A 123,624-nucleotide genomic window follows, 5' to 3' on the forward strand; every position below is an offset into this window, starting at 1 on the left:
TTTATTTGTGTGTTTGTAAACCACATCCACGGCTCCTATTAGACACCATTTCCCCAGAGTCTTCTAGCCGACATTCTGAAAAGTTGTTTCTTTTTAAGGCTCTCGCTCTCCCTACAACGTGCTTTCAAGCGGCAAAAGCACAGATGGGAAATGTGCAGCACACGCCTTTGCTCTGGCTTCGCGGCGGACTTTGTGGGTGTGGTTAAATTATGATTTTTATTCTAAGGGGAGGCTAAGAAACGTTTGCCGCTTGATGGAAACCATGTGTTAGTTAGTGTGAGACGCTACGTCAGGCGCTTTAACATGACATATTCCTCACAATTACCCTCGCTAAACAGAATACCATTACAGAATCCCCGCTAATGTTCTCGTCACACACCAACTCCAGAACCTTCCCCTGTAACTCATAGGGGATTGATCAGTGCAATTATTTTGTAAAGGTCCTTGTCAGCGGATTCAAAATAACCAGCAACAATAATTATTATTATTTAGGATTCAAGTGTTAATTTTCCAGCTGAGACGCAGCCCCGGCCTCACACAGCTACAGGTGTGGGCACAGGGGAAAACAGGGCCGCGTGCGCACAGCACATTTTCGGGGAGGGAGGACACCACCAGTCTCTCTTTGTCCAGCAAGGGGGGGGGGGCGCGTGATCCCACAAAAACACATTGGAAATACGGCCCTGAGATCTGGAGAGAACCTGCCACTGTCACAGCTTGTGTCTTCAGGGCCCTGCTAGTTTTCCTCGTGTGTAAGCTTCCGAGAGAAAGGGCCCTCGTTGGAGAGACAGAAGCACCGGCCCCCCATCTGCCCCCGGGAGGGCTTAGCCGCCCTGCTCCAGCCCGAGCCGTGTGAGCCCCTCCGGCCCCAGTGCCTCAGCCACAGGGGACCCACACCCACAGGGACCCACGGCCCCAGGGACCCACACCTGCGGTCTAAGCGGGGCAGGTAGGAAAACGCCAGCAGCATTTGGGGACAGCCCTGACAGCCCGGGACAGGTCTCACGTCCCCCCCCTCCCCTCCACAGGGGTTGGTCCTAAACACACCTCACCCCTGCAGGTCCACTCACGTGTCAGCGAGGCTGTCACGTGTGGGGCCGCCCCCACGACGTCAGCAGTGCTAAGACCCAGAGACCCTGAGCTGCGACCAAGAGAAAAGAGAGGAGATCCGACTGCAAAGCCGACGATCGGAGAGGAGGGGTCTCTCCCAACCACAGACACGGACAGGGCGGTATGGGAACGTCACGGACAGCCTTGTGCCGATGAAGACGAATGGACAAGCGGCTACGAAGACACGAATGAGCCAAACGAAACCCACCGTCTCGTGTCTTTGCTGAGTATCGAAGTTCCTGTGGGGAAACCGGGGCCTCGGAAATGGCCTGTGTGAATCACCCCGAGGCCGAAGCCAGACAGAACATCACAGGAAAGCTTCACATAGCATCGCTGATGAACACTGACACAAAACCCTTCACAAAATGTCAGCAAACCGAATCCGAAAGCATATAAAAAGGATTGTAAGCCATGACCCGTCGGAATTGATCCCGGGAGTGTAGACTGGGTGAGTATCTGAAAATCGATCAGTCAGTAGATGCGGAAAAATATGATTGACAAAATCGCATATCTATTCATAGTTTTTTAAGGAGCAACTCTCAATAAGCCAGGAAAAGAGAGGAATGTCCTCAACCTGGTAAAGGACACGTAAAAACGAATAGCCTACAAGCTCCCGTCACGACAGTTTTTGATAGTTTTTGAAGACTTGAGTGCCTTCCCCCCTCAAACTGTGAGCAAGGCCAGGGGGTCTGCTCCCACTACCTCACCTCTCCTCAGCATTGTGTGGGGGCTTCAGTCAGAGCAATGGCCACATCCCTTCAGAGAAAGGAGGAAAGGGAGGGAATGAGAGAAAGCAGGAGAAATTAAACCACAAATATTGAAAAGAAGAAATAAAACTATTTACAGATGACCTGAGTCTATGTAGAGAAAATTCTAAGACTTCCACAAAAAACCAAAACAAAAAACAACAACCAGAACTAATAAATGAGATTATCTTCACAAGACCGCAGGATACAAGATCATTCTGCAAAACAACCAATCCGATTTTCACACAGTATCAACAACCTGAAAATTAAATTAAGAAAACAATTCCATTTATAATAGCATCAAAAGTAATAAAATACTTAGCATGAAATGTAACGAAAGAAGTGCAGGATTTGTTCACTCCAGACTACAAAGCGTCGCCAAGAGAAATTGCGGAAGATTTAAATAAATCAAGAGACATTCCGTGTTCACAGACGGAAAGATTCTGCATTATTTATATTTCAGTTCCCTGCAAACTGCTATAGATTTGATACAATCACTACCAAAATCCTGGCATGTTTTTTGTAGAAATTGACAAAGTGATCCTATTAGAATAGCCAAGACGATTGTGAAAGAGAACAAAGTTAGAGAATTTACACTATCGGATTTCAAACTCTCTGTAAAGCTGCAGCAGTCAAGGCCAGCTGGTGTTCGCGTAAGGACAGACACGCAGGTCAGTGGGTTAGAACTTGAAATCGGGGGTGTTCATGGTCCTCGTGATAAAACGTAACACAAAACAACATCGTAAAGAGTCACTGGAGAGAGATTTCTTTCTACTAAGGACTCTGTCAACCCTGCAGTGTACCCTCATACCTACCTTGTGCTGGATTCAAAACAGAGAATGAATTGACAGGCAATGACTCCACCCCGTTCTCTGTTTTGAATTACCCTAAGATGCTCATCTTGGGACCTGTTTTTTAGAAACTCTTTCCAGTGGCTGTAATGGAAACTTGGCAGTCGTGAGAGGAGAAGCAAATTAGAAGGTAATTTGTACATAAATTACATGTGGAATTCGTACAGGAAGATTATTTCCTCTAACATGACATTTAACATTTTTTATTATGAAAGTTTTCAGAACGTGTGCAGAATGATGTTCTTTACTGCTCTCGCTCCGGGCACACCTACCACTCCTTCTGCCAGAGTCTGCGGAAGTCGATCCCAGGAACCGTATTCTTTCATCTGTAAATATTTCAGCACACGTCTCTAAATGATAAAGTCTTTTTAAACCAATCATCAAATAAATTAGCAGTAATATCCCATAGGAATTGTTTTAATAAACAGAAAAGCCCTCTCATAAGCTGCGCGGACTAACCACATTCAGTCTATAAAGCCTAGAGTCTTCTTTTAAAAGCCTTTTTTACACGCATCTCCTGATGTAAAGTCAACAAGTTTAATGCTTACTTTCCCCAAAATATGTACTTTTCCCACACGAGCCACGAGCTGCCTGCAAACTCTCCAACTGGGAGAAAGGCTTACTGTCTCGTTCTAAACCCGATAAAGTGGGCCTCTAAATGAAAACCTGTGACTCAGAGCATCAGATTCACTCTAAAATATGTTTTCTCAACACCTGACTCGAAATAGTAATTAAAAAAGCTAAACCTAAGCCAGAGGGGAAGACTCAAACAGTACAAGACTTCAATGTCACGTCTGCCTGCTGTAATCAATACACCCAGTGAGAATCTGAGAGAGTCTTCTAACTCTGCGGGCTGTCGCGAGAATCGTAATCCCACAGATACTCCGGCGGAGCCAGCCCCAGACTTGACCGCATCTCCGTCCCCGGGAAGCACGACAGTGAAGAAAAGAAGCGGGAAGGGTCACGGCCTATTTCTGATGCCGTGATTACCTCGTTGCTCCGAAGTGCTAGGAAGTGCTCCCGGAAAGGTTCATATAAAAGGCCCCCTGGAAGATGCCACCGGGTGTGTGAGCGTGGGTTGGGACTGCGAGGGTGCGGTCCAAGAAGGGGGCGCCAGTCCCGTGAGCAGGTTACGATTGGCTCACGTGCAGCAGAGTTTGTGTAAGCGTCGCATCACAGGTCGTGACACATCACACAGATAGTTTAGATATATGTTAGATATCCGTTGTTTTAACAGAACCAGTTCCCTTCCACTGGAATGTTTCTCTTTCCTAACTAATGGTTTCTTACTTGAAAAGACTGAGACATGAAACATAAGAAAACATGGTGAGCAAATAAACTGGTAAATGTATGTTAAATCAAAACAAACACGGTCTATAAAATCATAACAGTACCTAATGCGGGGACATAAGAACACAGAACCAAAATACTGGACAATCGTAGTATGTAAATCTAGAGAGGAGCCGTATTTTAAGGCCGTGTATTGTTTGCAAAGAAACTGGCTGGAATCTTAGCTCCACACTTACGAAGTTAAGAACACCAAGTAAAATTTCAATGGTGATAATCAAAAGAATAAAAGTGGAGTAAGAAAAAATAAAATAAAGATAGGAAAGCAGATTTCAATATATGACCAGAGGGGAAAAGAGATGATAGAGGAGAAAATATACCCATAGGAACATGAGGTTAAATATAAGCATGCTGGACCGAGAAGCTAAAAGATAGAGATTATGAGGCTAAGTCGTAAAAGTCTAAGCCAGACTGCGTTTATAAGATAAATATGTACACTTAAGGTATACAAACGCTAACAGTAAACAGAATATGCCAGGCAAGCATTTTTTAAAGGAAAGTTACGACCATCGTAGTACTTCAAACAAAATATGTTTTAAGACATAAGCCTTGGGGCGCCTGGGGGGCTCAGTCAGCTAAGCGTCCGACTTCGGCTCAGGTCATGATCTCACGGTTTGTGAGTTCGAGCCCCACGTCGGGCTCTGTGCTGACGGCTCAGAGCCTGGAGACTGCTTCGGATTCTGTGTCTCCCTCTCTCTCTGCCCCTCTCCAGCTCGCACTCTGCTCTCTCTCTCAAAAACAAATAAACACTTAAAAAAAGTGTTTTTAATAAAAAAAAATGATAAGCATCATTCAGGGTACAGAGGGCTCCACGCAATGAAAAAGGTTCATTTCATCAAGGATATAAAAATTCTAAATGTGAATTCCTCTAGTGACAGCCTCCCCCCACTCTCTCTATGCGCACACACACACACACACACACACACACACACACACACAAATGAACACAAACACACACACCACACACACATGCAGGTAACAAAACTCCAGGGATTAACTGGCAAATTCACAACCATCCAAGAGATTTCAACTTATCTTTCTCAACCACTGCTTAGTCGATCAGAAAAATATGTAAGCCTAGGAGATTTGACGGACACATTCAACAAGCCCGATTTATTGGGTAAATACGGAACCCTGCATCAAATAAGGAAAGGATACACACTCTTTGAAAGCACATATTAACCCTATATTGGAATTGTGCCAATTGCCTTAAATTTCAAAAAAGTAGTATCATTCAGAGTATTGTATTTAACCCTAATGAGGTTAATTTAAGTCAACAATAAAAAGATGGAGAAAAGTCCCCAAGTCAGGCTCTGCACTGACAGCATGGAGCCTGCTTGGGATTCTCTGTCTCTGTCTCTGTCTCTCTCTCTCTCTCTCCCTCTCTCGCTCTGCCCCTCCCCCACTTGCACTCAGGCTGTCTCTCAAAATAAATAAACGTTTTTAATGTGCGAGTCATATATGGGGAAAATTATAAAAATCTCACTGAAAGACATTAAAGACAGGCTAGATAAATGGAGTGATTGACTAACTGTGTTTGTGGACGGGACGACTCAAGTCACAAAGATGTCACTTCACCCCAAATTGACTTATAGATTCCATGCAGTTCTGATCAAAACGCTACCAGGTTTTGCCAATAAATCCGACACACTAATTCTAAAATTTACAAAACAACGAAGGCCCAGAATATCCACAAAGCTTGTGAAGAAACTTCCCAGATACCACGACTTACCGCAAAGCGACAGCAATTGGCACCGTGCAACCATAAACCAGAACAGATCACCTAAAACAGGCTCGTGCATTTATGGGGACCTGCCAAACCTCAGATGCATCACAGAAACAGGACAGAATGTCCAAAGCAGGCTTGCGCACTTAATGGGGCCTACTGTATGCCAGAGACGCATCACAGATCAGGAGCACGGGGTAAGTTCTCCCGTACATGGGGCTGGAACGACTGGTCACCTCATGGGAAAGAAGTCTCATCACCTACCTTACACTACATACAAAACATCCACTTCTAATTTAAGGACCTAACTGTGAAAAGCAAAGATTTACAGATTTTTAGAAGTTAAAAAGGAAGCTATCTTTATGATCTCAAGCTGGGCAATACATTTCTAAAATTAAGAAATTCTGTTGATCAAAAGATTTCACAAAGGAAATAAAAAAGACAAGCCAGGGGCGCCTGGGTGGCTCAGTCGGTTAAGCGGCCGATTTCGGCTCAGGTCATGATCTCACGGTCAGTGAGTTCCAGCCCCGTGTCGGGCTCTGTGCTGACACCTCAGAGCCTGGAGCCTGTTTCATATTTTGTGTCTCCCTCTCTCTGACGCTCCCGTTCATGCTCTGTCTCTCCCTGTCTCAAAAATAAAATAAAACATAAAAAAAATTTTTTTTTTAATTTAAAGAAATTCTGTTGATCAAAAGATTTCATAAAGGAAATAAAAAAGACAAGCCAGGGGCGCCTGGGTGGCTCAGTCGGTTAAGCGTCTGACTTCAGCTCAGGTCATGATCTCACAGCTCGTGAGCTCGAGCTCCGCGTCCGGCTCTGTGCTGACAGCTCCCTCTCTCTCTCTCTCTATCTCTCTGCTCCTCCCTGCTCACGCTGTCTCTCTCTCTCAAAAAGAAACATTTTTAAAAAATTTTTTAAAAGACAAGCCAAACATTGGTCGATGATGTGGGTAACATGTAAACAACAAAGGTGTTCGGAAGCCATACGGAACCATACAAATCCATAAGAAAACAAACAACCCAATAGACAAGTGATCGAGAAGCACGGATAGGCACTGCAGACGAGAGGCAAGTAAACAGTAGGAAAAATGACTTAGCCCGAGTGGCTACTGGAAGAATGCAAGCTAACCTGCACGTTACTGCACGGGATCGTGTTACCATTTTGGTTGTCACACAGACCATCACCCACATTGGCAGAGAGTAGGAAGCGTGGCACAGAGCTGCCGAGGGCGTGGTGGGCGTGCACGCTGAGGCAGCCGCTGCAGGGAAGGGGTTGGGGTTGCCCCCTATCTGCATCACCTGTGCTGGGATTCAGCAGCCCCACCCTCGGACGCCAGCTCAGAGGCACCAGGAAACATGCAGCACTTTTCCTAAGAATCCAAAACAACCCCAGTGTCCAAGAGAATGCTAAATACATCCTGTCACACCCCCACAGTGAGCTGTCATAGAGAAGTCACAGTGAACAAACTATAACCACATAAAGCAATGTGGATGAATTCTGGATACGTCATGATGAATGAGAAAGCCATTCACAGACAAAGGAAGCAACAACCTACACGTGTGATGCATGTTTGCAAACCGCGAGAGCAAGCATAACCGCATCCACACGCACACACACGGTAAAACCCCACATAAAGGAAGCGTGACAAACAGCACATCGAGGGAATCGGGGTGGGATGGGATTGACGGGAGCACAGGTAGCCGTAACGATACTCACAATGCTGTAGATTTAGGTTGGCCGAGGGGCTCATTTTAGGATTACACACAGATTTTGGAATCCACTCGCTTCACTAATTTGTAATGGGGGGAAAAAGAACGAAGGAAGGGATCCAAGTAAAGGCTATTAGATGTTAGCACTGGGTAAGAAGTATCTCTGATGCCCGCCTGCGCTCCCTGGCCCCCACTCCTGTCTGTGAGACAGAAAGACCGCAGCAGCCGGCCAGCTCCCTCCCTGCGGGCGACATCAGCCCGGATCTCACTGGAACTCGCCACAGCCCCGGACCCCACTGGCCGCTCCCTGCCGGTCGCTCCCTTCTCTGCCTACATCGCTGTGGCCACCTTTCCCGCACGAGAAACGCTGCCCTTAGTGCCATCTTCCCTGCCGGGTGTCCCCAGGAATCTGCACCCCAACCCCGCTGTCCCACCCGCTGGCGGCCTCTACCACGTGTCCGTGCAGCTCAGACCTGACAGACGCCAAGGGAGCTCATGGTCTCCCTTCCCGGTAATGTGTCTTCTTCCAGGGGCCAGTTTGGTCTCCTCCTTCTCACTAATGTGCCCAGCGAGCGACAAGACCTGGTGGTCGTGACTCAGCGAGTCTCCCTGCGACCGCTGCCATCCGTCGAGATGGCCCAGGCGTGGGGTCTCTACCTCCAGGCTCACTCTGCCCTCGGCGGCCAGCAGTGCCGAAGCCCTAAGCACGGATCACAGAAGCTCGCACGTTCGCTCAAAAACACGGAGTAACGACCCCCGGCCCGCAAAGGTGGTTCTCAAACCTTGCCGCGTGTCGGAACAACCCGGTGAGCAAAACTCTTGGCCTCGGGTCCCCTCCAAAACCCAAGTCAGAATTTTGACCGGTGACGTCAGCAACTTTTAAACATCCTAGTCCTGTTCCCATTTTTGTCACAAAGCGTTCCATTAAGGGGTCCCCCCAGAGCCCCCACCGTGACGGTCCTCGTGCCTCGTCCCGTTTCCCCGCTTCCTGTTAGAAACCCATTCGTGGCCTTCCAGTGGGGGTGAGGTAGGCAGAAACCAGCCATCGCTCCTGTTGCAAGAATATGGGGGAAATGGGCAATTTTGCGAACACGGTGTCTTAAAAGACGCCGGAAAGTTCTGGAAACTAAGAGGGCCGAAAGGGAGGAAATCCCGAAGAGGGGAGAGCCGCTCTTCAACACACTGTCATCGCGGCCCCTTCCGTCCGTGAGGCAGTTGGCGAGTCTGGCCCACGTCTGAGAAGGTGGAGACACAGAAGGGAAGATACTCGAGGGGTCGGGGCGGGGGTGCTGATGTGATCGACCAGAAACAAAGGAGCCCCAGATACAGGGCATCTGCTTGGTGCTAGGGAAGCATGCGCGTCCTGGCCGTGTGGCCAGGCTTGCAAGAACGCGGGAGATCTCCTGCAGTTGTGGTAACTGCGGCTACACGACCCCTCACGAACAAGAAGGGCCTACGAGAGCACGCGGCACGTCTCACCTCGGAGATACTCTGAAACCAGAAGCGGACTGAGCCGGACCTCGGCCTCCACCTGCCCCAGATCAGGCTGACTGCGATCAGGCGACCAGCCCCTCGCCCCGTGTGCCTACGGGAGAAAGGCTGTTCTAGCTCCGTGCTTTTTGGATACACAGCGGCCGGCACACCAGTGAAAACAATCCTGGGCGCCGTGCGATGTGTTTTTGTAGAAGCCCCAAGAGAGCACCAGGCCCGTCAGACCTACGCAGGAGGCTGGGGGGCCCACGAAGTGAGTCCCGGGGATCTCCTTGAGATAGCACCTGGAACACTGCAGGTTGACCTCCTGAGGCTTCTAGGACTGGGTACATCTGGGGAGGGCGGGGGCTGGAGAACTTGCAATTGCCAGACCCCAAAAAAGCACATTTCCGTGACAGCTGGAGTGGCCCGAGGACAGTGAGGAGGCAGGGTCGCTTCCTTTCATCGGCCATCGGAAAAATATAAAAATGCCACCACTGCAAGGTACGTAAGATGGAGTCCACACCGTGTGTGGCTCTTGTCCTGCACAGTAGGGTTGGGTAGAGCCGGCAGCCCGTCATGGCAACAATATGAAAAACGTGTTGGTATTTTCTAAGGACCAGGATCAAATGTTTCTACATGTTAGTAGAAAATGTACGCTTTCGCCCCAAGGCTAGACTGTATTAATTCTAGAAAACTGATACTTTTTAGCGAGGTGTATCTGCTTCTCCGATAACCAGAGGAAAAACCACAATAGCTCTATCTTGCTGAGGAGTGTGGCTTCCTTCAACACCTGACCACGACTGAGGACTCAGGAGCTTTGAAAGAAGCTCTAGAGACCACTAGCAGGATCAGAGGTGGGGACCAAGGAGTGAGAAAGTACTGACGTAGAACACCCTCTTTGAAAGTTCTGGAGTGCATGAGGCCTTTTATAACACTCAGAAAAAGTGGCAATAGTTCTATATATGTTACAGGTCTACTCGCATTTTCTATTTCTTCTTCAATTTCTGTATTTTGGTTTTTCCAGAACTTTATCCATTTCACTTAAATTATCTAGTCTGTTGGCACACAGTTTTTATATTTTTCCCTTATCATTTTAATTTCGCGAAGTCAGTAGTGCTCTTTTCACTTTCCTGATTTCGGTAATTAGTTTTCCTCTTTTTTTTTTTTTTTTAACCCGGTCAATGCAGCTAAAGTTTTGTCGTGTGTTAATCTTTTCAAAAAACCAACTTCTGGTTTTGTAAGTTTTTCCCCACTGCTTTTCTGTTTTCTATTTATTCCTGCCCTAATCAATATTTTTGTTTCTGCTTTTTTAGTTTGCTTTTCTCATTTCTTATGGCCAAAGGCTAGATTCCAGATATCTTCTTTTTTAATATGGGGTTTTTGTCATAAATTTCCCTCTATGCGCTGCATTATCAGGGAGCACACAAGCTTTAGTATAGGTTTTTATTTTCATTCACAAGCATCCTATTTCTCATCATTCTCTCCTTGCCCCGTTAGTTACGGAGGACCGCTGCTTAATGTCCACACAACTGTGACTTTCCCCGGTTTCCTTCTGTTGCTGATTTCTAACTTAGTTCTCCAGAGTGCAAGATGGCGTCACTCATGCCAAGTAGTGATACAATCAGGAAAGCAGCCGAGAGCAGAGCTCACCCAAACCAGCACGGACTGGCAGAACTAAGGCCTGAGAACCCACAAGGCCACGGAACCTGGAAGAACCAGGCGCCGAGAATCACAAGAACCGGAGGAGGTCTGGAAAGACCTAAGGCTGATTAAATTCCTGTGAAAAGTAGGAGTTCCGCAACCAACCTCCAGATTCTCCAGACGCTGGCGCTCTCCCCACCCCCCGCGCCCAAATAAAACCGACGTCTGAGGGCTTGAGCGCTGCCCCGGGAGGCTCCACGGCTCTCGGCCCCATGGCTCTCCGAACGGAGGGGATGCTTGCTCCGCTCGAAGAGTGAGCGGCGTGCGTGGACCGCTGACGCATTTCGAACCAGACCCAGGCTTCATCTCAACCGGCTTTGCAGTTGGCGCATAAACTTCTTATCCCTTGTTCTCTTTTGTCACTTTACGTGACTTGCAGGAAGCCAAGTTCAACGTGTAACGCAACGTCACTGAGCTTGGAATCCTGAACCTGCTTTACAATGGCTACCACTGCTTTACGACTGAGCAAAGCTGACTTTGCAAAGACACAACTCCTGTCCGCGCCTTTACAGCGCGCTCCTGACGACGTCCGTTGGGGTTGGAGAACGAGCGTGGTCTGATTTCAGTCCTTTTACGTTTCCCGAGCCCTGTGCTACGTCCTAGCCCACAGAGCGCCCTGGGGAAGGGATGCTGCTACTCGGAGCGAGGGTGCCCAGGTACGGGCTGGGTCCCGCGGCCGCGCGCTCTCGCTCTCGCTCTTCCTCCCCTCCGCCGCGGCTGCCTGGCTCCTCTGTCCTCTGCCGCCCCACGCGCGTGGGGGCCCAGCTGGCGGGGTCCGCCCACGCGCGGACACCGGCCAGGTGGCACCCGACCCGCGCCCTCAACCCCGCAGTCCGGCAACGACCTGGGCGGGACGCCCACCGCCCTCTGACCCCGGGTGGCGAACGGCATGCCGGGCCCGCAGCGCCCGGATATCCGCGTTGCATGCCGGGACTCGCAGTCTCCAAAAGGGGCCTCGGCACGTGACTGGGCTGCGCGGAGCAGCCCGCGCTGCATGCTGGGACTCATAGTTTAACGACCCTAGGCCTCCGCGCACCAAGGGAGTTCTGGGACCGGGCGGGGGGGCGCGCCGGGAGGGGTGGAGATTCGCAGTGCATGCCGGGGTTTTTGGGCAGCGGCGCGCGCTGCACGCCGGGACCCGCAGCCCCACGCCGCCGGGGCACATGGGGCGAGGCCGCGCTGTTCCCGCCGGGCCGGGCCAACAACATGTTTCGGCCCCGGACGCGGCAGGCATCCGCGGCCGGCGCAGCCGCTTCTCCGGGTTGCGCGTAGCCGTGTGTTTACACACGGGCCCCGCGGCGCACGCACGTAGCGTCACGCGACGTCAGACGCTGTCCCGGAAGTTGGCGCGGGCCGGGCGGCGGGTGGAAGCCGGTGCCGGAGCGCGAATTGCAGCGCCGTCGCCTTCACTGCCTGGGCCGGGGTGGCCGGCCCGCTCGCCCGTCCGCGATGGGGACCGGGCCCTGAGCGCCCCGCCCGGCCTCCCTTTCCACAGCGAACCCGCCCGGCCGCGATGGAGGCGCCTTCAGCGGGCCCCCTTCCCGCCGAGGGCGGCCCGCCGGTGGCCGTGGCCGAGGTGCGCTGCCCGGGCCCCGGGCCGCTGCGCCTGCTCGAGTGGAAGGTGGCGGCGGGCGCGGCCGTGCGTATCGGCTCCGTGCTGGCCGTTTGTGAGGCCGCCGCTTCCGCGCCGCCCGCCGGTCCCGCCCCTGCCCGCGCTGGCTCCGGGGGCTGTGTGCGAGCCGAGCGAAGGCTGAGGTCCGAGCGCGCCGGCGTGGTGCGGGAGCTGTGCGCGCAGCCGGGCCAGGTGGTGGCCCCTGGGTGAGTGGGGTCGGAGGAGCGGGACCTGGAGGGGTCCGGGGCCGGGCACTAGGCAGGAAGGGGTCCCCGGTGCCGAAGCTAGAGGGACAGCTCGGGGAGAACTTTGGTGGGTGGGTCACACCGCAGTTGTGCATCTGCGTGTCTTTCTAAAGCTGGACGATAGTCACTACTTGTGGTGATTTAACTGTTCCGAAACATGACTTAAAACGTTTTCAGCTGGCAAAATTGCAGTTTTAGGAAGTAGGCGGATTCTGTTCTTCTGTGATAGGTGTCCCCCCCCCCCCACCCCCCCGCCTCCAGCAGGACTCCGCGTCTGTAAGTTAACTGCCCAGTGAGCACGGGACGATCAGGCACGCTCCACGCTGGTCATCGCAGTGTAAACTGCTGGGGGTGGGGTGCACATCTTCAGCTTCTCGTAAACCTTGAGAAACGCGGTTGTAAAGCCGGGTGCAGTTCTGCATCATAGCTCAGGGGGGTGCAGCCGCAGCCCAGTTAGTTTAGGGTAACAAAATAGTAGGTATACTAGTATGCTTTCCTCAGATAGACTCTAGCTGTTGGTTATCTCCGTTTTAATCACATAAAGGGGCCTTTCTCTTTTTAGGGGGCGAACCTGTCCACCCACACCTCGTGTGTGACTTTACCAGTGTTGTGCTCGGAGATTGGGCTGGTGTGTGGGTATGGTGTGTACATACACATGACTCATGGGGTTGTTTTTATTGTCTGGAACAGAAACCGGGGCAGGTGACCATTCCTGCTTCCTGCTGTAGTGGTTGGCTCACAGCTTCCTTCTGCGAGGGCCATGGGACATGTCAGGTGCTGGTCCCCTTGGGCACAGTCTGGCCCTCTAGTTGTGCTATGTGCTCTGGTCTCTGCCCCTTTCCTTGTGGCTTGCACTGCCTCTGCATCTGTTGAGAATCTGCTCCCCTTCCATAGGATGGGCTAGGACTGGCCTCCATCCCAACCCCAGGAGCCTCCTCCTGTGTGCACTTCTCCCCACTTGTTGTTTGGAGACGGCACTCTGGTCCGTGGCCTATGGGTAAGGTGCCCGCGCCTGCCCAGTGAGCATGGACAGGGTGGGATGGGAGCTGCCTCGGGGCTGCACCCTCCCGGGAGCCGTCTGGCCGGCCTCCTTTGGAAGGGAGGAGCTCACTGGGCTGTGTGTATATGGCACACTGTGGTTTGCTGTCCTCATTACTTTGAAGTCAGAGTTCACCTGACCGCCGCTTGGGCGTATAAACTCATGAGCCCATAGTTGTGGAGGTGAAGCCCAGTGCTGGTGTAGAAGGCTGTGTAGAAAGTTCCTAAAGTGGAGGGCTCTTCGCGTCCTTGTCTTCCTCTGATTATACAAAGAGGGCCACCGAGGCCCAGACAGGTCAGGCCCTGGTCTTTCTGTTCCTCCCATTGTACACAAAAGGCCATTAGGGCCCAGGCGGGCCAGGGACTAGTCAGTGAGAAGCTCCATGTGTAATGCTTTGATCCCATCCGCCAGACTAGCAAATCAGAGTAACCCAACACGTTAATCTCACCAGTCAGCGAAGAAACGTACCTGATGACAAGTTCCCAGTAGGGAGTTTTTCTTTCTTTTTTTGTGTTTTTGGCATTTGGGGTTTAGGGTGTCTTACTGCCGTGGTTCATCGTAAGGCTCTTTGCGGACCCGATGACAGTGTTGCTCCTAGCGCGCAGGGGTGAGTGGGCACAGGTGAGGCACCGGCACAGCCAGGCTCACCTGCTCGACGTTGTCCTTGTTTTCATCCTCGCTGGCGTCAGCAGGGTTCGTCCCATCCACGTCCGTGGCTATTCTCAGGCAGCGAACAGTGAGTTCTAGGGACTGAGAAATAGTGCTTCTGGGTGTGCCTGAATTCATCACTAGATTATCGTTTTGGCCGATAGTAGGAGGAACGTTTTTGTGCTTGCTGTCAGGTGGAGGTAGGAACCGAACCCTTTCTTCTCAGGTAGGGAGGGTGCGGGGTCCCAAGGGGCTTTGGCACGCCGAGCACGCTGCCTTGTCGAGGCTTCACATTTACATCCTCCTCCCTGCTGCTCTCTCCTTAGGCCACCTTTCATCCAGGGGGTGGCGGTGGGGGGAGGGAGACAGAATGAGAGTACACATCTGTCTTTGTAACTTTCACGTGGATTACAATTATTTTGACTTGGAAACATTAGGACGAGCCGTTGTCAGAAATTCAGTCTATTAATTGTTACTTTACCTAATGTCCTTCTTTCCCACCCGTCTCCTTTTATGTCCGTTGTCATTCACTGGGAGGCGTTGAAGTCTGCAGGGGAAGATGTGTGAAATACTCAGGGAACAAGTCTGGTGGTGGGGCAGGACCAACATGGGGAGACCGGGGTGGGGGGTGGGGAGGGGGCTATTGCTTTGTAAGACCAGAAGCAGTTATGATTGCTGGCATGCTGCCTTGAAGACCTTGGTGGCCCTCTGAGGCGCAGACTGGAGACGACGCTGAAATTCTGTGAGTCCTTCCCAGCCTGTTGAGCCCGGCGGTACAGGGGAGCACTTGCTTTTGAAACACGTTAGAGGAATGGAGTTTTGTCTAATAAATCGTAGTCGACCCACTGGAAGCTCGTACAGTTTTGAGAGAATTCTAGAAGGAATTCCTCGCGGAACCTGAGTGGCTGACTCTAGGTTGCCGCGGGCACTGAGCGTGGATAGTCTTCCTATTTTAGTTTCTTGGGATGCTGTGGGTTCTGTCTCTTCCAACCACACGCTCCGTCACCAGGCCACAGGTGGCCGAGGTTGTGTGAAGTAGCTGTGTCCCCGCTCTGACTTCAGCGTGCGCCCAGCCTGAACGACAGCGGGTGACGCTGTGGCCGCCACCGCCGCTCCGCCTCGTCGCCGGCACCTCCCCCGCTCCGGCGGTATTCGCCATGAAAGCAAGGGTACTCTCTTGCTTCTTTTCGGACGTAATTCCCGACCTAGAGAAAAGGTGCAGGAATAGTGCCAGGAATTCTCCTCCAGGTGTCACGCGGCTCTCCTAACGCTCAGGACGCTGCCACGGCTGCTCGCCCTTCTTCCTCACACGCGGTATCTTCCTCAAGTCGAGGACGTTGCAGATGTCTCCTCAAAATAACATTTTCTCACCTAACCACGGTGTGGCGGCCAGAATCAGAAATAACATCCGTGCCGGGCTATTTTCTGCTCTTTGGATTCCCCTGATGGGCCAGTAATGTCCTTGGAAGCAAAAGAACACAGGTCCTGTGTCAGGCTTGGCCGTCTGAGCTCCTGGATCTCTGGCCTCGAGCGGTTCTCCTGTCTGGTCCTCCGTTTTCTTCTCGTCAGCTGGTGGTTTTGCAGACTGACTCCGTTCCGATCGCCGTGTGCATTTGGGCAGGGCTTGCCTGGGTACCTGTGCGTGTCCCGAGCAGGCCTGTCGGGCGACAGGTAGCCTCGGTCTGTCCCATTCTCGTCTGTTCTGGTGAAATGTTACAAATTTTCCTGTCGTAATCGTTCAGCATCTTGTGAGAGATACTTTATTACTCAGTAAATATCTTAAATTCTCTCATCAAATGGCCGCCCATCATTTTTGGCATCTTGAGGACTCTTGTCTGAATTTCCTGTTTTTTATCAGGATTGTCCAGTGGTGATGTTCTCAAGCCTTTCGTCGTTCCTTCTCCATTTCTGGTTGGCTTTCTACTGTAAGAACCCTTAATTTAATAGTGTAGCCTCTGGGATTCTTGTTTTATTCAATGGGTTGTAGTCCATTACGACCATTTTTTCTCAGTGGTCCGGTTGTCCCAGGTTTGGCCAGCGGGAGCCCCTCACGCTGACTCCTCTGGTGAGGCCCTTGGGTCGGCGCGTGGCCGTGTTTTCTGACACAAATGGTATTTAGGCTCCTGCTCCCCAGCTCTGGAATCACCCCATTCTCCAAGAAATTGTGCTTCCTTTTAATGGAGACTGACATTTAGGAACCGAGATCCGGGCGCACAAGTGACGTTTTGCCCATCGCGCTTGTGTGCTGAGCTCCGTGTTTAGAGCTTGGCGGAGGGCTGTGAGCCGCCCTGGCCTGTCGCGGGAAGACGGAAGGTGAGACCCAGCCTGCGATAGCGCTGGCTCCGCCAGCAGAGAGTCAGGGTGCCCGGCTTCCTCACGCTGTGCTCTTCCTGTGCCCTCGGACCTTCCCGTCAGCAGACACAAAAGCTGATGTGTGCAAAAATTTCAGGAAGAATTCGATATTTGTGTATCTCGGGAAAAATTACTTCTTTAGGAATCGCGTCGTGATTTTCCTATGGATTTTTTTCAAGGACAAACCAGGAAAGTTAGCATTTACTGGTGACTGACTTGACATTCTGGGGCTGGTCCCCCGGGTGAAGTGTTTTCTCTAGAGGTCACAGCATGCCCCTCCCCGCCGGGTGTGGTGGTGTTGGCTCTTTGTTGGGTTGAGGGTAGAAACGGTAGGGTCACTGCCTGCCTTTCATCCCTCTCGCATCAGTGTCTGCAGATGAAATCATGTACCGAAAAAGGGCATTACTGTTACCTCTTAAAAATACTCTTTCCCTCTCTCTTGGCCATCCGTTACTTTTTTTGAGAATCCTTTTAGCCCTTGTAAAGATGCGGAAGAAATCCACCGATAACGTTGAGCTCCGCTCTGACCCCGCAAGACAGTTCTGAATGACCTTTTAATTCAGACAGAAAATAGGGTCTCTTTATCCTCCTTTTAATTTAGACGAGATGTTTCCGAGCTGCTGTCCCCTGGGCCACATGTGAGTGTTGGTGTGGCCGAATGGGAAGGGGGTGAGTGTTGGTGTGGCCGAATGGGAAGGGGGTGGGGGACAGACAGCTCGTTGCCTTGGCCACACGTCTCCGTCCTTTGTGACAGTCACAAGTCGTCATGTGCTGCACTCGGGCACATGTGCTGTGTGTGCAGTGTGTGTGTGTCCCGTGTGGTCCGGTCCGGTGTGCAGCTCTCCTGCTCTCCTTCCTGGGCTGCAGCAAACTCCAGAAACTGTCTTGAGGGGCACACCACCAGCTGGGGTGGCTCGGCGGCCGCACACGGCATCTCTTTACCTCAGCCTCGGTCAGCGTTTGCCGGAAACGTCTTTCGAAGACACGTGGCTCCTCCCTTGTGTGTGGAGACCGTGTTGTGTTTTTAATCACTTCCCCCCCTTCGCCTGGCAGGTGTGGCCTCGGCACCCTGTATGGATTTACAAGTGGTGGGTTTCTACTGTCACGTCGCTTGGCTTGGGGGCCACTTTGCTAGATGGCGGCACGTTAGTGTTTTCTGACTTGGGTCGTCTGAGAAGATTGAGGGGCATTTGGTTTTGCCTCAGATGATGGTATACCTCCTCCCCCTGCTGTGTGGACTCACCCGCCTGTGCTGATCCCACGTCTGTGTCGGGTGTAACGTGACAGACATCGCCAGGGTGGATTTAGGTGGAGACCTCGTGTCTAAATTTAGTAAATAGGAAAATTCTCTGTTCGTATTCACAATAGGGAGCGTTGAGCTTTGAACGCTATGGGTGACTCTTTTACATCAGAGAGAGGTGTCGAGTTTTGGAACGAAGGCATCTCGTGGGGGGGTTAGGCTGATTTGTGAGTCATTCACGTAGCTCTTACACGTGTCACGTGATGACAACGTGTAGTGTCGCCACAGAGGGGGTCCTCATAGAAGCTTTGTGTGGTGTCCGTTTCGTGTGCCAGTCGTTGTTCAACGTTAAATATTCTTTTCAGGTGTTTGGGGTCATTCGAGTCATCCCAAGTGCCTTTGAGAGCAGGGCCCCCTGCACCTGCTTCCTGGCTGTCACCGACTGCCTTCTTCTTGGGGGTGGATGGATGCTGCTGAGGCACGTGGCCTTGGATAGTCCACCAGGAAGGGCTCCTAAGCTGACACCCCGTGTGCTTATCACCTGCCCTGGGGTTTGCAAGGGCGTATCCTGTGCCCAGTAGGCCCCTCCCTGTCAATGCCAGTAGCTGCCCCCAGGTTGTGACAGCTGGAGGCGTCTCCAGGCCCAGTTTCCCGTGGGGAGCAAACGCAGCAAGTGACTGAGCCCTGATCTGCTCTGTGGAATAAGACAGGCAAAGCTCCTTGCGGCACAGAAAGTTACATGACTTTTAATGTCATCTGTAGAGAGAAGACTTTGTAGAGAAAGGTACACGTTCAGGCCACGTTGCCAAGGGCGTGTGGAGTGGTTAGAGTGTGTGCCCCCACCCCTGTGCCCCTTCGTCCCTACCTGCCTCCCGGTTGCCTGCTGGCAGCTAGGCTTTGCCTGGGACTTGGAAACAAGTTGACAGAGCAAGGACTCTGTGTCTTCTGGGCCTTCACGGGATGGCTCGGCGGAGCGCATATGCGCTTCACGCAGTGCGGTGGGAGCTGAGAGGACTTCCGGGAGGAGGTGTGGCTCCGGATATGGGTTCAGATAGAAAGAAGAGGCAGAGGTGGCGAATGGCAGGCTGGTCTAAGCCGAGGGAGCCCCCGTGTCGGGGGGACCTCCGGCAGCACTCGGGGGTCACACCACTGGTGGAGCACGTGGGAACTGAGTGGCCATGGAGTGGCATGGCGGGGTCCTAGGGATCTGCGGGGTGACAGGAAGGCCGGCTGCCGTGACACTGGCTGTCACACTGGATAGCACGCCTCCCTTAGCCTGGGTTGCTCTGCACAGGTGACGTGCAGAGCCCCCCGGTGACCGGATGGTGCTGGGGGCACAGGGCCGGGCCGCAGGTCAGGTCCCCGGGGACCAGCCACGTGCTCCTCTCTGCCTCGCTGCGGTGCCCTGCCACAGGGTCCTCTGGAAAGGCCACCAGCAGCCCTAAATCACCAAGTTTGGTGGCCGTGTCCTCGTTAGTTGGTGGTCTGCCGGTACCAGATACGCATTTTAACTGCATGGTTTGGCGAGTTCTGACAAACGTGTGTGCCTTGGAAAGCACCACCCACAGTCACGATGTGGACATCTTCGTCCTGGTGTGTGTCTTAATGCTGTCCGGTGTCTCTTCGGGGCGTTTAACACTGATACTCCTTTCTCAGAATGTTCTCTCCCTAGTTCTGCTGTGGACCCGGCTCCTCAGCCTTTGCGAGCACTGATTTTGTTTTCTGCTACGCTTGATCTTAGCCAAAAGGCCGAGAAGTGATGATGATTTTGCTTTTTAATTGGCATTCTGTTTTCCGCCTGTCCCTTAATTGTTGGGGTTCCCCAAAGGCCTGCCATCTTTTTATTGGCAGCAGTTAAGCCCTAGCCTGGGATAAGCAGCCCACGAGACCTGTATTCCGTGGTCCTGTCCACGTCCAGGCACACGTCCACCTGCGTGGGCAGCTGGTGGTGCCTGTGCCTCCCTCGCTCGGTTTTCTAGGCAGACTTGTCCTTTTCGTGCCTGGTCCCTGGCAGGCTCACTCCAAGAACCTCTGCGAGTGTCCACGGCGCTCCTGGGTCCCTCGGCTCTCACTTCTCCTGCCATCTCCTGCCCTCACTGGTGCACTTAGAGCTCGTTTGCCGCCCCGCTCCCGGCACCTTCGCGGCGCCACCTGTGGGTCCTCCCTGCTGCGTTCAGGCCTCTGGACCCTTGAACGGTTGGTCTCAAGTCTGCCTCTTTCCACGTGCTCTCAGCTTGGGCGATCTGAAGCCAGCTGTGCCTCACCTGTGTGGCTTCGCCTTGGCTCCCCTCTCCATCCCACACCTGCTTCCTCTTGGTTTGTCATGACCCTCCTGTCACCTTGTCCTGGAAGGGGGGCTGTCCTAGAAGCTTCCTTCTACTGGAGGAAAATCAATCCTCTAGAATTAGCTGCCCATTCAGGACTCCCCTTGAATGTCAGTGACCTGGGTACGACCAGGATTTCTTAAGGACGCAAAATATATGATAAATTGGACTGGGTTAAAATTTAAAACCCGATCTTCAAAACCCACTGTTAAGAAAACGCAAAAGCTGACTACCAACTGGAAACACATACCTCACAAAGTGTTCCGACCTGTTTATTGCTCGAGCTGGACACCAAATGTGTCTTCGGGTTAATGTTTTAGGAGAGGTCGGTGAAATCTTCCTTTCCCGTTTTTGGGGATTCCTGAAAAAAATACTCCCCAAGCCATGAGTTTGCGTAGAGAAACGAGTGAAGTGGGTAAGTGCAGACTGGCTTTTTCATGTCGTGCCTGTCTGCCGTGTCCACAAAGGAGGCCTGGCCAGCAGGTCACACCGCACCCGAGACTGGAGTCCTTCTGCTCCTGGTGCCTGGGTGGCCTGTGCCTTCTTACACGACTGTAGGTCCCCAGAACCTGTAATTAAAACACAGGCAATATCAGCATTTTTAAAACCTACCCCTAGCATTCCAGGGGGCAACCAGCAGCTTTTTGCCAGGGTCCAGGAGGCCCGACAGACCCCCGGAAAACCCTATCAGCCAACAATTGACCTACACCTTTGACTTTTGGGAAGGTGCACGGCCGTCCCCTTGCCGGCTCTGCCCATGTCCTCCCAGACGCATTGCCTTTCTGGGCCTATTACTTCCCCGCCTGCACTCGGGAGAGCAGGACAGGCGAGGAGGGGGCCCCAGCAGGACGGAGTCTGAACAGCGGGTCGTCCGCAAGGTGGGCCACCCGGCGGGCAGCTCCGTGGGAGGGAGTGTCCCTCGTGTGGCAGGAGCCGAGCCGGCTGTCCGAGGGAGGGCTGATTCGGGGGTGCCCGCCGTGAGGGCTGGGGTACAAGAGGCCCGGACCGTGGCAGCCGCTTGGTGGGGGTGGGGTGGGGTCTGGACGATGAAGGAAGGGTTCTTCTGCAGGGACGTGAGTGGGGACCGGGTTTGGCGGGACGAGGTGCTGCGGGGCCGGGCAGGTGGGGAAGGCCAGACCCGAGCGCCCGCTCCGGACGCCAGCAGCACAGGGCCTGGTGGCAGAAGGCTGAAGAGACACGCACAGGGCACCCAGAGAAGGTGGGCAGCGAGCGGGGCGGGGGGGGGGGGTCCCCGGGGCCTGCCGGCAGGAATATAGAGCCCGAAGACCTCTCTGGGCCGGTTGGCGGAGGACTGGGGAGACGGCGGGTTCTAGGTAGAGGTGGCGATGGTGCTGAAGGCGGGAGCGCGCACCCACGGAGAGGGAAGAGGCAGGCGGCAGAGCGTGGCCCTGCCCCGCGCTTGGTTTGCGGTCGAGCGGGCTGCCGGGCTGCGGACACACAGGGGCGTCGGGGCGCCGCGTACCCGGTCGTGAGCGGCAGAGGCGGGCAGGAGGGGAAGAAGGAGGCCCTGTGTGGAAGGGGTGTGCCATCCCTGGCAGCCGTGCGCCCGTGGAGGCCGTTGGGTCCGGAAGCTCTGGGGCCATCCGTGCGGCCATCCGTGCGGCCTTGCTTTGTGAGGAAGCACCCAGGAAGGCCCCGCGTCCCAGATGCTGGCCTGACCGCCGCCTGGGTGCCCCCGGGTCTAGGGCAGGGGCAGGAGACTCCCGCGGTCCCGAGTTACAGGGCCTCCAGAGCTCTGACCACGCAGCCTTTGGGTTTGTGTGGAAATCGTGGCGTGGGGTGAAAACTAGAAATACTACAGGAGTTCCGTCAGAAAACTTGCACTGAATCAGAGCCGCTCTGTAGACCGGGAACGATATTTGGGAGACGACAACCGTTGGTTATTTGTTGGTATTCTAGCAAGTTGCTCCTTGCCACGTTAGCGTAGGTTTCCGTGTTTTAAATGGTTTCTCAGAAGCCTGAGAGTGTCGATATTTCACATACCCTAGGCTTTCACGTCGTCCCAAGTCAGTTCTCCCGACAGGACGTGCCTAGTTTTTCGTCTGTCGTGCGTGGGTTCTGGGTTGCCCCGTGGGGACCCGTGGGCGAGAAGCCCTCCTTTCCGGCCCCGGAAGCAGAGCCCGGCCGCGGGGTGAGGCGCGCCGGGTCAGGTGGGGGTCGCTGGGAAGATCGGTACTGAACCCCGGGGGCTGTACACCCTCGGGGCGTGTGGTCAACCAGGGGATTGTGCTTCTCCCCTTCCTGACGCGGGACCGTCTTCGCCTCTGTTTCTAGGACCGTCCTGGTGCGGTTGGAAGGCTGTAGCCACCCGGTTGTCATGAAAGGCTTGTGTGCCGAGTGTGGCCAAGACCTGACCCAGTAAGTCCTGGCAGCTTGCGGGTGGAAGGCGGCGCCTCTCCGCGTTGGAGGTGGCGTGACCTACGGGTGCGAAGCGGCCGGGCGGCCTCAGGCACCCCGCTGTGTCCGGTGACCCGAGGCAGTCTCCCGGGGAGGTGTCCTTTCTGGCTTTATTTCCTTAAGTCCCGAAAGCATGGAGCACGTCAGATGGTCACTGGCGTGCTCGGTTTGCTTTCTCCTCCCCACCGAGCACACTGCACATCCTCCCGGTCCCCCCGGGCCCCCTGCCCCACTCCCTGGGCTCCTTCACCACCAGTGCTGTGCGGTCGCGCTCATTGTCTGTGCAGAGCAGCGCGGACTGTCCTGTGTTTGCGTAGGTGAGGGCCTCTGTTGCAGTGTGGCCGTCACAGTTCATTTCCAAGAGACCTTCGTGTTTTGTGAGAACTTGGCCTGTTGTCAGACCCCGGATGGCCTCTCAGCAGCTGGCCGCAGAAGGACGTGCTGCACTGAGCTAGCAGTGAGCCTCACCTGAAGTGTGAATTAAAATCCTACCCTGGAAGCCCCGGGTGCTTTCCGGGCGTGGGTCGTGGGGTCACCCACGGTCCTGCGTGCCTTCTGTGTACAACTCGTTCAGGGTGTTCACGTCTGGCCCTTCTCCCGTGTGCAGGTTGCAGAGTAAGAACGGGCAGCAGCAGGTGCCTCTGTCCACGGCCACAGTGTCCATGGTGCACAGCGTCCCAGAGCTGATGGTGAGCTCCGAGGTGAGTCCTGCCTCTGGCGGGGGCGACGTGTCGGACAGAACATCTCCGGAGAACGGCAAGGAGCATGTGTGGGCCTTGTGCCGTGCAGAGGACGGTTGCAGAAAGTACCGGGTCTGCGGGCGTCATAGCCGCTGGTGGGACCGGCGGTGTGTGAGCAGCGTGCCGCCCCCCTGCTTCTGCTTTCCCAGAGGGTCCTGCTTACCGGGGACGCGCCGGCCTCACGGCTTCGGAGCCGGGAGCTCTCCCGGGTGCTGTGGTTCACGTGGTCCCCCGGTGCGTGGCTGGAAGCAGTGGGTCCGGGAGGCCGACCGAGGGGAAGGCCGGAAGCTGCCGGAAGCTGCCGGAGGCTGCAGTTTGAGGGCTGGGAGCAGGCAGCTGTGCGTCGGATCTGAGCGGGCAGCGCCGGCGGAGCGGACGTGGGGGCAGGGAGGGGACGGGAGAGCACGCCAGTTCGGCCCTCCTGTGGGGCAGTCCCCGAGCATCCCCGTACCCGCGGACCTAGCGCACGAAACCGCCCTTACTTCCCCTGCATTTCAGAAGTCACGCGGGCAGGCGGGCGCCACCCACCGGGCCCCTCCCCCACCCACCTCCCCGCCAGCCACCCTCAGTTTGTTCTGTGTGGTTAAGAGTCTGTTGTGGTGTGCCCCCGTCTGTTTTTGCGGACACAACCGGTTTCTTTTCATTTCTTTTCTCATTGGTTTACACGTTAAGTCACAGGATTACGATCGCAAATCATAACGTCATCAGAGTTTGGACCCAGCGGACTGGCTGGGGAGGCTGGGGTCTGGGCAGCGTGGCCCCATGTGCTGTGTTAGCGTGCAGAGAGCCTCGAAGCACCTCTCCCGGCTTCCTTTGGTTTCTCCTGACAAAATCGAATTTTGTTTTGGATCCAGATGTACTTACCGACTTTCCTTTCTATTTCGCTTCAGCAAGCCAAGGAGCTGGGAAGGCAAGACCAGCAGCGGCTACATCGAAACAGAAAGCTGGTGCTCATGGTCGACTTGGACCAGACGCTGATCCACACGACAGAACAGCATTGCCAGCAGATGTCAAACAAAGTGAGCGGCCCCAGCAGCTCCTCTCGGCGACGCTTCTTGGGCCAAGGAGGCTGGCTGGGGCGGGAGTCCAGGGCCCATGCTCTCAGGGCCGTTTCCCCTAGCTGGTCCCCACCGGGAGGTGCCGAGGCACGCTCCCACCCTCCGGTGCCTGGTCCACACGTGGTCCCGTGAGTCAGGAAGGTTGAGGGTTCAGGGCCTGGAGGACCCAAGGCCCAGCGGTAGGCAGTGGGGTAGACGGCAAGGGAGGAGTGGTCCGGGGGGGGGACACAAGCCGGCAACACCTCCGGAAGTACCTGGAACACGGGGGGCAGCGGTGCGGGTGGGTACCTGGGCCTGCACTCACGACAGCAGACAGAGGCTGGGTCCGCTCTGCATAAATCCTTCCGGGAAATTAAATTTCCGGAGAAAGTAAAGGGTCAGGGGCGGAACCGTGTTTGAGTATACGTCGAGCCTCTTCCCACCCTTCGCTCCTTTCCTCTGTATGGAGCCTGGGGACTTAAATTTCTGGCCCCTCCCCAAGGCATTGAGCCGTGCCCGTTACGGATGGCTGTCTGAAGGCTGGCACCAGCTTCTGCCTCCTTGACTAAGGAGGCCTCACCGGCGTGGACGTGGTCAGTTACTTAAAGTCTTCGTGGTGGGGTTGATGTGCAGACTGTTGTCGGTGCCTGCAGGTGTCAGTTCCTGGCTGTGGCTGCGCGTGGTGGGAGAGCCTCTGACGGGCCAGCAGCCGGGGATGTGAGACCCCAAGAGCAGCAGGACAGGACTGCTCGCGGTCCCGGGATGGGCGTGTGTCGTGGGGGGGCTCGCTGCAAACTTTCCTCGGGACACACCAGGCCGTTGTAGTTCGGCCTCGCGAACAAGTCCGGCGACACAGGCGCAAACGTGGGCCATCTCCGCCAGTCCCGAAGGCCGCAGAGTCACTTCCGCCTCCGTACATTGTTGACGGTGAGGACTGATCTCCTACTCGTGGGCGGAGAACTTGTCCTCCAGCAACGTCCTCGTCACTTCAGTTCTGCCTCCCATAAAGCAGCGTGTATTTTTTTAAGTTTATTTATTTTGAGAGGGGGGGGGGGGATCCCAAGCAGGCCGCACTGTCAGCACAGAGCCCAACATGGGGTTCAGAGTCACGAACCGTGAGAACATAACCTGAGCCGAAATCAGGAGTCAGACGCTGAAGTGACTGAGCCACCAAGAGCCCCAGCAGCACACGTTTCAGTTGTATTAGCACTTTTTCACTACCTAACATCTCGTATCACCATATACTTTTGCGTGCAGCATAAGGCGTTAGTGAATACTCTGCGACTGTTTCATTCATAACAACTCTGCTTAATCATCTTCCAGCTGGAGGACTTCAGGGGCGCCTGGGTGGCTTGGTCGGTTGAGCGTCCGACTTTGGCTCAGGTCACGATCTCATGGTTTGTGAGTTCAGGCCCCACATTGGACTGGTTGCTGTCAGTGCAGAACCTGCTTCAGATCTGTCTCTCCCTCTCTGCCCCTCCCCTTCTCTCTCTCTCTCTCTTTCTCTGTCTCTCTCTCTCTCTCAAGAAATAAACATTAAAAAAAAAAGAGTCGGAGAACTTTACGTAAAGCAGTAGTTTCTGCACGTATGTGCTTGTGTGTACGCGGCCATAGCCGGCTCTGGGCTTCATTGTGCCTCTGAAGTCGGCACGTTGAATTCATTTCACAGCAGTTTAAACTCGTCGTAACATGCCTGTTCCTCAGCTTGTGTGATCTGCAAGGTGAAGGTCTCCTCCCATCCACGTGGACGGGCCTCAGCTCCGGCTGGCCTCCGTGGCTCCACCCCCACCTGTGCCCACAGGTTACCTGCGGGCCGGCTCTGCCCAGCACTCAGGTGTGCACCCGCACACCTGTTGTGATGTCTAGAAAGATGTGTTTAACTCTTCACTTTGGCGATCTGAACTTGTGTTTTTAAGGACGTTTATATGCACCTGTGGAGGACACGGAATGTGATTTCTAGAATTCCATACTCCAAAACGTTTTAACAGAACAGCTGCTTCATGAAGGGTTTGACCACTTTAGAGCTCGTAAAAAGTAGGCCCAGGGTCGCTTACTTTTAGTTTTCAGTGTTTCAGAGTTATCTTACTGAGAAGATTAATGATAAATAGGGATTAAAAGGATCAACGTTTAGTTTCCTAAGGAAAATAAGTTTCTTTGTATATTAATGACGTGTAACTTGTTGGCATTACTAATCTTACCTATCTACTAAAAGTGGTTTAAAATACTATTTCACGTTTGGTGTTGTATTTGTAAGTTAGTAAACCCGTATCTTAAAGCAGTCACCGAGCCAGACTAAGTTCCGTGGGACTGTTTGGTTTACTCCCATCAGTACTTGGGGGGGGGAGGACCATCATGCGTGGATCACTGGAGACCTGTTCTAAGTGATCCGCCGTGGCCGTGCTACTTGGCAAGTGTTAGGGTTTGAGGACACAGATCCTTGCTTTGCTGTTAACAGACAAAGACCACGGTCCAAACGGTGCGAGGATCTGCTGACGCCGCTGAAGCCCGTGGTTGCCGAACGTGGTGACCGTGGCGGTTCATCACAGGCGGCGACGTGGGTGGGTCCGCTGCCGGGACCGTCATTGACAGTGTCTCGGGTGGTTACCGCGGGGGACGGGGGGCGCAGTCCGGAGGTGCCGTCCAGGCGCCTCCTGCCTTCTCACTGGGCACGCCTGTTCTTCCAGGGTATCTTTCACTTCCAGCTGGGCCGCGGCGAGCCGATGCTGCACACGCGTGTTCGTCCGCACTGCAGGGAGTTCCTGGAGAAGATCGCCAGGCTGTACGAGCTACACGTCTTCACGTTTGGGAGCCGGCTGTACGCTCACACCATCGCAGGTGGGCGGCTCAGTCCTCGGTCACCCGTGCCGACTCACGCGTTGCGTGGGCGTTGTCCCCAGTAGGTTAGGTCTCTCTTCATTTTCAGTGACATCCTTAAAGACGAGGGGACACACGAAGCTCTCCCAGGCTCCTTTCCAGTCCCCGAGCTAGCTCTTGCCTCCCCAAATGGGCAGGCCACCCCCGCTCTGGTCAGGCGCACGCCGCGGGCTGGTGTGAAGGTTGGTCAGCACGGCAGCTGTGTGGAAACGTAGAAACTTGCTACGTAAGCCTTCTCAGGGTGTTTTTGTTTTGGTTTGGAAATACCTCTGGAGCCGTGTTGCTTACTGACGCTCTAAGTGCAGGTAAAACGATTGTCTCTTATTTGTAAATGAATGACGTGGTGACTTAGTGTTAACCTGTTGTCTTGGTGCAGCTTAGTGGTTGCGTGCTGGCCGTGCGTGTGCCTCGTGTGTGCGTAGGTGTCCCTGGTGGTGCCCACCAGTGGCCCGTCTGGCTGGGGGCGGAGCCCCGGGCCCGGCCTTCACCCCGCCCAGGGGCAGCTGGGGCCCGGTCCGCCCTGACCGACCGTGGACGTTGGCACCTGCGTTGTAGGTGCTCACAGCACCTTCGTGGCCAAATTAAATACTTCCGAATGGAAATATTTTTACGGGTTGGTTTTGGTCTTTGTTGACGGAGAAGTGACTTCCGAATCCTCCTCTACACCTAGCGCCCCGGAGGAGGTTGTTACCACGAGCGCATCGGCTGTGTGTGGAAGTTCCTTCCTCGTGCAAGGAGGAACTTTCCTGAGATGCGAACGTGGGGGACCACTCCGTGGAGCTCTCGTACCAGTGAGCACCAGCACCCCGGGTGGAGGAGCGGTTAGGTCCTCGGGTGCCCCCCTCAGGCTGCCTCCTGGCACAGGACGACTTGCCCTTCCCCTGCGGAGTCTTGGCATCTCTCTGGACCTCCATCAGGAGGACCTGCGTGGGGTAGAGAAGATAACACCGGTGTAAATAGAAGGGCTTGGGGGAGGCGTCCCTGGCAGTCCAGAGGATGTTCCCGGGGGCCCGAGCCCTCCAGAGCGAGGCCCGCCTCGGGCCGTCTGCGCCCTCTGCGCCTCGTGCGCTTTGTGCCTGAGAGTCCACATCCAGAGACGTGGCAGGAAGTTCTCCTTCCCGTGGGCCAGCGTCCCCGCACGGACGGGTGCAGAGCCCCTCGGCCGAGCGGCACTGAGGCCGGGGGACCCACGGTCACCGCGTGGCTGCCTCCAGCACCGGCGACGGCACCGCGCACGCAAGAGGCCCTGGGAGGAAGCCCGTGGCCCGAGGGACGAGTGCCCCACGTGGCTTTGAGGCGGTCGAGCCTTGAGAGGGCAGGACGCTGGCACGGGCAGGCCCTGGGGCCGGGTGGGTGGACTTGCTTGTTGGCGGGAGACCGCTGGGGCCCTGCCGTGGTTTTCCACCAGTTTCCAGCCATGGTTTCTACACCTTCCTCTTCCTGTCACCTTTCACGTTCTGAAAGTTCTCGCTTTCACAGAGTGTATGTTTTTAGTGTGATTAGGATATGTCTCTTTTTATTCGGATAAAAGCGTTAAGCGTTTGAGGTGCTTTTCACTTACTGTAGAGATTCCAATAATTCTGTGAGAGGCTTCAGGTTTAGCCACTGAGTGACATCAGTGTTCGTATGGGACTTACGTTTTTCTTACTTCGTAAGGATGTACATTTGTATCATTTCTTCTCTGAGTGTTGTTTGTTCATAAACGCACAGATTTAAACCCTTTAAGTGCTATGTGGAAGGCCCTGTGCACGGCGGTGTGGGGCACGCGGTGCAGACACCAGGGCCCTGGGGCGCCCTGGCTTTGATGGGGTGTGTCTGGTGGTCCTGGGGTCCCGGCCGACAGCGAGTTGTGGAGGTGGGCTGCCGTGCCTGCCTTCACAACGATGAGGGGATACACCCTGAAAGGGTCTCCAGAGGACGCGGCCGTATCGCCGGATGGGCATGAAGCCGCCCGGCGCCTGGCTCACTGCCTCGCGAACAGCCGAAGGTGCGGGGAAGCTGCACGTGGCGGCACAGCCGGACTCTTCAGTCCCGGCGCCCCACACGCCGCAGGACTGTGTTCACGTGTTTGTCGCCCTTGTGCACCGCGAGCATCCCCGGGGCGTGCTGCTGAGCCGTGTTCATCTTCTGTTCTCAGCCAAGTTCCAGGTAGTGTTAGATTCAGTAAACGTTCCACAGACCCATGCCTTTAAACACAGTAAAAGGAACCGCGAGTGAATCACAGTCCTACCAGGAAAAACGAGGGCGGTTGGCGTCCGTCTGTGACGCTTTGTGTCCCTGCTGTCCTCACAGCACAGTAGGGGCTTCACCACCTGCAGAGCAGGACATTCGCGGCTCACATGTCTGACCTTCGTTTTGTTTTCTTTCCAAAGGCTTTTTAGACCCTGAGAAGAAGCTTTTTTCTCATCGAATATTATCGAGGGATGAATGTATTGACCCATTTTCTAAAACAGGAAACCTTAGGTACGTACCTGGTTGTGTTCATCTCCGGGGCTCACTGGGAAGTTTGTGGTGGAGAGAGCACCAGACCCGTGATTCTGGGTTTATTGCCCCCATTCCTTCGTCCCCCGCCCCCCACCATGGCACTCAGAAAGCCTGCTGTCTTACCACCACAACCCTGCCTCCCCCCACTCCCCGAGCATCCAGGCAGTGGTGGGCTCCTGGTGTGGGGCTTGGCTGGGGCCCCAGAAGTCGGGGGTCTGGGGAAGGCAGCTGAGAACAGGGCTGGGACGTGAGGGACGAGGGAGGTGACAAGCCAGGGGATCGGAGCCCTCCCAGGCACCACAGCTTGAGAGGAGGAGGGGCTGGTATTTCCTTAGGGGCTTGCACGCTGCGAGTCCTGCTGGTTCGTCAGATCTGGAGTCACGTTCCCACCTCTTCCCGGCACCGCCATGGGCCCCTGCCTGTCCCGCTCTCTGCTCTTAGAGCGGGCGCTCCCACCCCATCCAAAGGCTCCTGGATATTTCAGGACTTGGCCCATTTCTCCCCGGAAAGATAGCCCCCGCCCTCCCATCACGATATGGCATCAGCTGTAGTTTGTTTACTTGTATGTTGCTCCCTAAGGATACCTGGGCAGTGACAGCGAGGCCTGTGGCCTCGCTGCCACTGCTGGGCTTCCTCACGGAGTGTTCCGTGTTTCAGATTCAGCCCCCCCCCCCCGCCGCCCCAGACCTATTCGAGACCGTAGGAGCCAAGAGGAGAATGAGCACTCCTTTCAGAAACAGATACTGTGTTTGCTAATTAGCGTCACACTGATGAAAACAAAGGACGATGAGCGGTGCTGTCGGTGACTGACTCAGGGGGAGGCTGCCTACAGCAGCAGCACTGGGGAAAGGTGGCCCACTCCCTTCCCGGCAGGTGACCGGCACGTGGCTCACGGAGGTGCAGGCAGCAGGGCTCTCTTCCCAGTTTTTATCTCCCTCATCTAGAGGTACAGGTGCCAGAAAGCATCAACTCTGTCATTATTTTAGCTGCCATATATTTTACCTACGGGAAACAGACTCCGAGTAATAATAATTTTGGACACGTGAACGTGCGTACCTGGGTGGTTGTAGCCGTCAGCCACTAGAGAACAGAATGGTGGGAGGCAGTCCCCCCGAGTTTATTTCCAGATCCAAGAACAAATTCGCTTTGAATTTTGAGTCCTCCGAGCTTGTCCAAAGCTCAGAATTGGGGACAGAAATAGAATTTAACAAGGCTGTGTGAGGGTACCAGGACCCTTGGTAACGTTTCTGCTGACCCCGCGCGTTCTAATAGTATTTTTGGACTCAAAAAGAGACCACGCAGGCGCGCTGCAGGAAACCGTTGTTTCAGATAGCTGAGCTGTAAGGTCATGTCCTCCCGCCTTGACCTGGAAGCCTTTCCCTGTGGAGGGGCAGCAGCACGCTGGCCACTGGCTCGTTAACCTGCGTTTGTAAATGTGTTGGGACGTGGCCGTTTGTGCAGTGTCTGCCGGCTGCCCAGGATGGGGGCACGGCCCCCAAACGCTAACCTCTCTGCGCCGTGGCTCCGCCTTGAGGAACGTCACAGACGGTGGAGAAAGTGTAGCTGCTGTCATCTGACTTCACCTGGGAACTTTGAGAGTTTAAATAGGAGCTAAACCAAAGTCCTGCAGTGCGATTTCCGGCTGTCTCTGATTAATCTGTGATCTACTGGCTACTAGAAAAGATTATCATGACTCTGATTATTTTTTGTAAAGTGTGCTAGTTCTGGTGCATTTTTACTTCCAGAAATCTCTTTCCCTGTGGAGACTCAATGGTGTGCATTATTGATGACCGGGAAGATGTCTGGAAGTTTGCCCCCAACCTCATAACCGTGAAGAAATATGTCTACTTCCAGGGCACAGGGGACATCAATGCTCCCTCTGGGTCACGGGAGTCCCAGGCGAGGAGGAGAGGTGGGTGACCTGGTCGGGAGAGGAGTAGCTAGCCCAGACCTCCCTGCGTGTGTCCCGTGTCCCGTCTCTGCCGCAGCTGCTGTCCAAGATTCGCTCTGTTGTCGTATTTCAGTAGTTGAGACCGACAACCAAACCAATGTTTGGTTTCCACTTGGGTTTCTTTTTTTAAGTAGCACTAATCTAAATATTTTCCTAATTGAATAAAGATTAAGGAATTTGCTTAGTTTAGTACATCTGAGACTTGTTATCCTGGTTCTCTTTCTTTTTTTTAAATGTTTTCATTTATTTACTTTCGAGAGAGAGGAGAGAGATCGTGAGCAGGGGAGGGGCAAAGAGAGAGAGAGAGATACAGAGAATCCCAAGCAGGCTCCATGCTCTTGGCACAAAGCCCAAAATGGTGCTCGAACCCACAAACTGCGAGATCGTGACCGGAGCCAAAATCAGGAGTTGGATGCGTAACCGACTGACCCCCCCGGATGCCCCATCCTTGTTTCTGAGAAGACAAGCAGGACGCTGGGAACTTGGCCATCGCGGTCCTTGGAAAGCATGAGCTGTGGGTTGTAGCACCTCCAGCTCCTTGGTGGGTGGTGCCGTGCCCTGGCCCAGAGCCTTCAGGGTGCCACACGGCTTCGCTTGTCTGGTGAGCTTGAAGCCAGAGTCTGTCTGGAGAAAATCCAGAGTTTTGGTTGGAAGTGTTTCTGATGATCTTTAGTTCATGAGATGTTCTGAGGTGGGCAGTGATTGCTGGCGGTGCAGGCCAGGAGAAGGTGGGACCTGAGGGCGTTCCTGTGGGGCACAGATGGGATGGCGCGGCCAGAGCAGGGCTGGGGGTGCCGCCCACGGGCCGTCCACCCACAGCGTGGAAACCGGCAGTGTTCTGTACGTTTTTAAACCACTGTAAAAAAACAAAACCAAGTGGCCACCTATGGCCACAAACCTGGAATATCGGCTGTCTGGTCCTTCCAGGCCACAGGCTGCCGGGCCCAGGTGGGAAGCGTGGTGAGAGCAGACGCAGGGCGCACTGCCATTGCTCTGACAAGCGAACGCTAAATACCGGTCCCCTTCCCTTTTGTGTGCACCTGTAGTGACTCAGTCTTCTAAAGCTGCCGACGTCGCGGAACACGCTCCGTCCGTCAGGGAGACCGAGGAGGGACGGCAAATCCCTGGGGTCGAGCAAAGTAACGGCCTTGGGAAGCCCACGAGGGAGCTCAACGGGGGTGTCTCCCCACGGGGGGGCTGGCCCCTGCCTGGGCAGGAGGAGGACAGAGGCGCCCGGCCCGCCACCCATGGCCCCTTGGCTGATGGCAGGGGACCCCCAGCATGTGCTCAGCCGCATGGTCGGACATCGCTGGAAAAGCGGCCCGCTCAGGGCACGGCAGGTGGTGACCTGGACTTTGACCTTTCCAGTGACAGCGAGTCGGACGCCCAGTCGTCCTCTGAAGGCGAAAGTGGGGAGAGGAAGGGCCTGGAAAGGCCTCAGGGCTCACGAGATGCAGGGAAAGTGGCGCAGCGGGGAGGCCCTCTTGGTCCGGGAGGGGAGAGGCCTGCAGGAGCCAGTCCGTGTGGAGAGTCTGCCCCGGGCGAGCATCTGGATGCGCAGGACGAGGACGAGCGGGACGGCCTCTGCGGGCTGGGCGGGGGCTCTGCGGACAGGAAGGAGGCCGAGACCGAATCGCAGAACAGCGAGCAGTCGGGCATCACGGCAGGCGAGTCCCTGGACCAGAGTGTGGAGGAGGAGGAGGAGGAGGAGGACACGGATGAGGACGACCACCTGGTCTACCTGGAGGAGATCCTCGCTCGGGTGCACTCTGATTACTACGCCAAGTACGACCGCTACCTCCGCGGGGACAGCCAGGAACCCCCCGACATACGCAAGATCGTCCCTGAGCTCAAGAGCAGGGTGCTGGCAGACGTGGCCATAATATTTAGCGGGCTGCACCCCACAAACTTCCCCATCGAGAAGACGCGGGAGCATTACCACGCCACAGCCCTTGGAGCCAAGATCCTCACTCAGCTGGTGCTTGACCCCGACGACCCTGACAGGGCCACCCACCTGATCGCTGCGAGGGCAGGTAAGCGCCCGTGCCCCAGTCCTGCCCGTGGTGCCCCCGGTGCCGAGCGCGTCCGCGTCGGTCTCGGGTGACCGCTCTTCGAACGAGCACATCTGCTCGTTTCGTGGGGAGTTTTCAGAAGTTTGTTTCTGTGCCCGTGTGGCATTGTGTGGGTGTGTGCTGTGCGCGTGTGCCTCCCGGTCACCGCCACACGCTCCCTGTAGTCTGGCTCTTTCTGGAGTGGGTGGCGCCCGCGAGTCAGGTGAGCTTGAGGGGAGCCCAGTTACCGGTCGTCTGGGTGCTCGGTTCAGCGGGTGAGAGGGCGGCTGAGCCTGGGTTTGAAAACCGGACACGGGTTCTGGCGGGAACCGAGTAAGTCAGAAGGGATCGAAACCTAAAAAGTGAAAATTGAAGTCGTCGTAGGAAAGTCCCTCTCAGACGCTCAGGCTGCAGGAATTTCAGCCAACAAAACGGGCCTCCCCGCCCGCCCTCTCCCCCCCAGTAATGGGCGGAGTCAGGAAAAACCACCCGGTTGCTAAAAGAAAAAAACAAAACAATTACCGTTTCTTCACGGTCCTCACAGACCGCAGCATGGTGTTTTCTGAGCAGGGACGCCCCCGATGCTCCAGGCCGGGGCCTCCAGGTGGCGGCCTACCCACGGGGCAGGCTTCCCCATCAGGCCAGCTCTGTCCCTGCGTGCATCACATCCTGTTTGACGGTCGCATAAAGGGGCAGATGGAAGGAAGCTCCGTGTTGGTGTGAAATGTTGGGAGGTCCTAACCGGGAGGGGGGCCGGCTCATGGCAGCCCCCGCACCCCGTGTGTGCAGCGAGCCCGGACCCCCTGCCTGGGCGCAGCAGGTGTCCCGGCTGTCTGTTAGCCATTCCAGGGACACAGCTGCATGCACGTCGGGGGACGCTGCATGCCTCCCTCCCAGCCTGCACCTGGCCTGTCCGTGCTTCAGCCCGGCTGTGCCTGCCCTACCTGGGCTACAGCGGGTGCAGGGGTGCTGAGCGGGGCCCTGAGCATCCAGCAGAGAAGCGGAGACGAGACACAGCTGCAACGGCATCTGGGCAGCGTTCCTGCAGCAGCAAGCTGGGGGCATTTGCACACGTCAAGTGCACGGTCTCAGGGAAGAGTCCTTGGGCAGCTGGCTGCAGGTCACGGGGGCAGTGGGAAACTCCCCACGGAAACAGATGGGCGCCTCCTGGCAGGGGTGAGGGGGTCTAGCGAGACCCCACGGCAGGCCCCTGCTTCGTGGGGCGGGCCAGGGGCCGGCAGCACGGACAATGAGATCCCGGATTTGAGACACGTTGATTGTGCCAGGGAGAGCGATTCAGGGCTGCCCCTTGCCCGCGGCCAGGCTGGAGTGTCAGGCTGCCCCCCCCCCCCGCCCCCCGCAGGCACAGAGAAGGTGCGCCAGGCCCAGGAATGCGGGCAACTGCACGTGGTCAACCCCGACTGGCTGTGGAGCTGCCTGGAGCGCTGGGACAGAGTGGAGGAGCAGCTGTTCCCGCTCAGGGCCGACTACGGCCGGGCCCAGAGGTGAGTGCCGGGCCGGCGTTCCCAGCCCTGCCAAGCACGCGCTGTGCAGAGTCGCTGCCCGCGCTCTTTGTCCGGACGGTGCCACGCGGCCTTAGGTCTTAGCAGGGAAGCTCGGTTTGCCTGCATTTCCTTCCTGGCCTTGGGGCGGTGTCGTGAGCCACGTGGAGGCTTCACGAGTGCCAGCGGCGTGCCAGCGGCGTGCTAGCGGCAGAGGGATGGTGAGGCGGGGAGAGGGGAGCCTGCCGGGCCTGGTGGTGCTGCAGGAGAGGCCCCTTCTATGCATTTGCAGGGGGAAGGCCTGTTTTGTCGAGAATGGCCTGAGAAAACGCCTCCTGTTCTGTGCCTGAGCTTGTTTTGGGGTAAAGTTCGGAAGCGGGCGTCAGGGGGGTGGGGACCGCAGGCCCCGGCTGAGGTTCCAGGCAGGTGCCGGGCATAGGCTTTCGCTTGCGGCCCCGCTAAGCGGCAGTTGCTGGGTGTTTGGGTCTGTTCCAGTGCTTTCTCGGCCCTTGTTCTGGTCCTGCAGGGAGGACGGCCCCGCAGCCTTTCCCGACCGGCAGGGTGCACTTCCGACCGCCTTGTTCCACCCGACGCCCGTCCACCCCAGGGCCCAGTCTGGGCCGGAAGTTCGCATCTATGATGCCAACACGGGCAAGCTCATCCGGAAAGGTGCTGTGGGCCCCGGGCCCCCCAGCTCCCTGGCGGTCCACACGGAACACTCCTCCTTCAGGTACGTGAGCTTGGAGCGGCCGTGCAGCAGCAGGCGGCCCTCTGACCCCTGAGACCGCGCACACGTTGAGAGTGGACCAAAAGTGCTGGCGGGACATGAAGTCGGGGTTTGCTCTGTCCTGCGTTGGGGCTGGGCTCACCCGCTGTGGCATCGGCCTCTTGCACAGTCTGTCCCATCTTGGTCCCCGACCCTGGAACAGGTCGGGTCAGGGTCTAGCCGGTGAGAGGTTCTGCGCACCCCAGGCACGCTCTCACATTTGCCCGCTGCTGTCTCCGACAGGCCGTTCCGTCTGCAGATTGGACCCGCGCCCTGACGTCGGCCCACCTCCCCCAGCCCGACCCCATGGTGGCGGCAGAGGAGCCAGCTCTGGGCACCCCCTGGTGTCTGGTCCTGCTTCCTGCCAAGATCTGAGTGAGGGAGGTGGTGGCTGCTTGTAAACGGGAACGGAGGGAGACTCTTCACTGGGTCAGTCCTGCGCTCCCCTGTCTTAAGTCTGAGGATTCAGGACATGCTCTTTGCCCGCTGACACGTTCTGTGTGTCGCGAGAGTTCGTTTCTACTGCTGAGATGGTGAGCTCACCCCACTCTTGCGGTCCCTCCATTTGAAAGGAGCCTGACAGGTGTGCAGGACGGTGGGGTTCAGGCCGCTGTCGAGGCTCTGGGGAGGCTGGTGTCGGGCCAGGCCATGGGGGCCGTCTGGGGAGGGCAGCGTCGGGCCCGGCCACGCGGGCACAGGTCTGCAGAGGTGAGGTCAAGGGAGCCACTCCCGTGAGGTCTGAGGTGGACACCGGGGCCCAGGAGGCCTGAAGACAGGGATGGGATTAGCGGAGATTTTAGAGGTGCTTCTGATAAAGTTCTGGTCAGAGGCCGTTAGACACACTGATGGACCGTGGTGCCAGCTCGGCCGGAAGCCAGCATGGCAGCACGAGAGACGTGTGGCCCCGGAGCTGTCGGGGGCAGCCAGGGAGGCCTGAGGGGAGCCTCAGCCCAATGCAGCACCAGAGATGCGGTCCAGGTGGAGGCAGGTGTGAGTGGACGCTCCAGGAGGGGAGACTGGGGCAGGAATGGGGGGGCAGGAGAACAGGACTCCGTGCAGTCAGCTGGCAGACCACTTACAGGCGGCCACCTCCGTGCTGACCGGCAGGTCACGGGACCGAGTGCACTCGTTCTGCTCAAGGAGCATAGACGGTTCTGCGCCCCCTTGGCCAGCGTCTCCCCTGGGGCGTGTGCCCCGGATCGTGTGGTGGCCCGTGGCCTGCCTCTTACAGGTCTGATCCTCCTGCTGACGGCGAACAGTCCTGGAAGCTGTGGTTGGGAGGCCCTGACACGGTGGCCCAGCTTGTGTGGAGCAAAGCCAGACACAGGGGCTGCGGGGGCAGAGGTTGGGGTTTGAAGCTGTCGGCGCAGCTGGGACTTGGGACGGGGCCTTTTCAGCAACGCTGCTGAGTGTTGGTGCTGAGACACGCCCGGTGAACGTCGGTGCTGGTAACCGCACGTGCTGGTGCAGGACACTGGGGTGCGGTGGGAAGGCACATGGCGGGTGGGAAGGTGGGGTCTGGGCCCCGTGCCTGAGTCCGTGGGGCTGTGGGATGCCGTAGTGCCAGCCTTCCCCGCGTCACGCTTCTTGGGGAGAAGGCGTTTACGCAGGCGGGGTGAGGGGAACGTCACTGGGACGTGCCCGAGTTTCTTACCCTTTCTCGCAGGCAGTGCTGTGACCCTCTGTACTGATGTCTCCACTGCCAGGCTCAGCCAAGATGGGCTGCGAGGGGTGGTGTTTCCCCTGCACCCTGGACGGCTGGTGGTCCTGAGTCGGGTTTGGGGGGTTCGTGGACCATGGGACTGGGGTGGGGGTGTGTCCTGTCTTCAAAACTGTGCTGCAGTGGCCTCAGCCTTCGGTGTCCACGCACTTCCTCGTGGGCTCTACAGGTGACAGCCCCCCGAGACCGCCCCGCGAAGCCCCCCACTGGGCCCTCTCGGAGGACTAGCGCCTGACTTCGAGCGGAGCGGTAGGGCCCGTGCCGCTCACACGGGCTACGAGCTGTGGGCCTCCGTCAAGCACCTAGAGCCCCCTCCTTGGAGAGGCGTGATGCCGCCCTTGGGATGGTCGTGTGGTTCAGGTTCCTTTCGTGGGTGACATTCCGCAGGGAGTTGTAGTGCGCGTCACAGGGCGGCGTGTGCGTTGAGAGCGTCCACAGCACCTGACTCACAGCTTCCGGTCATCTCATGGTGGAAGGAGGCCTGAAATCCACGCCGGACCGACCGACGTTCACGTGAACAGTTCCTGTTCTTGAGAACCTGCCTTTCGTGCCGTTGAAGGTTCAGCAACAAACCTTTGAGTTAATTGTAAGCGTAGACAACAAACGTTTGGAACGTTTCAGACTCAAGTTCAGAGCGGTCTGGGGATCATTCAGCCTTGCTCGAAATCAGTGGAAGGATGCCAGGAAATCCCGGACGTGGGAGAAGTGACGGGGTGTTGTCTGAGCGCACGTGCAGGTGGGGAGTGAACGTGAATAGAGCGGAACGCTGCTCTCCTGGAACGCTGACGGTCGAGCAGCGCACAGCTGCCCTTCTGTTCTGACGCGTGCGTGTGGCTTGTGTGAACAGTTTCAGATGAGTGAAAAACCCGCGTTTCAGCTCCGTCTTCTTGGAGGAAAACGCACCGAGCTGTAGTTTATTCAGCGGTGGCCCTTGGTGAGATTTTCTTTTTTGAACTTGGAAGCGTGGTTTCTGCCGAATATTGCTGGAGTCGCTGCCAGTCCGTGTAGGTATGCGGAAGGTCGCTAACAGCGACCAGTACATCTTACTAATCACGGAAGGGTGGTGGGAAGCACCGCCGTTTCCAGACCAACATGTTACCCTGCTCTGGTCGATTCTATCAGGGGCAGCTTGCGGCTTTTTTAAATAACTCTTGTCACCTTGTGTCAATTGTACTTCCTTTTTTGTGTGTAGGAAACCGTATGTTCTAGAGATAATGACTGCCGGTAGAATTTACGGATAGTTCTGTTCTCAAAATTGGCGAAATGACACACAGGGAAGGTGACGCCCATCTCAGCAGCAGTCTAGAACTCAGAGGAAAGGGGAACGGGAGGGGACCGGGCACATGCGCTCACGGGCATTGTGGGGTTGCTCACAACCCCATGCGTTGTTTCGTCTTTGTGGCCGTAGAGTAAGGTCTTCCTTTCCATGGAGACCTGTTTATTTGATTCGCGTTGTGCCCCACACGCCTGTGTCCGTAATCCTCCCGGCACCCGCGGCCACCCAGACATCCACACCCCCAGTCCTCGCAGACGGAACCGTGGGCTGTGGGGCCCCTGCCCGCTGCCCCTTCGAGGCTCTGGGCCCCCTGCACCCGTGTGTCCAGGGCTGCAAGAAGGAGGGCCCCGAGATCGGTGGCTCGGCGCCATTCTGAGCCTGGAGCCCCACGTAGACCCCATTGTGACAGGCCGCCTGGAGCTGTGGGCGCGGACACCGCTCCGCGCACTTGTCTGAGGCCCTGAGGATTGTGGGTGTCTGTTCTCTTTGTTTTGATGTTTTTGGATCTGGGCTGGGGACCCGCCTAGAGGTCAGAGCTCCTTGGGGCTCTCCCACTGTTGTGGGCATTCGCGAGGGCATTTCTTCTCCCCCGTGAGATACCCGTGTGCGGAGCGCTCAGGGACAACGTGGGGTAAGAACAGGCTTCGTCTGGTTGCCGGGTGCAGTCTACCTCAGGCTTCCGCAGGCGGGACCCTGGTGGGACCCTGGGGTGCAGCGGTGAAGGGGAGTCCTGGTCTGGGGCAGGGGTGGGGCAGCCAGGACCACAGAGGAGCAGGGAGCGCTCGCCAAGCTGTCGTCAGACCTTCCCTCCCTCCCTGCAGGGATGGGGCCAGAATTCTGAATTCCTTTTTGTTTACCCATCGTTAAGGTGTGTTGTTAGTTGTGAGCATTTGGGGTTTTTTTATTAGAAGTTGTAGTTTGAGGTCACTGTAGACCCACAGGCAGTTGTGAGATGTAACAGCGGCCCTGTGTGCCCTTCACCCAGTTTGCCCGGCATCTTGCAAACCTGTAGGCCCGTCTCACGGCCTACTGGCCTGGCTGTTGTTCTGACATGGTCAGAACCTCCACCGGCAGGGGGCCCCTGACGCCCCTCCCCTTTCCACCCCCTTCCAGCGCCCCCCCCCCCCCACTCACCGCCCCTCCCTGGGGTGTGGCGCACACAGACACTGTGTACGTGACCCCCACTCGCATCCATCTCCACTGCTGCCGCATTGCTGGCTTTCCCCTCTTGGCTGCAGCGTCCTGCTGAGGATGACAGCAGGGGTGTGTCTAGCCTGGGTCCTGGCCAGGAAGGCTGCTCCCAACCTTTGCGTCTGCTCAGTCCCTTTCTTCAGGACCCACGCGCAGGGGTGCAGCTGCTGGGCTGTGTGCGGAGCGTGTGGTTTTATTCAAAACCCGTTTCCTCTGGGGGCAGCGGTGCCTTCGTTCCACCGGCAGAGCAGGAGAGACCCGTCTCTGCACCGCTGCTGGCCTGTGGTGTAGACGCCGTATGTCACCACGGCCGCCGGACGGGTGTGCGCCCTCAAGGGACGCGCTGTCCCGACTCGGCTTCCTCAGTCAAGTGTGTGTGTCTTTGGCCCATTTTCCAGTTGGGTTGTTGTGTTGCGTTTAATCATTTGTATTTTTTAGGTACTGGAGCTTTGTGAACTGTGAGACCCGAAGGTATTTTCTCCTGCTCTGTACCTTTGCGGAGTCAGGGAGAGCGGAAGCAGTTTCATTTTGTTGAATCAGGTTTTATTTATCAGCTTTTCTCATGAATTACACGTTAGCTGTCAAGTGCGCTGACACTGCGTGGTCCTGGATTCCGAAGGTTTGTGTCTCGATCTGGCAGTTTCATAGTTGTACGTTCTGTAATTAAGGCCATGATCCACTCTGAGTTTGTGCACAGTGTGAGATTTTAGGGTGGGGGTCAGGTTTGTTGCCGCTCTGGCACCCGAGTCAGATGTCGGGGAACATCTGTGCAGGTCTGTTCTGGGTTCCCCACCTGTTCCCTCGATCTGCACACATTTGGGCCTTTTTTCTTTCTTTTTTTTTTTATTAATTTTTTTTTTTTTTTTTACATATGTATTTATTTTTGAGAGACGGAGCATGAGCGGGGGAGGGGCAGAGAGAAAGAAGGATATACGGAATCCGAAGGAGGCTTCAGGCTCCGAGCTGTCAGCACAGAGCCCCAGACAGGGCTCGAACTCACAAACCGTGAGCTCATGACCTTAGCCGAAGTCAGACGCTTAACAAACTGAACCACCCAGGTGCCCTGGGCCTTTTTTTGATGTTAAGGTGAAACATTTCGTTTTTCACCTTTAAGTATGACGTACCTGTAGTTTTTCTGTAGATGCTTTTCCCAAATTGGGGGAAATTTCCCTTTCTTCCCATTCTTCTGTGAGTTTTTATCCTGAATGGATATTAAATTTTTCCAGATGCCTCATCTGTACTCATATCATGTGGTTTTTTATCTTTGGCCTGTCATTCGAATTCTGTTTCTCTTGTTGGCCGGTAACATTTCTTTCGCTGTTTTCAAGAGTGTTTTCGTTGTCTTGAATAAGAAGTTTGACAATGGAGTGTTTTAATGTGGATTCGGAGGTGTGTTCTTTTTGGATCCACTCAGCTTCTTGAATCTGGAAGTTTAACGTCTTGCCCAAATTTAGGATGTTTCCAGCCCTTGTTCTTTGAGGACTTTTCCAGTTCTGTCGTGTTTGTCCTCGTTCTGGGCTCCTGGACACCAATACTGAATCACGTGTTCTTCAGGCTGCTCTTTCTTCCTTTTCAGTCTGTCTTCTCCCTGATGTGTAGACTGAGCCATTTCTCTTACGCATCAGGCTCTGTCCCCTTTGCCGTGACGTGGAGCCTGTCCAGTGCAGTTTTAAATTTTCATTTATCGGCGCGTTTTTGTTCTGACGCTGCCCCGTGGCGCTTCCCCGGCCGCGGTGGCTGTGCCAGGCCTTCTCCTGCAGCCGCGTGACCGGCGCTTGGCGGCCTGTCGAAGCCTTTTCATTGCGATGCCGTCCCACGTGCCTGAGAGTCCCCGACCTTTGCCCCCGCAGAGTGCACCTCCCCGGCTGTCCTCCTCCTTCTGCTTGAGGTCTTGCTGTTCTTGGGAGGACAAGGGGTTTTCTTTCTTTCTTTTTGTTAAGTTTATTTATTTATTTTGAGAGACAGTGCACGAGCAGAGGAGCGGGGGGGGGGGGGGGGGGGGGGGGTTGGAGAGTGCAAAGCAGGCTCCAGGCCATCAGCCCAGACAGAGCCCGACGAGGAGCACGATCCTGTGAACTGTGAGATCGTGACCTGAGCCGAAACCGAGGGTCACGCTTAACCGACTGAGCCACCCGGGCGCCCCACGAGTGATTTTCAGCTGAAGCCTGGGTGGTTTCACGGCACGTTGTGAGAGCCTCGACCTTACTCAAACTTCGGGTTTGGCTGTCTCCCCCTGGCTCTGCTCCGGCAGCACGGTGGACGCACCTGTCCCTGGTGGGGAGCCTGGGGTCCTTGTTGCTCCTGGGCCAAAGGGTCACCTGGGGTCACCCCCCAGGGTCGCCACAGACACAGGGCGGGTGGGTGTTCATGTTACAACCAGGTGAATGTCAATGTCTGACTCTGACACCTCCCAGCCTGGGGTGAGGGTCTCATTACTTGTCCTGGCCCCAGCCACCAGGGTCTCCACGGACACTGCATAGTCGGGGGGTGCCTGGAGGAAGATCCTGACCCCCCACTCTGCGTTCTCTGAGACCAGTGACGGGGGCATGGTTTGTGGTATTGGCCTGCGGGAGAGCAAGTGACTGTCTGAAGCTTTCCTGTTCTGCAGGGGGGTCCCTCTGTGGGTTTCTCCTGGAGAGATCAGGCCACTCTTTGGGCGTTGCGTCTGCCCGTTGGTGTTTTGCGTCGCTGGCTCCTGGGCCTCTTCCGTCAGCCCTCGAGTCAGCTCTCTGTGTTCCCCTGCCGGTGGGGGTCTCTGCCGGCGCCCCCAGGAGGATGGCAGAGGCCCAGCTGCCTTCCTGGGAGTAAAGTCAACTTGTGATTCAGAATAGACCGTGAATCTTTTGTGTTTCATTTCCTCTTGCATTTACGGTCTCGTTCTTGGGGAGCTCTGCGAGCAGCATGGCGTGGGGGCCTTGCAGGTCGGGAAGAGGGAGCTCTCCATCCTGGGGGTTTAGTCCACCAGACCTCACCACGTTAGACGAAACTGAGCCATTACATGTTACCGCAGTAAAAGAGCTGTGCTGTGACGTATTAGCTGTTTTCCAAACGGGAAAGGAACATAACGCTAAGAATGGCCTGTCTGGCACTTTTGTGCCTCGCTTGCTCCCACCGGCCTCTGCACCTGCCTGTTGGGCTCCGCCCTTTGGTGGAAACACAGGAGGAAATTCTGCCGCCTCCCGTGTGGCGTGTCGTTGAGGGGAGACGCCCTGGGGGCTGGGGGCCCTTAACTTACTGGCCGATTCGGTGTCTTACGTGATGAAGAGAATCACCCCCTTTCGAGGGATAGCGCCCGAGAGGTAGGCCGGCCGGCGCTCCCTGGTTAAAACTGCAACTGCTTTTCCAAAGGGAGACTGTACGTGGCTGTTTTCAGTAGGAAGATAGGTGGCCGTTTCCCGCGGTCGCCCCGGGGGCCTTGGCTGCGGGGTGGGCGGCGGGCAGCGTGGTGTGGACGGCACTGGCGAGGCTCCGGTGTCAGGTCCTCGTGTCTGTCCCTAACAAGTCCCCCTTTCGTTAGACACGCAGCGGCTGCTTTTCCGTGTTGTGGCTTAGACTTCGTACCCGCGTCTTCTTCAAAATCAGGAGGCTTGGCCGCGTCGTCAGTGTCTCAGGGAGCGGACGTGTTGGGCGGTGACAGTGGGGTCGGAAGTGTCCTCGTGCCCGTCTCGGGGCCGTGGCCCACCTGAGAGCGCGTGCTCCGGGCCTGCCGCTGACACGGACGCGTGTGCCGAGGGCGCCGTGAGACGCTGCGCGGCCGGGCCTGGGATCGGCTCCGGGGAAGAGCCTTCTGGAAGTGCTCACTGGTCTTTTGTGTTCGTGTTTGATTGATGGGCAGAACCGTGCGGCTGGAATGCTGGGTCGCCTTCCCCGGTGCCCGGGTGGACGGTGCGCCGACTTCAGTCCCCGCAGCCTGTGTCTTCAGTTCGGCAGCTCGTTCTTTCTGTTCTGGGCAGAATAGAGAGACGTGCTGCGTTGGTTTTGTTTTTTTTTAAAAAACTCTTGCGGCTTGCTCGACCTTACTTGGAGGATAATTACTTCTCCTGCTGGTTTCTAGGAACGTGCTCGCTAGCTCTTCATGTCTTGTCCTTCGCTCTGAGCCGAGGGACCCAAGAGCAGCGGTGCTGTGCCGGGGGAGGTGGGGGGGTCGTCCGCTTTCAGCAGGAGGGAAGCGCGCGGGGACCGTGGAGGGTCAGGGTGGCTTTTCGTAACTAAACGCCCTCTGTGCTCTTGTTTACGAGCTCCGAGTCGGGAGGCCGTGGAAGCGCCTCTCCTCACGCGGGCCCTGTGACGTTCGTTTCAGAGTGGTTCAGCCGCCACCACAGATGCTCGCTCAGGAGCTGCCGGACACCCGACGCGGAGAGCGGCCCGGCCCCGGCGGGAGGAAGCGACAGCCCAGCATGTCAGAGACCATGCCGCTGTACACGCTGTGTAAGGAGGACTTAGAGAGTATGGACAAAGAGGTGAGGCCCGCGGGCGCCGCACGCCAGGGGCAGGGCGCCCACCGCGCTCACGCTCCGCCCTCGCTTGCCCAGGGACGCTTCCGCTGGCGGATTTGGCGCGGCCTGGAGTGACGCGTCGGGGCGTCGGCGACCCTGGAAAGCCCGGCCGCGCCCCACCGGGGGTGCCTGAGCGCTCCCCCGACCCCGCCGTTGGCGAGGGCCCGGCATCGGGCGGGCAGGGCCGGGGCCACTGGCGGCCTGTACTGCCCAGCGGGAGATCCGAGGTGACCTCCTGCCCGGGTCACGGGGGCTCTAAAACACAGATGACGGTTGGCAGTTCACGGTAGGATCTTGTTATTACGCCACTAAACGGCTCTAGGCGACGTCGGTGGCGTTTTTGTCTCTTCAGATCCTTAAGTGTCAGAATAGTGATAATAGGGCCGTGAATCCATTTTGGATTAGAGATTAAATACGGTAGGGATCTCTCCCTCTGGGACAAAACAGCCGAAACTGCAGGTAATTTTGTCATCTGCCCGGTGCTTCGTCCCCTGAAAGGAGCCCGTCCTGAGGCCCGCTGGCCCCCAGGCGCCGTGACCCCTGCTCTCCTGCTCCGGCCAGTGCCCTCGAGGGCGGGCCCCCCCGTCGCGGTTTCCGTGTGTCTGCAGGTGGTGTGCGGGCGGCGTCAGTGCAGAAAGCCACGTCGCGCGTCCAAGCGAACGTGGCGCCTTGTCACGCCCAACCGGCCTCTGCTTGGGACGGAAGCCGTGCGCCGGCCGGCCCCACGGCCGCCTGGGTTTCTGCTCCGGCACCGCACCGTGCTCCGTGCTCGTTGCCACCGGTGGGAGGGCCCGCGTGTAGAGAAGTGTGTTTTAGTTTATGTTCAGTAGGGGAACGTCAGTGGCACGTTCGGTACGGAATCTTACCGGGAGCCCTCGTCCCTTTCCGTCGCCGGTTCACCTCGCGGCGCTTGGAGCCTGTCTGCAGGTGTGTCGATTCCCTTTCTTGGCCATTTTTTGAATATTTAGCTGGTGGAGGTGCTCTTTTATTGTTGTTTCCCAAGTGTTTTCTCCGGAAGAATTTCCTCAGCGCTACTCTTTGATCTCTGAGCCCAGACTGGGTCGATCCAGGAGGTCGCTGACCCCACAGAGACCTGGGGGAGAGGGCCGCTGGCGCGTGCCTCCCCCGTCCTCCCAGCCACCCTGCAGACGCGCGCACACCAACCTGCTAGGTAGTGACGGCCACTTTGGTACTTGTTCCAGGTCAGGGGACGTCGGAATCTTACCGTGAAATGAAAGTGCTACGTGCAGCTTTCTGTCACTTTGAGAGAAAAGAAAGGGAGCCTCTGAGCCTTCGATCCGGCTCCTCGGCGGTAGGAAGTGGCAAAGGCCAGAGCAGCCCGGCACTTGAGAGCTGGTGAGCCCCACAGGGAGGCAGGTGCCACGCTCGGGCGCTCACACTCCACCTCCGCTCCTCTTCCCCAATTCCTGGTTCTGGGCAAGCACGGCGGCCCGGAGGCTGCGGGGGTTAGGGGTCGGAAACTGAGCGGCGGGGAAGCGAGCGTGCGTGACCGTGCCCGTGAACGGCGGTGTTCCTGCCCAGCACGTGGCCGAGGCTGGAGAGACCTTCCCGCGCACCCGGCTGCTGGGGGCCCCAGGTGGTCTCGGCAGCTTTGCGCCGGGCCACACGGGGACGTCCCGGGCAGGGTGTGCCCCTGATAGGAGGGATACCCTGGTGTCAGAAGATGCCTGTTGCCGCGTGTGCCCCTTTCTCCTGGAACACCCACGTGCCCAGAGTGGGCCTCGGAGCCCCGTTGTCGGGCGGCAGGAGACAGGCCTCTGGAAAGCAGGCACGCTGCCTCCGGGGACACTGGTCTTGGGCTGCTGCTCCGTGAGCTCGAGGCGGAGGCTCTGAGAGTCCCGCGTGGGCTTGGCCGGGTCTCGTCAGGCGCGCTGCCCTCAAACGGATCTGGGTTCGCCATCGGGAGCGGGGAGCAGAGACGGTGAAAGGGGGAGATGTGTGACGATCGTGCTGCACACGCAGGTTTCAGAGAGTGTCACGGGCTGCAAGGCGGCGGCTGAGGTCTCCGAAGGGAGGGAGGGAGGTGATGCTCCTAGGAGACTCTGAAGTAAATCTTTGGAGAGAATCCCGGGCGGCTTCCCCAAACCTGGAGCTGCTTGTGATAGAAGGGGCTCTTGTCTCTGCCGCTGACATGTGCGACTGCTTTTGTTTTCCGGTGGTCCTTGTCCTTTTGAGATAATTCAGGGGGGACTGCTGTTCAGCGTCGTTCTGGTTTCCGTAGAAATTGGTACGCGTTAAGAGACTTGGGTGGCCTGCTTTTTGTGCATTCGTTCTCGGATTTATCAGGAACGTTCAGTTGAGTGACCGAATGTCTCTCGTATCAGTTCATTAGTGGCTTATCTGCCAATACTTACTTCAAATACAGTTAGGTTCTAGGAATTGTGAAATCTGCCTCAGGTCCCCTGGCAGGATTCTGTACCCTCAGCAGGCAGCTGTCTTACTCAGTTCAGTAAACGAAGGTCCCAGTAAATAAGACTGACCAACATGAGCTTCCTCCGCTGTGACCACCCACCCCGTGTCCTGATGCCCCCCATGCTCACCTGTGCACTCAGAGGCCACTGTAGTTGTATTTTTTTAGTCCACTAGAGGGGGCTCTTCAGACAGCCTGTCATCAGCATGGACAGGTGCTCCGCAGCCAGGGTGTCCCAAGGTGGGGGTCCATCAAAGGCGCTCTGTCTGGGCCCAGACACAATCTCCAGCCCCCAGCAGCCCCGGCCCCCTTCATTCTGTCCCCCATTTTGTCCTGCCGGAGCTCCGCTCGAGTCACCCAAGAGGCACAGCTCGCCGGTGACAAAGTGCTCTAGGTCCTGCAGGGCCCGCCCCTGGGCTTTTGTCCTTGTCATGCACCAGACCTCATGCTGGCATTTCAGACCAGCATCCTTGCAAACCAGGGTCTGAGACAGAATCTTCCGGTTACTGTTTCCAGACGGTCCTAAAACCACAGCAGCGCCCCTCAGCCACGGCCTCCCTTTCCGCAGTTTTGGTCCCACCGCACTCCAGACACAGCATCAGAAAGTCAGCGGCAGCCTGATGGCACGTCGCACGCCCCTGTCATTTACCTCCCCCACGTGACCACGAGAGAAGGAAGGGAGGGGAAGCTACGAGAGACACGCCGCGTTCAGACAGCTGTTCTCGCAGCGTGTCACCACACTCGTCACGTCTTACCGTTAGTTTCTGTTAACCTCTCCCTGTGCCTGACTTGTGGACGAGCCGTGTCGTAAACGCACGTGTAGGGTTCAGGCGTCCCCGGGGGGTTTGCACTGTACCTGCTCGGATGAGGGAGGGACTGCTGTATGCGCATGTCTAGCATGCCCCTTTCTGTTTCCAGTCAAGTCCTCGCCCAATGGTTATACTTTGTGTATCGTGGTTTACCCAGCGCTTTCTGCCAAAGCTCGGTGACCTCGCCGTGTGCTGTGGTTCAGACTGACGTGCTGGGCGCGCCCGCCCACGTGTTCATGCCGTGGCAGCAATTCTGTGTCGTGCATAAGACGGCGAGCCTTACTTTCTGGTACGGAGGCCATGGTCTTGTGGAACGTGTAGGTTTGTTTCTGATGAGCACGTGCGGTGGGCTCACACCTTTCCTGCCTGTACACGGTGGTCCTTTTCTTGAGAGGAAGTGGGGCCTCGGGCATGGGCGTGCTGGTGTCTGGGGCGTTAAAGGGGGCCCATCCGGGCTAAGCGGAGTGTCCCCGGGAGCCACGTGACCCTGAGAGTCCACGAGATGCGTGCACCCTGGTGTCCATCCATGTGAACGGTCTCACCCGTGTTATCGGCGGAGGAGTCACACGATGCCGGGGCGCTGCCGGGTGGTGACCTCAGCCTGAGGCCGCACACCAGCACGTTCCCCCTCTGCTTCGATGCTTCGCTCGGTGCGGGACTCGGGCATCAGGAGCGGCTTCCCACCCGATGGCAGGTCTGCCCCATCTGGCAGCGAGTACGTATTCTGAATAAAATAGGCACGTTGTCCGTTGGCTTCAAAATGTTGAGATGAAGCAGCTTTATTCCAGAAGCTCCTCAGGACCCCAGCTTTGGGGGCACACGCAGGTGTGGCTGTGACACGGTTTTAGTTGTGGTCGTGGTCGGTCAGTAATGCACTCGTGTTTTGTCCAAAGCAGGACCCACAGGGTTAATGGAGCTCTGTGCTCTGCCTGTAAGTCCTCGCAGGGCGTCGCGCCCCCGCGGGAGTCTGCATCACAGCCTTGGGTTTCCGTAGGCGAGCTTTAGTCACGTGTGTGTTCGTTTGTTTTTTTTTTTTTTTTAACATTTATTTATTTTTGGGAGACAGAGACAGAGAATGAGTGGGGGAGGGGCAGAGAGAGAGGGAAACAAAGAATCCAAAGCCGGCTCCAGGCTCCCAGCTGTCGGCACAGAGCCTGACGTGGGGCCTGAACCCACAAACCGTAAGATCATGACTTGGGCCGAAGTTGGACGCTTAACCAGCTGAGCCACCCAGGCGCCCCACATGTGTGTTCATTTTAAGCAAACACACAAGGGAAGTGCAGAATGGAGGTCTCACTGTCCGTTCCGAGGCTGATGAGCAGTTTTTATGGTGGGATGTGTGGGCTGTGGCTCCAAAGTAGAAAAGTTCCATCCTTCAAGTTAAAACGTACAACTTATTTTTGAAAGTTAAAAGTTCAGTATCCTATTAAAACAAAATTAGTTCAGAGTCAGATAAGTAAACAAAGCGTTTGCCATATGTAATCAAAGGACCAGTCCGTGATGCCTCAGCACACGTCTGAGAAGCACAGGGAACACTGCGTGGGGAGGAAGAACAAAGCAGCACTGGCCCCGGTGCTGGCCCAGGTGGGTGAACCCCTGCCTCCCACCCCAGCCTCCCTGGCCCCCTGTGAGGTCTGCAGCTAAGGTCCACAAACAGGAACAGCAGGGCCCTGGGGGCGCCCAGCCAGCTCAGCCGGGAGAGCATGCGGCTCTTGATCTCAGGGTCGTGAGTTCGAGTCCCTCGTTGGGCCTAGAGCTCACTTAAAAAAAAAAAAAGAAAAAAAAAAAAAAGAATTCCTTAGAGAGAGGGAGGGAAGAAGTTGGTTCATGGAAGTCAGCACCATGCAGCAGGGAAGGCCAAGCGATGCTAGTGGGGGTTTTGAGCATTTTTTTCTCCTGTGTCCCCGGCTCTGGCCCTCATTTTGGAGGGATGTACGTCTCTCCCCCAGGCTTTGCTCTGGGTCAGCCCCTGTCATGGAGCTGTATTGCCATTCTGGGGTAGGCACCCAAAACGCAGAGGGTCTGGGGACAGGAGCCTGTGGCCCAAAGCATATGGAGGCTCCCTTCCCTGCCTCTTAGCCCCATGGGTCACCCCAGCCACACCATATTGGGCAACGGCTCAGGGTGCTCTGAGAGAAGGGCCCCCCCAGTCTGTACAGGAGCCGACGCGGGCCCCAGGCTCACCTCCAGGAGCACAGACACGGAACACACCCTGATAGACCTGGGAAAGACAGCGTCCATGGAAGCTGAGGCGGAACTTTCTGTCTGATCCACTCTGATCAGGCTAAACCTGCTACAGTGCACGCGTGTGTTCCCAGAGGCGGTAAGAGGGTGCAGTATTGGAGCGTCCGGGCACAGTCTGAGTGAGCAGCAGCAGGCACCCACACAAGCCAGCCCGGACATCGGGCCCTGGAGACCAGCACCTTAAGGCATCTCAGTGGCCATGCTCCCTGGGGAGAAGGGAGCAGCCTTGGAGCGAATGCAAAACGACGAACGACGGTGGGCAGTTCAGAACTGGAAAATACACTCTCTGTACACTTGTCCCCAAAATTGGCAGGAGACAGTGCCGGTAGGAGGAGGAAAGGGCCCACGGTCAGGGCTGCAGCTGCCACCTGAGGCAGCGGTCGGAGCCGCGGGCACGTCTGGTCGGCATCAGAGCTCCACTCAGCGTGCGTGTGGGCCGTCCGAGTCCCACAGAGGGGGAAGAGACGGGCGCGAGACAAGATTCTTGGAGGAACGGTGCCCGAAAACCTCCAGGCTTTGGTGAAAGGCATAAATTTACTAGTTTCTGATGCTGTAAACTGGCTGGCCCGTCGTCGGATTTCCTGAGAGCGGAGTCACGTGGTACACCTGTGTCTGCTCCCAGCTCCCTTCTCCCCGGGACCACGGCGAGCCGCGTGGGAAAGGCCGCGTTTGAGAAGGGCCCCGCGGACTGCGTCTGGAGAGGAAGCCCAGGGCAGGGCGTGTGGTGGGATTTGGTTTTTGTTGGCCAGAGATTACTCTGAGAGTTACTTGAGGCCAGTCCCGGGCGTGGTTGAGCCGAGTCGTGTGAGTCTGATCCGGGGTGTCTGATCCCGGGTGTTGTGCGCGCGCTCTGTTAGCGGTAAGTTCTTGCAGAGGTTTAGCTGCTTGTTTTCACGACAGCCTGGGTCTTTTCCTCTGCGTGCAGCCCTTTGGGCGGCGAGGCTCGCCTTGCGAGTGCACAGCCTGGGCAGCCTCACGGTCACCGCTGAGCGTGATCAGGCACAGAGGTGGGGCAGGGGCAGAGACGCCTCGGTAACTTTTGCCAAGTGACCTTTCTGTTCACACGCTTCCGTTTGGAGCAGGTACTCGTGGACCCATTAACATAGGTATGAGATTCAGGGATCTCCGTGGGCAAGCAGGCTTCCCAGAGTGTTTCAGCAAAAAAACCACTGTGAGCGAATTCCTCGTGCCTTAACGTGGGGTCCTGTCGCGTTCTAGGAAGCAGCAGCTCTGTAACTAATGTCACAAACTTCCCAGGGATCTCGAGATAATTAACAAATACTGAGCTTTAGAAACAACACCTGAGGTTGAAGACAATAATGTGAAGATAGCTTTTTAATACTAGGATAGTGTGGACATACATCCCGATTTATTTCTCGTGTCCCAGACTGTCCTGTACGCTCCATGAGGTCAGTCTGGGAACAGGCACGCCACACCGAGGCCACGGAGAAGGAGCTGTGGCCGGCGGCCGCGTGCCCGGCTCCCGGGCCGCTGCAGCCCAGAGAACGGCAGGCTTTGTCCAGGCCTGGGCAGGCTGGGGCAGAACACGTGGGTTTGGGCAGCGCTGCCTCTGTCCCCTTTTCTCTGCGTCATCCTGCGGGAAAGTAAAGCTTCATGTGTCTAAACACCATTTCAGTTTCATTAAGAGAGAAGGTCGCCTGTCGGAGTGACTGGGAAGCTTGCGCCTGCGGCCGAGCAGAGATGTGCACCTGTGTGGCTGGTACCTCGTCCGGTCATTTAGAGTAGCCCGTTCGTACGTGTGTCTGCACACGCGTCTCCTTCCATCCGACCCGCCACTGTCCCGAGTCACCAGGACGCACGGTTGTCCACCCCAGTCCCAGCCAGCGCGTACAACACGGTCACTTTCGCATGGCCCGCGGGGGATTGTCCGGGGGTGTCGGGTCCCTGTCTCTGCGAGTTCCGCCCCGGAGCGAGCAGGAGCGGTAGAGGCACGTGCGGGACCCATGCCTGTTTTGCAGGGTCCCCGCACCCGGTGGGCTGGGCCGCCCACCTTTCCAGGCGTCTGTTCTCCCACACCGTCCCCTCAGCTGCCTCCTCGTGCGCCTGCGTCTTCGGGTGAGCGATGGGACCGGTTTCCAGGGTGTTTGATGTGATCCGTGTGGGCCTTTTGTGTGAGAGACTTCGGTAGTTAATTTACCATAAAATGAGGTTTTTGTCTTTACACGCTTGTTTTTCAAGTCTTTCTTAAGATTCTGAAATATGTATCCTGGCAGCTTTTAAATAGTATATATAAAGTAAGTGGTTCGTTGCAGATTGCTGGTTTTCAAAAAGTGCGTAGTTCCCTTTTTATGAGAGAAAGCCCTGGAAAGGTGTCCATTGTTCTATAGGAGTAAAACAGAACGAGGGAGAGCAAGTTGAAGCACAGTTTGAGTACGACCACATTCTGACATGTGTCCACAATTTTAGCTTGGCCGTGCAGGATGTTTCTGAACCTTCCAAACACCTGGCAGAGCAGGCACGCGCGTTGGTTGGCCGTCCGCCACGCTGGAGGAGCGAGGAGACTTCTTCCCGGTCAGCGGCGCTGCTGACGCTTTATGGGTCACTTCGCGGCCTCCGAGGCAGTGACTGTACTTTGGTGGTCAGACATAAAATACCTGATTTTTTAAGTTCCCGTCTTTCTCTTGAAAAGGTATGATGCAGAGTCAAAGGCCTGAAATATTTTCAGAGGAAAATTTAATACTAACGATTTGAATAGACTCGTGCATCAACAAAGAGTACGCACAGCCAAGGGAATATAGCGGTGACGCCTGAACGTAGCTGCTTAGAATTAGTTTTGTGCTTTCTGCTAAATGCCTTTAGCTCAAACCCCGTGTGTCACCTCCAAGGACCTCGCAGTGAATAACCCGTTGATAAAGCTGTTGCTTTGTTTAGTTAGCTGTTGCTACACTGTTTCTGCATTTGATTGAGACCCGAGACCTGCACGTGAGCTCCTTGGGAGTGAGCGACCAACGGATCGCGGGTCTGGGGTTGAAGCTGCTCCGTGTCGGAACGTTCCCTCTGTCAGTCACAGGCTTTGTCCCTCGGTGTCCCTGCGGCCTTGCGGTCCGTGCAGAGCAGCTCACGGCCCCGTGGGGGTGCCCGCTGCCTGGCAGGGGAGGTGTGAGCAGCCCCGTCCCCGAACGGGACTGGCGGGGGGCAGGAGGGCAGGCCCTTGACCCTTTTTGTAAGGAGAGGCTGCAGTTGTCGGGCCTTGCCGGGAGGTTCCTCGGGGCGCCACCCAGTTGTTGGTGGGAAAAATCAAAGTTTTCGTGAGTTAAATACGTCTCACCACTTGCCTTTCCTTGGAAAGGAATATTCTTTCCTGGAATGAGCCGAAAACCTGGTGTTTCTGAATTAATGCATTTTTTAAAATTTAACATTTAAGTTGCCGTTACATCCCTGTAGTTCCAAGTTCCCAAAGTCTAAAAGCTGCCGTGAGAGCACCTTCAGGGTTCCCACAGACCCCGCTTTCCCCTTGGCTGTGGCCAGTGCCAGGTTCCTGCGGCAGGTGGGCTGGCCGTTGGGGAAACGGCGCCCCACCCCACACCCAGTGGCTCTTGTCCTACCCGCCGGCCCATGCTAAGCTGTTGAGACTCGTCCAGGAAAGCACAGCACTCCTCTGCTCTTGCCCAGATGTGTGGGGGCCACACTGAGTGGCTCCGACACTGCCTGGACCCGCACACCCACGCCCCTCAGATGCCAGGCATGAGGGGGAGGTCCCGGGTTGTCACCCGTACTTGTGACCGACCGGCTGCGAATCGGGGTTCCATCGTTTGCTAGGGCAGCTCCGGAAGTCAGGGACACTCTTGGTTACGCTGAGTGGCTTACCGTGTCATAAAGGATGTGACAGGACACAGGGGAACGGCCAGATGAAGAGCCACACGGGGTGAGGTCCCAGCGGGTCCTGAGCATAGGAGCTTCTGTCCCCGTGGAGTTGGGAGCGGGCCACCCTGCCGGGACGTGGGTGCGTTCGCCAACCCAGAAGCTCCCCGCACCCCGCACTTTGGGGATCGTTGTGGAGGAGGCGTGACGGGTCATGAACTCAGTCTCCAGCCCCCTCCCCTCCCTGAGGACGGGTGTGGGGCTGCAGGCCCCAGGCGTCTGCTCTGGCTGGGCTCTGGTGACCAGCCCCATCCAGAAGCCCACCTGCAGTTGCCTCATTAGGAAAAAGGATGATGCTGTCAGCCATCAGGTTGAAGGGGCTTAGGGGCTCTGTCAGGAACCAGGGACAGAGACCAATAAGCATCTCCTCCTGTTGTACCCACTTTAAGCAGCTTTAAAGATCAGATAAGGGGCGCCCGGGGGCTCAGTCAGGTAAGCGTCCGACTCTCCATTTTAGCTCGGGTCATGATCTCACGGTTCATGGTTTCGAGCCCCACGTTGGGCTCTGTGCTGACAGCACGGAGCCTGCTTGGGATCCTCTCTCTCCGTACCTCTCTGTCCTTCCCCTGCGCATGCACTGGAACTCTCTTGCTTTCTCTCTCAATATAAATAAGCAAACTTAAAAAAAATACTTTCAGGTGAATGAAAATAAAAACCAACAAAACATACCAAAGATCAGATAAACTTGTTAAATACTGATCCAGTTCAAGGTCATAAAAATGTTACTATGTTGGCTTACAGGATTTCTGACATCACTGCTTTTTCTGAGTAAAGTTTCTACACGTGGACTCTGTTACTCAGGTATTTTGGGGGGGAAACATCTTCAGCTCTGAGTCATGGTACTGAGGGCTGAGCGACGCGTAGTGTTAGTATGGTCGTCTCCAAACTCCACTTCGTGCCTTTTTAAGTAAGTCGATGTTACCATCTTGACACAGTCTGGCACTTCTCAGGCGTTCGTCCGGGTGTTCAGGACGTCACAGAGGCGTTGCCTCAGAGCTTCGGAGCCTGGGAGTGGAGTCCAGAAACGTCTGCCTGCCGGGCTCGGCTGCTGTGACCGCGAATGGGTCTGTGAAAGGCTGGCTGTGCTGCCCGTGGGCTGTGCGACCCCCCAGCCCACCCGACGGGGGGGGGGGCCGTACAATTTCTCCATCACATATTAACTTAGAACCAAGAAAAAGAACAGTATCAGTTGCGCCGGTGAAGCATCGCTTTCTGAGAAAACAGTGTTCCAAGAGCGGAATTGGAGGCGGGTGCTCGGAAACCCAGAGGAATCGGCACGACGCATGACGTGTCTGCAGTGGCCGTGTGCTGTCTCCTTTTCCTTCCCTTCTTCTCTCCTGTCCACCTGATTTTTACCTCATCCGGTGTCTTTGCTGAAAGAGTGGTGGATCTGAGAGAAAGGCACGGAGACCAAGGTCAGACAGGTGGAAGGCAGGACCCAGTCTAGAACCCCATCTTCTGTCTCCAGGCTCCCCCGAATCTGGCGTCACTGCTCCTTCTGCCATTCGACGGCTGTTAGGAGGCAACTTCCATCCCCTCGGTGGGCGTCCCTGGGGGCCCGGCACTCGGGTTGCTGGACAGCCGACCTCCCCCAGGCTGCGGGGGAGCAGGGAGCGCTGACCCTGGGCCATGGCCGTTAGTTCCCGTCACCCTCACGTGGCACGTCCGTGAATGGTTAAATGTGAGGTCTGTGGGAGAAAACAAGCGCCCTGGAGCAGGCAGGGGGACAAGCACCCTCTGTTGAGCCTCTGGGGACGCAGCTGGGCCCCACTGGCGGCAGCCGCCGTCCCCCTCCCCAGACTCCAGAGTGCCTCCTGGAAAGCAGTCGAGTGCGGCTTCCTGATCATGAGCATTTTAACAGAAAGCTTTGATTTCTTCACCACAGCGTTCGTTAGCGCACTGGAGAGAGAATCCTGTTAAGAGTCTTGCCGCTGAGAAGTGACTGTCGGGCTGTCCGCATGTCCTGCCCCAGGGTCACACTAGGGGTCCTGGGATCCCAGGAGGGCCCCCCCGCTAGAGGAACGGCCTGGGCCTTCTCTGCTTTCTTGGCCCACCTCACGTCCCACCTGCAAAGGTCCGGGCTGTCACCCATCTCGGGCTCGGCCCGGCACGCTCCTAGACTCACAGCTATGCCCAAGGCGAGCGCACGTGGTCGGGACCAGATGGGGCCGCGCCGCCCTGCCGTGGGGGTCGGGTCGTAGGCGTCGGGTGTGTGCCCTGACTCTCCCCCTTTGCCAGGTGGATGACATCCTAGGAGAGGGCAGTGATGACAGCGACAGCGAGAAGAGGAGGCCGGAGGAGGAGGGGCCGCAGGAGCGGCCACTGCCCCGGGAGCCCCGGGCCACGCTCGAGGCCACAGCATCCAGCGAGAGGAGCACGGCAGACAGCCGGGGGCCCAGGTGAGGCGGTGCGGGTGAGGGCCCGGTGAGGGGGGCAGGTGAGGGCCGGCCCAGGCGAGGTCTGCAGGCGCGATGCGGTAACGTGACAGATTCTTCAGGCTTTAGCATTTCAGAATGTTATGTTGACGGTGACGCGAAGTTTTATCACAGTCTTTATTGTTTCAGTTGCCACTCACGGAGATCTGGGTCTTTCCCCTGTGTAAGTGTAAGTGGTAAGACGTCCGCCTGCCTGACCCGGGCGGCCCCGCCGCGGAGGGCAGGACGACGCCATGACCAGCACGTTTTGACGCAGTTGGTGATTTTTCACGTGCCCGGCTGTGTTATGGCGCGGGTGGCCTGACCGTGCCTGCTGGTGGTGGCTCAGTGTCCACGTGACCGCATCTTGTGCCGGACCAAAGAGCGCGCCAGGATTCTACGTCTTTCCTGAAGCATCTTTCTGTCTCGCTTGGATTTGATCATCACGTCATGTTCTCTTGGCTCAGTTTCCTTCCTTTCGGCCTTTTTCTAAGTATTCTCCCCACCGCAGCTCAATTCGGTCTGCCCGGAGCCAGAACCGCTGTCCCGAGTGTCCCGAGCCTCCCCTCCGGGCCCTGCTGCCTGCTGGGGACTGTCGTCTCCGCCTCCGGAGAGGCCTTCACCGTTCCCGGCTCCAGCATCTTGTTTCTTTGCTCTCTTACTTCGCTGGACTAGATGCATCTTCCGGGAACTTCGTGGACCAGGGTGCGTGGGAGGCCAACGAATTTGGCACATCGGGAGATGCCTTCCTCGCTCTGTCCACACTTGCTTGACCGCGGGGCGGGCGCTCCGTAGCCCGGGGAGGGAGTCGTGTCCCTCAGAGTCCAGACGGCTCTTGCTCCGGGTCTGTCTGCGTGTGGCGTTGGCGGGGCACCTGCTGCCGCGCGACCTCTCTCCCCTGCTGACGGGCGTCTCCGTCCCGCCCCTCGTGTGCGGGAGTGTTGGGCACCACCTGTGCGAGCGGACGGCTGCTCGTGCCAGGCCGGGGTTCCTCGCAGGGCCTGACCCTGCCGTCGTGAGAAGCGAGTAGACACGCGTCCCAGGTACCAGGTTTGAGAACCGCGTCTGGAGCCTCCTGTGAGCCATGCGACCGTGGGCGAGTCCTTGAACCTCCCCGTGTCTTCATTTTCCCCTTTGAAATGGCGTTGGCAGGCCGGCACAGCCTGTGCACGTAGCTGCACATAACAGCCCCCCTCCCTTGCTTGTGTGGGGGCTCTTTTCTTTATAAGCCACCTGGTCTGACCCGAAGACGTTCTGTAGGTGAGTAATGCTTTTGAAGAGAGTTTGGTGTACTGGAGCCAGTCCACTTAGAAGACAGGATCGGGCCAGAAATTCTAGCGGCACACGGAGGGGACGTAGAGATGCGTTGTCCGTGTGTCGGAATTTTATTCGGAGAAGGTCCGTGCGTCCGCAGCTGTGCTACGGGGCCGTCCTGCTGGTCCCACGGCAGACCTTTCCAGCCACGTTGAAATGCTGTCCGGTCGTCTTAGGGCACAACTTTGATGAGAAGCACGATGCTTGTGCTGAGCTGTGTCGCCTTCTCCACGCAGAGGTCCCGCTGGGGTTTCCGAGGAGCCGACCTTCCGCCCACTCTGAGTTCCTCTGTGGTGGTGCCGGCTGATGCCAAGGGTGGTGATGGCTTCTCAGAGATGGGGAGCGCGCTCTGGTTGAGCTTGTTTTCTCTGTCACGTAGGAAATAAATTCAGAGCAGTTTTCACAAAGACCCAGAAAGGCCTGGCTGGAGCCCGCAGGAAGGAGCCTGTGCTCGGGCAGTGGACGCAGGCGCTGGGCAGGCCGAGAGTGCCCATCTGCTCCGGTGTGCCCAGAAACAAGAGGCACCGGGGCTTGCTGGAAAGAGCCTTTGCTTTGATGTGGTTTGGGGGCTGGCCGTCTGGACGGGACCGCGGAGCAGCGCGGTTCTGGTCCCGAGGGGCTGGGTGTCCTGTGTCTCGGCGGTCAGCCCTGTGCAGGCAGAGGAAGCCCGGCGTCCAGCCCGTCCTGTGGACAGCGTCCACGCGGGAGGTGCCGACATGGCCACAGGAGCTTGAGGTCCTCGGGTGTGTGGTGGTGGGTGCCGCGGGCCGAGCAGGACCAGACGCGCGGCTGAGCCCCCGCTGGGCGCCAGGCGTCCTGGGAGCCCGGCCCCCGAGCGTCCGGAGAGCTGGGGAGTGAGTCCGAGTCTCTCACTTCCCGCAGCGCTTCCTTCCACTTGCCACCCAGACGGCAACCGCTCCGCCCCAGAGAGCCGTCGGCCGGCCCCCCCACCCCGGCCTGTCCCTGATTCTTTGGAACTTGGACGTGTGGCTGTCGGAAAAGCTTCAGTGTTTCCAGACGTGCCTCACGGCTCTGACCCTTCACTGGGGTCGGACGGACGGGGCGCGTGGCGGGTCCCGATCAGCTGCCGCGGGGGACTCGGGCGTGGGGGCCTCGTTCTTTCTTTGCCAGGGAAGTTGGCGAGTGTGGTTTTCTGGCCGTATTTTACTCTCGTTTAATGGTACTAGAGGTGGAGTGAAGTTTTTTTAAGTTTTTACATGATGGTATTTTTATTTGAAGTTAAAACGCTTTGGGTTTCTTTGTGTTGTGTTTTGCACGTGGGAGGCCTTTGTTTCATGATTTCCCCGCATGTGATGACAGTGATGCAGGTGTGGCTCCCACAGGAAGGTCTGCTCGGCATCGCCTCCTGCTGGTTCCACGAGGCCAAGCGGCGCCACGGATCTTCTTGTCCCTTGAACCTGAAAGCCAGTTTTACTGGAAGGAGAAGGGTGGTGATTTTTACTTGTCTACCAAGAAATGATTCGTTCTTTTTTCAGATCAGCGACATCGGATGCCGTTTTATTCACAGTGCTTGTGGGGTACGCTCGCTCCTTGAGGTCAGTCTCTAAGATGAAAAAGTCAAGTATATGTTTGAAAAGCATTTGCTCAAATGAGTTACCTTCAAATTGTTTGCGACACTGTACAGATGCATCATTGTCCCCACCACTTGGTGAGGCGGCTGGCACGGACACGGTGGCCCGGGTCTCCCACTGGGACCCTCTGCGGCGCTCTGTGCTCGCATTCGGCAGAGGCGACTTAGAACTCGATGTAAGACTCTACTTCCATCGCTTCTAGAGTTAGCAGACACGCGAAAAGGACAGTATTTCTGCCAAACCAATTATTAATTGGTTAACGGCCAAAGAACATAGCATAACGTGGTCGGTAACTCTCACATTACAGAAATCCACGGCTGACGGCTAATCGCTGACACACGTCCCAGGCTCACACCGCCCAGTCCCGCTGGCTCTCTCCCCCTTTCCAGCCTGCGCTGCAGACGTACGGACAGCTGGGGGGGCTCTCCCCACAGTCTGTGCAGGTCTCGTCCTTCCAGAAGGTTCCCCCAGTCTCACTGCAGCGTCGGGACGGACGGCACTAAAATGCTCTGGGGCACTGGCACACATGAAAGGTGCTTGTGGTGTCGGTGGACCCGGGCGGGGTCCCCTTCAGCCCCGGGCAGACGTGTGGCCGGGACAGAAGTCTGGGGCGTTGCTGACCCGAGGACGTCCTGTCCTGTGGAAGCTAGTGGGGCATCTCCCCCGTGTGGCCAGCAGTGGCTCTGGCACCTGGGGTGTAATTTAGGATGTGCACCCCCTCTGTTCCCTGCAGTCGGGTCGTGGCCCTGCCCCCTGACCTCGCTCTAAGAGCCACCTCCCCTGTATCTCGTACGTGGTTTTGTCTCCTGCTGTTTTCACACGAAGCTGGAGTGAACACCACGTGTGCTGGTCGTGCTTGTGTGTGCGTGTGCTCCTCACGTGCGTTTCTAGGCCGGCACTTGGTGGCCTCATGCCTCCGTGGAAGGCCGAATGGTTTTCCATGAGAGCAGGTGATGACGCTCATTTTCTGTGGCACAGTGTTTGGTGGCAGCTAACGGCCGACACGACAGGTGAATGTTGGTGTCGCCATGGCTTCATTTTAACATGCTTTTCTCTTCTAACGGGCTGCGCCCTGGGCCTCAGATGGAGGAAAATGAGCTCGCCAGTCACCAGGCCGCAGCAGCTGCCCTGGCCAGAGAGGCGGGACCCGGCCGCTTCCACTCAAGGGAAGACGCCCAGGAGCGCGGCCCGACGTCCGAGCTCACGGAGCAATTCCCGACGGCCACCCCAGGCGTGCTCCGGGCCGGAGGAGCCGTGCGGGAAGACGAGAGCTAGTACACGGACAGCGCTGAGAAGGGCAGCGAGGAAGAAAATGTGCTCCGGGGGTCCGTCCGAACCACGGAAGAGAGAACGAGCAGGGGAGCGCGCGCTCAGAGACGCGGGGCCCCGGTTAGCGCGCCGACCTTCCCACAGCAGGAGCCGTCGGAGCGCGGAGGGGAGGGGCAGGGGCAGAAAACCTCCCAGATCGGATAGAAGACGTTCTAACACGTCCCGAAATCTTGACGGACTCCAAGCAGGCTCAGCACAGAGAGCCACACCCAGACGCATCGCGGTGGAAGCGCGCAAGGCAGACGAGGGCGCCGCGGGCCCGGCAGCCGCTTCTCATCAGACACTGCACAGGCCCCAGGCCCCCGGGCAGCACGCTGCCACACGGGAGAGAAGGCCGTCAGCCAGGCGGAGCTGTGGCGCAAACGAAGCTCAGAGGAGACGTCCCGGCCGAGAACTGAGAGAACTCGCTGCCCTCGCGGGAAACTCCGAAGGGAGCTCCTCGGTCACGGAGCCGATGACCCGGACAGAGCTGAGAACCCACGTCCACGCGGACAGCAGCGAGCCCCGTGGGGGTGAGCGGGTGATAGGCAGGCAGGAAGAATTCTGAGTTCTGTCCTTTCTTCACCGAGTGGAGAGAGAAAGCAGTTGCGTGAGGCAGCGTGGACGCAACCGTCGGGCCCGTGGCGTGGAGAAGCGCGATGCTTGCCGGCGCCCACGCCGAGGCCGTGGGAACGAGAGGCTTCGGGAGACGTGGCGAGCGGGCGGGCCAGCGCGACGTGCTGTGAGCCTCTCCCCTCGGCCGCTCCGCAGGACGCACAGGGACCGTGGCCGCGTGCGGCACACGTAGGTGGACCGTGCGTGACAGCGCGGGAAGGAAGCACGGGTTCTGAGCTGGGCGGCGAGTCTGCACCGGCATGCGACCAGGGAAACCGCCGGCGGTTGTGAGGGCGTGACGCGGGGGTCCGGGCGGGGAAGGGTGTCCGAGGGGACGGCCCCCGTCCTGGGGCGTCACGTGGGGTGTGCTGGTTTCGTGCAGAGGAGGCAGGAAGGAAGGAGCAGGATCAGAAGTGCACGAGGGCCGGGGTGAACATGCGCGTAACCAGCATGAGTGGGTCGTGTGACCCGTGACCCGAGAACAGATGGTGACCCGTTTGTCGGTCACGGGGAGGACTTCTTCCTCAGGGCCCTGCACAGTGTGGGGTCACAGTGAGCGCCCGTGAGCCCACCCGTCTGCCGACGGCGGTGCCGGTGAGGCTGCACGAGGACGTGAGGACGTGGACGGGGAGGTGACGAAGAGGGGCACCGGCGGCCGTCCTGCCCTTCCCTGCGAGGTGTTAGAAGTCGTCTCGTTACATGTAACTTCGCGTCAGTCGTCAGGCTTTCCAAAACCAGTCACAGCGAAGGGGATCCAAACGCTTGTGCTTTGGGGACCGTCCCTCCCCCGCCCTGACACCTGCGTGTTGACTGCCGACCACGGGTCCCTGAAGGCACGCGTGCTGAAGCCGCTGCCTGCGTGGGCCGTCCCGCGAGGGCGCTTGTCGGAAAGCGGGGGCTCCCGTAGGTCTCGAGACGCTTGTGGAAATTCACCTCGGGCTGGCGTTCGGTGACAGGAGCCTGCCTGTCCGTCGGGAAAGCAGCACAGCCTTCCTGCCGCCCGTCAGGCTGGGGCGCCCGGAGCCCCGAGCCCACCTCTTGTTCACCCGCGTTTGGGGAGCGTGCTCCATGCAGGATTGTGGCAAAACCACCGAATCAAGTCAAGTATGCTGTGTTTTAACCTTGCCCGTCTGTCAGAGTGAGAGGCCTCGATTTTGTTCCGGGCCCTTCCGTGTCCTGGTCGCACAGAGCAGGGCTTTCTTGTGCTCATCCGTGTCCAGGACTCACTGAGGACACGCTTCATGCCCCAGCCGCCACTCCCGTCATCTACTCGATAAGCCTGGTTGCCGGGTTACTCCGGGTTATGTACTCACTCGCGCTCGCTAAGCCTGGCTTCCCTGAGCGAGACACCCGTCCTGCCCAGGATAGGTGAGTCCTGCTGCCGGGCCGGGTGGAGCCAGCACCCTGGGGGCCGCCGCCGCTGTGACGGCACGAAGCGCGCGGTGGGGGTTGGCTGCCCCCCCGCCGCCCAGGCAAGGCCCGAGCCCGTGGGTCAGGTGACCCGGTTGCCTGTGTCCCCACTCACGGCGAGGAGCGGGTTCCCTGCAGTTGTGCCTGAGGCGCCGGCCGCTGCTGGCGTCTGTCCTCAGAGGTGAGCAGGCGCCCACTGGTGCCCACGCTTGCTTCGCGCCGTGCACGTGTTCGGTCCGCCTTGCGCGTCACCGTTCCGCAGGATGCAGACCGGGCTGTCCCGCACCCGCACCCGCACACACAGGAGAAGGGCTTGTTAGTCGAGACGGTGACCTCGCCGCGTGCAGCCCTGTGGCTTCTTTCTGCCGGGAAACCAAGCGGGTTTAACCGGTGAGCTGAAAAGTACATGCCCTGTGGGCGCCGTTTGGGGGTCCTCGGTCAGATGCCGGCGTGTGTTTACCTTGGTCCCTGAGACATCCACGTCCGTAACTCGGCGCACTTGGGGCGCCAGTGGAACTGTGTGCTCGGAAGCTGCAGCGTCCGGGAGGAAGTTTGTTCCTGTTCGTGCTATTTCCCGCCTTGAGCGTGGGAGGGTTTTTTCCACCCTGAACGTGAGAGGGTTTCCAGCTCTCCGTTTTCTCCACGTTAAATCTGTTCGCGTTTCTCCGCGGAACCGCACACGTGGCTGTAAAAACAACATAAACGTGTGTTGTGCTGAGGGGAGACGAAGCTTTGGTCGTTCACAGGCGTTTGTTAGCCGTGACCTGCAGGCCTGAGGTGCTTTTTAATTACTAAAATTTAATCGTGTATAAAAATTTATTCTCCGGATGTTACTTAACCAGGAGTAAGGGTTTTCTCTCTTCTCAGTCCGTCTCATGTTCTGCTTTGTCACAGGAAGGGTGAGACCAGCCTTAGCACACCGCACTGCCACCTGGGCACTGACCGTCTTTCCCTGGTCTTGAGCCACGCACTGGGCTCCGTGGGAACGCCCCGCACGACCACCCGAGTGGGGCTCATCTGTGTTCTCTCGCTCCCTCTGTTAATTCCCTGCAAGACGACCCTGTTGCGGGAGAGCCCTTGATCTGTAGGACGGGTGCACCGTGTCTCTGACGTACCCGGCACCTGCGTGGGGTCGTGTGTGGTCCAGCCCCGCAGGAATGTGGCTGTGCGGTCTCCTCGGCCACCGATGGGAGCGACAACACCCACCTCACGGATTTGGTGGAAAAGAGGGCTCGTGTCACCCCATGCCAGCACTCCGCGTCATCGGGAGGTGTCTGAGCACGAGGACGTTGCCGCAGTGAGCCTGTCGAGGTGTGGGCCGCTTCTGTCCCAGACGCTCCCCAGGTGCAGGTCAGACGTTTCCACAAAAGATGTTATCACACAGTATCGTTGTTGTAAGGTGGCTGTTCTGACGGCTAACTCCTGTCCTGCCCTGGTGCTGCTCTTGGGGGTGGGGGGGTCCCTCCTCTCCCCTCAGGCCCTGCCTGCAGGTGCTCCCCGCCTCTGCCTGGGGAGCCGAGCTTCTCCACGGTTCCCGGTCCCCCCTCCACAGAGGGTCCGGCTGTTTCCTGAGCCTGGGGGCCTTCGTCCCCGCGGGCAGCAGCTGTCTCCGCTCTGTTTTTGCTTTTTGTGTCAAGCTGTCAAAGGGACAAAAGGGAGCTTGGACGCGGGCCCGGCTCTGGGCCAAGAGCAGGCCATTTGCATCAGGAGGCACGGGAGATGGCTCGCGCTCGTTGCTTGGGAAACCTTGCGGCGCGGGCCACAGAGCTGCTCTGACAGTGCTCGCGGTTAGGCTGGGTGACGCGTCATCGTGCCGGGGGAGCTGCCGCTGGTGAGCGCACCCTGGTGGGACACAGACTTCACCCCCCCCCCCCCTCACACTGCAGGCCTGGGGCCCAGCTGGGTGCCTGGGGGATGGGGCACAGCCAGCACCGTTCACCAGCAGCCGGGACGGGTGTTCCTATGCTGTCGGTCTGGGGGCCTGGGGAGCGCGGGCCGCACACGCATCGTGACCGCCCGGTGTCTCCCTGTGAGGCCTCGGGGCCCACCCACTCTTTTCCCCGGGCAGGGCTCATGGACGTTATTTCTGTCGGTGGTGTTCACATACAGTAGTATGGACAGCGCACACCCCTTTTTATGGGAATTAGATGGCCACCTGACATTTTTACGGGCGGCGGTCTGTTTCATCTACGCCTACGTGTCATTTCTAAACACGTCTCTGTTTTTGTCACCACTCAGCAAAAGGACAGTCATCCCAGAGGCTTCAGAGTAATTGTGCTTAAAATAGCTTTTGTTTCAGGACATCTTACAAATCCAAAATTAACCGTTTGCTGAGCTACCTGTCTCCTCAGGCTCGTGTCTGCCCTGGTTTGGGCCCAACCGGAGCTTCTGGCCCTACAGATGGGCACCCGGCGCCGGCCACACAGCCCACGTGCTGCAGCCACGGACGCCGTCCCTGCTCCTCGGGGCTCCGGCCTCTCGTGTTCACTTTTGCAGCCTGAGCAGGCCCACCGATCACCTCAGTTACAGTCCCTGGTGTCTTTCTCAGGGCTTCTGTCCATTTTGAGTTTATTGGGTCAGTCGTGTTCTGATTTGGGAGCGTTTCTCTCCATTAGGTTACTTCCCGTGTTACCAGTTCGAAAGCGGGTTGTTTCGTAGGTCTTAGGTCACACGTGGCCTCGTCTCGCAGATCTTTTCTGACCTCGTGTGTGTGGCTCTGCTTGTGGTCTCTTCCGCCCACACGAAGACTTTCTCGTCTCTACATCGTTTGGGGGTTTCTTGTCTTCCTTCAAACTGCAGGTTTCCCTGAACATGGGCGTGTATATCCATACGTATTTCTGTGTACGTTTCTTCAAGTTTCCTTTTGACTAAACGGTGCTGCCACAGGTGTCCAGATGCAGGGTTCATCTCAACCCTGCCTCAGAAATGAACTCAGAGGCCGACTCACAACAGATTGCAAAGAAAACCTAAGTATTTGTGACCTCAGGTTACGTGGTCAGTTTTGTACTGATAGTCCTAAGACTTCTCACCATTCGGAGTGTGAGAAGCACAAATCTGTGCGGCACACGCCTGAGAAATAGTTGCCGTCCGCGCTACGTAAAGAGCTCTCAGGACCGAACGCTCCGACACACCAGCTCGTAAAACGGGGCAGGAGGTGGTCCACACCATTCGCCCCCAGAGAGAGCTGGGGGGCGTGAGCCGCCGCACGTGGGGCCCCCAAACAGCCCCTTCTTCCGTGCGAATGGGAGCCGGGCATGAGGTCCGCGGGCGGGACCCCCTCAGCAGGCGTGGCCGCGGGCCCACCACGCGCCCGGCATCGCACCCGGGAAGGGCACCTTGTGGCTCCTGTGCCCGAGTGCATCCTGGTGCTGCCGGGCGTCCCACGCTCCGCCAACACCGTAACGGCCGGAGCGGAAAACAGCAGCCACGCACGCGCGTCCCAAGAACTGCAGCGGGCCAAGAGCCTTGAGGCCACGCCGCCCTCCAGGGGGCCAAGGGCAAAGGAGGCCTACGGCCTAGTGTTTGGGGTGATTTCCCTGAAGCATCCCTGTGCTCAGAAACCCTTTACACCGGTTTTGCTTGTATGTTTGCCAGAGATCTCCTAAGGGAGCAACCCTAGGTCTTAATGGTCAGGTGCTGATAAGAGAAACCCACTTTGCACTTCAGTGTTGAGCCCAGCTTGTTTTCTGTAACAGCGTAAACGTTTGTTTCCTTAGAAAATATTCAGCCGATGGGAAAATAATGGTCGTTTAAACTTTGGACTGCGCGGGTGGCACTGACAAAGTGCTCTGGTGGGTCGGGCGAGGGCACTGCCGCCCTGGCGGTCACGCACGCGGTAGAGCCTGGGGCGCGAGGGACAGTCCAGGGGCTGCTCTTTCTGGGTGTCCTTGCCGGCCTCCCAGCAGGCTCCCGGCGCCTTGTCTGCCACAGGCACATCCTCTTCTTAGGTGGGACGGTGACCGATCAGCAACGTGTCTTTTGTTCCATCTGGTTTTGCTGGCGGTATTTCTCTTAAATAAATCGTACACCTTTCCTTCCACCAGCACCGTGGTCTCCAATTTCCTGTACGTGTGTGGTTCTCTACGTTGTATGTGTGCTGCATGTGCCTCAGTATATACACGCCTGTGTGCGGCTGCCGTGTGTGTGTGTGTGTGTGTGTGTGTGTGTGTGTGTGCGCGCCAGAAAATCTTCAGGGCCTGCCTGTGTCCCCACCATCACAGCACAAGAGACAGGGGGGCTGACTCGTGAGGCCCAGGTGCCCCTGTGTGAGGGGAGACCCAGGGCGGGCGTGTGGTCAGGCCGCTTTTCCTCGGCTTGGGGACACCACTCGGGGCCAGCGGGCACCTCCTGGGGGAGTGCTGTGCCCACCGCGGGCCCCGTGCTGCGGAAATCTCACGGGCACAGTCTGGTCCGAGTCCGCCAACTCTGTCCCGAGGACGGAGGCAGCCGCCACCATCGTGGCGTCATCGGTCATCAGGGTAATTCCTCTTAAGCCGCCTAAAGAAAGTGGAGTTTTCGGGCCGGACCAGGTGACGGCCCCGTCTGGTCCCCTGGGATGTGCCTTGGCTTTCATGTCTGCAGAATGGCATTAGTAGTTCCCACAGCCGACCCAGCCTCTCCAGTCGTGCTTTGCACATTTGTTCCCGTCTGGTTCTCCTTGGGGCCAATCAGAGGTGACAGCGTCTGGAGCTCTGGGGAGAAGGCGGTTTGCGAGGGCTCCCCCGGGGGAGGGCAGGGGCCGGACACGGACAGCAGGGGCACGCCCTCCAGGCCTCCCACCGGTCCGCACTCCTCTCCCCACGAGCCGTACGGTTACGGGCGCTCCGTCACCTCCTCCGTGACTCCGTGACTATCGCTGCCGGGCCACCTCTGGATGCGGGGGCCTGGCGGCATGGGAACAGACAGAGCGTGTCCCGGGCCTGCTGGCCCCGTGCGGTTTTGACCCCCGGCTCCATCTCCTCCTCGCACTGAAACTGTGACAGCGCTTTTGCATCGATGGCCCCACGGGACAGCGCCGCGCTGCGTGGGTGCGTCCCGAGGTGCGTGGGTGCTGATGCGCGTGTGTGTCCCGGTGCGCGTGTGCCTGCCCCTGCGAGCGTGTCACGGCATGCGCCTGTCTTGCAGGGGCCACAAGCGGAAGCTGCCCGAGGAGGACACCGGCAGCGCGTCCAGCGGGGAGTCCAGCGGGGAGGACGAGGAGGGCAGCAGCTCGGAGGCGGACGAGATGGCCGCGGCACTGGAGGCAGAGCTCAACGACCTCATGTGACCTGCGGGGCGCTCAGCAGACACACGCGTCTTGCTCCGGCCCCTGATGGCTCCCGGCCGCGCGGGCCCTCGGATGGGGTCTCCTTTTCTCCAGAAAGACGTGTATATTTGCAGAGCTCCACTTACAGAAACACATAATTTTGCAGAAATAGGTGTTTTTAGAGGTTTTACTACGGAAAGTCTACTTTTCTAAGGGACAGTGTCCCGGGAGGCCGTGTGCCAAAGATGTTGCCATGCCCCTCGCAGCCTCTTGCGGGACGGGCGGGCAGGACTCGGGGCGGCGGGGGCGGGTCCGGGCCAGCGCACGGGGCCTTCCTCCTCCGGGACACGGGTGTAAAGTTTTTGTATATCTATTTCGCATTTGACCCACCGAGCAGATTTCTCTTTCATTTAATAAAACTCCTTTTTATAAGCTCGTTCTTGGTGCGATGCCCACCCCGCCACCTGTAGGGCAGAGGACACTGCGTGTCGGGTCGCTCCGGGTATCTGGTCAGGCCTTGGAAGTCTGCACAGGAAAACAGACCACCTAACCTACCCGTCTAGGCCATTCCGTGGCTGCTAGTCAGGAGTTTCTGCCATTTAGGAGTTTTTCAAAAGCTTGTACCAAAGCATTAACAATGTAAAGGATTGTTGTTATTTATAGTTGCTAAGCTTCATGAGCCTCGGATCTAAGCCCAGAAAACAAGGCAGCTCTGATCCTAGCTGACAAGCTGGAGAACAGCATTCATCGTAGGATGTGCCCCCCCCCCTTTCCCTGACAGCTTGATTGTGCATCATCCCTGTCCCTTGGGTCACGGGGTCTGACCCACTGGCCCTGAGTTCATGCAGCTGTAGTTAAGAGCTGGTCCTGCGCCCGGTGGCCTTGTCTTCAGGTTCTGTTGTCCAGAGACGTGTGGGCAGTAGCCTTGGTCCGCGATGCCCACGGGGAGGTGCTGGCGGTTAATTCGTCTTCACGCTCCCTTTGAAAGGGCCCCGTAGCACCCTTGCTGCTGGCGCTGTCTGGGCTCGGGGCTGTGGGCGACCCAGGATGTGTTCACGGCACTGCGGCCGATGCCTCCTTCGGTCCTGTGGGGAAGGCAGGCTGACCTGGGACTGGGGCCAGCAGCGTTACGACAGGTGCTGCTTAAAGACGGCCTTGTTGAATTAGTGTAGGAAGTGAAAGATGTCCCTTCTCCAGTCCCGATCCGTAGCACAAGCCTTGAGTCCTCCCTGTTTCCTAGACTAACTCCTGAATCAGAAGTAACGTGTCAGGTTATGCTGTGTGCTGTGCGTGTGGACTTCAGCTGCAGGTGACAGAACCACGGCTCCGGTGGGTTTGTCTCATTACATCCCTCACTTGCCTGAGAAGCGATGAACGGAGCCTCAGGTATGGCCGGTTCTAGGTGTTCACTGCATACTCGGGCATGGTCCAGAACCTGAATCCTCCTCCTCCTCTCTACTGCTCGCACTCAGGAGGCCTGCGCACTGGGCGTGATGGTCAGACCCCATTCGTGCTTCTGGTGACAGGCAGAGGCTGGGTGGGGGTATCACCACGGGTGCGGGACGGGGGCAGGCAGGCAGGCAGATGTCCAGGAATCAGAGCACCGTCATTGTCTTGTTCTCTTCAGCAAGGTAAGCGTAGGTACGTTTATTTGCTATTCTCCACAACAGCAGTAACCAAAGTTTCCAGGGCTGGGCTTGGAAGGCGAGGGCTGTCTCTGACGGCCCTGTTAGCACAGAAACGGAGACTGCGTCACCGGGAATCTGGTAAGTTTGAGATGTTTGAGATCTCCGTGAACACCCACGGTCTCTGAGGCTGTGGGTTCTAAAAGGGCTCAGTGCTAACTCACGGCATGGCTCACACCGAGTGGAAAGTGTGTCTGAGCCGAGGCTGTGGGGCCGTCCGTGGTCCTGGGCTGCTGGTTGCTGTCACACCTGGACGACACCGTGGTCTCTGCACACCCAGGAGGGTGGGTGACCAGCTGTGTCCATCTCAGCTGGTTGGGCCCCTCCCCGCGGGTCCTGGAGGGAGACCAGAAGACAGCTCCTCAGTGCTCAGAGGCCCCAGGGCCCCGAGTGCTCTGACGAGTGACAGGACAATGCCGGTGGTAGAATGTGAAGACCCAACACCCAGACCTGGTGTCACCAGCAAGGAAGGGCCGAGGCCCTGGGAAAAGGAGACATCGGTCGGCGGGGGGGGGGGGGGGGGGGGGCGGGGGGGGGGACGACTGGAGGCCCAGTTGCGAGCTGACCTGAGCAGGAAAGACACGGAGGCTGACAAGTCATCCCGAAGACACGTCTTCACCTGCTGGGAAGGGTGTGCCAGGGGCCGTGATGCTGGTCAGGACTCCGGGCAGCCCCGGATGTCCTTGTTTTCTGCTGGGTGGTAGTTTTCTCTGGGCACTTGGACTTGATGTGTCCGGTGGTGTTCCCCAGAGCGGGTGTCCGTGTGGGGACGTGCCCGTCTGCAGCAAGGCTCTGCTGTGGGGGACGCCTGGGGACCCGCTCGGCCCACGGCCTGGGAAGGTTGGGGGCGGCCAGGCAGGGGCAGGGCCTGCGGTGCCCTCTGTGGGGGCCTCCCAGCCCCACCCACGGTGGTCTGCTCCCCATCATCTGGCCTCTGGTGGTCTTGTCACTGTTAACGATGCATTTGTGCCCCGGATGAAGAGAAAATACGTCTTTAAACTGAGGACTCAAATCCTCCTCCCTCCGGGCACATGAGTGGTCAGGCAGCTGTCCTGGTCGGGCCTTCTCTTCAGAGGGGCAGTGGGGCCGCCAGTCACCCCTGCCCTCTGGCTCCCTCATCCAAGCACACGCGTCTCGGGGGAATCCCAGCAGCCGAGTCAACCACGCAGTTGCTTCAAATGCTGCTCTTGGGGCACCGGGGGCTCAGTCAGTTGAGTGTCCGACTCTTGATTTTGGCTCAGGTCATGATCTGGTAGTCTGTGGGTTCGGGCTCTGCGCTGACGGTGCGGACCCTGCTTGATATCCTCCCTCCCTCTCTCTGCCCCTCCCCTGCCCTCTCTCAGAAACAAATAAACATCAAGGAAAAAAAAAATGTTTCGTGGGGCCCTTGCAGAGCCGGGCCGGGCGGTGGGAGGGCGGGCTGGGGCTGCAGAGAGGAGCACCGAGTGCACTCTGGTCGGGAACACACAGACACGAGCCTTCCGTGCTCCAGGCGAACCCTCTCCAAGAGGTTTTAGGAGATGCGAGCCTGCCTCCCCGAACATCGCATTTGGGAACTCGGGTCCACGATGAGGCCGTGAGGACGTCCCTAAGCAGGAGCTGGAAGGGAGAACTCCTTAGGTCCCCAGAAGTCTGCACGAGTAGATGATAAATTTTAGCCTTTTGTTTGCAAACTTTCAAAAATCTGTAACAGTGGAAATTAGTGAAATTTTTATTTCTTGGGGAACTGTTGAAATTTTGCGTAAATATGAGTGGATCTCCTGTCCCATCTGAATTTCTCATGTTTAGAAAACAACCGTGAGCCTCCCCGTGTGCAGGCCAGCTCCCCCTGGAGGCATAGGCCGGCCCGCCTGGGCCCCTGTGCCCTGGCCGGGGGCTCCGGCCTGGAGGGTTTTATACTCCGAATGCCCTGGGAGTCACGCGGGGTGTACACGAGAAGGGCACGCCTCAAGGTATGGGAATCGCGTGTGCATAAAGCCGTTAGTTTTACAACGAAATCCAAGCCGGCCGGCCAGAGCCTGCCTGGTATGCGCACACGCGTGTGCTCACGTTCAAGGGCGCAGCCTGGTCTTTAAGCAAACCTTTTCTATTTTGAAAGTACTGTCCAGGTGGAAAACCTTTCAAGTACAGAAAAGGAAACAGGAGAAAACTCGCTCAACACGATCATCGCATCTAGCGTTTTCTTTACTACAATCGTTTGCCTTGATTTTTAAAATTAACCTGTGGCCTTTTAGCATATACAAATGAAAGATGAAGAAAACTTGCTAGAACCCTGCTCCCAAAGCTAACCACATTGACATTTCAGTGTGCTGTTTGTCTAGCTGTGCATATTATTTTAATAGACTTTAGTTTTTAGAACAACTTAAGGTTAGAGCAAAGTTGAGGGGAAGACGCAGAGACCTCCCTTAGATTCCTGGTTCCCACACACGCGGAGCCTCCCCATCAGGATCCCCAGCAGAGTCACGCATTTGCCACTGCTGACCCACGCCGACCCGCCAGAGTCCCCCAGAGTCACAGTTTGCATCAGGGTAACTGGGTGGCCATCCCGTGGGTTTGGACAAATGTATGATGTCATGAGACCACCAGACAGCATCACACGTAGTTTTGCTGTCCTCCCCCCCAGCCCGTCCCCTGACGCTCCCCTCCCCCCCGCACCCCCCCCCCCTCCCCGGGTTCCTACCGTCTCCATAGCGTTGCCTTTCCCAGTGTGGCCTTTCGCCGTGTGCAGCTTCTCACGCTGGCCTCTTGTGCTCGGTGCCTTGCGTTCCAAGTGCGTCTGTGTCTTCTCATCATCGATGCCCAACACACAAAATCCAGATTGTGGGAAATCAGACAACCTGGTTTCTTCAAAATATAATTTGTAAGAAAAAAAAAAGAAATGGAGGGAACCTCGTGGTTAGAGACCCAAGAAGCGTATCAACCCATCCCCGCGCGTGGGCTTGTTGGGTTACTAATTCAGACGAGCGGGAGTCCGCACAGACAGCTGTACAGAGCTGATGTTTATGGAGTATTCACTTACTTTAGATGATGTGCTTTTTTAAGAATCCCTATGTTTTGTTTATTTTGTTTTGCTTTTTTTCTTTTTTCCACTATTTTTTTATTTCAATGCAAGTTAGTTAGCATATAGTGTAACAATTATTCCAGGAATAGAATTCAGTGATTCATCACTTACAGAGAACAGTCAGTGAAGAGCCCCTGCGTTTTAGAACTACTGAGATATGATGGCAATGATAGGATGTCTGGGATTTGTATCAAAATGCTACAAGACAGAGGGGGCACACGGAGGTATTAAAGGACAGAGCACGTCGGGGTTTATCAGCTGTGAGGCTGGAGTTCTGTGTGTGTGTGTGTGTTTGAAATGTTCCATAAAGATGCACAGAATGAGGCTCCTTTGCAATAAGAGGACCAGGGCCGCCCGTGCACCCGGGAGGGTCAAGCACAAGCCGCGACCCGGCCGTGCTTTTAGTTAGCGTTTACCGTCATCTGTAGCAAAGTAGAAGAATGAGTTGGCAGCAGGTGGTCTCCGGGCCAGAAAGTGCTCGGCACGGACTCGTGGGGACCACCTGTCCACGGGAGGGTCAGCTGCCCCCGCGCCACGAAACTTGCCCCGATTTGGCTCCGGACTGAGACCCTCTCGTCTTTCTTAACCACAGCTCCTGGTTCTTGCCGCACACGTTAGCGTGTTTCCTGAGCCCCTGCGGTCGGGAAACCGGCGTCTTGATGTGATGTCGCCTGAAAGCCCACCCAGGAGAAGTCGCCCCTGGCCTGAGTTCCCTGTCAGAGTCCCGCAGACTTTGTCCCGGCGTCTGGAGTCTGGCCCCACTGTCCCAGCTGTGTCCAGAGTGCTTTTAGGATTGTTAGCCGTACGATTTTGTTTTACTTGAGGATTTCTTTGGATATCGTACCTCTTTGGAGATTTTTGTTTAGGAACCAGTCTGCATGCATGAATATTTTTTAGTTTAAATTGTTTTTGTTGCTTCCTAGTTATTCTGGGTTTTCTTGGAGAAACTTTGTCCTCTGTCACCTGTCCCTTGTCGTCCCGTACCTGGGGAGCCGCTCAACCGACTGAGCCACCCAGGTGCCCCACATTTGCCCATTTTCCAAAGGCAAGCCCTTGTTGGCAACACGAATGGTCACCAAGTGACCAGGGGTGCCAGCACTTGGAATGCCACTGTCCCCAGAGGGACACCCTGACAGCTTAGCCCCTAATGGCCACCCTGTTTGAGGGTGCGGCTGTGGTCCGGGACGCCAGACTCCCATCACCAGGCACGTGGTGGGAGGGGTGCACGTGGCTGTCAGAATCGGAACAAACAGCAGCAATCGTAGGATGGTCGAGACAGCAGTGGACGTGACCGGCTCGACCCACAGCACCCGAGGGCAGGTGGCCGCTCCCTTGTTGGCCTCCAAGGGCTGGGGCGGGAAAACCAGGCCTTGTAGAGATTTTAGCCCCAAGGGTTATTTTTGTTGCAGTTGTTATGACTAGTTTCTAATAGTCCGTTGTTTACGTTGGACAGTGAAGAGGGCAGGACGTCAGCGCTCGTGAGGAGCCGTCTAGTGACGTCGACAGCCTTAGAATGAGTCCAAAGCCCTTGTGTGAAACGCCGGAGGCCAGAAGGCTGAGCGCTTTCCTGCGGCCGCAGCCAGAGTCGCCGCACTGGGGATGGGGTGTGGCTCCATCAAGGCCGTTAGTAGGTACTTTCTTTAAAAAGCTTGATTCTGAAAACTCCGATCTTTTGCAAGAGGGAGGAAGAAGACAAAAGTAACTCTGACTTGTGTCCCAGGACGGGAAGAAGCACACGACAGACACTCTGGACACGGCTCCGATGCCATCGAGATGCCCTTCCTCCCGGCACTTGCTGGGAAGATGCGTTTTGGTCGTCCCAGGGTACAGAGCCCCCGCGTGCACAGTGCCCGACACCCACATCACTCCGGTTAGGCTGAGAGGCCAGGCCGGTGCATTCTTCGTTTTCCAGACCTAGAACAGTTTGTGCATACAGCAGGGGCTCAATAAATGCTGAAGAAGATGCAAGTTAGGAAGTGAGCCACTGTCCTTGCCTAGCGTGGTTTTCGTGCATCCAAGTCGAGACTCCTGCGTGCCGTCTGGGGCCCGGCCTTTCCTGGGCCTTGCTGCCCCCTGCCCCCCTGAGGAGCTGCCCCAGGGGCCCCTGTTTGCCGTTGCCTGTCAGACACGCCGGAGGACGGCCCTCTCGCTTGCCCCCACCTCGAGGCGGCCCAGCAGGGCCTCACCCAACTGTGAGAACGTGGTCGTGGGTCGGGGACACTGTGGCCCAGGGGAGAGTCGGGGCCGGCTGCCCTGGCGGTCACCTCCTGGCATTGGCCCACAGCCTCCTCTGCGCGAGGGCTTCCTGTTGGCAGATGTGTGGGGAAGTCAGCCAGCTGTGCGTGGCCGTCGTCACTGTGCCTCTGTTTACCAGCTGCTCCCGGACCTGCTCGCGGGGCCGAGCCGCCGCTGCCGCTGTGCGTCAGGGCACCTCCGTCCCGGGAACCCGATGAGTTTACAGAAGCAGGACTGACGGACCTCATAAATGGGGAACACGGGGGTGACGGGGCTCCCACGGGCCGGTGGGCGGGAAGGCCGGGCCCCCCAAAGCCCGGCCCAGAGGGCAAGCCCGTGTCGCCAAGGCACGCGCTGCGCTGGGCCAGACGGGCGAGGGCTGTGCACCACGGTGGTGGGGGGTCAACGTTCAGAGCCAGAGCCCCTCCCGTCCCTGTGGGCCGCAGTCCTAGGCACGGAGAGGCTGCCCCCGGGCCCCGCCGCTCCAGCTTCTGCGGCCTCCGTGTGCACGCAGCCCCAGGGGCTCATGGGAATACAGCCCCGACCCCGCGGGCCCGGGTGGGCCCTGGGTTTGCACGTTCCCATCCGGCTCCCGGGCCTCGCCACCGGGCCCCTGTTCGCGGATGTGCACGAAGATACACGGGACCAAGGAGAAGGCCCCCGGGGCGCACGGCAACTTCCAGTCTTGCTCACAACGTCCGCTTTGCCTCCGGTTCTGGAACCCGCTTGCGGGGGGAGCTGCCCTTCCTCCCACGGGTTTGCTATCTGCTGGACCAGCTGCCGAGCAGAAGAGACAGATGCCACCCTGGGCTCTGCTCCCGGCCCTGCGGGGACAAAGGCGGCAGAGAAGGCAGGGGGACATCACCCCGTCCTCAGCCAGGCGCACGTCTGCACGTGCACACACTCGCACGTGTGCACGCACCTGTGCGTGCCCTCACACGCACATGCATGCACATGCACGCTCCCACCCGCACCCAGTGGGACTGGGGCCTCAGGACACAGGCTGGGGTCACGCTGCCCAAGCCGCACGATCCTGGCGTGTTTGGTGATAACGTGCCGCCTTTGGGTCGGGTGGTGTGGCTTCTTCCCCGGTCCCTGCCGCCGAGGCTGTTGACCTCACCTGCGACACCTTGCAGGTTTTCTGGCTGTGACACGTGTGGCCCGATGTCCTTCCGACAGCCCGGCAGCACGTGACTTGCACTTACCAAGTTACTTGTCCATCTTGACGAAAGCCGTGTGAGGAGAGATGTCAAAAGGTATAAAATGAGGTAGAATGCTGCCGTCCTCGTGGCAGAAGAAGAAATACAAAGTATTCGGCTCCGCTCCTCAGCCTCCGTGAGAGGCCAGTTTTGCCTTTTCTGAATTTCCGGTCTTTTCCCAGCCCGGGCCCTGCCGCCCGTGACCTACAGGTGCCCACGTGGCCACTGCTCCCGGGAGAGTCCGCCGCCGCTGCCGGGGGTCCGCACCTGCCCGCGTGCCCTCGGGTGCTCCGCACGCCTGTCTGTGTCCTCTCCGAACGCCCACGGTCTCGGTCTTGGGCCGGCGAGGAGGGTGTGCAGGGCACAGCGGAGCCAGCCCTGGGCGGAGCCGGGTGGGGGAATTAGCTCCCGCCGCAGCCCAGCACCCGATACGGAACAATCGTGTGGAAGGGATCGGCCTTAACTTCTGAGCTCCCCCGCCACGTGGGTTGACCGGGCACATTCTCCAAGCGCAGCAAGGTTGGGACACCACGTGTCAGTTTGAGGGAGGGACGTGTAGAAGGACACCTTCAGGACAGCTGTTTCCTGGCTCTCCCCTCTCCCCAGGGGTGACAGTGTTCCAGGAAAGTCACTCTGCACTTCAGACAGGGAGCTCAGAAAGGGGACGTCCTGGTTTATTGCTTGTGCTGCGGGGAGTGTAACCCAGGGCTTAAGGTCAGGACGGACAGAGCGTTGAGCCATGCGGGACGAGGGGCTTGAGGAAGCCCCTACCCCTTGGGTCACCCCGATGGGCCCAGTCAGCCCTGCAGGGAGGAGTCTGAGCTCCCACCAGCTGGAGGGTTCAAGCCCTCCGGGAGGCCCTGACCCAGGGGCCCTGACCCGCACCTGCCACTCAGCCTGCTGGAGCCAGGTGGGAGCGACTGCTGCCCCAGAGCCCGGGGGACCCTCGTCAGCCTGTCCCCACCTTCTCTGCAGATGGTCTAACGGGACGAATCCACCAACGTTCCGTGCCCACTGAGCTCTGTCCAGGCCCTGGGTCGCTGCTCAGAGGCAGGTGGTGTTCAAGTGCGTTTCTGGGGGCGGAGCTGAGAGCTCAGCCTGCCTGCCGCCCCGCCCGCTGCCCTGGAGAACTGTCTCTGCCCGAAAGGAACCTGGAGGACAGAGGCCAGACAGGACCGCCCACCGGGGGGGGGGGGATCACCCTCCTGTCCTCGTGGGGGGTGGGGGTGGGGCCTGTCCTCCTGTCCCCCCTGGGGGGCTGTCCTCCTGGGGGGACCGTCCTCCTGTCCTCCTGGGGGGGCCATCCTCCTGGGGCAGCCGGCTTGAGACCTGGAGTCAGGCCACTGCTGAGCCACCCCTGACCGAGCTTCCCAGGCTCTGCCCAGCTGGCCTTGCCCTTTGGGAAGCAGTGGGGACACCCAGCAGGTCCCCCCTCAGGAGGGGCTCTCAGGAGGGAGGGAGGCCGTCTAGAGTGCTTCTCACTTCCGCAGGAGCGTCTTCCAGGCGATTCTATAAGGACGGCTTCACCCTAGGACCTCTGAGCCTCTGGAGGGTCCCAGAGATGAAGAACTAAGGGCTGTAGAGCGACCCCCTCCCAAACCGTGTCCACTCTGCAGGGCTGCCTGCCTGTGACAGTCGGGCACAGTGTCCCGTTCACATTACAAAGCTGTTTCCGCCGACTCTCCCCAGGCTGCACTCCCCACTGCCCCACGGGTCCGGTGGGGCCACTGGTGCTGCCCCCACGACAGACAGTGGGGACCTAAGACTGTTCTAGGCCAGCCCTTGCCTGGTCTGGGCTCCTCTCCCGATACTTGGTAATAATTATTCGAAGCTTAGGGAGGGGAGGGAAAGAACCTCACACCCCACCAGATGGATCCCAGCCAAAGTCAGCAGCACAGGCAGCAGGCCTCGGGGAGAAAACGGACCCTTCTGTGTTCGAAGTGACCCCAACTCTGTGCTCCCTCGATGGAGAAGTGACAGGGGAGCCTCGGTTCTGAGGCCTGGAGTGTTTGAGGCGGCGGCCTGGGCCCTCAGGTGTGCGCACCTGGGCACCCGGCCCCGACGTCCCCGGGAAGAGCTCAGTGAGCTTGCTCTGGCCGCAGGCCCAGCGCGTTTACCGGAAGCCAGCTTGTTAGAACAGCATCAGTCGCTCTCCTTCTGATGTTGCCGGGGCCTTCCTGCAGCCCCTCAGTGACTCTCTGACCGCCTCCTAAAGTTCGGGGCCCCCAGCCTCCCTGTGCCCCGTCCCTGCCTCGCCACCGCCACTGGGGGCCTAATACCCGTTTGCTGAGCGCGTGAAGGGCAGCAGCGCGAGGATGTGCAAGCTCCGGCTTCCCGAGAGGAGGAGGGAGCACGGGAGAGGAGGCGGGCCGCTCGGTGGTCCCGGGCTCCCGGAGTCCCTGGCGGGGCCCCACCCGGGGCCCTCCTCGAGCTCCCCCGCCCCTTCCCAAGAGGGCCCGCTCCTCTCCTGTCTGTTCGCAGGCTGGGTCTCCACGCAGGACCCGGTTTGAAGACAGGGCCTCCCGCCAAATAAAGTAAGAAGAACAATGGAACTGCCGGCTCACTGCGTTGTGCGCCCGAAACCAGTGCCTCACCGTATGTTAACTAGAGCGCAACGGAAACAACAGTTTTCAGAGAGCAGAGACCATGACAATGGTACAAGTAACGTTGGAAACTTCACCAGCCTGAACAGCCCACTGGGGCCTTGCAGCACACGCGGGGAGACGCGGCCCTTGTCTTCTCCTTTGCGGGAGGACCTGGAAGGGCAAGCCCAGGCCAGAGCCCACAGCGGGCGCCGGCCTTGCCGAGACGCGCGGCAACGTTCGGAGGCGTCCCTGGTAATTCACTCAGGACGTCACGACACGCACTGATGAGTGGAAAAGAGAACAGCCCCTCGGCTCTGGCAGCGCCCACGTCCTGTGGCAAGGAAAGGAAGACTCTCACCTCGGGCCCACGGGGAGCCCATCTTGCCGGGATTCCAGAATGGAAAGCCAGGGTGGGTGGGGGCACCGGAGAAGCCAGCTGTCCTGGCGGGGCCTCTCTCTCCCGTCCCAGGGGGGAGGGGGACTGGTGTCCACAGTCACTCGCACCTGCCCGTGCCGTCTGTCCTGTGGATGTTTGTCCTGAGGGCAGACAACGCCTGGCTGAAACATGAACGTCTGTGGACTGAGCGGGCTCGGAGACACGGTTGACGTCCGTATCAGCCGACCCACCGACGACGTCCCTTTTCTGTTCCGGAACCCAACCCAGGAGCTCCCGTGGCCTTGCGAGGAGTACTGGTCAACGGTTTCCTCGGTTTGGGCCTTTCTCCTGTGTCCTCATGGCCAGAGTCATTTCTGTCCCCGCTGTAGGACTCCCCACAGTGGGGTGCCCTCCCACAGCCCCTCCCAGGGACAAGGTGGCAGCTGTGTCATTACCATGACGTGGACCTTGATCCCTGGGTTAGGGCAGCGTCCACCAGGTTTCTCCTCATTTTTCAGAAGTGCCCTGGGGGAGGGTCTCCGGGGCTCTGTGAACCGTGTTGCTCATCGTACTTCCGTTGATTTTAGCACCAGTGACGAGGTTTATCTGCAGCCCCTCCCACTGCGGGTCTCGCCAAATGGCGGGGCCCTGTAGACACAGCCACCTGCCAGAGGAGCCTGTTCGCAGCAGTGGCCTCCGTGGGGTCCCTGCCACGCAGTCACGGCCCACAGTCCCCTATGCCTGGACCCTGTGGCAGGGATCTAGGGGCACATTGTCCCAGCACCTCACATGCTAGATGGACACCTGGGAGGGCCTCAGAAATAACATCCGAGGGGATGAGCGCCTGGTTTTATTTGCCCTGAACGTGGAAATCTAGCATTGGACCGCCTCTGCCCGAGCTACGCGGATAAGGTTCTTCAACTCTTCTTTTTCAGCCCGTTCTACGTTGGAAAGTAGCTTGCGTGAAAAGCCACGCGTATCTATCTTGCAAGATCTCCAGGACATCAGGCCAGGACGTCATAGCCCAAAGCAGGCTCCGGTGCGTTTCTGTGCTGGGTGGAGGGCCGCATGAGCACCCACACCGGCTGCTGGCAAGAGCGGGCAGGTGACCGTGAGGACCGCTCTTTGTGAAGAAGCTAAAGATAAAATGATGCACAAAGTGCACTCACATTTCCCCCCCCTCCCCCCGAGGCAGGCTTTTGGGTGTGGGAAGAGCACCTTATGGAATGTCACAGAGATCTGGAAAGTCAAGGACGTCCCAGAAACCAACAAGGAACCTGTGTGATGATGGTGGTGGCTACTTAGCGGGCAGTCAGGAGGGTCCAGGTCAGACCTCTGACACGGAGAAGAGGGGGCAACCCACAGCCGGCCATTCTGGAGGAGGGAGAAGGTCTTGGAGGAAGAAGAAGGTCCTGGAGGAGGAAGAAAGTCCTGGGGAGGGGGCGTCGTGGAGGAGGGAGAAGGTCCTGGGGGGGGCATCGTGGAGGAGGGAGAAGGTTCTGGGAGGGGTGTCCTGGATGATTGAGGAGGTTCTGAAGGAGGGAGAAGGTCCTGGGGGGGGGGGGGCATCGTGTAGGAGGGAGAAGGTCCTGGGGGGGGCGTCCTGGAGGAGGGAGAAGGTCCTGGAGGAGGCAGAAGGTCTTGGGGGGGCCATCCTGGAGGAGGGAGAAGGTCCTGGTGGGGGGGGCATCATGGAGGAGGGAGAAGGTTCTGGGAGGCTGTCCTGAAGGAGGAAGAAGGTCCTGGGAGGGGCGTCCTGGATGATTGAGGAGGTTCTGAAGGAGGGAGAAGGTCCTCGGGGGGGGGGGGGGGCATCGTGTGGGAGGGAGAAGGTCCTGTGGGGGCCGTCCTGGAAGAGGGAAAAGGTCCTAGAGGAGGGAGAAGGTCTTAGGGGGGCCATCCTGGAGGAGGGAGAAGGTCCTGGAGGAGGGAACTGGCCCTAGTCCCAGAACCACCTGCTGTTGAGAAACACAGACTGGGCCCGGGTGCCTTGCTCAGGAGTGATCTTTCTTTGCAAAGAATATTCAAGGGGAAAAGACAATTCGATGACCATGGCACACGGTACACAGAACATAACCATAGGCTTTTTATTCAGTGTTCTTAAAAATATATTATTTGAAGTATATTAAAGAGATGAAATGTTAAGTGTGCTGAACACAACATAAATCATATATGTATGACTTACATATGTATGTGTATATATTTAGCAGTGGTTTTCCATTTCAGCAACAGAAAAAGGTATAAATATGAAACCCACACGCATATGAACTTCAATTTTGTTTGCATATATTACACTATAAATACATATGCTCATGTTGAAGAGGGACAGAATGCCTGGACCCAGCCTGCACGCAGCTTCTCCTTAACTGTCCACATCGGTCTCCTGCTCCGGGTTTGAGGGAGGTCCTGACCAGACTGTCTCCGTCCCATCGTCTGCGTGAGTGATGGGTGGGGAGACCAGGGGAGTGGGCTTTGTGTTGCGTCCTATCCTGAAATCTGATCCCGCCCGTAGAGCCCCGGAGACGCCAGGGGCAAGCCTTTCACGGGGCTGGTGGGAGCCTGTGGAGCAGGGCCCTGGTCCAGAGGGAGCAGGAATGCCTTCACCGCCTCTGAAGGACCCCCTCGCTCTCACAGGCACCGATCTTGCCGCCTGAGGAACACAGGTGATGGCCCAGCAACGGGAGGCCTGGGTTCAGTGCCGTCATCTGGGCTGTGGCTCCAGCTCCAAGCCCTGACCTTGGCTCACTGTCCACAGGGCGGGAACAAGAGGCTTCAAACAGATGCGCACAGAGGAAATGTTAGGGGAACAGAAGCAGGCTGGTGGGGACTAGCCAGAGCCTAGCTGATGCGGACAGCCCGACAGGCCAGTCTGTCCCAGACGCTGAGAGCAAATGGGGGTCTGTCCAGTACCTTGGACTCAAAGGTAAAGCTTAGCTCCCGGGTGTCTGCCCAGCTGACCCCACCACTCGGCAAGGATGTGGCTTACTGGGGCTCCGATACCCCACACATCCCCCCTCTCCTGGAAAGGCCCCAGGACTTTGCATGGCTGACAGCAGAGGGAGAGATGCTAAGACACGGGCCCACCGGCTCTGGCGTCGTCCCCTGCAGCCCGTGCGAGCCCCTCGTGGAGGGTGTCCACCTGCCGTGGCTGCTCTGTGGGAAGGTGGCTCGAGATCTGGGAGGGTGGGGGCCACACAGGCAGGGCTGGGGGGGGAATCTGAGTGGCCTGGACCTTCTGTTATTTAAGTCGGGCAGAAACCGGGAACCCTACGGTCGTGGCTGCCAACAGCGCCTCTCACTTGGGACATTGATCCGTCCTATTTATAGCGAGACGTGTGTGTGTGTGTGTGTGTGTGTGTGTGTGTGTGTGTGCGTGCACGCGCGTGCGCTCGCAAAGCCCTCTCGGGCAGGAACCACCTGCCAACACGGAATTCTATACGTTCAGCTCAGCTCAACAAATGTTCATTGAATATCTGCTCGGAATCAGCCTCTCTGCCAGGAGCCACAGACACAAAGAAAGGCCAGTGTCTGCCTTTAAAGAGATCCCCTCCACACAGGAAGGGTGTCTGAGCGCCATGTGCTGACACTGCGCGTGGGCTTGGACACCTGCAGGCCCGCAGGAGGGGCACCGAGCCATCAACCGAAAACCAACTCTGTCCACTCTGGGCAGAGGGCCATCACCTGGCTCTTGCCGTCGCGGGATCGCCGGAACCTTGGACCACAGAGGTGGGAGGCAGGGGGAGTGGCAGCCGCAGCCGAACGCAGGCGCGCCATGCCGCCTCCCCCTGCACGGGGCCTGCTGTCCGGCCTCCCCGCGCCAGGCCCCGCCCGCCGGAGGAGCAGTCTGTCTCCTGCGTCTGTTCGGGCTTCTGCCTGCAGCCCACCCGCCCAGGACCCAGTGGGGAGTCCCCGGGCCGGGGAAGTCGTGGTGGCAGCTCCCAGCGAGGAACACGGTCTGCTGGAGAATCAGTTCTCAGAGGCAGGTGCTGGCCCTGTGAGAAAGGGGTGTTTAGGGCAAGAAAAACTACCCATGGTTACTCCACCAGGCCTGGGGCCAGACGGGGAGGTCAGAACAGCGGTCAGCCTGTCACCCACTCTGGGACCCTCCAGATGCCGGCGGGAGGGGGTCTGCACTCAGGACACAAGGACGCTGGAGAGCTGGGAGGGTCACCGCATCCAGCCTGGGGCGCGAACAGGCAGGGATGCTGCACGCCGCCCACGGGTGCCCTCGTTAGCAGCTTCTGGCTTGACTTCCAGCCAATTGCTAAATTGAAGTGCCCCGTGGACAATGGTGGGCCCCCAGCCAGCTGCGTCCACTCTGGTCTCGAAAGACCGCCTCGTGCCAAGTCCCGCCTCCCGCGTCAGAACCTCGTCGGTGACGGGAGGGTCTACGTCTCCGCTAAGCGCAGACGTCCAGCGCTGTACGTCCAGCGCTTTCGGCAATGAAACGGGGCTGCTTCTTACTCGTTCGTACATTTAACAAACGGTTATCTGGCGATGGTCGCTGGACACACGGCCGGGCGTGAGGAGGACTTGTCCCCAGAAGATGTCGTGTTGGGACCCAGAGGCCACTCACCACACAGCAGGGGAGGGCGGGGTGCAGAGGCGGCTGGCCTCAACCTCGTGCTTCTGCGTCAGCGTCCTGGAGTGACCCCGCATCCCGCGTCCCGGCCCCTGGCAGCCAGCCTCCGGCGGGGCAGGCCCACCCCTCGGTGGCTTCTGCTGGGAACTGTGTCCTCGTGACTGCGTCCAGGTGAAAAGACACCCCAAGGCGTGCACCCAGCGCCGCGGGGCTTCTCCCGCGGGATTCTGACAAAATCCCCTCCTTGGCTGTGAGCCCAGTCGGCCAGCAGCGCGGCAGAGGGGGGCTGGGGGGCCAGACGCTCAAGTGGAACTTTGTGGTAGAATTGATCTTGAGTCTGGTTTTGAATGTTAGACCTGAGCGCCCAGATGGAAGTGCCCAGCAAAGCCCACAAGAGGGGCACGCTGTGTGTCGGGGCTGAGCGCCCGAGGGGCACGTCCTCTCTAGCGCGGAGGGAGGGCCGGACGGATGGTCCCTCCCTCCGGGAGCTCCTGGAGTCTGGGGCGCAGAGCCCCCCGGGACCACTCCCTGTCACTGGGGGGGGGGGGGTGCGCCGGTCCTGAGGGAGGAAGGCCTGGCCCCCCTCATGGCACCAAAGGTCAGGCTGCCAGCTGCCACCCGTGACCTTTTCAGGGCCGCTCGTCCCGACTCTGTGGCCCCGGAGCTGCCCCACTCGGGCCTAGGAGCTGACCAGTGAACCTGTGAGCTCCGACCGTTTTTCTAAGGAGTGACCAAGTCACTCGTGGAAACTTCACCTGGGAGCGGGTGGTGCTGGGGGCCGGGGGGGGCCCTCTGGGTGCTGGAACGCGCCCCGCGATCGCGGGCAAGGGTGTGTGTGCTTCTGCGGTGTGAGCACTCCCGCCCGGGTCCAGTTTCTACAAGAAAATGTAGGACAGCGGTTAGGGATTGATCGGGCTTGTTCTTTACTATTTATGTCCTAGTGAGTTTATGAAAGTTAATTTTTAATAACGGCTGTTTAACAACCGCCTTGCTCCCATGCTGGCCCAGCAGCCCCGGGCCCCCGCTGCTCGAAGGCGCCTGCACGCGCCCCAGACAGATATTAATAAGCAAAGGTTCTCCATCAACATAGCCCCGTTGCCCGTTCTGTGAGCGGCTGGCCTCTTCACAGCCTCTTCCGAACCTGCCTTCTTCCGAGAGAAGCGAACACGTGATGCAGGGGGCAGACCGTAGAGACGGGGAGCTGGGACCGCTGAGGAGCCGCCTGGGGATCTTGGGACGTGCAGACCTGCAGTCTGTGGTCCGGGGCAGGGTCTGGGTTCTGGAAGGTCCAGCAGGCTCAGGGTGCAGGTGCCCGGCTCAGAGCCTGCGAGCCGCAGCGGCCCTTTGTTCTGGACACGCACCGGAGGCCCCAGAGGCCCATAGCGGCCCCCGCTCTCTTCCCAGCTAGTCAGACAGGCTCCCCCGCCCGCCCCTCCCCTTTCTCATCCACCCTCACTGGTGTGCCCGCACGGCCTCCCCCTGCCTATCTCATCACTCTGCCCACACGGCCTCCCCCAGCCCATCTCATCCACGTGCCTTCACGGCCTCCCCCCTGCCCATCTCATCACTGTGCCCACACGGCCTCCCCCCTGCCCATCTCATCACTGTGCCTGCAGGGCCTCCCCCCTGCCCATCTCATCCATGTGCCTTCATGGCTTCCCCCTGCCCATCTCATCACTGTGCCCTCACGGCCTCCCCCTGCCCATCTCATCACTGTGCCCGTACGGCCTCCCCCTGCCCATCTCATCACTGTGCCTTCACAGCCTCCCCCTGCCCATCTCACCCAAGTGCCTGCAGGGTCTCCCCCCTGCCCATCTCATCCATGTGCCTGCACGGCCTGCCCCCTGCCCAGTCCAGACTCCCAGCGGTTTCCAGTGCACTCACCTGCACCCACACTAAACAAACCACAAAAATGATGGGGACCCTGTGTAAACAGGACATTTAGCTGCGTATCATACAGTGAACCACACAGACCCTGGTGCACCTGCTCCCAGACAGGGAGGGAGCAGGGGTTGTTGTCTCAGGGGTCTGTCGTCAACACTGTGATCTCGGCAAGCACAGAAATGCCACTGTGTTGCTGGGCACAGCTTGGGGACAGCAGTACGTAGGCCTGAGTCCTGCTGGCCTTCTGGAATCAGCTCTCACAACACCACCGCCAGGCAAGTGGGTGGCCTGAGGGTTATCAAACTGGCCAACAGCTCTGCTTTCAGAACGCGACACGACACAACGCCGTGAACTAGAACTGCTTCGGGTCACCCGGCGGCTCAGTCTGTCAGGCGTCCGACTCTCGATCTCGGCTCGGGTCGTGATCTCATGGTCCGTGGGTTCAAGCCCCACGCCGGGCTCTGCACAGACAGTGCGGAGCCTGCTTGGGATTCTGTCTCCCTCTCTCTCAGAATAAATAAAGAAAGGAAAGGAAAGGAAAGGAAAGGAAAGGAAAGGAAAGGAAAGGAAAGGAAAGGAAAGGAAAAGAAGAGAAAACTAGGACTGCTTCAAACTCCTTTTGCAAAGGAAACACCCTTCTCTGGCCCAGCTCCACGGCACTGATGACGGGCCCTGGGTCTGGAGCTCAAATGTCACCTCCCGGGGGAAGCTTCTCTTCAGTGAGCTGCCCCGGTGGGCGGCCCTGGGGCCCACAGGCTCTCTGCCTGACTGAACACTTAGCTTTTTGGGCCACACGGCTCGTGACGGGCTGCCCTGTGGACGAGGTGAGAGGTGCTCGGTCAGCAGGGAGGAGCCCGGTACCCGCATCCTTCCGTCTCCTGGGGGCAGAGCAGCACCCAGTACCCGCGATCCCCGGTTCCCGTATTTTAGCTAAAGGATGAGCGGAAGTCTCATCCCTGAGAGCAAGGGACCGTCCGATCTCCTGGTGCACGGAGGACCAGCCCCCCGCCCCACCACCGAGCTCTGTGCCTCGTCATGCGGTGTGGACCCTGGCACACGTGTTGTCACGGAGACCGTGGCTCTGGGAAGTGTCAAACTGTGCGGTGGTTGTATTTGGAAGGAGTGCAGGGCACCAGCTCACCCTGAGGAAACTGCCCTTCTGGCCCTGTTTCGTGACGACGTTTTTCTTCCGAGACCTGGCATTTTATTACTCTTGAACGGCTGTGCATTTCCTTCTAAAATCCAAATTTTCAGTTTTAGAACTTGGCCGGAGCTCAATTTGAGAAAAAAGAAAACAGCTTTTTTTTAAGAGAAAAGAAAAATTTTAAGCTAGCAGGATTTGGCGTTTTTTGTTTTTTTGGTTTTTTTCCAACAGGAACTGTTTCTCTCACGGCTCTGCTGTCTTAAGAGTTCCCGCGAGCAGGGTCCGGGGGGGCCCCGGGGGCCTCCCATCGCTGCGTTGTGCCCAGCCAGAGGAGCTGTGGGGCATCGTTTCATTTTTGGTCCTGGTAATCTCTGGCTCGTAGGTGTTGAGGGAAGGGGAATTTTCCAGTCGTTCCATACAGGGACCTAGGTGAGCAGGAAACCGTTCAAACACGGGCCTCTGCCTTTCCGGCCTCTGCGACACCATGACCGTTCCCTAAACAGCGTTTCCAGAACCGCGTGTTGACCCAGGAAGTAGCCCGTTCCCTGTGTGCCGCGGGTCGCCCCCCCCCCCACCCCGGTGCCACAGACCCCAAAGGTGGGACAGTCCCTCCTTCAGCGGCTAAACCTGCCCAGCAGATGCCTGGCCCGGGATGGGTCCTGCAGAAACCCCCGTCCGGAGAGGAAATGAGCAGACAGATGAAGCTCTCACGGCCACTCTGAGCAAAACGCTTCCCCAGAGTCTCCCTTTTCAAAACACGCTCATGTCCTGGAGTCACTCTGGGAGCTGGACTTCCAACCCAGCAGGGGGCCCCCGCGGCCCCTTCTCCGGTGCCCGTGCTCACAGCAAGGTCGCGAGGAGCACGCGGCCACCCCGTCCGGAGCTCACAGCTGGGGCGCCCGGCCGGCTCACCCGTAGAGTGTGCGATTCTGGATCTCAGGGTCGGGAGTTCAAGCCCCACGCTGGGCATGGAGACTACTTAAAAAAAAACAAAAAACAAAAAAGCCTGTCGATACTTACCACTGTCTCACTATCAAACAAGTAAAAGTGTATGCCCAGGGCTCTTGCCAGTGGCCGGGGAAGAGTTTTACTCAAGATCCCTCACCTGGTAATCACGTCCCGCCCTCTGTAGTCAGGGGGAAAGGCACGCACCTGGGGGAGGGGGAACGGAAGGGGGGGGAGAGTCCTCCCGTGACGTCACAGGGGACAGGTGGCACACAGGACGGGGGCCGTAGCCCGTCCCCGGGATCACCGGTCCAGGAGTCCTCAGCGCAGGGGGAGATGCGGGCCCGGCACCCGAGAGGCACCCGGTCCGACCTCTCTGTGAGGGTCCAGAGCGGCCCTAAGACGGTCACCCCACCACTCCGTCCTGCAAACGTGGCCTCCCCGCTGGACACAGCCCTCCGGGCCGCTGGCTCTGTCCCATCGTGCTGTGAAATGACCCTTCTCACTTCTATCCATATACACAGTCCACCCCTGGGTCTGCCCCTCAGACGTCCGCACAGGAAGGGCTGCAAGGTGGCGGCGAGATGGGGAAAGGATGAGGTAAGTGTGCCAGCACCACGACTGGGGACAGCCCCGCGAGCCCTTTTCATTAAGTGACATGCCTCCACGCACGCAGGACCGAGGCCAGCTGAGAACCTGGGGGCACCTTCAGCCTAAGGCCATCCTCACTTCTGACACCCCTGAAGACCACCCTTGGATGGGATGAGAGTCCACAGAAAGCTGTCACGCTCAGGACTACAGCTCATCCTGGGAAGGACGGACGGCCACCGCCGAGGGGAGCCCAGGGCCGCTGCATCTGGGCAGGGTCACTGTCCCGCACCTGTGTGGTGGCAGCGTGGGGCCCTCCACCCAGGGAAGCCCCCACAGCCCCGGTGCCCACAGCTCTGTGCGGCACTGTCCCAGAGGCACTACCGATTGCCTGATTCTGATTGAGCACCGGGGGCTGAGTCTGTGTCTGCTCCCAGCTAAGAACATTCTAGAAATTCCGCTTTCGAGGGCTGGCGTAATGAAAACAATAGTTTCCGTTTTGCTTTGTTCCCTGTGGAATGTGCTTTCGCAGCCCACCTGGGCCGAAGCACAGCGTCCGACAAGGAGGTAATGATAGCGAGACAGTGAAACATCTAACCCCAAATCAAATCGTCTGTCTTGCTCACGCTGGCTCAGACACCAGAGGGAACCGACGCAGAAACGGCTCCCAGCTAGGTCTCGGCTCCTTGGCCGCTTGTCACCGGTAAACTGGGGCACGCAATGGGAGAAGGGACACGGCACGTGCCCAATGGCACAGAACTTTGTAAGGTTGTGACAGAAAAGGCCGACCAGACCACTGGAAGTCATCAGCGCGTCAGAAAGATGTGGAGATACAGAGCCAGATAAGTCTGCAAGTAGGTTAGAGCAGAGTCGGCAAACTGGGTAAGAGTGAGGTCCGGAAAGAGGAAGGCCTAGGGCCGGGGCGGGTGCAAGAGAGTCCTGAGCGGACAGCCACGCTTCCAGCAAATGGACCTCCCCTCCCTTCCCTTGGTGTCACCCAAACACAAGAATTTGGAAGGCGGCCGGCACTCCGTCACTTCTTATGGAACGCAGTGCCATCACTTCATTCCCCTAGAGAACTTTCTGCCCCGGCCAAGTGCCACTCTCCCCGGGATTGGGGGTGACAGACGTAGGCCCACGTGGAGGAAAGAGACACTGAACCAACAGCAGCGTGTAGCAAAGGGACGTGCGTCATGACGGCGTGAATGCCTGCACAGCCCCATCTGCCCCATCGCACCTGCCTTTCTGAATATCACACCTGACACCTGTCTGTGGGTCTCTTTCCCCTTAAGATCAGAAGCTGCTCCGTGGCGGGAAGTTTTGCATCCCAAGCGCCTGGCCCATACCTTGCAGTGAGAGGGTAATTAAGGAAAGTTCTGGAATGGGGAGACATTATTTTACAGTAACAGGAAATTCAACTGACAACCCTGTGTTCGTGTACATCAATACGGGTTTCAACCAGTCAGTTCGATATGAAATGTGGACGCGCCCAGGGAAGCTGGCTGACTACGTTCTGAGTGCCGCATCGATAAAGGGCGCGGCGTCACACGGGCGGTGCAAGGAAAGCCAAAACGAGCGGACGATGCCGGATCCCCTCACACAGCGTCTACGCTGTCTGGGGAACGAGTTGCTTTGGGACTACCCTGGTTGGAATCTATTGTACTGTGTGCTCTTTCTCTGACAGGAGCCTCGGCGCTAATCCTAGACTAATTTTAAATGCTGGCTCAGCTCTGGACCCCACAACGAGAGGGCGGACTGGGGATGACTCAGCCCACAGCCGCGCGCAGGAGTCAAGTGCTGGCAGATTCCCCCTGTGAAAAACTGCTAACGGAACTGGAATTACTTAGCCGGAGAAGGAAGAAGACGGGCCGAATCCATCACCCATAACACGTCTATCTTTAGCTCCTGCGACTCCCACTTTGGGGGCTTGTGGCTTCGGGGCCCATGGGAGCACTGGCTGGCCGGGGCCAGGGGGCTGCCTTGTACGCGGGGAGGGGCCGCTCCCGACTCGGCCGCACACTCCGCCATTGTTTGTGGGCGGGGTCACATCTTCCGTCAGTGCGATGAATAGTCAGGCCTGAAACAGGTACAGTAAACCAGGGGCTTGCCTCTCTGTGCTTCCAGGTTGGATCTGAGACATTATTGAAGGTTCCGCTCCCACGAATGCAGCGGCACCAGATGACCTCTGAGATTAAGTCCAAGTGGCAAAACCTCATTTCAGCTCTAAACTACAGCGGTCTTCTTTATCCTAACAGAGAATTCGGGGTGTGGACGTCGTATAACACAATAGTTCTCCGGTGGGGTTCTCTGCCCCCACCCCTGGGAACATTCGGCAACATCTGGATGGTCTTGGTTACATATGGGGGGGCACTGGCATCTTATGGGCGGGGGCTGGGGACGCCGAACATCTGGTGAGACACAGGACCCCCCATAGCGATCCACCGGAGAGTCGAGGGAGCCAAGGTGGAGAGGCCCGGCTGTCCGGTGTTTCTCTGCTCTGCGCGGTCCCTCTCCTCACCCTCTCCCAGAGCTGTCCCCCCCTGGGGACCCGCGGCCCTGGTCCTCCCTTCCCCACCCTCCCACCTGATCAGCCGGGGAGTTCATGGACACCAAGATAACCACGCTGGGACAGAAACGAGACCTGAGCTAGACCATTGGGACCCCTCCTGGGAATGCTGCCGGAACGTCTCTGCACGGGAGGCTGGAAGACAAAGCCTTCTGCGTTGGGGCCTCCTCCCGCGTGTGGCACCTGCTGAGAACAGACAGGACAGGACGGCAGGGCCCAGACCAGCAGGAGAAGAAACACGGGCCCCATGACATCATCTGAACACTAAATTCAGGATGGCCTGAGGCAGAGCTCTTAGCCCTGAGAAGGGGGTTGCAGGGCTGAGTCCTCTGGAGGCTGAACCAGCTTGAGAACATTTCTCATGTCCAACTGAAGTTCTGGTTAATACATTTACTGATGTCATAGTGTTTCTAGTAAAGGGGCAACCATATAAATAAAATATAAAACCCTTCATTCTGTAATAGCACACTAGAGGAATGGGGAGCGTTTTTGCAAAGCCTGCAACTCTTCCTTTGATTTGAAGTTGAAAATGTCAGAAAACACCAGAATTACCTTTCTTTCTTTCCTTTTTTAATGTGAAGCAGTTTAATAAATTAGGATTTTTTCCCTATTTAACTGTCATTTGCTCCAATGTTCTATGGTTAAAAATAACACTTTGCAGGGGCGCTTGGGGGGCTCAGTCAGTTAAGCGTCCGACTTCAGCTCAGGTCATGATCTCACGGTCCGTGAGTTCGAGCCCCGTGTCAGGCTCTGTGCTGACAGCTAGAAGTCTGGACCCTGCTTCGGATTCTGTGTCTCCCTCTCTCTCTGCTCCTCCCCGTTCACACTCTGTCTCAAAAATAAACTTTAAAAAAAATCTTTTTAAATAGCACTTTACATTCCCGGTATTTTACCAAATTGTTTGCAAAACACTAAGTCCTTCCAGCACAAGGACTTCCTCGATCAGTTGATAGAGTTTACAGGTTACAGGTCAGACAGGGCATTGTGACTGTCCTGTGACTGCGAGTGAAGCCGTGGGGTGGGGACGGGCCCTTATATACCGTCCGTTTCCCACCTGTTACCGTTACGAAAGTCCCACGGGTTCTTTACAGAAGACACGGGAAGTACAGAGAAGCACGAAGTGCTCCGATCTGCAGGCGAGGCGCACGGTGAGCTCTGTGCGACGCCGTCCTCCGAACCTCCGCATCCTCCGGCACCTGCCCCGCAAGCAGGACCCCCGAGGCGGCCTGACCGGAGTCTGGTTCGCATCACATTTGGCAGATTTTAACCCAAAGGCAGTGTAACACCGCCCCCTGCACCTGTCGTGGCGTCAGGGTCGTGCAACGTCACGAGGCGTTTGTGGCAATAGTGTTCTGTGCAGCATCTCTGTCCGCGTCCCCCACCGCGACCCACGAGGCCAGGCCGAGCTTGGTGGCTCCCCATTTTCCCACTTTGCAATATTATGAATACAGCTCCTGTGAACATCCTGGGGACCTAGACCTCTCCGTTCCAACCCCTTCCCGCCTGGGACAGCGGAGAAGGGTACCTGTGCAGAGGGCATCTGACGGGAAGAGAGAGGGAGCCTCAACGGCGTCTCCAAGTGCTTGTTGGTATTTTTGCACTTTGTCACTTCCACTTCAGTCCCTTGGGAAGGAGCCGCCCTTGACTGTTCTCATCGGACAGACGACAGACTAAAAGCTGGGCGGAGGCCGCCAAGCCCAGTGGGGAGAAGCCAGAGCCTCTGCCCGCCGGGTGTGGCCTCCGGCCAGCGGGCCGGACGCCTCTCTCCTCCACGGAGCTCAGCTGGCCTCGTGGTCACCTCACAGCGCAGCAGGGCCGCAGCCTGCTGCGGAGGACCGTTGGGGACACTTGTAGAAAGCTGCACTAAAGATCTGTTTGCTCTGAGAGGTAAAAACACAGCTACTCTGACGGACAGATATTTTAGTGATTTTCAGCGGAAAACAATGGCAAGGGCCCCACCCAACCATTAGACACTTGAGAGTGCGGACCCCCGGCCACACAGGACACACAGCACAGAGGGGACAGATGGGGCACCTGCCGGGGAGGCCCAGTCAAGGGACACCTGTGATTCAGACACTCCCTGGGTGCCCAGTGACCCTCCGTTCAGGAACTACTCTTCCCCAGCAAAAGTCACCCAGAGGCCGCGCCCAACCACACCGGTGTCGCACCAGAGCCCCAGGCCGTGTCTGTGCCTGGACCCCCACCCCCCAAGGAGCCCCAGTTCCCCCTCCACCCCACTCCTCCACACACCCCCCCCAGGAGCCTCGGGTCCCCTTCCACCCCACCCTTCCACCCCACCCCTCCATCCCACAAAGAACCCAGGGCCCCCTTCCTCCCCATCCTTCCACACACCCCCCCCAAGGAGCCCCAGGACCCCCTCCACCCCACCACTCCCCCTCATCCCACAAGAAGCCCCAGGACCTCCCCTCCACCCCACCCCTCAAAACACCCCCCAAGGAGCCCTGGGTCCCCCTCCACCCCACCCTTCCACCCCACAAAGAACCCGGGCCCCCCTCCACCCCACCCCTCCGCACACCCTCCAAGGAACCCCGGCCCCCCTCCACCCCTCCCACCCTACAAGGAGGCCTGGGTCCCCCCCACACACACCCCACCTCACAAGGAGCCCCAGGCTTCGCTCTACCCCACCCTCCACCCCACAAAGAACTCCAGGTCCCCCAACCCCCATACACCCCCACCACACAAGGCCCCCGGGCCCCCCTAACCCCCACATGCACCCACCCCCCAGGGTCCAGGTCCCCAAACCCCACACCTCCACCCCACCCCACAGGGGCCCCAGGCCCCCCTAACCCCCCCCACACACCCCCACCCCACAGGAGTCCCACGTCCCCCAACCCCCATCACATCCCACCCCACAGCCCCCAGGCCCCCCTAACCCCACACACACCCCACCCCACAGGGCCCCGGGCCCCCTAACCCCCCCAGACACCCCACCTCACAAGGCCCCGGGCCCCCTAAGCCCCACACACACGCCTGACCCCACAAGGCCCCGGGCCCCCCTAACCACCACACCCCCACGCCACAGGCGTCCAGGTCCCCTAGCTCCCCAGACACCCCACCCCACAAGGCCCCTGGGCCCCCCAACCCCCCCCACGCCCCACCCCACAGGGCCCCGGGCTTCCCTAACCCCCCACATGCCCCACCCCACAAGGTCCTGGGCCCCCTAAGCCCCCCAGACGCCCCACCCCACAAGCTCCCGGGCCCCCTAAGCCCCACACACACGCCCAACCCCACAAGGCCCCGGGCCCCCCTAACCCCCCACCCCCACCCCACAGGGTCCAGGCCCCCAGGCTCCAGCCTGGGTCTGGCAGACAGCTTTCATCTCACTTGTGGTATTTCTGCTGAAGCCTTTTTTTCTGGGAGAGGAGAGCCCTCCCGGGCCCATGAGGACACCTGTTGTCCCTCCCTGGGCATCGAAGCCGACCCATCACATCTATCAGCCTCCACCAGCCCTGTCGCCGCCACAGAGACACCACTGTGACAAAGGACCACCAGCCAAGACCTCGGAGACTCTTCAGGTGCTGTTGGGGGAAGAGAGGAGTTCCTCATTTTCCACCTACCAGACTCCCCAGTGGATACAAAGCGACCTCCAACAGGGCAGTTCCTAAACAGAAGAGAATGTTTTAGCTGACCACCTCTAGCCGGCTACGCTCTCCTCCCCTGCACTGAGTTTAAATGTTTTCCAATCAGTTGTTTCAAATGCAAGAAATGTGACTGATTTGCTACCAAAATGTAAGAAGTTACTTTTCCTTCAGAAAGCTTTTATAAGCGTGGCAACGGACGGTGGCCCATAACACACGGCAGAGTCCTGGTTCCTGCCTGAGAGACAAGCCAACAGGATTGTTCCCTCCTGTTCAGTATGGTCCACGTGCCACGGCAGTGGAGCCACGCCATCTGTCTCCGGTGGCCCCAGAAATAGGAGACTCCAGCATCGATCCTCTGGCCCTTCGCTCCTTCCCAGCTTCACCTGGGCCACCCTCCCGGACAGTTCCTCACCTCTTTGAATGGGGGAGACCCTCACCCACCCCCGGGCGTGGCCGCCCTGAATTCCCGTCTCCTCGTTGCTGGAGGCTCCGGGCCGGAAGCCAGGTATGGGGAGCAGGGGAAGCAGCCTGACAGCCACCGGACCCCAGGCTTTGCTGCCGGAACGAATGCCACAAGTATAACCCAGCACCCGCCACACGCAGGACTCCCTCCCAGCCTCTGTGAGGACACCTGGCGTCTCCCCTCCAACACGGGGGCGGGCTGGGGGGCCAGGCACACACATGCACACACGTGCACTCTACACACACGTCACGCTCACGTGTGCTCACACACACTTCACACGTGCACGTCCGTGCGTGCTTACACACGCGTGCACATACACACACCTCACGTGCACACACACCCCGGGCACGTGCACGCACATCGCTCAAACACGCATGAACAACACAAGGTTAAAACCCATCAGGTGGCGTGTGTGAAGGGACCAGGAAGTCCCAGCGAGCGTGGCAGGGAAGGCTGTGCCTTGGGAACGAGATGTGGGCACACGCCCGCTCCATGGTCGTCTGCCAGCCTCCAGGGACCGATGGCTCCCGTCCGTGCACCTGTTTCCTCCCCGGACCCAGGTCAGACTGATGCACTGATGTTCCAACTGCAGAAGCAACACAAGCGTCTCCTGGGAAAATGCCCTCGGAATTGCCAAAACCCGCCACCAAGAAAGTGATGTCTCACACTGATAAATGCCACGGATCGTGTGCACGCACACGCGTAGGCACGAGGGCGAGAGCAACCCCTCACGGATTGCTCCTGTCCGAGCTCCCGGGACCGGCCCCCAGAAGGGGTGTCCGTGGGGCCCGGGACAGGCTCTTGCCACACGGCATCACTTTGCTCAGGACAGGTAGCATCCAGCCCCGGCCCGACCCACACGGCGCGACCACCACAGAGGCCCCGGGAACAGAGTTCCCAGCGTCTCCGAGGTCACCACACTGTCTGCAGGGGTGCAGGGCGCTTCCGATGCCGTTGTGCCCGGGGCCTCGTCTCGTCCTGGATGTTCCTTCTGGTCCCACGGGACGTGTGGAAAACCCTAAGCTACCCGCGTGTGGTGTGTCCTTCATACCCCAGGAAGGACCGCACTTGCTCCGGCCACGTTTAGCCTGACCCGCGGGGACGCCACTGGCAGCGGCTGGACTCCCTTCCCGGCAGGTGTCAGCAGGCCGGCCGGAGACTGAAGACCGGTCAGAACCGGGGGGCGCCTCAGGCCTCAGGGGTTGTTCATGTCATTCGTTGGCAAAGCCCAGAAGCCAGAAGCGTGTAGGGCACGAAGCTCACACCCACTCAGGTCCCTTGCGGGAGCCCTGGAGCCACGTCGTGCTGTGGTAAGGGACGGACCTCAGGCACACCGCCCCCAGACGCGGTGGGGAGGAGTTTGTGCAAGGGAAGCCTTAGCAAGGGTGTGAGGCTGACAATGAATCCAGGGAAAAATTCTAACCAAAGGCCAGTCGTACCTGAAATACTCCACGTTCTTAGAAACCGCGGTCTTGCTGTTTATTCGGAGGAGACGGACCGCGTCCTTAAAAAGACAACTACGGGAAGGACAGCACAGCCGGACAACAGGGGGCCGTCTGCAGGGGGCCGGGCGTGCGATCTGCGGCCAGGAGAGACTTCTGACCTGAGCCGACAAGGGTCTGGCGTCTGGGCCCGCCCCCAGGACACCAGCTCGGGCGGATGGTGACTACCAGCACTTAGACACAGGCAAGGGTCCAGACACCGAAGAACTCGCTAAAACCGAGTGGATGACGGGGGGGGGGGGGGGGGGGGGGGGGGGGGGGGGGGGGAGGGAGGGGAGGGTGGGGGAGGGGCACTGAGGAGGGCACCTGTTGGGAGGGGCGCTGAGTGTTGTACGGAAACCAAGTTGACAGTACATCTCATATAAAAAAAACCCAAGTGGACGCACGCAGCCCCTCCGTGGCCCAACAGCTGAGAAAGAACTCGCTCTCACGGGGCACCGAGTGCCTCTGATCCGAGCCCACCCCGACGGACCCCGTGCGGACTGAGGACCAAAACGGAAGCCTGCACACGCCTTCCGCCTGGAGCACCGCTCTATTCCCGGGGCGCCTCTGCTGTGTCGGGAACCTCGCCTCTCAGCAGACGGCTTCCCAGTTGGAGCTCGAGTTAAGGTGCGGGGACGGAGCTAGGGGATTGGGATCAAAAGTAGCGGACAAAGGAGGAAATCCGAGCGAGCTCAAAGGGAGGGGGCGCTCCCGGTGACTGACGGGACTGCTTGATCCATCAAAAGCGGGACGACAAAGCCCTGTGAGCTAAGAGAGGCCCGCGGGAGGGACGCGGATCTCCAGGCATCTGGGGCAACGGCAACGCGACCAGAATAAGTGCCGTGAACACTCGAGAGAAAGACAGATCTGAGAGCAGAGATGCGGAAAGAGAAGCGCTGGCGGTGGCAGCTGAGCGAAGCCGGGAGAGGCGCCGTGGAGGAGGCGGTGGCTCGAGGAAGAGCCCTGGCCGCAGAGACGGCTGCGGAGAGGGAGGGCGGCAGAGACGGTCCCCTCTGTCGTGACAGCACAAAACAAGAACCGAGAGCCAGCGGATCAGCGGGAGAACACACGCGTCTGCCGGCGAGGGGGGCCGGGGTGCACCGGACGTCGCGGGAACCCAGCCCAGCTCCAGCCCCCGCTGCCCGCGCCCCAAGGGCCACCGGGCCGGGGAGGCAAGGCGGTAAAATGTCCTGAACCGAACGTGCCAGTGGCCGCACGCCTCTGTGAACATCCTAAAAACCACTGAATGGCACACTTTAAATGGACGAATTGTCTGGGGTCTGAATTCTATGGCAAGGAAGCTGTGACCAAAAAAAAAAAAAAGAAGAAGGAATGTATCATCTCTCGGTTTGAAAAGCAGCCAAGGAATGAAAATTCATGAAACTTAGAAATATCTAGAAAAACTGACTACTTTGGAAGATATTAGTGAAGCGAGGGATTAGACGTGGCACTGAGCTCACACTCGGGCTTCCGGGCTTCACAGAGGTAAGTGAAGGCACACACGAACTCTGTTCGTTCAGAGAAATGAATTTTCAGCTACACTCACACAAGGACCTAAGAGCACGGCGGCCAGTGTCACTCACCACTGTGTTCCTGTAGGCAAGTGGGTCAAGATACGCCTCCAAAGCTGCTTATGGCAGAGTATTTTATAATAGGGAAAAATTCAAGACAATGTAATAGCCAAAAAATGGAGTCTCACTTACAGCATGGTGCCAGCCACAGGACGGAGTCCTACGCCATCATTCAGAATGACGCTGGAGCCTGGGAAACATCAAAGATGTTCATTTCTCGTTAAGTGGTGAAAATGTGACATACGTTATGGTGCTATTTTTGTATATAAACAACCAAAAATATATTGTTACTTTAAAAAAGGACAAAATGTTTTGGTGCAAAAATTAGGGACCAAAAGAGGGGCGGTAATGATTTCTGAGCGATGGGGACGGGAAAGCAGGGGGGTTCTTCTTTTCTCCTTTGGATTTTTCACAGAAACTTTACTGATGTTCTACAACGAGCACGTTATTTACCTATTGTAAATGTTTGCTCCTTCCAGAAAACCGAAGCTATACAAAAGTGCAAATGCGTAAACCAGGACAGGAGTGTAATGTTACCTAGCAAGAGCAACAGGGAGCCTACTGGGGGGATGCACACCCTCTCCGGCAGCCCCGCCCCGGGCTTCTGTCTTCGTGAAACAGCCACACAGCACCCCCCCCCCGACGTGTGGCTGCCAGAGGGTCCAGTGCCCCCAGCGTCAGCCCTTTACTGACGCTGCCCAACTGTGACTTCGACAACAATCGAAACACAGATGAAACACTGGGGGGTTGGGAAACAAGGCGATACAAATAATAGGAGAGAAGGAGACACATAGGAGGGAAATTACAGACCAGCCTGGCATGAAAAAGACATACAACAAAGGGAATGTGGAGTGAGAAGTAAACGGAAGTACATGCACAGCGGCCCTGAGCCCACTGGATGCCTGGTTAGTCACATCGCGTTTCTGAAAGGCTTTCCAGAATGTCTCCGCTGATGCACGCCACACACAATGGGAGATGTGAGTTGCTGGAACGGTCCAGACGGGAGACAGACTGCGGCCGGCCCAGCGGCCAGGCCCGGTGAGGTGACCGCCGGTCAGCACCAGTTCCCAGGCAGAGCTCCATGAGCCCTCCAGGACCTCCGGCACGGCCTGCCTTCGACAGCAGTGACTGCATCCGTGCCCTGGACTTGTGGACTTGCCTACGGCTCAAGGTGAGGAAGGAGCAAGACGTTACACGACAGGATTAGGTTTTCTGAGACTCTTCATTGCAAAGAACCAGGTGACTGCAAGTTATGGATCAGGACAAATAAAAAAACAACTAGATGTAGAGATTTTTGTTGACTAAATAGCCAAGGTTGACCGAAACTGCGATGCGGTGTCAGACAAGCCCAGATGAACAGGGGTCTAGCGTCTGGAAGAGGGAGGTGACGGGCCAGTCCCACTCTGCACAGTCACGGAAACCCAGACACTCGCTAAAAGGTGCAGGGTCTGCAAGAGGCAGCCAGGGTGCAGCTGGGTCTGGAAAATTCCTCCAGGAGGAACCGCCAGGGACTGAATAACGTTCAGCCTGAGAAGTCATACAAGCCCACCCACATCCTTACCTGTGTAAATAAAACCACCAGCTGAGTGCCAGGCGCACGAGAACTTTCCATGAGTTATCTGTTTGCCTACTGGCCCTTCAGTGCGTGTTCTCAGGTGCAGGCTTATGTGCTATGGTTCCCGGAGGCCTCTGCAGGGCAGCTGGGTACCTGCTCCGGAGAGGCAGAGTTCTGCCGGCTCTGGGGAAGACTGCTAGGAGAGGCGACGAGGACAAGCCGTGGCAAGTGACAAGTCATGGCGTCCCGAGGGAAGGGTGGCCTTCCAGGGCCGCTGGCCAGACCTCTCCTGCTCTGAGAGTCAACCAGGGTTTCTACGGAGAAGAACCCTCTTTCCAAGGTCGCCGTGTTCAGGCTCCGGCTGAGGGGAGCCCTTCCTCCCCGGCAATGGAAACCACGAAACGTGTCCTCACCCTAGGCTGCGCGGGTCACCCAAGTTCATGACAAGGACGCATCTGGGATGCTGGCCCAGACGGCAGGCCCTCTTGGCGCGGGACCCGCCGTCTCCAGACCCGAGCGGCCTTCCCGAGGGTTCCCGGGGCCGCGCCCACGAGGACGGCCCCGGGTCTCCCCTCTACCACAGGGTTGCTGCGGGTGTGGTTTGGAGGGGCGCCACGTTGTGTGCGTGTGTGTGAGCGCGAGTGTGTGCGAGCGAGTGTGAGCGCGTGGGGCGGCGCTCGGCGCGGGGTCGGGCCTCGCGTGTCCCCGAGCGCCCGCTGAGAGCGGACCCGGCCCTGGGGACCTGCGGCCGGGCGCGAGGGGGCGCCGCGCCACCGCCGCGGGGCGGATCGCCGGAGCCGAGCGGGGCCGGGGGCGGCGCGCGGGGCGGTGCCGGACTCCGCGGGCTGCGGGCTCCGGAGACGCCGCGCTCCGCCCCGAGGAAGCCACGGCCGGACGAGCGGAGCGGCGGCCCGCGGGGTCCCGGCCCCGAGGTAAAGTTGCGCGAGCGGCGGGGCCGGGAACACGCAGGGGACCTACAGCCGGGGCGGGGGGTCGTGGGGACGCGGAGGGTCTACGCGGGAGTGTTCTGCGCGGGGGCGCGGCGCGGAGGAGAGGTCCACACGGGAGCCTCTCGGGGCGGAGTGGGGACGGGGGTGGTGTCCACACGGAGGGTCAGCGGCCAGAGGGGACGCGGGGGGGGGGGGCGCAGGCGCTGGTCCCGCGCGCGCAGTTGCTACTGGGTTGCGCCGCGTGGTCGGGGGCGACGGAGATCCGGGGTGGGGGGGGGCGTCTGGAGAGCCCTCCCCGCGCCCAGGGACCCCCGAAGCCGGGGAGGGGCTGTGCCGGGCGCCGCCCCCAGCCCCCGGCCGCGACCCGAGTCCTCCCTCCCCCCGCCGGCCGGCGGGCCGACTCCGGGCGCCCTGGGCACTTCCGCGGGGGTCTGGGCGGCCGCGGCCGGAGCCCGCGTCGGGTCCGCGGGAGCCCGGGGCGGGGAGGGGGGGCAGGCGGCGCCCGGAGGGGTGGTGGCCGGGGCTCCCCCTGCGCCCGCCCCCGCCTGCTGGGTGGGCGCCCCCGGCTCCCGCTGCCCGAGTCGGGACGCGGGCGAGCGCGGGGCTCGTGGGGGCCCTTCCTCGCCCCTTCCTGCTGCCCCTCATACCCACCCCTGCGCGCCTCACACGCGCGCCTCACACTCACACCCCTTCCACGCGCGCACGCACGGCCCTGCCTTCTCGAGCCGCAGCCCCGGCGCGAATCCGAACGGGGGTCCCCAGGGGGCCCCAGGTCGGGCAGCCGAAAATTCTGCAAACTCAGTTGCCCGAGCCGGGCCGAGAGGGCGACCGCACTCGCCCGCGGAGCCCGGATCAGCGGCTGGGGCGCGGGGTCCGTGGGGGCGCGCCGGGAGCGGCCCTGGGTCAGTCGGCGGGGGTTGGGGGGGGGGGGCGAGGGGCGCGGTGCTGAGGGGGTTGCATGCGCCTGCGTGTGCTTGTGTCCCGGCGGTTTGGGGGTCACGGTGGAGTTCTGCCAGCCTGCCCTGTTCCAGAGGTTTCCGGCCCCTGAACAGGGCCACGGTCCCGGGCGGTTACTCCCTTTGTCACCCGGACTGAAACCACAGCCCAGGCGCGTGGTGGACTCCAGTGAATTCTACGTGGTCTTTAGAATCCCTTGAAAGTCCTTTCCCCGGTCTCAGGCCTCCCTTTCTCTTCCCTCTTCCCTGGGCTGCAAAGACCCATGGTTTCCTCAAGTATGTGCTCAAGGTCGGTGTTTGGGCCAAGTAGTGGCTGTAAAATGGACTTGACTCTGTTGAAGCGTCACAGAACGACCGACCTGACCTCCGTGGTTCAGCATTGGTTCACTTCCCAGCCCTGTCCGGGGAGGGGAGGGGGCTGCTGCTGAGGTCAGTTAGGGGAGCGTTCCCAGGTCATCCTGTCTACCCGGAAGGAGAACCCAGTGGAGGGAGTCATGAGATGGTTCTGTTTCTGCCGAGATGCCAGGATGGAGCCCGCAAAGCCCAGACGCGCTTCAGCCGCAGCGTGGCCCGTCAGCCGGCACCGTCTCTGGGGTTGTGCAGTGGGTGCTGCTGTCCTCCCGAGGCTCCCTGTCCCAGACAGTCCCAGTTAGTGAATGGGATGGGACTGCTCTGGGTTCTCTCTTTTTTTTACTTAAGTTTGTTTATTTTGGGAGAGCACGTGCACTATCAGGGGAGGGGCAGACTAGGCAGAGAGGGAACCCAAGCAGGCTCTGTGCCATCGGCGCAGAACCCAACATGGGGTTCGAACTCACAAACCCGGAGATCGCGACCTGAGCCGAAGCCAAGAGTCAGGTGCTTGACCGATTGGGCCAGCCAGGTGCCCTGCTCTGGGTTCTCTTAAACTGTGAATTGTGGGGAGGGCGCGTTGCGGCCCGGGGGGTGACATCCACTTAGCTGTGGCTCCCTGGCGTGCACCGGCCACACACACACTAAGAATCACACGCTGTGGCTAAGAAAAGACATTTGTATCTTAATTGGAGACAGGTTAAGAAATCAACTTCGAGATTCTTTCCAAGGCCAGTGCCAAATAGCGTTCTGATCTCTTTCCTCTTACAATTTATATATTCCACTTTGCAAAAGTTTTTTTTATACCTTGAGATTTCCATAATTCAAGAAAAAATGGGTGTTTCTGTAGGCATGGGGAGAAAAGGAGGGAAGTGTGTTCTTAGCTGGCTCAGAAGCAGGGAGGCTGTGAGGCGTTCCTTTTCTATGCCTGGCACTGAGTCCTGCGCATGCCAGATGCTCAGAAAATATGTGCTGCTTGATTAATTGTTGGAGTTGCAATTAAGAGTTCCTACCCCGTGCGTGGCCGGGAGCTGCGTTGTCATAATTACAGGTGTATGTGCTGTAATTAATGGGTCGTGTGGAACACGCAGGCTGATGGGAAATGGTGAGGCGTCGGGGTTTGCCCTGGCACGAGCAGGTGGGGTCTGAGCGTCTGGGGAGGACTTGGCAGCCCAGGGCTCAGCAGCCTCTTCCTCCTCCTGTCCCACGGTTCCGGCTGCAGAGCCTCTTATTCAGGCGCCAGGAGGGCAGGACTAGCTGAGGAGTGTTTGCAGTGGGAGGGAGTTCTCCGCTTCTGCTGCAAGTGCGGATGTGTGGGGGTGGGAGCCGGGGGGGGGGGGGCAGCACCGTGGGGGGGATGCTGGGGGATCAGGAGGCCGCAGAGGATCTGAGAGATGGGGAAGGTGGGCTTTTCCGGATGAGGTGGGTGCGGGGGGTGGGGGGGTCCAAGACGCGTGGCCATGTGTGTCATAATACCTGAGCACCTGTGCACGGACGGGCAATTGCGTGAGGAACAGGGATATTTTAGGGCCGAAGCCGGGGAGCCCCCGCTGCCCGAGGGCCCGCTCGCGGTCCGACCGGGTAAGGGCGGCACCAGGGAGCCTGGGCGGGCCGTGTCTGAGGACAGTGACACAGTGAAGGGAGCCAGGTGAGGGCCAGCTCCCGGCACCTGGCTCTCCCACCGTGCGGAGGATGGCCCCGGAACTGGTCAGGGCTGCAGCCAGGCTCCCGGACCCCACGCAGCCTTTTCGTAAGCTTAGTGGGCGCTTCCAAGCTTGAGAGGCACACAGGGCCACCGTGAGGTTAAAGAGATAGCCATCCAGCACTTCCTGTCCCTGGGCTCTGAGGCCAGCTCCTGGCTCGGCGTCTCACCTAGGGGCACCTGCAGTCTTTGCTGGGCTCCACTTAACAGGCAGGTTCGTCCGTAAGAGCAAACTTAAGTCAGAAACCACTTTGAGAAGCAAGCGGACCGAATGCCAAGTGTAAAGACATCACCAGGGGAAGGCCGAGTTGGGTCGACCCGCAGTCACAGAATTCCTGAAGGAACCCTGTGAACGGGCTGCTTCGGCCTCTTCTTGCAACAGGTGAAGCCAGACTTACGGCAGTACACAGACTGCTTACTGGCTCCTATTGTTAAGACCCCCCAGCGGCTAAGGGTGCACGTTCCTGGGAGGGCCAGCGCAAAGGTCCTGGGCCTCGTGGGACGGAAGATGTCAGCCAGTCTGTCGTCGACTGCTTGTGTTTTCTGATTCCTCCCGCAACAGATGACAGGGCTGGGACGAGCCGTGTCTTAGCTTTCTGATGTTTGGAGGAGACACTTGCATCCTGAAAAAGGAAGTTAGTAATATACTCACTCAAAATGGAAACATCAGTATTTTATTGATTTCATGCTTAGGAAAAGGCTAATTGAAGTATAATGTTTAAATAGCACAGAAGACCTTTTCGTTGCTCTGTTCAATTAGGGAAGGTAAGACAGAGAGAGAGAGAATTCACAGAAATGCGGGTGCCAGCTCCCAGGGGTGCCCCTGAGGGGCCAGGCTCAGTGCCCCTCAGCCGCTCCTGCCCAGCACGGGGCGGGGACTTCACGGGCGCCTGTAGACCCAGCAGTGTCTCCCATCGGCCCCCAGGCACCGTGCCACAGGCCACAGCGACTCTGTCCCAGCCCTCGGCTCGGCCTCCCGTGGACAAGCTGGCGTGGTCAGAGCCCTGGGTGGCAGTTCCCAGAATTTAATGAAATTCCTGGATATGTTTAACCTTCTCAGATATTTGAACAATGAAATTTAAATCTCGGATTAGGCTTGAGTGTGTTGGGCACACGGAAATCAAAGGCGAGAATTACGGGCCCAGCAGAGCCTCAGAAACCTTCAGTCTAATCTGAATGTCAGCACTTTTTACACAATGTACCCTGAAGAGGCAGATTTATTTCTGTAAAGGCTTAGCACCCGTGGGAGAGCCTGTGCGGCGGTCACGTTCCTGACTGGGCTCCGACCTGCACCTGCCTGGCCCCAGTGTACTCGGGAGGGTTGGGTGCACAGAGCGTCTGCCGCCCGCTGGTGTGGCTTCCAGGACCTTCTGTGCCCCTGGCTGGCTGTCCCCACACACGCCCTGGGCCCTGGAGGGGCGTGAAATCAGTGCATTGGGTCGACGCCTGCCCCCAGGACACCTCTCTCGGGTCCGGTCTGGTGGGTCAGGTGGGGCCCGGGGATTCAGATTCTCAACACGAATTCTGGGTAATTCTCATCATGTGGAAGGCTGGAAATGCTGGTTTGTGGGTTGTGACTGGCATTTCTGTAACAAGATAGAGAAGAGAAGGTATCAGAATTTGGTATCTCACAGGTGCGGTTTTGTGTGTGTGGACAATATACAATGTATTTCTTACTGTGGGTTCAAAATAAGGACAGTCCCCTGACCGTGTGTGCCTTGAGGCGCCCAAGTCTGTCTCTGCGCTTAGCTGTAGAAATTTCCAAAAGCTCTCAGTTGGGTAGCCCAGGCTGGCATGGGTCCCAGAGCACAAGGGGCCGGGACCAGCACTGAGGTCGGGCCCTGCCCTTGCTGAGGGGCGCCTGGCAGGCTCCCCACACAGTCTTGCTTCCTCCGCTCGCGGTCAGGCTCGGGGGTCCCGCTGGGCGGAGTCGCGGGTGCAGCCCAGCGGGGTTTCTGATCATCCCCCAGAGCAGACAGGCGAGCCCGTGTCTGGTAAAGCCAGGAAAAGGGTTCCCTTCCTGTTCCCCTTCTCTCTTCTTGGGGGGTGTGGAGGAGGCGTCTTCGTGTGCACATTAACGGGAAAGTAAGCCGCATGATGAGTTTTATTTCACATCATAGCAATTAATGCAACGGAATGAAATGTTTGGTAAAATAAAATGCATGAAACATCAGTGCTTGTTTTGTCGCGTGGCTGTTCGGTCACAGGAGGGAAACTTGGCGTCCGTGAGGCTCGACCGTGGTGTCAGGGACAGGCAGCACCCCGACTTCTGGGCGTCTCTCTGAGCTCGTGCTCGCTCGGCTCCGTGTTTCCTTCAAGAAAAGGACAGTTTCTGACTGTGAACAAATTCCCCTGAAATTTTCCACCGAAGAAGACAAAGATATCATTTAGATGAGGAAAGATAAGAAACGTGTTTCGCTGGCTTCCTCAGGAGTCAACGCTTTAGAAATAGAAAAATTCTAGGGCCTGGAGGAAGTGCAGATGTAGGAGCCGGTGGGCAGCGCTGAGGAGACACAAGGTGACTCTTTCCCTCTGGTAGTCGTGACACGTTTTTCCAAGCAGCCCGCGATGTCGGTGGCTCCCGAGGGGCCCTCCCGCCAGCTGGGGTTGGGGCTGAGACGCACCCGTCTCGGGCGGCATGGGCGCTACGGTCTGACCCAGAGCTGTGGACGGACCCTGGTCCCGCACAGGCCACGTCCCCGGATCTGGCAGGAGCCTAAGGACAGGGCCGCCCTTACCGGCGGGGCCGGCGCGTGGGTCATGTCTGGGCTGACGCTCTTTTCTGGGAACTGTGAGGGGACCGTTTCCCAGCAAAGGCAGTGAGCCGGCACTGGGCTCCAGGAACTCGTACAGTTTGTCGTGTTTCCAGATGCAACGGATACAATGTTAAAATACCTGTTTCTGCTTTTCCCTCCTTTCGAAACAAGCCCAGGTCGGAGACAGAGTAAAGAGAAGCGTACGTTTGAAAACCCTGTGTGGTTTCCGCTCTCCGCAGGCAGTGGCTCCGGGTTGACAAGGACGTTTCCCCTGTCGCTCGGTGTCTGTGCGCAGAATCGATCACCCCACCTACCAGCAGCGGCACACACTGTCACCTGCACGCTTGTTCTGTGGAGCACGTTTTGCACGGATCTCTCGGAACCTGTCCGTGAGTCCTGCGGTTGGCCCCGTGGATTGTTTCTAGCTTGTCCATATTCTAATTACCACTGACGTCGCATCTTTGTACACAAATGCTTGAAAAACTTTGAATTGGGTCACAAGGCATCAATGCCTAAGGCACGTGATACCTAACGTCACGTTGTCCGTCAGGGGCCTTGGGGGCCCGCGCCCCCCACACCCTCCTGCTCGCCCCACTCCTCTCTTCAGATGCCAAAGTGAATGCCTTTTGGTTGTGAGTCACACATGCTCGTTATGAGACATCCTCACGGGCAGAACGTGTGAAGTAGGGTACGTGCTGCTGTCCGGGCCCTGTCCCTCTGGGCCTCGGGTCGCGTGTGCACACGCGTGTACACGTGAGTACATGCATGGACACGCGTGTCTGTGCACAGGAGATACCGGCTTATCTGGGTGTGTTCTCAGAAGCCCTTGCTGCCTTGAGTGTCGTATTTACCTGTTGGGAAGGCTGACCTTTCTCTTGCTCTGGCCTCAGTTTCTCTGCGATGCTCTCCTGTGCCCCGTTTTGGCGTGCACTTGTTCCCAGAACGCTGTGTGCCCACCCCCCCCCCCCCCGACACTGTTTGCATTTGCCTCCAGCCTGTGGTGGGTCGCCCAGCACGCAAGCACCCACGCTTGGCCGGCTGTCCTCGGGCCCGTCTGCGCTCGTGGGGACCCATGTACCCTCCTGAGTCAGGAGACGTGGCTGGGCATTTAGAGTGACCTGGGTCTGCTCAGACTTAGAAAACGTGTCTCAACCCTCTAAAATCTCAAGTGTAATCCTGGGGCAGGAGGAGCCGTAGGCAGATACAGGTAGATGTACAAGCCTCCAGTGCACACGCATGCATGTGTACGAACGTGCACACACACGCGCGGATATGCAAGCCTGGGGCGCAGGGGTGACCTTCGGAAAAGTCGCCAAGCGTGTCCTGACGAGCAGGTGCTGACCCAGAGCTGACTCAGGGCTCAAGTCCCCAGCGAGAGTCTGACCTGCACACGCTGAGCTGGGTGGTCCGTGTTGTGTCTGGCCCTCATCCGTCTTCCTGATGTCTGCACTATGACACGCAAGTGTCCCGGGCGACTTCGAGCCTCGTCCCCGCCGAGCGGGGGGAGCCTGTCTCCCGGGACGCACACCTGCCAACGAGAGTTTCGTCATCTCCCGGGACGAAGGGCAGCATGCACGAAGGAGCCTTCCGTGCCACTCGGACGTGCTGGTCCGCCTGTCCTCTCACCCCACGTGGGGTGGCTCTGCCCTGCAGGCCGTCTGGCCAGCAAGGGCTTTGCTCACCTCGTCTCCGGGCTTGGGGTCCGTTGGGCTTGGCGGGATCACATGGGTGTCTCCTAAGATGTGTTCGGCCAGCCGCTCGCGCATTGCCTGGGGCCCTCGGCAATGCGAATTATTCTGGGATTCTTCAGACGTGCTCTCTGACCCTAGCCAGGCCTGGGGAAGAAAGCCCGCGGAACCAGACGTCTGCTACCTCTCAGAAGTCGGCACAATTAACACCCGCTGGGAGGAAGCTTCAGAACACGCTTCTCTGACTGCTCCTCACGGCGTCTCCATTCACCACCGCAGTGACCCCTCGCTGTGCTGTCTGGTGCCGGCACTCGCCCCGAGACCGTGGTGGTGACCCCCTTTCGGGCCGAGACCAGGAATAAGCGCTCGGGAGCCTCCTGGGGCAGGTGAAGGTGAAGTTAACACCGAGGAGAACAGCTTCTTCCCTCCCGGGGGGCCTGCGTTCCCAACGCGCACTGGTTTGGGGCCAGAATTAGAAATTAACAATAAGTGGGGGGTTTGCATCATTTTCTCTTCTTCAGTCCCTCCCCATGGCTCGCAGCTCTGTGTCGGGCGTCAGGCTTCCATCAGGGCTGAACTCCCTCATCCTTTCAAGGGTCATTAATAGAATTAGCCTCCAACCTGGGGCCGCCTGGGAAGAACTCTGGGGACGCTGCCCCAGCGCTCACTTCAAGCCAGAGGGGTCGACCCAGGGCGCGGCGGGCTCGGGCCCACGTGCTGGCCTGCACCACGGCTCCACGCCTGGAAACGCAGAGGTGCGTCAGGGGCAGGGCTGCGGGCTCTCGTTCTCTGTTCTTCCCCCAAAGGGGGGTCTCCGAGGGTTGCATCGAGTAAGGGCTGTTCGCACGCGGGGCTTTCCTTGCATCCCGCGAGACACTTCACAGCTTGCCCCGCACCCCTGTTTGCCTGCACGTGTTGTCACCTGAGTGAGCCCTTGAGCTGCACGTTCAGGCTCCAGGGGAGCATTGTGGGCGCCCGAACTTTACTCTGTCTGCACACATCACGCACTCACCTTCACAGAGACCCTGAAGCAGGTGTGCTGGCTCCAACAGAGGAGAAACATACTGAGTGATGGGCTCAAGGGCACACATCTTCTGGTCAAATGACTAAGACAATTTCTGACTCAAAATCCCTTTTCCCAGCTTGTCGTCCCAGGCCCAGACAGCCCCCTTCCCTCCTGACTGTTCCCATCATCTGGGTCCTGGCAGCACTTTGGGCATGGGTCCACAGCCACTCACGAGGTTGGCCCCCATCACACCACGGCCAGAAAAGCCGGTCCCGGTTGTGATGCCCCAAGTCCCATCCCGAGTCTGCACTTGAGAGCCTGGTGCCATCTGCCTCCAGCCACACACGGGTGCCTGGGCGTACGAGTGTTCTGTGGGGCTTCTGTCCTGACCCTCAGTCACAGCAAGGAGGACACTCATGTCCCCCGAATCATCTCATACGGTGCACTGTGGCATGCCGCCCTAGAATAGAAGGCTGTTCCTCTCTTCTAGAAAATACAAGAGCTTCAGAATGACGCTAACTGCCCTGGCCCACCGCCGTTGTGGGATTTCACGAAAGTCTTCCTCCCTGCCTCCTTCGCTGCTCTGGGCTTCAAACTCCTCATCCACCACTGTGGGCACCCAGCCTGCAGGGGCCTTGGGGGATCCTGAGCGCATGGCCAGGGTCTGTGCCCCAGGTAGGCACCTGCATTTGGGCCAGGCTAGTCCTGCACCGCTCACTCAGTCAGCCTTGCATGGCTGCCCTGTCCCTGGGCTGAAACGGGCCCCCACCAGTCTTAATACAACTTACAAAATGGAATAAATTCTTTTAAGACTCCTAAGAAAGGAGATATTCAAGCCTAGGTAGTCTCACTGGAAAATTCTACCAAACATTTGAAGAAGACTTAATTCTATCAAACATTCAACAAAAAGGAGGGAACTCCTAACTCACTTTCTGAGGCTAGCATTACCTAGAGCATTACCACACTAGACAGCACAGAAAAGCCACTACAGATCAGTAGTTTTCGTGAACTTAGACACAAAATTGTAAGCAAAATATTAGCAGATTTCTCCAGCAATGTATAAAGCTGTTGGACCAGGTGAGATTTACTCCAGGTGTGCAGGGCTGGCTCAGTATTCAAAAATCAACCAGTGTGATCCACCACATCCACAGGAGAGATACACAATCAGATCAACTGGTGCAGAAAAAGCATTTGATAAGATCCAACACTCACCTGTAATGAAAACTCTCAGAAAACTAGAAATAGATATTTAACCAGATAAAGAGCATCTCCAAAAAGCCTAAAGCTAACAGCATACACATGGCAAGAGGCTGAATGTTTTCCCCTAAGATCAGGAGCAAGACAAAACTGTCCACCCTCACCACTGTTACTCAACCTAGTACTGGAAGGTAGGTAAAACAGGAAAAGGAAACAAAAATGGTATAGGTTGGAAAGGAAGAAATAGAACTGTTCCTCTTTGCAGATAGTATGATTATCTGTGTAGAAAATTCCAAGGCATGTACCCCCCAAACCACCTAAACAAATGAAAAGATATACCATGTTCATGGATTGGAAGACCCTATATAGTTTACTTGTCTCTTCTCCTCAAATTGATCTGTGGATTTGATAAAGTTTCTATCAAAATCACAACAAGAATTTTTGTACACATAGGCAGCTTATTCTGAAATTCATATGGAAAGGCATGAGCTCCAACATAGCTCAAACAATCTTGAAAACCAGTTCTCACTACCCAGTATTAATGTTCATTATATAGATCCAGGAGCCAGAACCATGTGATGCTGGCAGAGAGACAGAGAGATGCACAGAACAAAGGAACAGAATACAGACCCACACCAGTATGTCCAACTGATTTGTAACAAAGCTGCAAAGCCAGGTCAGTGGAGGAAGCAGAGTCGTCACAACAAATGACAGTTAAGCAACTGGTCATCCACAGGTGGGGAAAAAAAGAACCTCATACCTAACCTCATACTTAACCTCGGTTAAGTGTCTGACCCTTAATTGCGGCTCATGAGCTCACAGTTGTGAGATCAAGCCCCAGGTGGGGCTCCACAACTGACAGCATGGAGCCTGCTTGGGAGTCTCTCTCTCTGCCCCTCCCCCCCCCCCTCTCTCTCTCTCTCTCTCTTTCAAAATAAATAAATAAATATTTTTAAAAATGCATCATAAATTTAAATGTAAAACGTACAGCTATGAGACTTTTAGAAAACAATGAGAGAAAACCATTTGGATCTAGGGTTAGGCAAATAGTTTTTAGACTTCACACCAGGGCACCTGGGTGGCTCAGTCGGTTGAGCGTCCGACTTCGGCTCGGGTCAGGATCTCGCGGTTCGTGGGTTCGAGTCCCGTGTCGGGCTCTGTGCTGGCAGCTCGGAGCCTGGAGTCTGCTTCAGATTCTGTGTCTCCTCTCTCTGCCCCTCCCCTACTTGCGCTCTGCCTCTCTCTCTCTCAAAAATAAATAAGCGATAGACTTGACACCAAATGCATGATCCATGAAAAGTAGACTTGATAAATCTGACCTTATGAAAATTAAAAACTGCCCTTCAAAGGACCATTTAAGAGCATGAAAGGAAAAGCTAAAGTGAGAGAAAATATTTGCAAACCACACATCCAATAAAGGACCAAAATCTGTAATATATAAAGAACTCTCAAAACTCAATAGCAATCCACCCCCCAAAAAAAACACAAACAAAATATGCAATTAAATGAACAAAATATATGAAAAGATATTTCACTGAAGACGATATACAGATGTTAAATGAGCACATGGAAAGGTGTCCAACATCATTAGCTATTAGGGAAATACAATTAAAACCATAAAGAGGTTATCATCACACACTTATCAAAGTGACTGAAATAAAAATAAACCCCAATACCGGTGAGGATGTAGAGAAATGATCTCTCATACACTGCTGATAGGAATGGAAAATGATATGATCACTCTAAAAATAGTTTGGCCATTTCTAATCAATCACGGAACTACCACGTGACCCCGTGGTTACACTCCTGGGCATTTATCCCAGAGAAATGACAACTTCTATTCACACAAAAACCTGTACACAACTGTTCATGGTAGTGCTGTTTGTAACAGTCGAAAACCGGACGCAATCTGATGTCCCTCTATGGGTGAATGCTTACACCACAGACGTCCTCACACGACACACTACTCAGCAGTGAGAAGGAGTAAACAATTTTTTTTCAATGTCTATTTGTTTTTGAGAGACAGAGAGAGAGCGAGTGAGTGGGGGAGGGACAGAGAGAGAGGGAGACAGAGGATCTGAAACGGGATCTCTGCTGACAGCAGTGAGCCCCGTGTGGGGCTCACACTCATGAACTGTGAGATCATGACCTGAGCCAAAGTCACACATTCAACTAACTGAGCCACCCGGGTGCCACAAGGAGTAAACTATTAACACACCCAACAACCTGGATGAATCTTCAGGGAATTATGCTGAATAAAATATGCGAATCTCTAAATGATCATCTAACGATTCCAACTTATATAATACTCTCGAAATGACAAATTACAGAGATGGGAAACAGATTAGCAGTTGCCAGGGGTTATGGAGGCGGGGACAGGGAGGGGCCTGGGTGTCAGGATGCACGTCCCGCATATGGGGCATCAGTGTCAATATCCCGGTGGTTTTAACACGGGGGAACTGGGTAAGGGGCACGCGGAATGTCCTTGTATTAGTGCTTCAATTGCATATGAAGCCACAGATATTTCAGAATAAGTTTTATCTTCAGAATGTGTATGCAAATATTTCATAGAAAGGTTTAGTAAAAGCTCTGGGCAAATGTGTCACCTTGAAAGTCACCTGTGGGTGTTGGATTGAATTTGAAGGGGACGGTGGACACGGGGGCTGTTGTAAATGCTAATATAGAGACACTTAGTTGGGATGAGGAAAGCGTCTCAGGAGAAGCGCGAGAGCATTCACAGTGTCTGACTGTAGGTTAGTATTGAAATACTGTCCACTCGCCGAAGTAAGTCGTGACGCATCCTCGGGTTGAGACAGTATGCACGCTTTCCGTAAACACGCTCGCCAGCGGTGTAGACGAGCGTGGCGGAGTGGCTTCTAATGGCGTCGAAGAAGCCCCAGTGCCATGTTTATACTGGATTCCCGGTGTCAGTGAGAGAACCACCGTTTACCAGAAGCGTGGACATCATCACACTCCGTGGCCGTCCGTCCCGTCCAACCAGACGGCACAGACCCCAAACTTGTCCTCGCAGGTCTTGCTCAACCTTTTTGACTGTTGACTTCTTCTGGGGAGGGAGGAAAGAGCAGAGTCCTGGACACGAATCTGAGGACGCTCGAACTCCTGACCCAGGGGCTTTCCTGCTGTGGCGACCCGTCCTCCCAGTGTGCGGCCCTGCCCCTCTCTGCCCTTGACCCGGAGCCCCGCGGCCCGTATACAGAGTCAGCCAGCCACGAGGGAGAAGACCCAGGTTCCCATGGCTGTCTGGGGCGCTGGGGTTAAAGGTGTTCTTTTCCTCCTATTTTACTGTACTGTGTGATCTCCCATTTTTCCCATGGGTTACTTTTATCATCGGAACTTTTTTTATGAAGTTGAACGTCTAAGACTCATTTAGGCGAATGAACGTAGAGAAGAATAAGAAAAACCAGAACATACCCTTCTTGTGGCTAAAAGAACAGAGAAGAGTGTCATATCTGCTGGGGGGCCCCACCCCTGGGTGGCCCCCGGGTCAGTCGCCATGCTGGGCGTTAGCTAGACGTAGACGGTGTGGGAGCGAGACGTTCCCACAGGAACGTTTGCTGACTTGAGTAAGGCCATGCACGCATCAGCAGGGCCAGCATGTGAGCGAGCGGAGGGACAGCCCGGCCACCACGAGGAGAGAAAGCAAGGACTGCAGAAACACAGCTGTCACACATACAGAATTTGCAGATTTTACTCCTGAACCAAGCAGATGCCTGGGGGCGGGCAGGTGGGCAGTAGCCCAGCTCCAGTGGCTCTTTGGCTCCCTGAAGCCACGGTCGTCACGCCCAGGGGTCCCGCACAGGTGTCGCACAGGCCGTCACATACTCGAGGGTCAGCAGGTACCGGGTGGGCACAGAGCTTTCTGGGATGCCCCGTCCTCTGCCCTTCCCCATCATCATGCCCACAGCCTCCCCTGCCCTGGGGGTCCTGGACGCCCACCACCTTTCCCATCTCTCTCGAGGCCTCATCCTTGACCCTGAAGGGGGGCAGCCCACCCCCCCACCCCGGGACCCACAAGCCGGCCGCCCTGCAAGAGGCCACGAAGAGGAAGCTCTCGGATCGAGAGCTCACCCCAGAGGGCGTGCACGGGGCGAGGACCCCAGCACAGAGGGATGCCCGCCCACGCCAGGTGCTCCTGCATTCCAGAGCCTCGGAGAAGCGGGAGGGGCCGGGGCTCCTTCCTCCTCCCGACCCGGCAGCCCGTCACCCCGACTCCTCACAGCAAACGCCATCACCAGCTTAGGAGACCATCCGAACTGAGGAGAAGTAAGAGAACCCCGAATAATCGGAAAGGAACACGGCTGGTTGTGACCTGATCACTGAGGAGTCAGCGGAGAAGTTGTTCACGTGTTAAAACCCGGGTTCCTGGGCAGGTGTCCTACCTCTGAGTGTGGCTCCACCCAGAGCAGGAGCAAGACCGGGTGTGGACAGAGTCGGGGCAGGAAGGGAGGGCATCTCAGCGAGACGGATGGCCGTGAGGGGAGCCTCGGGGACCCAAAGCTGACGTCCTCTGCAGACGGCCGGGCTGGAAGCGGTGTGCCCGGATGGCCCCTACGGCCTCGGGATCTTCTTGAACCCTGACTCCGCCTCTGGGCTCCCGGCCCCTCCCGGGAGAGGCCCGTGGCCGCCTGTGGCCCCCTGACGCCCCTCAGCTGCCACAGACCACGGGCCGAGGAGTGGGTCTCGGCGGGGAGGGCACCCAGCTTCTAGGGGGGCGCCTGGCCACAGAGGAGAGAGGGGGTATTTCCGGGGACTCCCGTGTGTGCGTCCGCCGCCTGTGGTCTTTCGGGAAATTCTGAGCGAGTCTCCTGAGGAGGGCGCTTCACCTGAGAATTCGGGGGGTTCCTCGTGCCAAGTGTGGCCAAGAGGAGGGTGACGAGGTGTAGCCAGGGTGCCTTCAGGACTCCGCGTGGGGTGTGTTGGACGTGTAAACGGCGCTTTCTTTGTGATCCTTGTAATCTGGACAACGACCCGGTGACAAGACCACAAGCAACTACACGGCTTTGGAGGGTTGTTACTGTGGTAAAATACACATCACGTGACAGGTGCCGCTCACCTGCCTCTAAGTGGCGGTTCGGGGGCGGGAATACGTTCACGCTGTTGTCCGGCCATCACCATCCGTCTCTGGACCTTTCTCATCCAAGCACGTTAAACGGCAGCGCGCCGCCCCCGCTCCAGACCCTGCCCGCGTGTCGGCACCTCAGTGCGCCTCTCGTTACCGGCTCGTTGTACTCAGCACGGTGTCGTCGAGGCTCGTGAATTTCTGCAGGGGTCAGAATCTCGTTCCTCTTTGAGGCTGAATGATATTCCAGCGGATGGATAGACCGCACTGTGCTCTCGATTCACCCACTGACGGACACGTGGGCTGTTTCCACCTTCCGGCTGTTGTGAGTGATGCTGCTGTGAACGTGGGTGTACAAATGTCTGACTGCATCTTGGGGCGGATGCCCAGGGGTGGACTTACCGGACCCTGTGGTGGTTCCACTTTTAACGTTCCGAGGAATTTCCACACCGTGTGCACAGTAGCTACACCCGTTTACGCTCCCAGGGCCCCAGGCCTCCACCTCCTTGCGAACACTTGTTGTGTTCTGTGTGTTTTCTTATAACGGCCCTCCTGGCGGGTGTGGATGGCGTCATTTCTCTAGTGATTAACGATGTTAGAGCATCTTTTCGCATGCTTATCGGCTATCAGGGTATCTTCCTTGGAGAAACATCTATTCAAATGCTTTGCCCATTTACAATCGTTTTGTTGGTGCTGCTGTGTTCTCTGGCTACATGGAGTATTCTGGATATTAATCCTTGATCAGATATATGGTGAGAGTGAAAACACTTTCTCCCTTCAATCTGATCTGTGGGCCTTTTCACTGTTGGTACTGTTGCGTGTTCACAAAATGGTTCAGGGTTGAGGAAGTCCAATCAGTGGATTTTTTCTTTTGTTACTTGTGCCTTTCGTGTCCTCTCCGAGAGCTCATCACCAAACGCAGTGTCATGAAGGCACTGTTTCCTTCTAGGAGGTTTAAGGTTTGGCTCTTACATTCAGCCCATTGGTCCGTGTTGAGTCAGTTCTTCAGTCTGGCGTGCAGCGAGGGTCCAGCCCCTTTCTTTTGCACGTGGACGTCCAGCGTTCCCAGCGCCATTTGTCAAAGACCGTCCTCTCCCCAGTGGATGGCCTCGGTGTCTTCACCAGCATCCGTGACCACGCACGGTGACTTCATTCTGGGCTCTCTGCTCTAATCCTTTGGTCCGTAAGTCTGTCTCGATGCCAGCAGAACTCTATTTTTAGTGGTTTTGAAATCAGGAAGTGTGAGACATCCAACGTTGTTTGTTTTCAAGACCGTTTCGGCTGTTCAGAGATCTCACATAGATTTCTTCTGTTTCTGCAAACACGTGTTGTTGGGACTTTGATAGGGCTGCACTGGGTCTCCAGGTCGTTCTGGGTGGTGTAGACACCTTCGTCCAGTAAGTCTTCCAGTACAGGAACGTGGGGTGTACGTCCTCTTTTTTTAACTGTTTTTTAATGTTTATTTATTTATGTTTTGAGACAGGGAGAGAGAGAGAGAGAGAGAGAGAATGAGCAGGGGAGGGGCAGAGAGACAGGAAGGCACAGAATCCGAAGCAGCTCCAGGCTCTGAGCTGTCAATACAGAGCCCGACACGGGGCTCGAACCCACAAACCGTGAGATCACGACCTGAGCCGAAGTCGGACGCCTAACCGACGGAGCCCTCCACGCACCCCAGGGTGTACTTCCTAGTAGCTGTGTGATCTTTAATTTCATCCAGCAGCCTTGATAGTTTTCGCAGAAAACTCACCTCCGTGGTCAGGTGTATTCCTAAGTATTTTATCCTGTTTCATGCGATCATACGTGCAGTCGTCTTTCACTTACAACGGCCTGGGCTCTGCAGGGTCCAGGGCCGCGCCCCACACATACCTGCTTCCTGGGGCCTCTGCTGTCCAGCTTCCTTCACTCTGCTTCTGCCACGAGGTCCCCCAAGTTTTGCAAACATGGACGGATTCCCCCCCCAACCTGGACCTGTCCGGTGAGTTGAGGACAGCAGTCGGGACACCTTCCGCCCGGCTCCTTATCACTAGCGCCCCGGTGCCACCATAGGACTGACTTCCTGGAGGAGAAGACGTAAGCGGCACAGGTATTTTCCAGGAAGGTATCGCTGTCGTTAGAAGCGGCGGTAGTCACCGACCCCGTGGCCCTCCCTGACCCCCGCGGCCTCTGGCAGGTGAGGTGCCACGCCGTTGAAGAAGGGCTGGGACGGCACACCCGCGACTCCAGGCTGCCGGGGCCCTGATGACTTTGCGGGACCAGGACGTTGGCTTTATTTGACTCGTTTTTAACTGTAGCAGCTGGAGACAAACGTGAAGGTGGGGGGAGCCTTCGCTCTGCTGACAGAAAGCAGAATTTCTTTTAAAAATGTTGTTTTCTGAGGCCTGAAAGTCACAGCAGCCCACAGGCAGATTGCCTGGAGGTCCCTTCGCCGTCCTGATGGCGCCTCGGAGGGTGCAGGGTGCCTTCAGGAGCAGTTAAGTAGCCTTACGTCCGGGAGACGGGCTCCAGATCAGCTCTGTGTCTCCAAGGAGCAGCTCCTCCCGCCCCGAGCCCCTTGTGTCAGGGACGGGGAAACGCCTCCTGGAAGAAGCAGCTGGAAGGCACCTTCCTTGCAGGCGCCGAGCTTGCCGATGCTTTGCAGGGAGGGCCACTCCCCAGTTACCCCGAGGTGGGCCTCTGGCAGTCTTGCCGTTGAAAACGGCCCCCCAGTTGGCTGCACCGAGCCGTGGCCCGCCGTGGCCCCGGGGTCTGGCTGCCATCACTGAGGACATGTGCTCCAGCCCCTCAGAGCCCAGGGCCCGGCCCGGCACCTGGCCAGGGTAGACGCTCCTGTGTGTTAGATGACAAACTAAGGCGCCTGTGACAGCAAGGAGCTGAAGGAAACGAAAGACAGAGGAAAGGAGCAGCCGGGTGCACGAGGCCCTGGTGGGGAAGCTGGCCCTGCAGCCCAGGGGTGGGACTGAGCCCTTAACCCGCCCCCCTGCCCCCCAGGCCAGGGAGGGGCAGTGGCCGTGCCGGGAGGCAGGGGCCCAGACCACGTGCCCACAGGACGCAGGCCGTGGAAGAAGTCTGCAGAGGGATCCTGGGCAGGCCGATGCCCCTGGACGGCGCGTCCTCCACCCTGCGTCACGGCACGTGGCCACACGGACGCTCGCAACCTTGTAGGTGGACGTAAGGGTGCGGCTCAGGGTCGGCTGGCAGGGTCAGAGCCAGCGCTGTCCACCCTGCGGAACACAGACGCTGCCGTTGCAACCGTTCCAAACTTTCCTATGTGGCGGCAGTGACAGCGGTCGGCAGCACGTGTCGCTGCACCCACTGAGCGCTAACTCCCCCTCCCTCCCCCAGCCTCCCTGGTAACTTCTAAACTACTTCCCCTCTCCATAACTTTGCCTATTCTAGCCATTTCACACGCTATCTGTCCTTCCTGTGTCTGGCTTACTCACTTAGCATAATGTTTTCGCGGTCTCTCCGTGTCGCTGCGCGGATCAGTACCTCCCTCCTTCTTGTGGCTGAAAACATCCCAGTGCATGTTTAGACCTCATTTTCTTTCTTTTTTTTTTTTTTTTTGGTAAAAATACGTAGTTTAATTTAAATTACCCTATAATTATTTTTTTCATTTCTTCTCTTAACTTCAAGAAAAAAACACTGAAGATTGTACAAATATACCATTGTCTTTATCCATCCATCCGTTGGAGGATGCTCCCACCTTTTGGCGAGCGTGAATGAGGCCGCTGTGAACATTAGCTTACACGTATCTGCTGGAGTCCCTACTTCCGAGTATTTTAAGCATTACTTAGGGGTGGGATTGCATGGTTATATTATAATTCTATGTTTAATTTTTGAGGACCCTCCAGACTCTTCCACAGCAGCTGCACCATTACATCCCCCCAGCCGTGCACGGGGTTCTGGTCTCTCCACATCCTTACCCACACCTGTTGCCTCTGTCTTTGTGATTCTAGCCATCCCTGAGGTGGCAGGTGAAATGTCATTGCGGCTGTGATCTGCGTTTCCCCAATAGCTAGTGACAGTGAGCATCTTTTTGGGCATTTATTGGCCATACGTATGTCTTCTTTGAAGAAATGTCTCTTCCAGTCCTTTGCCTGTTTTCTAACCGGGCTGTTTTGTTGTTGTGGAGTCGTGGGGGCTCTTGCACATTGTCAATGTTAAGTCCTTACTGAGTACGTGACGGGGAAATACTTTCTGCGTTCCGTGGGCTATCTTCTCACTTTGCTGATAGTGTCCATGGGAGAACAAACGTCGTTAATAGAGCCCAATTGATCTATTTTTTCCTTTTGTTGCCGGTGCTTCTGTGGCATATTTAAGAAACCACTGCCGAATCCAAAGCTGTGAAGGTTTCACACTGTGTTTTTCCCTAAGAGTTTTATAGTTTTAGTTCTTAAACTTAGATTTTTTATGTACTTTGAGTTAAGTTTTATCAATGGTGTGAGGTAGGGATTTAAGTTCACCCTTTTGCACGCGGACACCCAGTTTTGCCAGTGCCATTTGCGGACAAGACTGTTTTTTCCACATTGAGTGGTGTTGGCACCCTTGTCTAAAATCAGCAGAACACGGATGTGAGGACTTATTTCTGGACTTCCTGGTACGTGACACTCATCAGTGTATCTGTGCGTCTGCCAGGGCCGTACTCTTGATTACTGTAGCTTTGTGGTATGTTTGGAGGTTGGGAAGTGCGAGACTTCCAACTTTGTTGTTCTCTTCAAGGTTATTTTGGCAATTCCGAGTCCCCAATATTCCTCATGAACCTAGAATAGGTTTTTTCTATTTCTGGAAAGAAAACACCGTTGGGGTTTTGAGAGGCCATCCTAGAAGTGGGCTGAACATCCTGGTAGGTTTGGCCTGTGCGAAACTCCCAGCACTAATATTTGGGGGAGGGTGTGAGGTTTCCAGTAAAACTGGTCAAATGCAGACTCACGACATTTCATTCCAGTGCCCTAGGGTTGAAGCAGAAGAGTTAGATTTAAAAAAACCAAAAACAAAAAGGCTTTATTTGAACTATTTTAGGCTTACAGAAAAGCTGCAAAATTAGTACAGGGCCTTCTCACCCGTCTCCTTAATGTCACGTCTCACCTGACGAGAACACAGTGACCCAACCAAGCCGTGGACGCTGGTCCTGCGCACTGACCGGGCTGGAAGCCTCCCTAAGCTGTGCCCACGTCCCGCTGATGTCTGTCCCAGGCCCCTGCCCAGGCCCCCACAGCACACTCGGCGTGGCCTTCTCAGCCTGTCCCCTGCCCCTTGGCTGAGAAGAGGGCCGTTGTCAGCCTGTGAGAAGGTGCGGGCCTGAGCCGGCCCTCTGTGCACAGCTCTTACTGCCCTGGATTGTCCCCACGGCTCCTCAGGTCGGGTCCCGCCTCCTCAGCCGCAGTGACGTCGTGCTTTATGTGGCCCGTGAGCTGAAGTCTCATTTAGTTCGTGGCATCTGAGGGGCTGTGGAGACCACCGTGTTTCTAAGGGTCGTAGCCGTGCAGAGGGCGCTCGGAGGGGGTCACCCTCCCGAATTTCTTCCTGTGGTCAGACACGTGTGTATTGTCACGTACCTCTGTGCCACCCAAAGCATGTCGCACTCTGCGTTTTCCTCTGCCCCTTGCGTTTCGCCTCACGGCCTGCCCCAGAGCACACACCAGGTCTAGGGACCTTCCTCATTCTCTGCGCCCGGCAACACCCCATGTGTGGACCCCCAGGTGTGTGCGGTCCCTCCCCCGCACAGGCGTTTCCGGTGTCTGCTGTGGGGACCCGCGCTGCGCGCTCTGAGGTTCTCTGCAGACCCGCTCCGGGGGCTGCACCTGCAAGGCGGCCTCACGGTGCCGTGCGGTTGGCTTTGTAACTCGTTCAAGCCTCCCGGACGAGAAATGATGTCTCACTGTTGTTTCTCTGACGATGAGTGTACGTCAACATTTGTTCACACGTCTGAGAGCCATTTTTGTCTTTTTTGTGGATTGCCTTTTCGTGTTTTTCCCTCGTTTCTCTATGGGGTTTGTGGTTCTGCGTCCCTCAGTTGTAAGAGTTCTTTATACGTTGGCTTTTCTCCTGACCTCTTCTTCTTCAGAGTGTTCCTGACGACGCGTGCATCTCTGAATCGTAGCGTGACGTGACTGACTCCATAAAAGGCTTGCTCTTTTACTAGGACTGAATTGAACGTATAAACCGACGTTAGGAGAACACTTCCTTGTGTAAAATGCTGGGCTGTCCTGTCAGGGAACAAGGGATGCCCTCCCTGTGTTCCGCTCTCCTTCTGTGTTTCAATTGCTCCTCGTAAAAGCTGTACACTTTCCTTGGGAAACATTTTCCCACGTATTTGGTTTTCTTCTGTTGCTGCCGTAAATGGACTTCTCGATCGTCACATCCTCTGTTTCTTGTGTGTGTGAAGAAAACTGTTGGCTTCGTGGCCCGCCACCTCACTCAGTTCTTTTGTTCCGTCATTAAAGTTTTACCATTGGTTCCCTGCGATTTTCCAAGCGTGCTGTCGTCTCCCGGCGGACATGGCTTTCCCTCCTTCGCTTACCCCCTCCTCTAACTCATGTTGCTGTGCCATTTCACTAGTTTGCGCCTCAAGGAGGGTGGTGAGTGATTTCAGAGACAGCGGGTGTCCTTCCCTTGCTTTTTCTGGGAACACCTCTCATACTGAACCAGAGACTGGCTTTTCGCATGGTAGTTTACGTGTTAATGAAATATTCCTCGGCTTCTCGACGTTGTTAAGAGGCTTTCTTGGTGTCTATGGAGATAATCCGATGATTCTTTACCCTTAGATTTATTTTTATGGTGTATGATGTTATTGAACCTGTCCTGCATTCCCGGAATAAATTCCACTTTTCCTAGTATTTTTTTAAGTTCATTTATTTATTTTCAGAGAGAGGGAACACGTGCGCACAAGAGTGGGGAGGGGCAGGGAGAGAGGGAGAGAGAGAATCCCAAGCAGGCTCCGTGCTGTCAGCACGGAGCCCGACTCGGGGCTCAACCTCACGAACCATGAGATCATGACCTGAGCCAAGATTAAGAGATCAAGGCCTAACCGACTGAGCCACCCAGGCGCCCCTCTAGTATTTTTTTTAAAGACACGTTGGGGTTTTTTTCTGTTTATAATATTTGCTTAGATTTTTTGCATTGATATTCATGAGCGATACTGGACTATCGTTTTCTTTCTTTGCACTAATCATGTTTGGCTTAAGTATCAGTGTTTACCTGCTTTGTAAAAGGGATTCAGAAGTTTTCTTTGTTTTCCATGCTCTGGAATAATTCCTAGAGCATCAGGACTATCAGGTCTCTTATGAGGTTTGGTAGAATTCCCAGTGAACTCATCCGGGTTTGGTACTTTTTGTAGGCTAGGTAATTCCTTCATAACTTTCTCTGTTTCCTCAGTGGTGATTGGCATGTTTACATCTCCCTCATGGGATCAGTTTTGACGGTCTGTATTTCCTCTAGGTTTCCAGACTTATTTGCATAGAAGACTTCAAAGTGTCTCATGATTTTTTATATTCTATTTCAAAAGTTAAATTTTTTTGACTATAGTCATGTGGTTAAAAAAGGCGGGGGGCGGGGGAGAAGTTTGAGTGACCAGAAAAGACTGCCATCCTAGAATCTTTTTTTTTAATTTTTTTTTAACATTTATTCATTTTTGAGAGGGAGAGAGACAGAGCATGAGCGGGAGAGGGGCAGAGAGAGGCAGACACAGAATCGGAAGCGGGCCCCAGGCTCCCAGCCGTCAGCACAGGGCCCGACGCGGGGTTCAAACTCACAGACTGTGAGATCGTGACCTGAGCTGAAGTCGGACGCTCGACCGACCGAGCCGCCCAGGCGCCCCAGCCATCCTAGAATCTTAAGCATGATTATTTTCAAAGCAACATGTTACAGACTACTGTTCGCTCTCAGTTTTCAGAGAATAAGCCAGCGTGTGGTTTGATGAAATGCCCCTTCCGTGCTGTCGGTTGGAGAACCGCCCACCGTGAAAGTAGTTTCAGTGCTTGGGAATCACGGGAGCCCAGAGACGGGGAGGCTCTGACCATCCCTGCTGCCGGCTCACACAGCTTCCAGAGCAAATACCGGGGTGTTCCGTGCCAATACAGACGTCTCACAAAGGCAGATGTATCACATCACCATTTCATGGGGTGTCCCTCTCATCACATACAAACCTGTAGGACGCGACTGTCCCCCTGTCGTTGCCCAGGCTTGAAAAGATTGTCTTGAAAGCGACACAGAAAGGAAGCTCCCTGAAGGGGACGTTGTGGGTCTGTGGGCTCAGGTTGTGGGACGTGCCCCCTGGGTCCGCACCTGCCCCAGCCTGGCAGCGAGGGGGGGCCCACGGTGTCGGCGCACGAAAGTCGGGGCAAGTGCGACAGCGTTCTCGTCAAACTGGCCGAGGGAACCCTGGATGGTGAGTTCTCCACGTGAAGGTCGCTGCTTCCGACTTTACGTGAAGACTTATTTTTGCAAAAGTGGGCAGCACCAGACCCCGTGGAGGAATGCTGTCCCCTCTGTGGGGAAATGACGGCCACTCAGAAATCGGGCCATCAG

The 123,624-nt window shown here is 57.4% G+C and overlaps 1 protein-coding gene across 4 annotated transcripts; it reads left to right on the top strand.

The window, feature by feature from the left end:
• The first annotated feature begins 11,990 nt into the window (after window positions 1–11,990).
• CTDP1 (CTD phosphatase subunit 1) lies at window positions 11,991–68,322 on the top strand. 4 transcript variants are annotated; one of them, XM_042961405.1, is made up of 14 exons: window positions 11,992–12,478; window positions 22,416–22,499; window positions 23,146–23,239; window positions 24,169–24,297; window positions 27,000–27,150; window positions 29,562–29,652; window positions 31,419–31,585; window positions 32,671–33,657; window positions 35,039–35,180; window positions 35,704–35,907; window positions 44,431–44,590; window positions 56,231–56,391; window positions 59,217–59,276; window positions 67,770–67,996. In XM_042961405.1, exons 1-14 carry the CDS (start codon window positions 12,174–12,176, stop codon window positions 67,909–67,911), a joined length of 2,877 nt encoding a protein of 958 aa, XP_042817339.1. In that variant the 5' UTR covers window positions 11,992–12,173; the 3' UTR covers window positions 67,912–67,996. The 4 variants fall into 4 exon arrangements, with proteins under 4 accessions (XP_042817342.1, XP_042817339.1, XP_042817341.1 ...); XM_042961406.1 differs by lacking the exon at window positions 59,217–59,276 and having other exon boundaries at window positions 11,993–12,478; XM_042961407.1 differs by lacking the exons at window positions 56,231–56,391; window positions 59,217–59,276 and having other exon boundaries at window positions 67,770–68,322.
• Window positions 68,323–123,624: the final 55,302 nt, after the last annotated feature.

This window comes from Panthera tigris, chromosome D3, assembly GCF_018350195.1.
Source record: "Panthera tigris isolate Pti1 chromosome D3, P.tigris_Pti1_mat1.1, whole genome shotgun sequence".
NCBI lineage: Eukaryota > Metazoa > Chordata > Mammalia > Carnivora > Felidae > Panthera > Panthera tigris.

Bases quoted from the DNA above. Each gene is read 5' to 3' on its own strand.
- CTDP1 (XM_042961405.1), top strand. From the start codon at position 12,174: ATGGAGGCGCCTTCAGCGGGCCCCCTTCCCGCCGAGGGCGGCCCGCCG. The intron at 12,479-22,415 runs GTGAGTGGGGTC...CTCTGTTTCTAG, and splicing joins GGCCAGGTGGTGGCCCCTGG to GACCGTCCTGGTGCGGTTGG. The intron at 44,591-56,230 runs GTGAGGCCCGCG...CCCCTTTGCCAG, and splicing joins TAGAGAGTATGGACAAAGAG to GTGGATGACATCCTAGGAGA.